This window comes from Pectinophora gossypiella, chromosome 7 (genome assembly GCF_024362695.1).
Source record: "Pectinophora gossypiella chromosome 7, ilPecGoss1.1, whole genome shotgun sequence".
Classification (NCBI taxonomy): Eukaryota; Metazoa; Arthropoda; class Insecta; order Lepidoptera; family Gelechiidae; genus Pectinophora; species Pectinophora gossypiella.
This window is the reverse complement of record NC_065410.1, coordinates 12,795,790-12,898,609: the sequence shown is the minus strand read 5'-3', so window position 1 is coordinate 12,898,609 and position 102,820 is coordinate 12,795,790. Positions and strand designations below refer to the sequence as shown.

Below are 102,820 nucleotides of genomic sequence, written 5' to 3'. Positions count from 1 at the left end.
CCCTGAGCCGAGGTTCGCGCCCAACTGGGCACCCTCAGGCCTGTTGTCTTAAACGTTGTACCGGGTGAGAGCCTTCAGCGCTCCCCATTTGTCCGGCCAAGTAGTTAATGCCATCTGCGGCAAATCTACAATAAGTCACGTCAAAAAAAAAAAAAAAAAAAAAAAAAAATTACAAAAGCTTTCAGTAATATTTACACAATGTACAATATGGTCTTGCTATGTTTAGTAAAATTAACATTAAGCTAAAACTAGATTGATGTCAAATCACGAATAATCAGTAATCTAAGAATATTTTTATCGGTAGTTTGAATAATTATTCGTTTCTGCATTTAAATGATATAAAAATATCTAAGTTCAATCAATTACTGCGAGCTACGAAACTAGATATTGAGTTTTTCAGGAAACTATTGGACTTTCGACCTCTTTCTTTCGATTTACATTTATTGGTAACGAAAAAAGCGTAGAAACTAAATCCCTGTAATTTGTCAATCTACGACAAAAATATGTATACTAACCTAAGAGCGGTTACGCAATTCATCCGATCCGAATCCGAGAAAGACGCATAAAAAACTACTTTAAGTAAGTAATCGGATCTAGTGCTGAACTATACAACCAATTCCCTACGCCCAATTCGGAACGAATTTTCACGAATTATGATCGGATGCAGTGCGTTCTGAGCCCAACACAGAATTTAAAAATACTTTCTTATTATTTTGGAACTTGATAGCGATTTCACTGACCGTTACCGTCGTAATGCATCCAGTCTAAACTATTCGTATACACATTTTCGCCGCTGGCACTGTCACTGTTATGCTTGGAGCACTCCACGCCACTCCAGTCTCAGAATTTGAGCATGATGGTGTCATCTTGGAGCACTTTCCCGCAGTCCGTCTGGTACGCGCTGACAGGCGCGGCTGCGACTCAGGTACATAGGCCAGAGTTGTCCACGAGGGATCTGGCTAACACGTCGGCAGCGGCGATGTCGCTCACTTTACCTGTGTCATAAATAAAACATATTTATTTAAAACGAAAAAAGTTTAGAAGTTTGATTGGTTCTTTAAGAAAAGATCACTGTAGTAATGTGGTTTTCAATTTTCACTAACACAGTTGGTTATCATATCATACATTAACTGTAATAGGTTATAGCGCGTACTACCTATCGTGTTGGTCTAATAAAGCTCGGTGACGCTGGTACTTAGCGATGGTCTATTTATTTGTACTTTCTTGTGTAAGTAAGTTTTTTTTATTACGTATTTTGATTGTAAGTTATGTGTTATTCCGTGTTTTGTTTTATATTTGTCACTGTGGTGTTTCTATATAATCAACGTTTCTTTCATATATCTGTGAGCTTGTTTTGTATGTTAGTTGTAGAGTTGTCTTTATATGATATTCATGCTAGTTATGTTTTGTGGGTAATTTTATTGGTTTTGTCACAACACGCCACAATTGCTCGCAGATGGTAGATTTTTTCCTACTTACTTGACACTTATCGTCACATTTTTGACAATTCACACAATATCTTTATAAATTGTGTTATTCTGATGAATAAGCTACATTATTGTAAAGTTTAAAATCCATTCGGTAGTTTTACACACAAATTTTCACATAAATTATAATATTATAGTAAGCTTGGTCCGGGTCACTATTAGGTTGTTTATATCCTTCTTAAGAAATCGTATCAACAGTGGCTGCAAATTTTCTTTGATTAGTTGTGGTTCTGCCCACCCCATTAAGGATTACGGGCGTGAATTTATGTATGTTGTATTGTAGTTGTCGTTTTTACCTTCGAAGTGTCCTCGGACGTGGAACATGAACTCTGCTTTGCCGGCGAACTCCTGGCGGCACATGAGGCAGAGGTGGTGCGCGTGAGTGTGTTGCCTCTCCGGCGCGTAGTGTGTGTGCCCGTGCGTGAAGTACGCGCCGCCTCCCTCGTTGACGACGGTCGCTGTCGACACGGAGGCGGTCGCTATCCCATGCCCGTTCAGGATCTGCTGGTTCTGGTTGTGATGGTGCAACAGCTGCAGCTTCTCCTGATTCGATAAGTGGACTTTTTCTTGTTGCTGTAATAAAAAAAAAAATATATTCAAGATTCTATCGATCGACAAAAATCTGATTATAAGTTTTCGACCTTTAGAATCTTTAGAATATTAGTTCTTTTTTTGCACTTCAAATAAAAATTCGGGAAGTAAGGAGCCACTTCGAGGGACGTCATCTTCCCGCCCTCCTTTTGCTTTTGTTAGGGTCACCACAACATGTTTTCTCTTTTAGCCATCTCTTAAGGCTAGTTTCCAACTAGTCAAATCAGTTACTTTTTACTCAACGTCAAAACACGAAATTACTATGGAATTTGTATGAAAAAGCACACTGTGACGTCATAGAAAAACGTGATAAAATGTCGGTCTTATTACTTATTTTACGTTTTTCTTGATTAAAATGCTAGTTAAATAGAAAGTCTTTATTTAGTAATCAGAATTTCATAAATTATCTTGAACCTAGTCGTGTAATAGCCAATTCTTCACGTAATGAGAATTACAACGAAGATTTAAAAAAATACTGAAAAATAAAGGTATATTTTTGACATTGACTTACCTGATGTTGCGTTTGCTGCATCTTATCCTGAAGCAGCTTGTTATCAGGTAAATGTGATTTGGCATGGGCGCTCCACTCGTCCCTAGTTGCGAACAGTCTACCACACAGCTCACATGACCACGAGACCACCATACCGGCTGTTGCGGCCGCCACCGCCGCCGTCGTCGCACTTGTGTGGACTAGGTTCGTGTTCTAAAAACATGTCAGTTTGAATTTTAGCTTCGAATTTTGGGAATAAATCTACTATTTTTCCTGTTTGAAATTCAAAAATTGAATTATCTTCACAGTTTTAAGTTTTAGTCCCATTTTTATGTTTAGTTTTATTAATTGGGTAAAATATACGTATTATTATTTAACCATATTTACAATAGCCATACAACGACGGTCTACACTAGTTTAAAACAATACACGCACATTTAGATAAACGAAACCGAAATAGACCTAAGGGAAAGTAAATATTTGTTTACGAACTCAGAATGCAATAATAATAAAGTAGCTAAAGAAAGGAGAGCCTAAACAAAAAAAGATTGATCCAAAGTATCATTAACACGAAGTAGATAGGTAAGTAAGTACCTACTTAGAAAAGTAACAGATCTAAAAAGACATAAATATAATATACTCATGTAATACATTTAAAATAAAAAAAAACGACTCGTTCCATAAAAAAACTGAAAAAGATAGGAAAAAATTACCGGCGTGCCACTACGAACGCATGCTCGAATCTTGTTCAGGATTTACCGTAAAGCTGTGGCCGGGTACCTGGCACACTTGGATGGGCTGCGGGTGAGAATGCTGTTGTTGTTGTTGCTGTTGTTGTTGCTGCTGCTGCTGCTGTTGTTGTTGTTGCGCTGCGGCCGCGATCTCTGCCTGACTCGGCTTCGTGTCTTCCTGTTTCGTTAGCTGTGGCTTCACATCGTCCAATTTCAACGATGCCGAAATTTGTTGGTGTTCTGATTGTATTTCTGTTGAAATTGAAGTAAAGGTCAAAAAAGTATGGTGACCTGCTTAAATACTGTTCTTTACCTGGGCATACTATTTAATATGAAATAGAGACGTAAAATATAAGCAGGGGTAAACATTTCGAATTTCATTAGAGAATTCCACAAGATGATTAAGTATATGTGTGCTGACGGAATAAAGTCTATTATTATTTTGACTTTACTTTCTTTCGGATTCTACAGAATAAGAGAAAAGTTTATTAAAATTTTTACTTAAGACGACTCTGTATAATAAAATAACTTACGTGGTATTGAGATGGTTCGTTTCCCCAGAGGCGCTATGTTAGATGGTGTGATGTGTTTCAGTTTGTTCATATGTAACACGAGTTTATCTCTCCGAGCGAACGCTTTGTTGCATACCTCACATACATATGGCTTTTCCCCTGAAAATTATAGTCAAAGTATAATATTTACCAAAAAAAAGCAGAATCCCATTATGCTGTGGAAACCAAGTTAGTAAAACTGTTGGTAGACATTAAGGTATTTCATTGATTGTCTTTGCCTTTGAAAAGGTCAACAGGTAGAGCCGTTCTGAAACTACTTTTAATGTAACTTACCTGTGTGTATTCGCATATGTATCGTCAATTTGTCTTTACGTGCTAGCCCCTTCCCGCACACTGTGCATTCAAATGCTTTGCTACCTGTAACATAGCAGTAGTTTAGGTATACATAGTTATTATACAGGGTGTTAGTGACATCATAACGAATACTGAACAGGATGATTCAGACCATGATTCTGAGTTAATATCAAGTGGCATTTTCCGTCGCAAAATTGATACATCCTTTTGTGTTTTGTTACGATGTCACTTACATCCTGTACAAGTACATACAAGTAGCCATACAAGTAGATAGGGTGTTAGGATTAATACTGAGGGGGATGATTCGGACCATGATTCTGAGTTGACTTCAAGTGGATTTTCTTGTCGGAAAATTCATGAAAATATTAGTGTTTTTTAAAATTATTTTCTGTTCCATACTTTTGCGTTACGATGTCACTAACATCCTGTAGATTTTATGCGCTAAATGCCAAAGAACACATAGCTAGTACCGGTACCGGGAGCTTTCCGGGGCAGGAAGCAGGGGTATGGAACCGCGTAGTACCGTTCTCTATTTGAACAGATTCATAATCTCAAAATATTGCATTTCCGGACCGATATCATATCGCCTCCATGATGAGAAACTTATCAAACCACGTTCCCCAACAAAAATATAGATGGCGCTGTACAACGATGCCTTCGTTTAACCTTCTAACTTCATGGATAAAAGACATGTTATGCACTTTTTATCTTTGTTTTGGGTATAAATGGTGACCCTTGATACTACACCCAGGCACAACACATCTTGATCTTCCTCCCATTATTATTCTGACCAAAATAAAGAGAAGGTTAATAAAGAGGTAGCAACATAATTCTACTTATATATATCTGAACCAAATATGCCTCTGCCATTGCATTATATTTTTGAATAATTATGTAACCGAGCAATGGAAAAATAGGTAAGTACTTAATTATTATTATCACGTTGAAGGTGTCATCGTCATCTATATTTCTTTTGGGGAAGGTGACCGGGAAAGTCCTTCATTAAGTGTATATTGAGCTTGAATTGAAAAAAGGCTATACAGGTTGTGAGAAGCTGCAGTAGTTTTAGGCGGATGAGACGTTCGTTATGTAAAATTGACGATTCAAAGTGTAACTATGTTACCTACTGAATAAAGATATTTTTGAATTTGAATTTGAATGAAATTTTTGACTAAATGTCAATATAAATCTTACCAGTCGGTATCCCCTCATTGGTGGAGCTAGTAGGTTTGATGGCGGGATGTTTCCTCACCACGGTGCCCTGTAGAGCCTTCAACCGGGTCCCGGGGTGCATGGACCCTCCCTCCGCGTACGGCTCCGTGAATGGAATCAGGTTTGGGCGTGGGATGTTGTTCGTTACTTCTGGTGACCTGGTAGAGTTAATTAAGTATATATGAGAAACAAACAGAAAAGTCTATACTTAGGTTAGGTGCTAACGGGTTGTCTAATTGTTTGGCCTGATAGATATTTAAAAGAAGTTCATCAATGGCAAATGACTGAATGCATAATTACATAACAAAGTAGGCAATGAAATATTTAATAATACAGGGTGTTTGAGACATCGTAACGAAAACTTTCAGGGATGATTCAGACCATGATTCTAAGTTGGTATCTAGTGGAATTTTCTGTCGCAAAAGGATAAAATTCAAAAGTACTAAAAAAAATCTGAACTTTGCGACGGAAAATTCCATTTGATATTAACTCAGAATCATGGTCTGAATCATCCCCCTTAGTATTCGTTACAATGTCACTAAGTAAAATACTTGGTTGGTAATCCACCTCACAACCCACACGATAGTAGTAGTAGTACAGTAGTACTAAGTAATATACTTACTTAATAACTACGGACACTAACCGCTACGAAAGTATAACAGAATCAAATTATGTTGTGGCTGAAGCCAACGGAAAACCATCGTATACCAAAGAGAAAACAAAACACGCAAAGTAAACAATCATTTGCATCTGAATGTGACGATAAAATGTAATCATCCCACTTACCAATTACCAAGACTTTGCAGTACTCTAACGCCGCCTTCGAAGCCCATGCCAACATCATCGGGGACAGTGAACGTGCTATCAGGTCCACCAGTACTGGAGCTCACTTGTGGTACCTTGATGGGAGAGTTGATGGTGGCGTAGTGGTGTTGGGTGGAGCTCACCGTCGGTGGAGAAGGGTGGCCTTGGTGGGCGTTGCTGTTGTTTTGAGCTTGCTGGAAATTGAAATCTATATGGAGAGCTTTTCGAATCAATCGTGAGTATCCTAACTTTATGCTGTTTAAAACAAAAGGCGGTGGAAGACATCTAAATTTGAAAATGCTTCATCTTTCCAGTCGAATCGTCGTTGCATGATAAGTAATTATGATATTCTAACTAAAACTGTTTTTTTCCAACAGAATATGGACACATTGAACTTACTTGCATTTCCTGATGATGTCTATTTGCATTATTGTTAGTTGTCGTTTGTTGCTGTTGATGTTGTTGCTGTTGTTGTTGCTGCTGTTGTTGTTGCTGCTGTTGTTGTTGCTGCTGTTGCTGCTGCTGCTGTTGGTGCTGCTGCTGCTGTTGCTGCTGTTGTTGTTGTTGCTGTTGCTGAGCTTGTTGTTGTTGCTGCTGCTGTTGCTGTAAATAGAAAAGCATAGTTAATTTTACACCATCCCGATCAATGGAAACCTAAATTTATCACATTGACAGATAAAGTACGTTTTTTGCTAATAGTCACGGAATTTTATGTCACCTATGATGATTCCTATTTCCATTTTACTAGTCTAACAGAAAATTCGGTGAAGTGTGGGTACTTAGTTCATCTTGCGATGGATGTACCTCTTGGGATATAGTCGAGAGCTTATGTTATGTTATTATAATTCGGATTGACATAACTTACGTCAGGAGGAGTGGATAGAAGGAATCAAACGAAACACAAAAAAACATTACGAGAGTTGATTCGAAGATGGGAAATAGAGATGAAGAAGGAAGTGTACCTGTTGTTGCTGCTGTTGTTGTTGTTGCTGCGCTTGTTGTTGTTGTTCGCGGCGCGCGGCGGCCGCGGCTTGCGCCATGTGTTGTTGGACAGCCACGTGCGCTTCCAGGTATGCTGTTTTCTGCGCTTCCGTCATCTTGTCCATGTTCACCGTGCCGTCCTGTGACAACAGAGGAGTGAAGTTCTTGTCAGTTTGATTTGATACCTTCATTGCTTTTAAGGTAGGAGCCGGTTGCCCAGTTGGTAGAACGCTTGCCTCTCAATTTGAGGTTCGAATCTTTCTTATAACGTGCTCAGCGGTGAAGGAAACCATCGAGAGGAAACCCACATTCCCGAGAAATTTATTTTCCTATGTGACCTAACCTATCCTGTATTGTGGCTCGTTTTCCCTTCGCGGGTTGGAAGATCAAACAGGCAGTCGCTTTTGTTAAAAACCGGAACTGTCAAATGTTCAGGTTAGGTAAGCGGAACCTGTGAAATATGGGATAATTCCAGAGGGATGATTGCTTTTTAGGTTGAATGTAGGTGCAAAAGTCTGAAACCTACGTCCGACAGTCGCTTCTCCGTCGAACGGTTCACCGACAGAACCTTTCACGGTGAACCGTTCGACGGAGAAGCAACTGTCGGAGATAGGTTTCAGACTCGCACTTATATGAAAATGGAAATAATTTTGAGGTTAAGTAATAAAAACTTCTAGTAGATTATGCCGTATACTTTTTGGTCTATTACCTAACGCATTACAATAACGAAACGATAGTGGTAAACTCGTATTTAGTATTCTGAAGTTTGAGTATAATAATATATTTGAGATAAAATAGGATAATTACTTATCAAGAGAGTAACATAAATAAGTACAACGAAAAATTCCACGAGTACAAAAGAAAACATCGAAAATGATCCGTATTTCCTTTAATTTTGTTCAAGGAAACGTATAAACAGGACAACTTAGAAGGACATTATACCCGGAATAGGGAAAAAATAATTCAATTTCCAACTGGGAATAATTCCATTTCCGTTTCGAGAATTAAAAGGTGGAATATTCATCAATTCTTAGTGTCGGGTGGATGTCTTCGACGGGGGAGGGTGGCCACCCCTAGTGCATTGCCGGGGGAAAGTGCTCCCCGTCATTCCGGGACAGAAGGAACCCTGCTTAATTGCCCGAATTCGGCACGCGGCAGGTTCATTGACCGAGGGAAGGAATCAGATTTTCATATAAATCAGGGGTAAGGGTCAATGACTTATAGGCTTAGGTGTTCGTTATTGGAATTTGTGATTTATAGTTATGATATAAAGGTGAGGTTGTATAAGTGAAATGAATTATCATTTCAACACCATGATTTATCTACAATACACAAAATACATTCGACTACGACGAAATACATATTTTCACCAGCGGTTTTCAAATTAAAGAAACACAGTAAAGCTTCAAAACTTTTAAAATATTATAATTTCCATGTTTTTCTTAGTTAGACAGGTCGTGTGATGTTTGCAAAAAACCAGCAGAGATTTCCAAGCACAATAGTTTTTATTTAAACAATGATGTTAAGGAGATATTGGACTGCAATTGTTAAAAATAATAAGCTCACGACTATATTCTCAATCGGGGTAGTTGGAACATCAACTAAAAACTAACAGATGAAATAACTTACCTACGTTCTAAAACAAGAAAGACATTTAATCACCACAATTAAAAACAAAACAAATACATCTTATAAATAAAACACTACTTATTTACTTTATAAGTAATAATAAAGATACGAACTTACGTAAATTGATAAAACAAAATACATAAATGATATAGATAAAAACCCTGGTTAAATAATTTAAAACAAAAAGTTCCGCTACAAATTCGCAACAGGTAACGATAAATAGAAACATAAATATCTCTCTATCTCTCTCTTCTTACTCTGTTAATATCTTTCTTACAAATGAGAATGTAACAAGAAATATGCAATAATATTGTCTGAAGAGTCAGTCCCCTCAAGATAGAGGTCTTGTGAAGGGGGTCGTTATCACTCACGCACTGATTAAAGCAAATGTAGGGGTGCATTCGAGAGATGGGGTGGCACCATAGATAGATAATGTTTGCCGCGCGTTTGTTTACTATGCTAAATGACGGATAGGCGGACGGTTTAGATGTACTTACTTACCTACGAAACACTCAAAAGTATTTGTGGTAGGTTTATTTCATTTCTGCAAGGGTTTTTTTCCCATTTCAACCCTACTTACTACTTAATAAGTCATAGATTTAGCGTGAAAACTATGGTGCTTGTGCTGGGTACATGCTTCCGACATAAATATACTTATTTTTCTTTAAATTTTGGAAAGTGGTGTAAATACTGCGTATTAGGTACTTAACTATATATATGTTTAGACTTACATCAAAATCCCATACTTGATTATGAAACGAATCAAACTTCATGTCGACTCTAATAAGTTCAAATCAACTTGGATATGTAATTATTATTATTAATAACTGCACTTTTCCGACGCGTTGAGTCCAATAGAAAACATTATCGAAATTTGTAACTCTCACGTTAGTAAACTTTTCTAAATTAGGTAATTTCACTTGTTATTATAAAAAAAAACTTTAAAACTCAAACTTTCCCAAATAACTTGCGTATACGCGACACGTGCTCCCGAGTGAAAGTACCAGGACGGCATAACCCGACAGGAGGTCTAATAGTACGGAGGGGAGAGCCGAGAGTCGACACCGTCTTAGGCGGGCGGCCGTCTCAGACACCATGCACTAAGTGCAGCCGTCGTGCATCGATCCACTTTCATCTTCACGCACCTGAAGGGCGAAACGGGAAACTCTTGGGGAGATCACTGATTGGGGAGGCAAAAACGCTTTACAGAAAAACCCTCTTCGTTCAAAAGGTACTTTAGTATAATTAAGTTACTAGACATAAGAGAAATAAATCTATAGCAACCTAAGTTCTTAGAAGTTGACGAGTTTACCACATGAGAGTCGTGTCGCGTAGGTATTTATTGTTAAGTAATGTTTGATTTCATTAGAAAAGTTACGAGTGTTGTTTTAAATAAATCAGCTTTGAACACGGATTACCAAAAATAGATATATTTAATAATGCAATGAACTGTTCATACCAATTTGTGGAAACATGACGTAGTTTCATAGTTAAATTATACACGTGAGTGGAATCTCTTTGATAAGTACACGTTTTGGAATGTTGATGAACTATTGAAAGCAAATGTGTGTGATTTTATGGATGTAAATTGAAATCACATTATATTTGCGTTACGCATTCAAAATATCTACTTGGTTGAAAATCTAGAGATGGGGAAATGTTTCCAAATTTAACTTTCAAAAGTTTTTCTAACATATAGGTAAGTAGTTTCATTCCTAAGTTTTATGAATCATCATAAGTTTCATGAATCATCATAAAACTTCCCGCGTATTTTCTTCCCAGCATTTATTGTTATTAGTATCACATGACGGCGTGGGGAAGGCCCGAATGTTCAGTGCATGTGGTTTCAGGGGGCGGCCCCGCGCGGGGGGACGTAGTAGGAATATCCTTCACCCCCTAGGTCAGGGTTAACGGTGCCCCGGGGGTGACGAGCCACCTTCGACCTTGGCTGCGAATGCGATGCGTGAGCCTGCACTTCGCAAAGCCGTTCTAAAAAGTACAATGTGAAAATGGCATCGCAAATTCTAAATTTAAAACATTATAACGCCAGTTTCGCTTTTGTTTTAAACGATACCAAAAAAGAGTTCTAGAAGAGTTTTAAAACTGAAACTTCGAAAATTGTTTTTTTTTTGCTTCGAATTCTTTTTTTGAAATTGAATCGTTACAAAGAACGTTTCATAGAGGATCAAAAGTATATTGTAATAGGATGCGTAATTAATCAGAGCGAGCGAGTAATTCAATTTGCATTGCTCCGTACAGATTACCATACAGGCGAATTATGTACTTAAAAACAAAACGATCTCGGACATGCGTAGAGCGCCACCCCGAGAGACGCACATCAACAACCTTCCAACTACCGCATTAGAGTCTATAATTCATTACACTACAATCCTCAACAAGATGAAGTGTAGACATTTGATATTGAGTCTTTGAACGTTATGTTTGAGTTGGGAATTGTGTGCGTGAATTGTGGGCTTTTGGTTTGGTGAGGCGAGCGAATTTGGTAGTTGTATTTGTGGGATAAGGTCGAGATTGTTGTAGGGTACGTGGTGGGTGGCGGGTCGATAGCCGGCGGATCGATCGAGGAGGCCGCGTCCCGGCCCTGCCTGCATCTCAGAGCGACCCTCTACGACGCGATACACACGCATTCTGATAGACTTTCTTGTGGCTTGACAGGGACTTCCTATTAGCATTTTTTTATCGGATGATTAGGTCAATACAACAACAGAGGTAGAAATAGTACTTGTTGTTTATTACATTGTATGACACACACACAAACATACACGACCATTATCATTTATGCAGTTGAACGAGCTACAAATAAGCCTGAATAACATAATATTTCAAATACAAATAAATTATTTTATTGCTACGCTTCCTTTCGTGATGCTACGCGCTACGCACTACGCGAACATTTTCATAAACAGGTTTAAAAACTGATTATTTAGCAATTATCAAGTAAAATTATTAATCGATGTTTATATATATGTTTAGTTTTAAATTATTTTCGTATTTATAAAGATACATGTATATATATATGTTATATTTACGTTTTTTCCTTATTTGTTACTAATACTAGATTTAAGTTTGTAATGTTACTAACAAATATGGATGTTTTTTATAAATCCGAAATAAACTTTTATTATTATTATACCAACCCGCATTGGAGCAGCGTGGTGGAGTATGCTCCATACCCCCTCCGGTTGATTGAGAGGAGGCCTGTGCCCAGCAGTGGGACGTATATAGGCTAATTGCTGCATGAGCAATAATGCCGCCTGTTGTGCTTTTCTGTATATGTTGTCCTTATCTCTGTATTTTGTGTCCATTGTGCTCAATAAAGTATTTTATCTATCTATCTATGTATGTGTTATGTGTATTATTATAAAGAGTAAGTATACCTATACGAGTATATAACTGATTAGTAGTACGTTAATTCTCGTGACATTATTAAGATTGTATATTTGCAAGGTTTCCTTGTTAAATAAAAAGTAGGTAAAAGATGGAAAGTTTATAAAGGGAACCAGAGGCTATTTTTATATCAGAGTTGAATGAGGGTTGGACTAAAATAAGTCGTGACGTGGGTTATTTCATTTAGTAAAAGATTTATTATTTGTGTACTTACAACGTGTATGGCCTTGACTCCTTGAGTGGAAACTGGAAATGTATGTGACATTTCTTTCTTAGGATACTTACTTGCCTACATATTTTTCAGTTACCTACATTTATCTTGTAGCAATATACGTAATGCATCTATCTGTAAATTACATTTGATAAAACACTGTAATTGAGTGATTTTTATCGAATATTTATTTATTTGCGTCGCAATTCTCTCCAGAACCAACGTCTCCTTGAAAGTCGGGGAACAAGTCAAATCCTTTCTGCGTTCTTTTGTTTCGTTATCCGCGTAATTCTCACTTCCGTTTCCGCCTTTTATGTTTACTTACTTTTTAATTAATCAATTGTTGTATAACATTTTCAATTACAAAATAATTTATATTAATTATATGTAATAATATTTTAAATCATTAAAATACTTTTAAATTACAGGCACATTTGCTTGGACAACAAGCCCGTTATCATGCAGGTAAGTTAATACGAGTAGAAATTTCATTGTTTCGCAACTTTTAACTTTAACATAGTTAATTTTCATGTTAGATATTGATATATCTACTTGTATATAATAAAACTTCTTTTAAAATATGCGTGATCGAGACATTATTTTGAATTCAATTGAATAAGTATCAACAGAAATTCAATAGAATGAATATTATGATGTTCGACAAGATGATGATCTCTTGTCATTTGTTTTGATTCATTCTGTGGAATGATAAGTAACTACGGCAGTTACAACAATACCATATCAATACTAGTTGGCATATCTGATATTAATAATCTGCAATAGTCCTACACGAACCGGGGATTCAATCTTTGGGTGTACTAACATAGTGCATACATTTAGATTAAATTGACTTAACGGGCTTCTTCGTGTTGGTTTCGGACCCACGCACGCCTTCCAAAAGTCCGGACTCCATAGGCCCAAGATATGGAAACGACATATAAATAATAATAATAATAAATATACTTTATTAAGCACACATTACACAGAATCAAGCAAAAACTAAGACAGGCACAACAGGTAACTTTATGCCATACTTATAGCAGTAAATTCTTCCATACAATCTTTGCAGTGCAAAAATTAATTCTAATCTATGTTGTTGGTATAATAATAGATGTTCACGATACAACATTACAGATTAACGAACTATTTGCCTAGAGTGTTATCAACTTCATTATATTTGTTTGCATGTTTGGTTTGGTAAATATTTAATTGCAAATATTAAATCCTAGATAGAATCTTTCGTTAACGATTAAGCATATAAATACTAATGAAACTTTACTATCGATTGTAAAAGTACGTTTATCCGTTTCGATAAAATCGATTTCGACTATGCTATCAATACAGGTCATCGCGTTATCAACCCTAGTTCAATAGTAATTTAGACGCGATGGAATATTATTACAAATACTTAATAGTTTTGATAAACGTTATTATAATATTTCCATTTTTCTATGTTAAAGGACTTAAAATATTAAAAAAATAAACAAATAAATAAATAAAATAGAAAATTAACAAAAAAATATTAATAAAAAATAAACGATTGAAACTCATGGGAAAACCACAGAAAAGACATGTTTTCGGGGTATGTTACCTGATTTGTATTTGACTGATTTTCCTTCGGGTTGGGAGACCAGACAGACAGTGTATTTCCGTAAAAAAGGACCTGTTTATATTTCAGGTTAGGGTAAGCTGAACGTGTTAAAACGGGACAACGCTAAGGAGATGATGATGAGCTTATAATGAGTAAACTACTTAGGTACTATTACTTATTATTAGTCATCATCATTAATTTAAGAGCCACGTTCTTATCGATGGTACATTCTCCATCCATGTCTATCAAAGGCCAATTATTTGATCTCTTTAAATAAGACACGATGTTGCACTCTTTCTTCTTAAGTCCTTTCGGTCTTCCCCTTCCTCTCTTTCCTTCTGTCTCCCATTCTCTGATGTTTTTAATATATTCGTCGTGTCTTATCAAGTGTCTAATGGCCATACTTATTATTAGTAATATGCCATTAGTTTGTTTGCAATCATTGATGAATAATAAATTGCCATTGTTGTGCAATAAAGAAAAAAGTAAAGGAGAGGGAAAAAAAGTTTTCCGGTATTATACAGGGTGTTAGTGACATCGTAACGAATACTTAGGGGGATGATTCAGACCATGATTCTGAGTTAATATCAAGTGGAATTTTTCGTCACAAAATTCATGTTTTTTTTTATTATTTTCAAGTACATACTTTTCATGAAAGTTTTACATAACATAAACAGCCTATATACGTACCACTGCTGGGCACAGGCCTCCCCTCAAAAAAAGAAAAAAAGTGAAAGTTTTAGTGTTTTTAAAATTATTTTCCGTTTCACACTTTTAGAATCAGAATCAGAATCAGAATCATTTATTCAACGTAATTATCATGGATAAACTTGTTGAAGGTCAATGTAACATTTTTGAATTTAAGTACGTCATTTCGCAAGGTGTTATGGCTGAGGAGAAGAAATGACAAGAAACTGCAACAGCAACACATCTTTTAAATCAATGAGGGTACATTACAAGTTACTTATTTAATAACTAGAGGAACACATTTAATACCAGACATTTTTATCATTTAGGTAATCATTAATCTTATAATAGGCTTTTTTACATAAAGTAAGCTTCACGTGAGCTTTAAATTTATTCTCTGACAAATTTAAAATATTATCTGGTATTTTATTGTAAAAACGTATACATAACCCCAAAAAAGATGAATTTAATTTACTTAATCTACGTAATATATTATTTTGCTTACGATGTCACTAACGCCCTGTATATCGTTGTCAAAGACTAACCTGGAAATTGATGGTAGACGTGACAATCCGCATGCTCTCGGCGTAGTTCCTCAGCACAGAGTCTGTGCTGAGACAACTCTGTCGCCACTCGTACAGTTGTTCCAGTCTGGTGACACATCGCTCGCAGATCTTCTTTGGCAGGAAGTCGTCCTTCGATATCTGCTGGAGGGACATGTTATAGTTAGATTTGTGTGATACACGTTTGATGATTCGACACAGGAATTGTGTCCTTTAACATCATTTTCAATAATGGTAGTTTGCAACTAGTCAAATCAGTTACTTTTTATTAAACGTCAAAACACGAAATTACTGTGGAATTTGTAGGAAAAAGCAACCTGTGACGTCATAGAAAAACGTGAGATAATGTCGGACTTATTACTTACTAAATTTTTCTTTATTAAAATTCATAAATAAGTTACTTAAATAGAAAAAAGAAAACGTTTTTTGTCACCGTTAGATCTGTATTTATTTAGTACTTTCAGAATTTCATAATTTATCTTTGACCTAGAAAACTACCCAATTGTCGAGACTTAAGAGTACGTAACAGTAGCTTCAAGTTGTTACTGATGACTTGTGGACCTGTCCACCCCCTTAAGGAGTACGGTCGTGAGTTTATTTATATATAAAGAAATACGTACATTGTCGAAATTGGAGATTCCCTTAGGTTTAGTACATTCTATGTAGTCATTACATGAGCCATGTCAGGGGCCTTTGGCGGCTCAATAGTGTAACCCTGACACCAAGGTTGATGGGGTTGGTAATCCACCTCACAACCCACACGATAGAAGAAGAGGGTACATAGGTGGATTACTAAGTAGGTAGCTATTTGGCAATCATCTATCAAATTGCTGTTAATTTAGGGCTCTATTAGGACCACATCTCACTAAGACAGCATGGTTGTGAACCAACAAGACTATGACACTAAGGTCGCTGAGCTGAGTCAGTGACTTTACAACCTTTATCCTCTTTCTTCTCTCTCTCTCCACGATGATATTTTAGCTTCTAAATACTCAAGTTACAACTAATAACAAGGGATATCGGAATGAATAAAATTAGCAAATACTTGGCTATTAAATCCCAAGAGAATTTTAAACTTATTTTATCAACTAAGTTGGTGTTGATTCCAGACCTACTCCGTAGTAATCATCCGTCCCTTTCCTTTTCGGCGGATAAGAAAATGACAGGTAATAAGCACCTATAACTTAAAATAAAATTAGACGGTGTCTACAGAAATTAGAACCATTTACTGTTTTAAATCAATGTAAAATATACTTAAGTACAAACAAATAATATAATGACCACAAATATAAGGTCGATTCATAAATAAATCGCTCGAGCTATTAAATCCTACCAGTTAAACTCCCGGACATATCATCTAACACAACGACACTAATCCGCTCTAGTATTGTCCAAACACCGTGCTTTCCGAGCCGGGAGCAACAGAACGATAAACATGGGGATTATCTCGTCACGTGCCGCGTATCTGTTTCGATAGGGATGGGACTATGACTCACTCTAGTGAATCAATCTTGTTTAAACCTGACAACAGTGCCTAGTGCAACAGGCTGGTTATTTTTGAAATACTTATATGTATATGGTGTATTATACCAGGGCTTAGACCAAGAGGACGACCAAAAACAAGATGGGCGGATGTGGTCAAAAAGGACCTGTGTATGTGCAATGTCTCCGAGAACGACACGTCCGATAGAGCGAAGTGGAAGAGAAGTACGAAGAAGGCAGACCCCACCATCAGATGGGAATAATAAACGCCAAGGAGAGAGAGAAAGAGAGATGTATTATACCATATTATTATTTTTTATTTACCTCATCATTAATTTAATAGCCACGATCTTGACGGTGTAGCATTCTCCATGGTACTTTTTAGGGAAAAATAGTGCAGGGGTTTCGCTCTTGCCTTTCGCTTCGCAATAATATGTGATGACGCGAGTGAGATGGCGCCCAGAGTAGTCTATTTCAAAGGCGTCCTAGAACTCCTGTCACCCGTCTCTGAATAGAATTTTTATTTAGGTACACGCCTCCATTTGCACCACATTTAGTAGGTAAAAACGAGAATAATATCTAATAATAATTTTATAATATTGCTTAAAGCAGTTAAAAGTACAAAACAATAAGTAATAGATAATAGATAGATAGCCTAACCTATCATGATTCATTTGTAACATTTTTCAATTTGATACCCTTCCGGTTAATTGAGGGGAAACCTGTGTTTAGTAATCGTACGTATAATTATAGTAGAAATACATGAAATACGTGTATAATTATAGTACGTATATTATAGTAGTGCAGTAGTCATAGTAGTAGTAGCATTAGTCTACTATATAGTCTACTTATGTTATTTACATTGTTTGTAAATAATCTGCAGGCGTAATGTTTGTTGGTTGCTGGTAAATATTTAGTTGCAAATATTAAATCCTAGATAGCATCTTAAATACTAATGAAACTTTACTATCGATTGTAAAAGTACGTTTATCCGTTTCGATAAAATCGATTTCGACTATGCTATCAATACAGGTCATCGCGTTATCAACCCTAGTTCAATAGTAATACGCGATGGAATATTATTACAAATAATAGTTTTGATAAACGTTATTATAAGATTTCCATTTTTTTTTATATTAACGGAATAAAAATAAAATGATTAAAAAATAAACAAATAAAAAAAAAATAACAAAAAAATAAAAATTTAAAAAATAAATATTTTTTTAGTTATAATTAGTTGCAGGATGGAAGGGGCACGTCACAGGCACTGCACCCTGGAACTTGACAAAGGGTAGCAGTAACTGTCAGTACTATTCAGAGGCGGTGGACAGGAGTCCTAGTACGGCTTTGAAATAGGCGCCATTCCACTCGCATCAGACAGAGTACTGCGGGGCGGAAAGCTTAACGGAAACCACTACCCTACTTTACCCTAAAAAGGAGCATGAAGAATGCTACACCAACAAGAAATATTAAATTAGTGATGATGATTTAATAACCTATACTTGTCTAATTAATATAAAAGCTTTCACAAACAATTTATACATTTCAAAGATGACACATTCTTGTATCTTCGTCACTCAGGCTGGTCATTCAGTGAGTCACCCATCACAGTGAGTCACAACAGTCCATCACTAGCAATCGAATGTTTCCCCGTATAGTGTTATTCCCTAGGCGATAATGCTTACAAGTTATCATATAGAATGCCGCGTGACTTTTATTAGGGTGTTTGTAGTATTCTGTCATATTATTTTTATTTCTGTTGGTGTTTTAACTGGAAAACTGTAGTACTTGGCTGGACGACACTTAAGTACTTACTATACGTAAACTAACTGAATATTATAAATTGAAATGTTATCTTCTTATATGATTTGACTATTCAAATTGCAGCCATACAAGTGTATTATATCCGCAGCCGAAGGTTGTCTGGAAGAGATCGCTCTTAGCGATAAGGCCGCGTTTCCCCAGTTTTTCCTGTATAGTGTTTTATTATTTTGATTGTTATATTGTAATGATTATTATTATTTGGTCTTAATTTACCCGCACTAAAGTCATGTAATGAGCTTTTATTGATCCTATAATGTTTTACTTTATACAGCATTGTTTTATACACGAACATAACTTAATTAATTATAATAATTGATCAGCACATGAAATATTCATAATTACTAGTTACTTTCATGAAACAACAGACAATTATTAAGGACATCGAGGTCCCCCGTCACATTTTACTCTACAAAATTAAAGAAAGAAACATTTATTAAAAGCTTAAGGATTATAAAAGTAGACATTTTCATTCCTTTGTACAATTTATTCGTCGCCAGATTAATGGCACAGATAATGTCCTACAAAATGCCTGTAATTTCCGTTTGTCAATCATTATGCCAGTCGTAAACGCACAAAGGGGACTGTTCTCTTTTATATCGCGGCATAACATCGTGTTGCATTATCATTGCTTTATCTTTGTGCCTGTATTTAGGCTGGCTTTACCTGATGTATTTATAATCTTTTTTTATTATTTGTGTACTTAGTCCTACTTTATATCCGAATAATGTACAGTATCTTATACTCGTGCTACGTCGGGCATCGTTCGGTTGTTGTTGTCGTAGCGGCCGCGTAGCGCGCCTGCGTCTACGAGCCGCTACGTCTCGGCGGTCCACGGTCGGCCCGCGCTACCCATTATAATGCACTTTTCCAACGCAACCCATGTTTACATCTTATTTTTAGCTCCGACTAAAGTTAGCGGGTTAAAGCGGTTTATTTTTACAAGAAAAAACGTGAAACGGTATCTAAGGCGTAGTGTCCACTGGACGAACGCGAATCGTTTCGAATTTCCCCGTAATAATGTCAAGGACAAACTTACGGAGCTACGCCAACAATGACTTCGAGCGAACAAAAGGCACTCACCATAGTAGGCAGACAGGTCCTCAGCTTGAATAGTATCTGCCTCTGCTCGGACTCTTTGTCGAAGATGTGGAGCCGGGGGCCGCTCTTGAGCGAGCAGAGGCGGCAGAGGTCGGTGAACGCGGTGAAGTTGAGGTCCTCGGGCTCGGTCATCGCGAAGCACCTGATGAGGAGGTCGAGGAGGCAAGAGTTGTCCATGTGTACGGCGGCTCAGGGAGGGTGTCGGGTCAACGCATGTCTCGGTGGCGAGGGAGGCGTCGCGCCGCCGACGAGTCCGGGAGGCACTGAGGGGCGCCGGGCCGAGCCGCGGCCCCCTGCCCCCTTGCCCCCCTGCCCCCCCAGCCGCGCGCAGCCCTCTGCCCCCCTGTATGTCCGCGAGGGGGCTCCCCCCTCCGGAAAACGCGTAGTTTTCCCACTTAACGCCGTCTGCTCTGTCAATATGCGATTGATTTGTCTCTTTGTCGGAAAATGTTGCGTCTCATCGTTGTCGCGGATTTGTTCCACTTCCAGTGGGCTGCGAGACGCGTCTCTTGTCACGTAATTGGATGATGATATGTAGTTATTTACATATTATGATAATTTTTAAAATAGATAAAATTTCGATGTTTTGAATACAATCTAAATAAACCCTGAGTTACTCTCACTTCCTTCAAAAATTTCTATAGTACTTTACTTACACCTATTCAATGTCTCTAAAAAAATTCCAACCAAACTCGTTCATGTTTTTTTCCATGAAGTAATTAATATGTCACTGTCATTATAAGTATCGTCAAGAACTTGACGCCAAAAAAGACAGAAATCAGATTTGTTGTTTATTTTTTATTGTGAAGGAAACTTTATCAAGATGATGTCCATAGCGTCTTCGGAATCTGACTCAGATGTCCACGGTTACTCGGAGCGCACCCTGGCCATCATAAAACCTGAAGCCTTCGAGGATACGGAGGCCATTGAGAACCATATCGTCAACCATGGTTTCCAGATACTTGCTGTTAGTAAATGCACACATATAAATAAATATATATTATGTTTTTTTATTTACTAACCATGCATACAAATACAGAAAGTTGATAACAATCTAGGTAAATACATAATAATATAGTGATATTTTGTAGCATAGTTAATGTGTGTGTTCTGTGAATACATAAACTCACGCCTATTTCCACCGGGGTAGGCAGAGACTATGAAATTGAATCTGATTCGAACCTGAGACACTTGCTTCTTTCACAGTCATCAATCGTCACATACACACACGCTGTTTCAGTGTATACCGCCGTGCAGTTAGTAACATAACATAAACTCGTAACTATATCCCAATTGGGGTACTCAGAGATACATCCATCGCAAGATGAACTAAGTACCAACACCTCACCGAGCTTTCTGTTAGCCCAATGTGATAGGTGGTGGTGGCAGTTAGTATTTAATAAGAAATATCAATTATTTTCGCCGTATGGATTCAAAGGACACTTATTTTTAATTCTATTTTAGTACTGTTCTACTACAATACATATATTTTACATAATTCGTCGCTGACGTCGCCAACTGACGTATCTGATTTGCACCTTTTGCTATTGTAGATACGTATTGTAGAATTGCAGATACGTCAGTTTGCAAAGTCAGCCATGAATTTGGTCTGTAATGTAATTGGGCTGGTTTTTTCTTAGGATTGAAAAGATGGCAGGCGATTTTCAATAGGTTAGTGAATTATGGTGAGGTTCAGTGGGTTCAGGTTAGGCAAGCAGACGCCGTATTAAAGGAAATAAAATGCTAGGCAGATGATGATGGTGATAAAAATAATAAATACCATTGGATCACGCGCCTTTCCCTGAATGGTTCATAGAAATCAAGGATTTCCACCTCCTATGAACCTGACATAGATATTTCTTTCGCTTTGTTCACTGTCATGAAGTTTTTAAGACATAATTTACCAACTGAATACCACGAATGGCATTCATTGCATTTGTTAAGAAAAATAACAAACACGAATGTAAGTAAGTACTTAGTTGGATAATTTTTACCTACTTATGTACATAAATGTGCACGCCTTATACTTAAAATAAGTACTTAGAAACGCTGTGCATTTTAGGCATAATTTACTTCTTAATGTTTGAATTTGAATTATTCATATTCGTGCTCAGGGCGACCTTTCGTGCATATTAAAATTCATTACATTACAACTATGTAAGTACGTACACTGGGTACATGTGCTGTACGGAGAAGCCGACTTTATTACAGTAATAAAGGAAATTGACGACAACTTTATCGTTTATTATATATAAACCTTTATTTGTTTAAAAGGTTAAGCGTTTCCTACTGGTTGATATATAAGTAGTTGCATTTATTTATTTACAAACTTAACAGTATTGTAACAGGCGTAATTCCCGTATCTTTCTACTTAAATAATCTAAACCCACCGAAGATCTAAAAATAACTATAAAGGGTCTCGTGACCAGTGGCCGCCGGCGAGCGACGCTCTCGGAAGGGTTGCAGTATGCAAACTACATTATTTGGCAAGGGGTGCTTTAGAAACTGTATGTACTTATAGATACACGCCTTACTTGGTGAATACCAGTAGACGGGACATGAATCCATGTTGCTCTAATTGGTATTTCTATGAATGAATCGATAAAGTTGTATTTTTTTAAACTTCTTTGGTTCGGATCGTACGTGTAAAGAGATTTAATGAATGTAGAATTACGAATAAGATTTATGATGCGGGTGTAATGATGTAGAGTTGGAAGAGATTTTATAGCTTTTTTTGACGTGACTTATTGTAGATTTGCCGCAGATGGCATTAACTACTGGGCCGGACTAATGGGGACCGCTGAAGGCTTTCACCCGGTACAACGTTTAAGACAACTGGCCTGAGTGCCCAGTTGGGTGAAACCTCGACTCAGAGGCGTCGTCGACGATTTCCGATGACTCAAGCGCTGATTGAGGGAAATCGTCGACCACGCCGGCGGGGTCGGTATCGGGGTCCTGAAGTGTTTGGTGTATTTCATCAAATGTGTAGACTGTGTAGAGTTATTCACTTAATATTCGTAATTGAACATAGTCTTCAAATCAAATCAAATCAAATATACTTTATTGCACAGAACTAAAAAATTCAACAATCAGACAAAACACATGAATACAGTACAATTTGGGCGGCCTTATTGCTCTAGAGCAATTTCTTCCAGGCAACCAACAAAAGGAAACAAACAAGTCTTCCCTGTCCCCCTCGAGTTATCTCTCCGTTATCTGCAAGGTAGGGGTACGAGTGACCGCTAGTGAACGTAAGGGTTGTTCAGTAGTTGTATGCAAAACTCATATCGCACGCGCGGCGGTGCGGCGGCGGGGGACCCCATTGTTCCAAGTCACAGCCAGCCCTTGTTAGTATAGGGTTGGCAGTGACTATATATTTATAATTTGTTTAATTTTTCACTAATTTTTCAATAGTGCAGTCCTAGGGTCCATAATTCCGTATGGAAGAGAGGGTGGACTTTTGTCGCAGTTATGAATACTAACTTTTTAGTTTTAGTAGTTTTTAAGCTATTTCATACAACGCATTGGAATACTAACCTTCGAATTGAAAGGCAGTCCAACTAGACTGTTAGGATATTAACCTAACTCCCATTTCTGATAACTTTACAAGCAGGATTTATTACAATTTATTCTTGTCTATAAACTTGTAGACGTAGATATTTATTAAGATCCTACTAAATCTGTTGCTGAGAAAAAATACATATATACGTGCAAACTATGAATCCACGCTTTACAACTTTATTTGAATCTGGAATTGAGTCGTGTTTTAGTTCAAGATATCTTATGAAACAAGATCTAAAACTAATGTAAAACATTTTCTTTTTTCTATTTAACTTATTTATGAATTTTAATCAAGAAAAACGTAATAAAATGTCCAACATTTTATAACGTTTTTCTATGAAGTCACAGTGTGCTTTTCCATAGCAATTTCGTGTTTTGACGTTAAGTAAAAAGTACGTGATTTGACTAGTTAGAAACTATCCTATTATCTTTCTTTTTTCCTAGCAGGTTAGAAATAATAAACTTATGAATTTTGCTTTTCGTGTCAAGTTTGTGCCACCCCTGAATTACATCTAGCCGCCGCGCACCCCTACACACGGTCACCGCTGCTATCTATAGAAACCATAAAAAAACTAATTGTACTTTCCCATTGACATTTCGAGGGTCTGTCTATGTCCTTACTTTATGAAATTAAAAAATTACCATTAACGCGCTATCGCGTGCGACTGCAAATGACAATCAGAAATTCGGCGTCTGATCTGATACAAGTTACCGTTCTACATGTAATATTATTCTTTATTCTATGGTGTTCAAAAAACGACCTCCGAGGTCCACTGGTTGAGCGTTGGGCTCACGATCCGGAGGTCTTGAAGTTTGATTCCCAGTGGGGACATAACACAAAAAATACTTTGTGATCCCTAGTTTGGTTAGGACATTACATGCTGATCACCTGATTGTCCAAAGTAAGATGATCCGCGCTTCGGAAGGCACGTTAAACCGTTGGTCCCGGTGTCAGGGGCCTTTGGCGGCTCAATAGTAGCCCTGACATCAGAAGAATGACGATAGAAGATCAAAAAGCTAGGTGAAACGCAGGTGTGCGATGGTTGTATGTAGGTACTTCTGATTACTTAGCTTTACAAGGTTAGTTTTTTAGGTTGTAAGTATATACTTTGTCTGACAGAAAGCTCGGTGAGGTGTGGGTACTTTGTTCATCTTGCGAGGTATGTATCTTTGGCTACCCCATTGGGATGTAGTCGTGAGCTTGTGTTGTATGTGCTTCTGCAGGGCTATCACTCGTGATAAATCGATCGATTCAATACATTTTATCGAAATCGACAAGTTCGTTTTTTTCCCGAACATGCGTGACACGTGATTTTGTTCGTATTTTGACAGAAAGACGTGACTTATTTGGGTTCACATATTGGCACCAATCGACAAAACGACACAATTATATCGTCAGAATCGAAAATTTGATGACGTTGCGCATCAGGAGGAGACCTGGTGTCCTATATGACAGGTTTTACCTAGTTTAGCCACCTTTTCTGACGTGACTTAATGTAGATTTGCCGCAGATGGCATTAACTACTTGGCCGGACCAATGGGGAGCGCTGAAGGCTCTTACCCGGTACAACGTTTAAGACAACAGGCCTGAGGGTGCCCAGTTGAGCGCGAACCTCGGCTCAGGGCGTCGTCTGAGAGGAAAAATATTTGAAAGAATTAATCGACCCTAGTGGGTCGATAGCAATAAGCGCTGAATGAGGGAAATCGTCGACCACGCCGGCGGGGTCGGTATCGGGGGACCCTAGTTTAGGCACCAGCCTCTCAAAAATTGTATGTACAAACCAAATGTCTTTTGTTATGGATTCTTTTTTGTAGAGAAAATAAACTTTTTACTTACTTACTTACCTACTGATCTAGACACACGGGAGCGTGTCAAGCCAAGTTCAAGTAACAGAACTGTCGAGCAGCGCCGTGTGTACGGTCACGAGTACTAATATGTATACACTTTGGAACCATGTCACATTAACTTTTTTGACAAATTAAAAATTAAAGTCTCATTAAATGTCAAATGTGATAGTGCGACAGGGTTCTCAAGCGGGTACATGATATTGCTCATGACTGTAATATTACACGAACCATTTGGAGCCTTACTTTATCAACAGAAACGCCAATTGCGCCTAACCCCAGAGCAGGCAGCAGAGCTGTACCGTGGCCACTACGGGCGCCAGCACTTCCCGCACCTGGTGGCGCACATCTCCAGCGGGCCCATCGTGGCGCTGGTGCTCGCCACCAGGAACGCCATCGCCAAGTGGAACACGCTCATGGGACCCGCCAGGTATTACGATACAGAAGGGTTAAATTGCGCAACGTGATAAAATTCCCCTATTCTCAGTAGTTTTACTGAGTACAGTCATGAGCAATATCATATACTTACCCACTTTAAAACCCTGTCGCACTATCATATTTTGACATTTAATGAGACTTACGGAGCTCGGTGGCGCAGCGGTAAACGCGCTCGGTCTGCTATTGTTGTAGTTAAAGCAACTTTCGCAAAGACCGGTCATAGAATGGGTGACCACAATAAAAGTTTTCATCTCGAGCTCCTCCGTGCTTCGGAAGCCACGTTAAGCCGTTGGTCCCGGCTGCATTAGCAGTCGTTAATAACCATCAATCCGCACTGGGCCCGCGTGATGGTTTAAGGCCCGATCTCTCTATCAGTGGTGACGTTAATGGACTGATGATGATGATGATGAGACTTACGGTTTAATTTGTCAAAAAAGTTTATGTGACATGGCTTCAAAGTGTAACATATTAGTACTCCTGACCGTACTTAGTCTTACCAGTTGAACTATTGGGAATTTCCTCCCTAATAAACTTACTGGTAAGACCATTGGGAATAGCAGATACAATTTTGTCACGGTCATTTTATCGATTCTGACGATATAAGTATTTCTTTTTGTCGATTGGTGCTTAGACCCAAATAGGTTATGTCGTTCTGTCAAAATACGAAATCACGTGACACGCATGTTAGGGGAAAAGACAAACTTATCGATTTTGACAAAATGTATTGAATCGATCGATAATTTTATCACGTTGCGCATCAAGCCCTTCAATGCATTTTCGGAGGTATGTGACCTAACCTGTAATGGGCTGGTTTTTTCTTCGTGGGTTGGAAGACCAGTCGCTTTTGTACCTGTCTTTTATTTTTTAACGTGATTTATTGTAGATTTGTCGCAGATGGCATTAACTACTTGGCCGGAGCCGGGCCTGTCAAATCTTCAGGTTAGATAACCCATCCCTGTGAAAAACGGGATAACGCTAGTGAGATGATGATGACTAACTTTCTTTTGTCGTCATCAGAGTGGCGGAGGCGCAGGCGTATTGGCCGGACAGTTTGCGCGCGTGCTACGGCCGCCGCACCAAGTACGGAGACTTCTTCAACGGCCTCCACGGCAGCGAGAATCACGCTGAATCCCAGAGGGAGATACACTTCTTCTTTCCTAACAGTAAGTCAACATACATAAAAACACAACTATTGGGTTATGCAGAGACAAAAGGATTCAATTTCCATTCCATTTACTACAATTCTGACCAAATAGACCTAAGATTTTCGCGCTTACACAATCGTGACAAACCCCATTAAGCCTACTAAGCTAACTTAATAAGTCAAAGGCCCGATTCCTGCAGACACCTCCTAATTTTATTTTAAGTTATACCCGTCATTTTCTTATTCGCCGAAAAGGAAAGGGACGGATGATTGACATCTGTTAATTTTAAAATGAATGAATAACCCGGGCGATTAAAATAGGCATCTCGCTCATATTCGGTACATCTAGCTCGGCACCCAATAGAAATTCTATGTTGGTACCTTTTAACTTTCGCAATAACTTTTATTCGGAAAAAAAAACATAAACACGGAAACACAGAAAGCTGCTACAGAAAGCTTGGTCTTCTTTTATCGTGGGTTGTGAGGTGAATTACCAACTCCATCAATCCTGGTGTCAGGGTTTTTACTGAGCTAAAGCTTGGCGATGCGTGGGTAGTTGATGGACGTACCTCTGACTACCCCATTTAGGATATAGTCGTGAGCTTACGTTATTCCTCTTTCCAGTGATCGTCGGCCCCCTCCTCCGTCACTGGCAAGTGAACGACTACATACAGAAGCACATCACGAGCACGTTAATGCCAGCTCTGACAGCCCTCGCGCACGAGCGCCCAGCGGAGCCAATACTGTGGTTGGCGGAGCACCTTCGTAGACATAACCCTAATGAGCCCGAGCTGGCGCCGCAACCGCCCGAGCAGAGGGAAGACACTAGGTGTCACACGCCCCGACCCAGCGAAGAGTCTCTTGTCACCGGTCCCGCTGATTAATATAATTTAAAACAATTTCGAAAAACGAATTCTCAAGAAAATATCTTGCACATTTCTCTCGTAGAATTCTTACGAGGTATATCGAACATGTTTTGAATATAAATAAACGAGCATCAAATTGATTTGGCCAGTAATTTTAATAATTGCATCGTTCCGTTATAGTCAAATCAGTTTTTTTTACTAAACGTCACAACAAGAAATTACTATGCAATTTGTATGGAAACGTACACCGTGACGTTACAGAGAAACGTGATAAACATATCAAACGTTTGTTTGAGTTTTGAAAATTAAAAAAAAGAAAACAAATAGAAAATATAAATGTTCTCTTAAAGTATTCGACATTTAGGGAACTGACAAAATTGAAGAACACTCAACGGTAGCGACACCTGCGGGCTTAGCACCGTAAGCACGCGACTCTTTCTCGCCGCGACAGAGATTATCTGTCTCTTCCTGTGCAGTACTGTGAGAGAGTGACGGGTGACGTATGTCGAGGCGAGAGTCACGCGCTTACGGTGCTAAGCCCGCTGGTGGGAGAAATAGGTAGTTTTTATCCTCATTACAATAAAAGCCATGTGAATAATTTCCCAACTTTATTTTATAGAAACAGTTTACAAATGAGTTATCACAGGCTAACGCGTGTTAACTATTGATTTCGTTGCGAATCAAAAATGAAAGGTAGATTCCATATTACCTTGAAGTTAAGATGAAGTTACGTAAAACATAATCTATACAAACCCTTACACTATAAGACAAACAAAACTGCACTGTGACTATTCTGCATTGCGAACGCATAAGTACACTTCTTTTCACGCCTAATAATCTCTTACAAAAATACACTTCCCAATTCATATATTTTTTTAAACTCATCCGTTTGAAGTATACAGATGAAGGGAACCAGATGGAAGCAAGCAGAAGGGTTTCCATAATCTCAGCTGGACCTCGATCCAACTCGAAAATAGTCACAATATTTTTGTTACAACAAACCGAAACTTATGACTACATGGATTTGGTAAAAAATCATGACTTAAGTAAATATTATACATATTTTTATGGAGATTACGCATATGAAGTAACTACACCCTTGATGATGCAGCATCTGAAAAAGAAAAAATAATGTATTTGTCTTTTTTCACTTAAAGCCATGGAATAGTCCCATTAAGGACTTAAAATACCTGGCGACGGGTAGGTGTATATATTATACGTACACCTCAGTATATGTGGGTGCGTTTGCGTATGTAGTTGCGTGTGCGTATGTGGGTGCGTGTGCGTGTGTGGAGGGAGGGGGGCTGTACCCGTTCAGTTCTTCCGTGACCTGACTGGCCGACAGAATGAAATCACGACACTCACATCTAGTTACGATCCCGCTGCATGCGCACGTAGGCGGCCTGGCGGTCGGCGCAGAGGCCGATCTTCTGACAGACGCCCTTGGTGCCGTACTGTTCGATTAGGTGGATCACGCTGTCGCCGTAGATCTCCATCATTGTGTGGCACTGAGGGGACAAAATATATGTAAATAAAATGTCGAGATCTCGGTTAATAATGTCGAGTCGGGCAACTTAACTTGATAGGACTGAAACTAGCTCCATCTTTTTCTTGCATGTATAGTTAGTGAAGGACGGCACTAGTTTAAGAGGTGTCAAACTAAAATTAAGTCAAGCTTGTAACTGTCAGAATAGGCGCCAATACCAGGTTTAACTAGGGTAGTTTCCAACTTCTTACTAAACGCCAAAACACGAAATTATGAAATTTGTATGAAAAAACAACCTGTGACGTCATAGACAAACGTGACAAAATGTCGTACTTATTATTAAATTTTTCTTTATTAAAATTTATAAAAAAAAAAGCGGTTACACCAAGGTTGATGAATTTGGCAATCCACCCACACGATAGAAGCTCACCCTGTTGGAGTATTTAGCGGGCAGCAGGCCGCAGGACTTCTCCACGATGTGCACGATGTTGCGGTCCACCTTGTCGTTGCTCAGCACCTTCTTCACCGCCATGATCACCGTCTCGCACACCGCGCAGTCGAGGATCTCTTCTGACAACAATTATAATAAGTTTATTTATTTATTTATTGAGGATTTAAGAGGATTTTGGATTTAAGTTATTTATTTTGCGAGCGTTAGGCTCACAATCTGGAGTATTTTGTTACTCTATTTCACCCTGGAATAACTAGATGTCGCTAACCGTTAGCTTACGTATAGAAATAAGCGCCATCTAGTGACGGTGTGTCGTATCATTATGAACACTTTGTTTTACTAGTATGTTAGTTATATTAGTTAGGCATGATGTAGAGTCATGAGCTATATTCTATATTCATGTTAGCATTAACATATTTGACATTTTGTGAGACTTACAGTTCAAGTTACCAGACCATTATAGACGGCGACATGGCTGTTGGTCTAATAGAAAGCTTGGTGAGGTGTGCGTACTTAATTCATCTTGCGATGGATGTACCTCCGACTCGCAATTGGGATTTAGTCGTGAGTCTAAGTTTACAGTTCAATTTGTCAAAAAAGTTAATGTGATATGGTACTAAAGTGTATGCATAATTATGAATGCTGGAGATAGTACCCCTCGCTTCATCCAAGCTGCCACCACTGGGACACAGTTTGAGCTCCTGGCACACCTCGTCGGGGCTCAACTCCTGCGCAAGCAAGCTGATCACCAGGTCGGCATACTTCTCCACGAACTGGTCGCACTCCGACTTGACGGACTTGGGCATGCGCTTGCACACGCCGTGCACTATTTTCTTGATTTCGTCCTGGAATTTTAAAATGTTTGTTAATAATTTGCCGTTATTATTATAAACTATTCTAAATGCAAAATTGATACATAATTTAGGGAGATACGGTCACGAGCATTAATATGTATACACTTTGGTACCCAAAGTGTATACATATTAATGCTCGTGACATTAACTTTTTTGACAAATTGAACTGTAAGTCAGAAATCAGAATCATTCATTCAACGTAATTATCATGGATAAACTTGTTGAAGGTCAATGTAACATTTTTGAATTTACGTCATTTCGCAAGGTGTTATGGCTGAGGAGAAGAAATGACAAGAAACTGCAACAGCAACACATCTTTTAAAAACCAATGAGGATATACATTACAAGTCTCACTAAATGTCAAATATGTTAGTGCGACAGAGTCCTAAAGTGGGTACATTATATTGCTCATGACTGTGCACTGGAACATTATAAAAAAAAACCAAGTCAAGAGCCAAAAACATATGGCGAAAACGTCGAGTACCGGTCGCGTACGGAGTCCAACTCGAATCGACGCGTGTACGGTAGACTAGAACTGTCATAAAGACCAAACGACCAAACAACTTACGTCATTGTGCTTGTCCTTGATTTCGTCGTCAATCTCCTTCAAGACAAACTCGCAGATGACGCAGACGGTGTTGGGCGCGGCCTCGGGACGCACGGGGCGGCCGCCCACCGTGTTGTCGGGGATCTCATTCGTCTCTAAGCAATGAATAACAAATTGGGTAAGACAACAACAAGTACTGTTGACGACAGGTCGACATGGCAATCGGGGCATGAGGTGAGCCGCGGAGGCGGGGTCGCCCTGCACACCCGCACAGTCCCCGTGGCGTCTTAGTCTTAGTGTCGCACGAGTCCGTATCGACCGCGTTTATCGATTATAATCTCGCTCACATAATTTATTACTATTGTGTTTTAAAAATGGCTACGGTTGCATCTTCATCGCGTGTTCAAGCAAAAAAACCAATAATTCACTCTCAAGCTCGAGATCTAGCTAGAAAAGTGTTAGAAAATTGTGACATTGAACGGAAAAATAATTGTTACAAAATTTCTGTCAATCGGACGTTAGATGATTCAGATGAATAAATATTAACTTAAATGAAAACGTGGTATTATTTTATTCACATTTTGTTACATACATAATAAAAATATATCGATATTGAAAACGTCACGTCACTAGAGAATTGCCATGTCGACCTGTCGTCTACATTACATGTTGAGTAGTTGGGTAGTACAAGTTGGGAGTCCATCGCCTCGAGGGTAACCAGTCATCTGTCATGCTGGTCTAAGTCGACAGACGATCCGATGTGCTGGTATAGGTCATCGACAGCAATCATGTATACCTGATATAAAACTCATGGAAAGCTCAAAACGTTACTTGGGTAGTACAAGCTGGGTTGGGTATTGGGTAGTCGGTTGGGTTGGGCTAAGTCAAAGATGATGGGGAGCACTGGTAGCCCTGTTGGTATAACGCTTGCCTCTCACTTTTGAGGTCGCAGTTTCGACTGCAGCGCAGGCCTAAACTAATGATTGACGAATTTGTTTTCGAATTCGTGTTTGGATCATAAAAGATTATCACGTGCTCGTGCGTGGAAAACATCGTGAGGAAACCCACATTCCCGAGAAATGCATCTTCGGAGGTATGATACCTAACCTGTATGGGGCGGTTTTTCCCTTCGCGGGTTAGAAGGTCAGAAGCGGAAGCGGAGATGATGATGAGATGATTCAAGTCCTCTGGTAAGGTAAGCAATATTCGCAGAGGTATTAGACAACAGATGGAATATTTGACAAAGAGAAATACACACAATCTTCTTACATATTTAGTTCAATAACCAAAGGTCTCAACATTCCAGTTGAAAATCCAGATCTAGAAAATGACATTTGCCGAGTTGTAAACTATTTTGAACATCAATTACTTTTTTATAAATACTGTTCCTTTTTTTGTTGAATGCTTAGAACAATTATAATAAGTTCTTTTTTATTTTATTCTTGTCCGAAAGTAAGGTGATCCTTCGGATAGTACGTTAAGCAGTTGGCTGCGACTGCTGTTTGACATCAGTAAGTATGTAGACGTTACATGAGACATGTCAGGGCTCTTTGGGCGGTTCAGTAACCCTGACACCAAGGTCATTGATCTCAAACCCACATGATAGAATAAGAGTGAGACGAAAAACAGAAATACAAACTCACCGATATCGCCGCCTCCGACCAGCATATGTTTTGGCAACATTGGTTTCCTAATGTTGTTCCTATCACCTCTCAACTGCGGGTTATTGTGGTACTTATCAATGTCTGGGTGGGCCAGTCCCAACGGGTTGCTACTGGCGGTATCGTCCTTGCACAGTTTGAGGAACACGCATATTTCTTGTGCGTTCATATTGGCAACCAACATCTCTACAAGTTGGTTGGAGTACTGGTCGCAGAAATCTACGCATTGAGTTCGGAGTTTGGTTGACAAATGGTTGCAGAGGCCGTCTAGAGCTTTGCGGATTGAGTTCTGTAAATATAGTTGATTGTTTTAGGAGACGATAAAATACACGCATAAATACATGGCGTTTTTTTTATCTCTCATTGAAAAGTGTCTGTTCAAGACGCAAGATTTTTCGGTGTGTGGATGTTATGTTATGTTGTTTTTACTTACATGCAAAATTATCTGTAACTAATTAACAAAAGCTCACTTTTGCATTAAAAATAATAATATTGGTTAGGATTTTGTTTTATGACCAAATAAATAATACGAATTTTGAATTTGAAGATTTAAAAGTGGCGATATATTACCTCGCTGCGGTTGTTCTTGAGCATGGTCTCGAGTTGTTCGACGGCGAACAGGCACAGCGGGCAGTTGGAGGAGCCTGCGTTGATGGCCACGCGGCGCACCTCCGTCGTCGTCGGGCACAGGCGCAGGGCGGGGCATACCTGGAATATCTTTGAGTTAAAAAACAGAGAAACAAACGTCTGGGTAGTAACGCTAAAGACTGAAAACTTCGTTCCACGTTTAGAAACTGAAGTGAAATATACATCGCCTTTTTATCTTCTGTGCTGCGAAAGTTGCAAGTAACGGCCGTAGCACAGTACAAGCACGCCCTTAGCACTATCCGTAACGCACGCACATTACGTGCGTAATCGTAGCGTGTTACGGGCGCGTTCGTAACATGCTACGGACGCGTTACTACTACACTCATTTACTTCAAAACAGATAGAAGTGGCGCGCCATTGACCTGGCTCATTTTTGTCTGGCCTGTGTCTTACATGTAGATCGGCTAGTAGTATGACGGTCACACGGTAAGTGTATGCATATAATATATAAAAGTAACTAGTACTCACGCTGGCAGGGTCAATCTGCTGCACGAGCAGCGCGATGACGGCGGGCCCGTACTCCGTCACGAATTGCTTACACTCGGCGTCGACCGACTGCGGCAGGCGGTCGCACGCCTTCTCCACCGCTTCTTTTATCTTGTCCTGAAATCATACGACGGAGAATTCCACTTGATATGAACTCTCATGATTTATAATCCTAAGTAATCGTCACGGTGTCAATTACACTCTGTATACCATCGCAAAGATTTTTATTTTTTTTTAATTTATTCGATTTCATATTACATAAAAAAGCATTAAAGATGAATTATAGACGGAAGTTCCTTTAGGCTGGCTTTACACTACACTTTTTCTGTGACTTTTTCGGGATGAGTTGAGGTATACACACACGTACGGCACACATCGAGTCAGCCGCACACTTATAAGAGAACTAAACATCTCTATAATCACATACCAAAAACTACGAACTGATCGTTCATGTACTTTGACAGACAGGAACGCCTGCGCTTGGCAACTCCAGCCTATTTATCTGAGCATATTGTAGACACGTACCTCGTTGTTGGTGTCTGAGAGCTCGACCTGTATGTAGTGCAGGAAGTACTGGCAGAAGGAGCAGGCGGCCTTGCTCTGTGGCGCCGCCACGAACATGCGCTCGATGGGCAGAGGCGGCAGGGGCACGGTCTCTGTGGTGGATTCTGAGCCCAAGATGCGCACGCTTGTTTGCTTCTGGATTGGGACTCGGGCGATCTATACGGAAAAAATATATTTTAGGACTATGTTTCTATTAGATACGACAACATGAAAAATAAATATAGAAGACATAACCACACCCCGGGCTCTCTATACAACAACTGATGTACAATCAAAGAGCAAAAGCTGATGGCTTGCTGAAGACATGATTTTTCTTCACGTGATTCTAGCAAAAACTAGTTCTCAATGTACACTCAAAGAGCAAAAGTTCAGTCACTGAGCCCAGCGAATTATTTGTAAACAGTGGTCAGTTGATGAACTATTAGTTGTCATAATTATAAACTTTATGTTTTGTAGATGTTTTTGGTCTATTACAGAAACGACATGTAGGAGGTCTTAAGTATAACCAGTTAATTTATTACTTTGTAAGAAACTGATTGGACTTTGGCACCTTATCGTACATGAACATTTCACAGGTAGCACAATCTTTAATGCGCTAACAATAAAGGCTTTTGGCGTTCCCCATGTTAAGGCATTCCTTGTGTGGGTACGATTTGATTTTTCACTTTATTCAATTAATTGGAAGACCTTTAACCTCGTAAGGCCGAGATTTCCAGACACAATAGTTAAACAATGGGGTTTGGATTTTAAAAGGACATTCGGTCTTACGACTTTAAAATGATTACCGAATGCTATAAAACATACAAAAATATTACTACGTTTATTTATTTATACGTAAGATTCATTAGAGGTAGTGGAAAAGATAGTTATAATCACTAAGCACGGTCAAGTGCTATAAAACAGATATCAGATAAGATGTCACATTAGTAGCTAGTTTTGAAGAAAATAAATGTCGGCATACTTCAACTCACTCATCACCTATGTATGTGAAATTACTATGTTATACAATATAAGGGTAGAGATTAGAGTCCACCGTCTACAATATGGTATTTAAAGGAAATGTGCGTGTTTATATATGGTGTGGATAGATTGGGCGGATAAGTGCGTGAAAAGTGTGAGTACTGAGGCGTAAAAAGGCCACATCAAAGCAACTCATCTAAATAAAGTAATATAGGGTATTTGACTGGGTCAAAATAAATGATAAAATGCTAATCTAGAAATAGAAGTCAGCCTAAGATGATCAAAAATCTATCTCATTTTACTTTTCGACTTATTTTCGAATATTATTTATGAATTAACAATGACAATAACAACAACAACAATGAGTGCGACGTTTGACCGCTTTTTTTGATGACGTCACAAGACAGTATTTCCATACAAAGACAACTTTCGTTTTGACGTTTCGTAAAAAGTATCTCATTTGACTAGGTTGTGGGCTTTTTGGCGGGAACGGGAACGGGACAGTTGCTTTCTTCATTGAATAATCTAAATAATTAGTACGAAGTGGTGTTTTGTGGTTAATGATCGCATTAAGTTAGTCGGAAGACATTCGCGACAGTGTTATTATATCGGAATATTCAATAAACCAAGTGTATCTACCTATTTTCGCTTCGTGCCAAGAAGCCGCTTCATAACTCGAATGTTTATGCTGACTTTTGAGTTACTTCGTTTGGGGTTCGGAGTAGGAGTCTACTCCTAGGGTGGGGGCTTAGGTTTCATCATCATCACCTTTCATCATTTCATTAATCATCAAGAAAAAAAATACGTAAGAAATGGCTGTATGGGCATAGTTCCCTTTGCCTTACCCTTCGGGGAAAACCAAAACAAAAAAGAAATTGCCATTTGACATTTGTCTGCATTGCGCACTTACGTGTATATGCGCAAATGTCAAATTGAAATATTGCTTTTTTAGATGAATTGCTACGATGTGGGTTTTTAACCCCCCCCCCTGAAATTACGACTGACAGAAATGAATGAACGAGGAATACATGTTGTGCCGACCCGACCTAGACCAGGATAAGGGCAGGAAGATAACGTGCGTGTATATATTATATACAGAGTGTTAAGTGACACGATAACAAAAACTTTCGAGGATGATTCAGACCATGTTTCCGAGTTGATATCAAGAGGAAAGTTCCGTCGCAAAAGTATGGAATTGAAATTAATTTAAAAAAACTCAAAAATTTTCATGATTTTTCCGACAGGAAATTCCAGTTGATATTAACTCAGGATTATGATCTGAATCATTCCTCAAAGTTTTCGTAACGGCGTCACTAACACCCTGAATATAAACAAGCACGTCATCCAGTATATGTCTACTGATTTTAATTATAATTGAACGTGAGACAGTAATTTATACCAGGTTACATACATAAGAACTTGAGAAGAACATTATGTTACCTTCGGTTCTTCAGTTTCGACGGGTTTGGATACCGGCATGACCTTTATGGACAATTCTTTCGGTACCACCGGTACGATGGGGACATCTGCCACCTTGACATACAATTTAATTTAAGCCCTCACAGCACGGCTACCACACCGCGCGGCGCATAGTATATCGAGGGCTTTGACCAATAGCCATACGACGTCTATCCACGTAGATAGCTGCGGCTATTGGTCGAAACCCTCGATATGATTTCTTTTAGTCTGACAGCTCTATATATAGTGCCGTCCTTCACCTATGACGAGTGTACGACGGAGATAAAGCTAGTTTTAGACCTGACGAACTGCATTAAAACAAAGTTGGTGTCTGCAGATATCAGCACCATTATTAGCTCAATTACCGATAGATTAACATGTTCACAGTCCAGTGATCCATATACGGGTCATGACGGACTAGCTCTACACGTCCGTGACCCATACATGGGTCACTAAGAAACGACCAGCGGGCTTAGCACCGTAAGCGCGCGACTCTTTCTCGCCTCGACATACGTCACCCGTCACTCTCTCACAGTACTGCACAGAAAGAGACAGACGATCTCTGTCGCGGCGAGAAAGAGTCGCGTGCTTACGGTGCTAGGCCCGCAGGTACGCACTAAGGGCGGGTGCTCCACTTGGATCCCGGGTAACTTAGCAAAGGTTTATATTATAGTAAGTTTGATGAATGCTTGTTTGAAGGTTAAAGTGACTGAAGATTTAGTAAAAATATTTAAAAAAAATCTGTTTAATCAGCTTTCCTTTTTCAATAAACGTATAAAAATTGAAGTAAATAACAACACATAAATAGCCTATATACGTCCCACTACTGGGCACAGGCCTCCCCTCAATCGATCGGAGGAGGTATGGAGCATACTCCAAAACGCTACTCCACTGCGGGTTGGTGGAGTAAAAATTGAAGTAATATGCGGGATTTACAAGGAAGTCAAAATATTTTTTATGGGGACTGTCAACTTGTTAATAATAGGCTTATTGTCTAGTTATAACATAATCTATTATTTCTTTTACTGTTGGTTTTCCGAAGAAAATAAAATGAAATAATGTTAAATAAAAGAATATACATACCTTAGCCTCCTCAGCACCAATCAGTTTAGAAGACGGCGCGATTTTGACAGCCAGCTCCTTAGGGATCAGGGGCGCGATGTTCACGTCCTCGTTAGTCTTGTTGGTGCAGATGCCCATCATGGAGCAGATCTCAGCGGGTTTCAAGTCCGACACCAGGTAGTTGTAGAAGACGGCATAGTACTGGTCCACTATGTGGAGGCACTCGTCCTTGAAGTGACCGGTTTGTTTGCACAGACCTGAGGTATAACATTTAAGAATAAGACTAAAATAAATTTATTGCCAGTAACAATTTACATTTGCTATATAAAGTAAGTAATTATGAATATTACGAATACGGGCAAAAGGAAATGGCTCAGCTTGTGATGCCATGGAGCCATGTTATGGCGCCATCCAGCGCTGGTTTTCAGTCATTTCCTCTTCCTGGGATATTGTGCGGAAGTAATTATCAACGAGGGCTAGAGGATATTAAATAGAATTATACAGTAGCTTTAGGTAGAAAAAAGAAACAATAAAAAGACAATCAATACGAAAGACACATTACATTACATTTAAGAAATAAGTGATAAAATCATAGTATAGAACTTAAAAAATCTTGATTTCAATACGATCCCGCTGGATGCGGGCAGGGCAGGACCGATCGTCGTGGAGATCCTTGGGGGAGGCCTATGCCCAGCAGTGGGCATCGTACGGCTGGTAATGATGATGAATACGATCTAGGACACAACAACATAGCATCGCGCCTGTATTCCCGAAGGGGTAGGCAGAGGTGTATAGTACACCTACTCCTCGCCAGCTATGCCTATGTAAAAAGGGGCGGGACTATTAGCATAAATCTTAGAAACCACGTGATACCAATTATCTATAATCCAAACTTGAGTTCAAACTCACATAAATATGAGCGCATTTAGATTATTTATCAATAAGGGACTTTCCAAGCTACGTTCCTCAAAAACAAAACAGATGGCGCTGTTCAGATTTTCCTTCGTTTAACCTTCTAATAGCCATATGCATCTTTTATCTTTGTTTTCAGGTACGCATTGGCCCCGATTCCTGCAGACACCGCCTAATTTTATTTTAAGTTATATCCGTCATTTTCATATCCGTCGAAAAGGAAAGGGACGGATGATTCACAGCTCTTAATTTTAGGAAGAATGAGTAAATGAATGAATAACCCGGGCGAATCAAAAGGTACGTCGCTGGTATCCAATCCGTTTGACGTGCTGTCTACTTAACTATGTCGGGTTATTGACGGGTGTAAAATTTTTAGACGGTTGGTTTAGATTTGTGCTTAAAATTGACGTGTGTTCCATAAATTTTATGCTTGTCGATTACCCGTCCCTTTCCTTTTTGGAGGCTAAGAAAATGACAGATATAACTTAAAATAAAATTAGATGGTATTTACAGGAATTAGCACCATTATGACCCTTTTTATTACACCCAGGCCAATTACCCATTATTATACTCATCGAAATAAAGAAAAGCAATATAGGTAACAGCACAATTCTATACATAATGTGATCCAAATATCAAGCAACAATATTTTTATATATGCTTCTGCCATTACATTGTATTTTGGAATAATTATAAAGTAATGAGAAAATGTGTATGTGTGTGTGTTTGTGTATGTACTGCTGTTGATGTACCATAGTAAATAAATGTGTAATTATCATGTTAAAGCTGTACAACGCCAGCTATATTGTTTTTGGTGAAATTAGCCTGGAAAGTTTCTCATTAAAATATGAATGTTTTCAACAAACTTTGTGAGATATTTAATATTCGAACACTTCACGAACCCATTAATAATTAAACTTCGAATGCTTGGTTTTTTTTTTTTCAGAAAACAGCTCACCTTTTAGAATCTTTTGGAACTGCATCTCAGTAGTGTTGGCGACCAAAACATCGCGAAGGTGAACCACCAGTTTCTCGCAGAATTGACACGGTACGTCACTGAAATAAAACATACACAAATTAAAAAAAAAGAGTTTTATTTCTGTAAATCAAACAAACAAGTTACAGGGGCTTCCCTAAAAGTAGTCGGATGACACTTGTGATGGGAATGCCTCGCTCTTCCAACGCAATCAGTACAATTTGATTTACACTATACTGTCTAGGCTTATCCAAAACTTAGGTAAATTAAACATCTACGTGAGTGTGTGTGTGTATGTGTGTGTGTCTGTGTGCGTGTGTCTATCACTACCCGTTGTTAACAGACTGTAAAATTAACATAAGGGCTATGCACAAAACTCGACAAGTTAAATAATGTAGAATATGCACACGCATAAATACCAAAATACTGACTCCAGTGCTCTGTTTATCAAAACTTACAAGCCCTATATTACAAGGAATTTTCTTGTAAAAAATTTCATTAATACAAGTATGTGTTTATCAAAACTACAGATGTAAATTACATGTTACAAGTGTCAATATTTATTTCACAAGTATATTTTACAATCCCTCTACTTTTTTTGATAAACGTAATTTACACGTACTTGTGAGTAAGTTGTAGCTTCTGAACGTGTACACTTGTAAGTTTTGATGCAGCACAGATCGTAAATCGTAAGATAAGCACAATATTACTTGATCTGTCTTGTGTTAGTAGTAACATCACACTTGCAACGCTTGTATGGATACAAGTGGCAAGTTCTCTTGTTGTAATCAAAAACAATAATAAAATAAATAAACATTTTTGAGAACATAGAATACAAAAACGTGACATAATAATTTACTTAACAGAGCTGTGACACATTCCACCTGCATGCGGGTGTACAAATATTTACAAAATACATTGGAAAGAAAGTAAGTATGCTATAGAGAATTATACTTATATTGGCTCCGATTCTGCAGACCCCACTTAATTTTATTTTAAGTTTTACCCATCATTTTCTTATCCGCCGAAAAGGAAAGGAAAATGTACTTACGGTTTTAATGATTTTTATATAATATATAATAAAAAGTGATAGTATTTAAGTACGTTAGTCAGTAAATCGTTTTTTTTAAATAATATAATTTAAATCCTTGGAATTTTGGAGATACCAATTGAATAGTAACACGTCATCAATGGGCTAGCAATGGCGGCTTGTTATAGGATTGAGCATACCTGGTCTTCTTATACCAATTTTAAGGTAACACTTACTTCTAGCAATGGCAGCTTTTCATAGGATTGAGCATACCTTGTTTTGTTGTACGATGATGAATGTATGTACTTACTCAGTAGCCTTGAGTTGCTGGGCGTCAACCTCGGGGAAGGTGAACTCGTCATGGGTGTGGAACTGGAAGGCGCACTGCCCGCTCAGGTGGCACACGCTCTTAGCCGTGAGGTCCTTCTTGAGAGCTGCTACAATGTTCTCGTAGTAGCTGAACATTATCATCGAGCACGAGTCCGATAGAGAGCCCATGCGTCCGCACATCTGAAATTATAAATATAATTGTTCTCGCAACAATTGGTCTAACTGAAAGCTCGGTGAGGTGAGGGTACTAAGTTTATCTTGCAATGGATACATCCTCTTACAACACCAATTGGGCTTATAAACTTTATCAACGACACTAAAAGTAACAAAAATCCCTGTTCGGAGATCGCGTGACTTACATCGTAGTAGTTCAGGTTCGAATCCTGGCTCGGACTTACAACCACTGAATAGGTAATTATAACTAGACAATATTCCTGAGAGGATTGTTACAGTCCTTCGTGAAACATCTTAAGCCTGAAAAAATATTTTATCTATCTATCTACATGGATCTTACAACCCACGTGAAAGTGGGTTAGTTGTAAGGATGTATGGATGTGGTACCTGCAGCAATCCGACGAGGAAGTCTTCGTAGCTGGTGGCGTCGAACTTCTTGCGCAGCACGCCCACCGTGCGGTGGCAGTTGTAGCAGTCCTCGCGCAGCGCTAGCCGGGCACTCTGGGGGGGTTAAAGAAATTATACGTAAATTAAAAAAAAAAACAAATTAGTAATTGCTCAAAATATATGGAAGATGGAAGAATGTTATAAAACGTAGGAATGTTTTGTATGGGTGAGGTACCTAATTAATCGAAATCTTTCTTCAAAACCAACAAGTTTATATGGCCGTTTTAACACAATAACGTACAGCTATTTGCTTCTTTAATAGTTATTAATTAATACGATACTTAATACTCAATTATTTATTGCATTCCATGTAGTAAATTACATAGGCATAGGAACTAAACATGGACCCTGAATAGACATTGATGAGCGGGCCTAACGTCAAACAGCAGTTACTATCCAGTAGTAATTTCGAAAATGATATTATAGCATAACAGCTTGTAAGTATAAACAACATTGGTGAGTGCTAGTACGGTTCAGAACAATAGGTGACGCAAGGCGATTAGTATGAAATATTTATATTTTAGTTTCCAGTATCAGTACACACTTGGAAAAGTATTTAGAGTTTTATAGCATTTTTCAACAGCTGAGTAATGATTTACTTCCAAATAGTTGTAATATTGTAATTGACTTAAACGTTACCCTTCCGTTTTCCTCGTGATGTCATTGTTATTCGCTATCTATTTGACACTAGCTGATACCCGCGATTTCGTTCGCGTGAAACTATAGAAGTTTCATACAAAATTTGTCTTCCCTTTTTTCAGAATAATAATAATAATAATTTATTTATTAAAGACAACACAGATCCATTTATTTGTTAGTACAATTCACTTAACTTATGTTAGTACCTTATAACTAGAGGGGATTTGACACGCTTTATGAGGTCCAATATCAGAGGGCTGTCACACCTATTAGCAATTGCAGCCAGGATTCCATTGCTACTGACCCGCATTCTGTTCAGCAGGGATGCGGTTTTTTTGCGCCAGACAGCGTCAAAACCATCCACACCCGCCTCCGCGAACATAGCCGACGCGCTGCAGTAGCGAGGCAGCCGCAATAGAGCCCTGAATGCATTATTGTATTGGATACGCAGAGCATTATACGCTTTTTGAGGGAGAATGCAGGCGTTTTCTATATTATGTTACTTACGTATTTATCGAGCAGCTGGTCGATGCGTGCGTTGTTGCAGAGCCCAGCGACGGAGCACACTTGCTGCGGGTTCATCTGCGAGGCGAGGGTCTCCACCAACTCGGGTACGAAGTCATCAGCCAACTTCATACATTCTTTAGCCACTATCTTCACCGGGATCAACTTGCAGGAACCGTCGAATACTTCTTTCAGTTCCGTCTGTAATAAAAGGGAATGATTCAGGAATGATTGATATTTTTTAGGGTTATACTTGTAAGTTCTTAACATTGGCCCCGATTCCTGCAGACCCCCGTAATTTTATTTTAAGATATACCCATCATTTTCATATCTGCCGAAAATTGTTAATTTTAAAATGAATGAATAACTTTAATAAATTCTGTCGGGTTATTGGCCAATATAAAAGTCCTGCCTAAAATTGACGTGTGTTCCATAAATTTTATGCTTGTCGATTACCCGTCCCTTTCCTTTTCGGCGGATAAGAAAATGACAGGTATAACTTAAAATAAACTTAGATGGTTTGTACAGGAATCAGCACTATTCTTCTTCTTACCGTGTGGGTTGTAAGGTAGAATACCAGCCTCATCAACCCTGGTGTCAAGGTTATTACTGAGCCGCCAAAGGCCCCTGACATGGCTCATGTAACGACTACTTACTTACATCAGTAAGTAGCAACCGGGGCTAACGACTTAACGTGCCTTCCGAAGCACGGATCATTTTACTTTCGGACAATCAGGTGATCAGCCTAGGGTAGAAGACCCACACGATAGAAGAAGACTTTCGATACCTACCTAATTATTAGTATTTGTAAACTTAGCAACGGGTTCGATAAAAGTCAAAAGCAAGTCATTTTATCAAATAGTAGCAATAAATAAAAAAATACCTATTTGTAACACATGTCACATTTATTTAGGTATTCGATATAAACCTTGTTCGACACGCGTAATAATTTTACATTCCAAAGACAAGAAATATAGCTCTACACAGTCTGCGTTCGGTCACGAGTGCTAACATGTAAACACTTTGATACCATGTCGCATTAACTTTTTTGACAATTTAAACCGTAAGTCTCATTAAATGTCAAATATATGATAGTGCGACAGGGTTCTAAAGTGGGTACATGATATTGCTCATGACTGTATCTTAATAAATTGTGTTATAAAATTATGAAATTCTGATTACTAAATAAAGACAGATCTAAAGGTGGCAACAATGTTTACTTTTTCTATTTAACTGATTTATGAATTTTAATAAAGAAAAAATAACAAGTGCGACATTTAGTCACGATTCTCTATGAAGTCTTATAATTCCATAGTCATTTCGTGTTTTGACGTTTAGTAAAAAGTAACTGATTTGACTGGTTGGAAACCACCCTGTTATACCCTACGTTTTACACGCATAATGGGCCATCTTAGAGTCTAAATGCTGAAAAAAGAGCCCACTAACATAAACATAAACCTACGTGATTGATGATGGTGATCTCCCACCGATTTACGTACTATTCAGATAAAGCTGTATTAGTGTGAAGTTTCATAAAACTCGGTTCAGTAGTTATTACAGGAAAGAGTAACAAACATACATGCATCTTCACAAACTTTTACGTCTATTGGTAATACTACTTAATAGGATTATTTTCTCATTCAAGCCCTTTCATAAGCATGCATATTATCACTATGCCGTCATTGGTGGGATCATTAGCACTATCGGTCAGTGACCCCGCAGTTCATCTCGCTTGTTTGTTTGGTGATATCGTAAGCTGGCGTGTTCTGTTGACGCAAGATTTGAGCATTTTTTTAAGAAAGTGGGAGAGCTTTATCTACTATTGGTAAGTGATAATGTGGTTTAAGGTGGACCGTTCTTACCTAGCAAATGCGCAAATGCCTATACACTCTAGCCTTCAAAACTTCTACGAAGATAAAAGATAATGGCAGTTTTAAAATATAGCCCGCACCACGAAAGAAGTCCACGGATTTTAAGGGAACTAATTGGTAGACAATACTGCCTATAGGTTTCGCTACTGTTGAGTGTTCTTTCTTTGACTGTACGGCAACGGAGGTTTTCGACCAATAGACGCAGAGCTATCAACGTGGATACACTTCGTACGGTCACGAGCATTAATATGTATACACTTTGGTACCATGTCACATTAACTTTTTTGACAAATTGAACTGTAAGTCTCACTAAATGTCAAATATGTTAGTGCGACAGAGTCCTAAAGTGGGTAAATTATATTGCTCATGACTGTACGTATAGGTCAAAGCCCTCGATATAATTCGCGGCGCGCGAGTCGAGGGCTGCATGCGACAACTAACCTGCGTCTCGTTGCTGAGGAGCTGGTCCCGCGCCTGCTGCACCATGTCGGTGCAGATCTTGCAGATGTCGTCCTTGTCTTCAGGGAACTCCATCTTCGACCACACCTTCTGCACGCAATGCGATGTCGCCTTGCATTCGCGGCCCGTGCTGTGAGCATATTGAAACTGTTAAGGCGCTGGAGTTTTGTATAATTATTAATAGAAATTGGTTTTATTTTTACTAAATAATTAGGCAGTGGCAGAAAGGGGAAAGGATTCAAAGGACTCACCTCGTGTTTACGATAAAATCCAAATTGGGGAGGCCTCCCGTGGAATAAAGGTGGAAGTCCTATTCCACTAACACCACACACCAAATATCACTTCACTGTAGCTCTTTATTCACTGAAATTATGTAGTTTTCCCGATATTTTTGGGGAACACGAAACGTGCGCGGACGCGGTCAATTAGCAACTGGTTTTGTTTTCTTCGCTTCCGGCCTTCCGGTGAGAAAGGGGTAAGGAGCGAGACAGGTAATAGATGCGCACATACGTGCGAAAGGGATGGGAATAGCCACTGCCTATTAACTAGATTTAAGAGCATTATATTTTTTGTTTCTTTTTACAGCTTTGGAATTTATAATATTTGGCCAAACCATGCCCCCCGGGTTGACAGGACAAAGTCCTTCAATAAAACCCCCAAAAATTACCTAATTTGCAAGTTTATTTTTTAGTGAGTTATTACTTAGTAAGCTATTTGAAGTAGTTTAATTTAAATTATATTTTGTCCTAATTTAACAATTATTTATTTTACTGTTTATTTATAATTTATAAAATGAACTTGTTGTCTTTAATACGGGTTTTAAGTTAGGTATTGAACTATTGTTTACTTTACAATTTATATTAGTTAAATTTATTTTATTTTTATCAAAGACGTATAATTAGAGTTTACTGATACTAATAAAGATAATATTATTTTATTTACTTCTAAGAATAATTAAGCGGACTGTATAAAATTACTGATTAGGGAGTGGAAAAACCTTCACAGTTGGTCGACGATAGATTCCAGATTTAGTCTGGACATCCACAACTCTGACTATGCCATCTTTTCCGGGAAACGTTTGTTTAATAACGCCTAGAGGCCAATCCAACGGAGCACTATTGTCAGACTTAAGAAGCACTACGGTACCCGTTTGAATAGGTTTTCCAGGTTTCAACCATTTATTACGAACTTGTAAGGTGTTAAGATATTCAATCTTCCACCTTTTCCAAAAGGATTGAACCATACAGTCAACTATACGTTTCCTTTGGAGCAGAGTGACCTTCTGATTTGACAAGTCTTCCACCGGGAGTGACTTTAATGGCGTCATTACCAAAAAATGTGATGGAGTTAAAGCCAACGGTTCAGCAGGATCACTACTTAACACGGTTAGAGGACGAGAGTTTAGAATCGCTTCGATTTGGACGAGTAAAGTCGTCATTTCCTCGAAGGTAAGCAACTGATTGCCAACTACTCTGGCTAAGTGAGATTTAACGCTTTTGACATTACTCTCCCATAGCCCTCCGAAGTGAGGTGCCGACGCTGGATTAAACTTCCATTCAATGCGATGTTCGCGCAACTCATTGGCAAATTTATCCTTATATTCCTCCGATTCGAGCAATGAAAAAACTTCATTAAGGTGTGTTTTCGCGCCAATAAAATTGGTGCCACAATCTGAATACATTACCGAGACCGGGCCACGTCGAGACAAAAAACGTTTAAACGCATTCATGAAGCAGTCAGTGCTCAGGTCAGGAGACAATTCAATATGTACTGCCTTAGTAACAAGGCATATAAATAAGCAAATATAAGCCTTCTGGCTGCGCACACCACGACGACGAAACGGCAAAACCTGCAATGGTCCGGCGTAATCCACTCCGGTGTGACAGAATGCTTTCGCTTCCTGTACCCTACAGGCCGGCAAACTTGCCATCAAGGGGTGATCGTTTCGCGGTTTCACTTTGAAACAGACATTACACTGTTGCACACGTTTACGCACTATATTTCGCGCAGCTAGAATCCAGTATTTTTGCCTTAATAAAGACATAAGCAACTGGGGACCAGCGTGCAAGTATTTCCGGTGATAATGATCAATGATAAGATCAACAATGCGATCTTTGCGAGGGAGCATTATTGGATGCTGACTATTATAGTTCAGATCCGCATTAGTAAGTCTCCCGCCGACACGTAATACTCTATCTTCAAGGAAAGCATTAAGCTTCATAAGCGCAGGTGTCATTTTGTCTCCCGACTGAGCACTAACTATGTCATTGCGAAAGTGTGCCGATTGAAGGTCTCTTAACACTGTCAATTCAGCTTGCTCTAAATGAGATACTTCAAACTTATTCGGCAACTTCTTAACGAAGCGGAGAACATACACCACAATCCGCAGTAACTTGGGCCATGAAGAGACGCGTGCTGCGAGTTCGCCGAAGACACGAGGCGACGTGTGACAGTCTAATGGTGCGGTAGTGACTAATACATTAGGTTTCATTTCAGGTGCTTCATCGACAGACGCGGGATCGAAGGGGTGAACCGGCCATTCAGCGAGTGATAAATAACAAAACTGCGGCCCTGCGAACCACAATGGATGCACGACCAATTGCGCAGGGGTTAAACCTCTCGACAGGCAATCAGCGGGGTTATCTTTCCCCGGTATGTGATGAAAGCAACAGGGATCTAACTTGTCGTGAATTTGTGCTACTCTATTCGCCACGAAAGTATGCCAACGCGTGGGGGACGAGTGAATCCACGCGAGCGCCACGGTACTATCAGTAAACGCAAATATATTATCAATCTTACAGCGTGAAGAGTAAGTATCAATAACTACACGCATTAATTTTGCCAATATGACGTTCGCACACAACTCCATCCTAGCGAGGGTAATGACAGTTTTAGACGGTGCCACCTTGGATTTCGCGCACACTAGATTAACTGCTGTACGATTCGTATCCGGGAAATAGACATGTAAGTACACTACGCCTCCGTAGGCATTTTCCGAGGCGTCAGCAAAACCTAGCACGGATACTATGGCACCATCATTAACACCTACGTGCCGAGGTAATCTAACAGACTCGAGAAACGGTAATTCGGCTTCAAACTGTTGCCATAAAGACATAATCTTCGGGGGTGGAGTCTCATCCCAATCGACATTGGCTTGCCACAGTGATTTTAAAATTAATTTAGCGAGCAGTATAACCGGCGCCACCAATCCTACCAAGTCCCATAATCGAGCAATAGTGGATAGAATATTGCGCTTGGTGCACACGCGCGGCTCCGTATTAACACTGAACGTGAAGACGTCATCGGCCGGTACCCAATGGAGTCCTAGAATTTTGAGCTGACTCTCCGGACTGAACTCGACCGCCTCCGAGACGCGATGCGAGACCGGGATGCTCTCTAGTACCTCGGGTGAGTTACTCGAAAACTTGACCAAGTCGAACCCTCCAGCCGCAAACAAGTCGATCAGCTGATTCGAGAGTTCAACGCCCTCAGCCACTGAGGAACAGCTAGTGGCTAAGTCGTCCATATAAATGTCCGCCTTAGCGACAGCTGCAGCCGCGGGAAAGCGCTCAAGTTCATCCTCGGCGAGTCGACGCACTGTGCGTATTGCCAAATAAGGAGTACAGCATAACCCGAAGGGAACACGTGTCATTTCGAACACGGTAATGGGCTCATTGGGATCAAACCGATATAATAAACGCTGGAAGCGCCTGTCGTCGTTGTCGACTAAAATGCGCAAATACATTTGACGGATATCGGCACTTAACGCGATGGCGTGCAAGCGAAATTTAAGTAATATCTGAAATAAATCGTTTTGCAGGTTAGGGCCCGTATATAAAACGTCATTTAACGACTTTCCTGACGTAGTAGGATTACTAGCATTTAGCACTACTCGTAATTTGGTAGTACTCTTATCTGTGCGCACTACGCCGTGGTGGGGTATAACGTACTGATTATTACCGGAATTAACCTCCGCGACAGTACCAACCGGTTGGATATAATTTTTCTGTAAGTATTCCACAAATACGTTATCATATTCCTGTTTAACAGTATTATTTAATGATAACTTCCGTTCTAATGCCAAATACCTACGCTCAGCTGCCGGCATCGAGATACCAAGGACAGACGGGTCTTCACGGAAAGGCAGCGAAACAATATAACGCCCGTTACTATCGCGGCGTGTAGTATCGCAATAATAATTTTCGCATTTTTGCTCTTCCATCGTGAGTATATTAGGTGCATTAGGCACTTCCTCTAATTCGAAAAAACGATTCATGCGAGTTTCGAATGGCTCATCCACAGTACAACAAAGCGCGCGAGCGGCATTTTGAACGATTTCTTCAGTGGGGGCCCGACCAATTATTACGTAACCTAATGAGGTTTCAATCGCGACGGGCTCATCATCGGCGCGGGAGACCCTATTTTGCCCCAGAATACGGGAGAATACAACCGAGCCTAGAATCAGGTCTATTTTAGCGGGAGTGAAATAGTCACTGTCCGCGAGATCAAGATTATTTAAGTAATTTAAGTGCGCGACGTCTATCTTAGCGGTTGGTAATTCGCTCGTGATACAATCTACCACTAATGGCTTAATATTTAACCTGACCGACTCATCAAAGCGAGATTGAATATCTAGACAGGTAACACCTTCAATAGGATTAGGTATGTCACCTACACCCGAGATATATTTAGTCTGCGGTTCATACAATTTTAAATTCAAACGCTTACAACATTCAGTTGTAATCAAATCGCGTTGCGAACCACTATCTAATAGCGCGCGTAACGTAAACAATCTTCCGTCGTCATTTCTTACGGAACATTGAATAGTACCGAGAAGGACGCAGGATGTATTCTCACTATTCCGGGGGCGCGGGCGGTCGCGGGGGCGGGTATCGCTTCGGTCAAGCTCGCACGCGTCGAGTGCACACATCGTCACAGGGCCGAACTCGGGAGCCGGAGTTGTGTGGGTCGTTTCCGTTACGTTAGCAACAATAGATGTTTTATTAAAATGAAGTAAACTGTGGTGACTTTTGCCACATTCAGAGCAACGACATGAATTATCACATTTTAAAATCGTGAAGGTGACTCAAGCAATTTACACATGATTTATTAGCCTTTACTATTTTGTATCGCTCATTAGGAGTCATCAAAAGGAACTTTTGACATTTTGTCAAATCAGAATGATCACTCCGTCCACATGACGGGCACTTAGATTGCTCAGACACATTAACAAACGTCTTAACGCTATTCGAACGGGTAGCGGATCCTGCCGATGACTGTGTGGGGGGTCTACGTACCTGAGTACTGCCCGCTTTCGTACTTGAAGAAGAAAATGTAACTGAATGCGCGCGCTGCATGATACGCGAGTGTTCCCGAACAAAAACAATGAAATCGGTACACGTTGGAGCGGTCTTATTAGTATGACATTTAAGTTCATATTCCTTTACCACTTCCAATCCGACTTTTTTGCACGCAATATAAATAAACAAGAAATCCTCCAAATTATCGAGTTTTAATTGTTTCAATGCGGAATATATAGATGAGAATTTATCTATGAACTCCTCAATGTGCGCGGGCGTGTATTCCTTCAAGTTAGGTAAATTAAATAACTTATCCAAGTACGAAGCGGCCAGTACGCGCTTGTCATTGTATTTAGCGACCAATGCTTTCCATATTATAGGGTAATTATCGGCGGTAGGCAAAGCACCTTCACAAATACCTAAAGCCTTGCCCTTCAAAGTCCCCATTAAATAGTGAATTTTCTCCCCATCGGAAAGATCCGGGTTTTCGTGTATTAACACTTTAAAAGTTTCATAATAAATCGGCCACGAGTCGCTATTCCCGTCAAACGAACATAATTCTATTGTAGGTAATCTGCGTGAAGGTTTTTTCACTACGGATTTACTCTCATCGACGCGGCTCGTACTTTGAGTCATTTGCGATAATTGATGAATTTTGTATTTAATCCGCGTGTATAACTGTTCAAACGCAATTAATGAACTATAGTTCGGTACAGGACCGTCCGTCAATGATATTTGCATTTGATTACGTTCTTCAATCGCGTTATTAAAGTCAGTCCGAAGTAAATCTACAGTGAAGGAATCGGCTAAGAAATTATCTATTTTAACCTCATCTTGGCCAATATGTGCCATTGAATCGTGAATGGTTTGTATTCGGCCATAGATCGCGCTTAATTTATTTTGTATTTTTTGTAAGCGGAGATCGGAAATTTTCGCCTCGTCCGGCATTTTGGAACAATGTGGCGGAAACACTATCACCGAAATCTAAATTAATCTTATAGAATCCGGGTCGGATGGACCAATTATGTTAAGGCGCTGGAGTTTTGTATAATTATTAATAGAAATTGGTTTTATTTTTACTAAATAATTAGGCAGTGGCAGAAAGGGGAAAGGATTCAAAGGACTCACCTCGTGTTTACGATAAAATCCAAATTGGGGAGGCCTCCCGTGGAATAAAGGTGGAAGTCCTATTCCACTAACACCACACACCAAATATCACTTCACTGTAGCTCTTTATTCACTGAAATTATGTAGTTTTCCCGATATTTTTGGGGAACACGAAACGTGCGCGGACGCGGTCAATTAGCAACTGGTTTTGTTTTCTTCGCTTCCGGCCTTCCGGTGAGAAAGGGGTAAGGAGCGAGACAGGTAATAGATGCGCACATACGTGCGAAAGGGATGGGAATAGCCACTGCCTATTAACTAGATTTAAGAGCATTATATTTTTTGTTTCTTTTTACAGCTTTGGAATTTATAATATTTGGCCAAACCAGAAACAATTAACGTCGACGTAAACTTTCGGAGACAACCACGAACAACCAAAACTGGCAGCCACTCTTGATTTGGTTAACGGTTAGGTGACAGGCTGCCCTTAGGCACACCCCGCCAAACCGGACAAACCTTCGGCAAACCGGATACTCCATACAAAAACCTTGGTCTAACCGTGTGCCACCTAAGGCGTAAGCGTGGGCGTGTAAAGAAAGAAAGAAGAAAGAAAATAATTTATTTTAGAAATAAGTAGGTGGTACACAGAATAGAATAAAAAAGGGACGTCAGCTCAGCAAGATGTTGTGACACTCCGACATTGAGGGAGTGCCACAATGCTGATTTTTCAGCTGAGCCCCAACTGTGTTAATAATATGTATACATTTAACGGATTATAATGAATTTAAATTCGAGGGTGAGTGTGTGTGTGTTTGTTAAGCGAGAGTGTGTAAGGGTGCATGTGCGTATTAGTGAATAGAGAGCGTGAAATGATGCGGGCGAAGCGTCCGTTCTACACGCAGTATTCACACGTTGGACTCACGATCCGGAGGCCCCGGGTGGGGGCCCCGGTGGGGACATATCACAAAAATCACTTTGTGACCCCAAGTTTGGTTAAGACGTGCACAGGCCGATCACCCGATTGCCCGAAAGTAAGATGATCCGTGCTTCGGAAGACACTAAGCCGTCGGTCCCGGTTACTATTTACTGATTTAAGTGAGTAGTCGTTACATGAGCCATGTCAGGGGCCTTTGGCGGCTCAATCATAACCCTGCCAGGGTTGATATGACGATAAGAAGAGGCGTAGTATTATTCTATATTATGTGCCTCAGGTACAGTCATGAGCAATATAAGGTACCTACTTTAGGACTCTGTCGCACTAACATAGTTGACATTTAGTGAGAATTACAGTTCAATTTGTCAAAAAAGTTAATGTGACATGGTACCAAAGTGTATACATATTAATGCTAGTGACCGTACAAATAATACATCGTGTTGTAGACGACATAATAATCTAATACTTCTATTTTGTTGTGCCCGAAAGGGTCTATGATGTGAAACTCACATGTAACTTACAAACTTGTACACCATCACAGTACTCAAATAAAGAATATTGAATATCTCTTAGGCCATAAGCGGGATGATAAGCAGCAGAACCCATAGTAGGTTTCTACTTTACTCTTGACTGCTTTGTATCTGCTGAAACTATGATTTTTAAATGAAAAAAATAAATTTAGTTAAATAAAAGATAAAGATAATTTATTTGCTTAAACATGAGTAATATAAATACAGATGGCAGTGTCCACATTATACGTAAATAAATAAAATAGTGAAAAATTTTTATTTTGTAATAAGTATAATTTTGTATAATTGTCAATAACAATATGTATCTTCTTTTTAATGTACCATTTTCTTTTTAATATTTGTACGCCTGCATGCAAGCCGAACACATTTTACCACCTTTTTGTATTTCTATGTGTTCTCGCAAATAAAATGATTTGATTTGAAAAACCTACTAGCATTCTCGTAAATATGAGTATTTGACACAATGCAATGATATATTCCAGTGACTTAATAGTCACGGATGTAGTGATTGGCGTATCTAACGAAACTTGTCGAATTTATATCTTTATCAATTTTTATTTCATTGTGCATTTAAAATGTTTACTTACAACAAAAAACTGTTTTACAATTACAATGCTACATGTATAATTTATTTGGTTTCTGGGCGCTATCCCACTTGCGTCAGACAGAGTACTGCGGGGCGGAAGGCAAGAAGGAATCCACTGCTCTATTTTTGCCTAAAAATGTAGCATGAAAAATGCTACACCGACAAGAGCGTGGCCCTTAAATTGATGATGATGATGATGAAGTATAATTTGTTAAATATATAAAGCTACGGTTGACAGTTGGCAGAGGACCTAGTTCAGAATGCACGTTGCATTGACCAAATTGGGAATATTCTTAGAAAAGGTTTAGTACGATCCACTCTATACCGGAGTGAGTTTACGAAACGAATGTCTTGAAGCAAATAGAATTCCATAACCTCTATTTACCCCAGTGGGAAATAGGCGTGAGTTTGTGTATGTAATTACAACCAAAAATAGATAACTAACAAAACCATGGCGCATGCTTTAAGTAAACGTTTGATTTTTTCAATCGCTCGACTTTACATAACATTGTACGATTACAAAATTGTAACGGTTTTTGCGATAAAAATGTAAATATATACGAATTTTCAAGAAAAATGCCCACTCCTTAGATTTGACTCGTAGTGACGAATTGATTGATTCGCTCATATAACCAACCTCAAACACACATTAGGTAAACCGATTCGATTACACAACTGACGTTTCATGTTGCGACTGTGAACAATCTGCGTTGCCCACTGACAACCGTTATGTAGGCCAGAGTTGCGGAAACCACAGCGACGGAACTATTGTGTTATCATATTTGCGGAGAAAAGTGACGGGGTCTTGCTTGGTTTGAATGCTTGCATTTTTATTATGCTATCCCACCTTCACAGCAACCTTCACCTTTTTTACTGTAAAAATCACTTTGTAAGACTGTCCTTTGTTTGGTAAGGACTTTTCAGGCTTGAATCACCTGAAAGTCTGAAAAAATAAGATGATTCCGTGCTAGAAGGGCACGTTAAGTTGTTGGTCCCGGCTATAAGCCGTAAAGCACCTTCACCAACCCGCAGCGGAGCAGCGTGGTGGAGTATGCTCCATACCCCTTTCGGTTGATTGAGGGGAGGCCTGTGCCCAGCAGTGGGACGTATATAGGCCGTTTATGTATGTGTGTGATGTATATACCCCACCTTGGAAACAGCTTATCGTCACCTTAAGAATGAAATCCTTGTAACCGTCATCATCTCCCCAGTACTATCCCGTTTTGAAGAAAATGAAGTTTGGATGGACTCACCTGAAGTTGCTGCACCAATAGGAAGGCCCCCACGTGCAACGCTCAGACCCCAGGAGTGGTACCTTTACAGTGTTTGCTGCGAAAATACAGACTTCATTAGTAAAGTCTTAAGCCGAGATTTCCAGACACAATAGGTAAACAATGTGGCTTGGATTTTAATAGGACATTCGATATTTCGACTTTAAAACAAACTGTACAATGAGCTAATTTCCATCTAGTCAAATCAGTTACTTTTTACTAAACGTCAAAACACTAAATTACTATGGAATTTGTATGAAAAAAAACACTGTGACGTCATAGAAAAACGTGACAAATTGTCGGACTTATTATTACGTTTTTCTAGATTAAAATTCATAAATAAGTTGAATAGAACAAAGAATTTTTTTTTTTTGGTTTTCGTTAGTTTTAGATCTGTCTTTATTTAGCAATCAGAATTTCATCATTTATTTTGAACTTAGTACACGACCCATTTCACTGGGTCAAAGATAAATTATAAAATGTCAATCTAGAAATAGAAGCCAATCTAAGATGATCAAAAATCAATCTCTTTTTACTTTTCGATTTGTGTCCGAATTTTTTTGTCATTGAGGTACGTTTGATCTCTTTTATTGATGACGTCACAGGACAGTATTTGTAAACAAACTTCAAAGAAAACTTTGACTTGATGTTTCGTAAAAAGTATCTCATATGACTAGGTTGTCAAGTAGCCTTTTGTCAATTATGACGTCACAAAAAGCAACTGTTTATACCTTTAGTGTCAATGCCACTGTTAACTCAAATGCGTCTACTTGATAAATTAATATATGTGTATTATTTGTATTATAACGGTAATCTCTTTGTGAGAATGTCCTTTGTTTGTAAAGGACATTGCACGCTTGAAACACCTGATTGTCCGAAAAAGTAAGATGATCCCGTGCTTGGGAGGGCACTAAGCCATTGGTTCTGGCTACTAGCAGTCACACCTCCACCAACCCGCAGTAGAGCAGCGTGGTGGAGTACGCTTCAAACCCCCTCCAGTTGAATGGGAGGAAGCCTGTGCCCAGCAGTGGGACGTATTCAGGATGTTTATGTATGTATGTAATGATAATTACCTTTCTTGGGGTTTTGATCCAAAGGCTTTTTGGTTTTGCTCTGAAAATATTAATTTAGGTTAGTTCGTGTACTCATATTTCAACTATTTTAACGGTTTAAAGACACGAGATCAGCGCGGCGCGATTTATATCGAGGGCTTGGAATCGCCGTACATCATGTTTCTACGTACTTAGGTGGGTAGCATTCGCTGCGGTCGAATGCCTCGATATAATTCACACCGCACGAGGTGTGGTTTCCATGCACCCCGTGGGTCTTGTAAAATTATGGTCAAATCACCTTCAAATATATCTCCGAGACCTACAACACTTACGAGGGAAGGAGATTTTACTACAGGATGATAGAAAAACTAACTCTTTAAACAGTGTGGCCTAAATGTGCGATTTACACTCAAAGCCAAAATGTTAGCCACCTTTGAATTGTTACACAGGCCTAAAACAACCTTCCGAGCACCATGAGAGCGCACTCTAGGAGCGGGTTGGTCGTCACCTGAGTTGCGATGAGACAAGTTGTTTGTAGTTTTTCAAGGTTCTTTATTGGTAATAATAATTATAAATGTTGACTCACAAAACATGGTCAGCGAGAAACACAACATCTATTTAAATTAAAACGTTTTCAGGCTATTTATTCTTTAAAACACTTATAAAAGAAACCATAAATACACTTATTACATTACACATACACGCACACGCACGCACGCACGCACGCACGCACGCACACACACACACACACACATACTGTACATATACTCGTATTATATTATTATATATATTATATATACATCTGATGAGGCAAGTACTTCTGTCTCTCTCACTTACGCTCAAAGCCAAGATGTTGTCCAACTTCTGATTGTTGCACAGGCCTACAACCCGGCACATGGTCTCCGGCGTGGCCTCGGACAGCAGCAGGTGCGACAGGTACTCGTCCAGCTTGGCCGTGTTGTCCTTGCAGTGCTGGCGCACCACTTGGTAGGGCAGGTCGCGGCAGGCGGAGCCCACGCGGTTGCCCAGATACTCCTAGGGATACATGGGTAGGTTAAGAGACTGCAATAGTGATGTAAACATAACATAAAACAATACACCCCAAATAACCCTGACACCAAAGTTGCTGAGTTTGGAAATCCACCTCACAAATCACACGATAGATGAGAAGAAGAAATTATCACGTTTTTCACAGGGTCCGCTTACCTAACCTTGAAGATTTGACATGTCAGGTTTTTTACAGAAGCGACTGCCTGTCTGACCTACCAACCCGCGAAGGGAAAACCACATAAAAAGTCATGAACGTGTGTCATCAACTACTTGTATTTAATATCTCTATTATCATTTACAATTATTAATGAGATGATTTATTTACATTTGTATCATAATTATCAATAATTATAATTGTCATTTAAAATTAATAAGTATATCAATTTAGTAATTGTGAGCCAACTGTCCAGCCAACACCTGTTCTGGTGGGGATAAGGCTATAAGTAGTCGCCAGAACAGTGGAGGGGACAGTCGTCTCTCAACCGTCCAGTCGGACACATCATATTTAGTGCAGTATAAATTATTGTGATACCTAATCGAGTGCGGGAAACCTTTGTAAGTGGATTGATTACACGCTATACAAGTGAGTACTTATTTTATTTAAAATAATCTATAACCCCACTAAATAATCTGTAATGAGGTATTCTACATCTCAGAAGTGGGATAGCGAAATTACAAGCCTACAAAAGTGGAGATAGTGTGCTTTTTCATCCAAATTATTTTTTTCCTTTTCATTTTCTATTATGATTGAATGTCGAAACATGTGGGAATTATAATTTTCCCTTTTTGATTTTGAAGATCAATATTGTTACTATTTTCTATTCAATCTATATTGCTTCACAAACAACAAAAAAAAAATATTTTTTTTTTTATTATTACTCACAATGTACCTATAATGGTGTAGCTGTGTTTGTTGATAAATAGTTCCTGTTTGCGAATATATAAAATCCGGATTGCTTTGGCTAAAAGCTTCTTAACCAACATGGTCTGTAGACACCTGTTGCAATAATTATGTATATTCCTACCATGAGCCCATCAGCTTACCTAGATCACTGGACTATGATGAAATGCCTAATCATACTTAAACTATCTATATGATAATACACTATACTAAATTCTTAATTTTCTTTTCTGTTCTTTTCGTTTTGCTTTCCTTTCCTAAATTATTCTTTTTGTAGCTTCTCCGGCTTTGAATCGTATGCTTTTGCATAAAGTGATTTTAATTTAGCACTACTTAGTCCTATGACGGCATATTTGTAATCGGGTTACTTTCTGCGTTTATTTTTTTTCTCGATTCCAGTGAACCTGAACGAAGGCAACCTAATGTGCCCGGATGGTATAGTGCGCCCATCCCGCAGCAGGGAGAGGAGTATCATCCTGGACAAGGCTATCCTTCAACCACGTGGTGGGACCCGAAGCCGCTCCACTAGGCGAAGCTTGCGGAATGCCGCTAGAGAATCACTGGATCGACGAGGGCACCGTCCTCGCAGCAGGCAGCGACAACTTCGAAGCCCTGGAGTTGATCAACAATCAACGAGCCACCCCAACCGGACTGTGAGCCGGCCATCTCGCGGTAGTAGCCGCCGGTCAAGCAGGCCGACCAGGAGCCGCCGGTCACGCAGCCGTGACAGATGCTGCCGGTCGCGCAGCCGGGCCAGCAGACACCGACCCCGCTGCCGGTCGCGCAGCCGAGCCAGCAGACACCGACCCCGCTGCCGGTCGCGCAGCCGGGCCAGCAGACACCGACCTCGCCGTCGAGTCGGCCGCTGCCGGTCGCGCAGCCGGGCCAGCCGCTGCCGGTCACGCAGCCGGGCCAGCCGCTGCCGGTCACGCAGCCGGGCCAGCCGCTGCCGGTCACGCAGCCGGGGCAGTCGCCACCGGACGCGCAGCCACTCCAGCGGCTCCACCCATTGCCGACCAGGTGACCACAGAGACAAGGGTGAGTCAATAACATCAACTACTTTGGAAAAACTGCTAGAAGCTTTTACATCTGCTAATCGTAAAGATAGTCAAGATAAGTTAGGCGCTGTACAAAATGCTGTCCCTGAATTTGATCCTGCGAGAAAAGAGCAGACGATGCCCATATGGATACAGAAAGTTAATGAGTGTGCATCCATGTACGGATGGTCAGAAAAACAGATTATTTTCTACGCCCTTCCAAAATTACGTGGCGTTGCTCAGCGTTGGTATGAAGGGCTATCGACGGTTCTTTTCTCGTGGGAGGAATGGCAAGCTAAGCTGGTATCTGCATTCCCTCCCGATGAGAACTACGGGCAAACGCTTAGCGACATGCTGGCAAGGCGCGCTCGTTTCGGTGATGCACTGGAAACTTACTTTTACGATAAAATTGCGCTGATTAATAGATGTGGTATAGTAGGGAAGCGGGCCGTGGAATGTATCCTACACGGGATCGATGATCGTTCAGTTCGGCTAGGTGCGGAAGCAGTTCAATATGACGATCCCGATAAGTTACTTGCGTATCTTAGAAATGCTAGAAATTGCAGACCCCAAAATGAGCGAAGACCAACTCGAGGACAAAATAATAACAAGATTCAGGACTCACAGAGACAAAATATTAGAGTAACGCATTGTTTCAACTGCAAGCAGGAAGGTCACACTGTGACTCAGTGCACCCAACCCATCAAGAGATGTGGAAAGTGCAACAAACTTGGTCATAACACTGAACAGTGTTATTCCAGGCAACCTGCTACTTCTGATAAGGCAGTCATGTCTGTTTCAAATGAGTGTCAGCCCAGTGATAAATATTTCAAGGTTGTTGGGATTAATCGAACTCCTTTTGAAGCATTCATTGATTTCGGCAGCGAATGCTGTATGATTAGATTAACGGATTCTCGGAAAGTTATCAGTAATTACGACACGGATAATCTTCCAACGCTTAGAGGATTTGGTAACTCTATAGTCAAGGTCTTGGGGAAATGTCGTGTTAGTGTGGAGATAGATGATGTTGAGGCAAACGTCGAGTTATTCATTGTACCCGACGAAGCTATGCACGTCCCTGTTATGATAGGACAGTCATTTACCGAGCAGTCTCAAGTAGTCGTCTATAAGACAAGTGATAAACTACATATGATGCAGTCCATTGGCGATATAACCATACGGCCTAAAGTGAATATCCTTGTTAAAGAAGATATTACACTATCTGGGACTTCAGTTATTGACGTTCACACTGAGCCAGTGATCAGTGGCGACGTATATATAGAAGGTGGCATTCGTCTTGCATCGGATGTTCAGTTCGTTGTTCCATCAGGATTGTTTCACATAAGCGAAGGTGGTTTGGGCAAAATTGTAGTAAACATGCCACAAGATAGAGTTGTTTCACTTAAAAGGGGACACAGAATTGCTCGTGCGCGTGAAGCCAGAGAGGATAAGATTGATCCTAAACGGGTATTACGTGTGACCAAAGAGAAATTGCCTTTACGTGAAATCGATATTAAAGTAGGTGAGAGCATTTCACTTGAACAAAAGAAACAGTTAGTTAAGCTTCTTAATAACTACAGGGAATGTTTTGCTTCTGACCTATCTGAGTTGGGTACAACTAACGCAGGTGAAATGACAATTACTCTCCACGACGATGAACCGGTGGTTTATAGACCCTACCGCTTGTCAATTAAAGAAAAGGAGGTAGTCAGGGACATGGTTTCCGAGCTCCTGGAGAATGGTATAGTTACACCTTCCACATCTCCGTATGCAAGTCCAGTGGTACTCGTGCGCAAGAAAACAGGGGAATATCGATTATGTATCGACTATCGCGCCCTGAATAAAAAGACTGTTAGGGATAACTACCCTATGCCGCTAATAGATGACCAGTTGGATGTACTAGCTGGTTATTCGTTTTATACCACTCTGGATCTCGCTTCGGGATACTATCAGATACCCATCCGGGAGAGCGATAGGCCTAAAACAGCGTTTGTTACAAACGATGGACACTATGAATTTACACGGATGCCCTTTGGATTGGCCAATGCTCCGGCAACCTTTCAACGCATCATGAACCAGGTATTAGGTCCTGTTAGGCACAAAGAAGCTTCGCCCTACTTAGACGATGTGATTATACCAGCTAAAGACTTTTCCGAAGGGTTAATTCGATTAGAAAATATACTCAAGTTACTTTCTAACGCTGGTCTAACATTAAAACTTTCCAAATGTTTATTTTTCGGTGAAACCGTTGACTATTTGGGGTTTGAAGTATCGAAGGGTGGGATTCGTCCAGGTTCTAGGAAAATTGAGGCCGTAGAGAAATTCCCAGTACCGCAGAACCAACACCAGGTACGTCAGTTTTTGGGTCTGGCAAGCTTTTTCCGGCGCTTTGTACAAGGTTTCTCAGTAATAGCGAAGCCTCTTACCAAACTGTTGAAAAAGGACTCTACTTGGTGTTGGGGCTCGGACCAAGAGCTAGCATTTAAAAAGCTGAAGGGTACTTTAACCGACAAACCGACATTGGCCCTATATAATCCATGTGCTGACACAGAATTACATACAGACGCGTGTAAAATAGGAGTAGCTGGTATATTACTACAGCGTAATGAGTTTGGGGTTCTTAGGCCGGTGGCATATTTTAGCCGACAAACTACTCCCGAGGAACAGAATTATTCCTCTTATGATCTCGAGACACTCGCGGTAATATCAGCTCTTCAGAAATTCCGTGTATATCTCGTCGGTATCAAATTTAAAATTGTTACCGACTGTAACTCGTTGCGTGCAACGTTCCAGAAGAGAGATGTGTTGCCGCGAGTGGCGAGGTGGTGGGAGCAGATGCAAGAGTACCACTTTGACATCGAGTATAAGGCAGGAACCTCTATGGCACATGTGGATGCGCTAAGTCGCAATCCTATTCCCCAAGCATCGACCGATGTCGTTGACGTCAGGAATGTTGGGGAAGAGAGTTGGCTGGTCACTGTGCAAAACGCAGATTCAGAAATTCAACGAATCATAAAGATTATTAGAGACCCGGAATTCGATAACATTATTGACATAAAGAATAACTATAAATTGAGGGGGGATAAGTTGTTTAGATTAACACCTGAAGGAGAAAGGTGGGTTGTGCCTAAGAGTGTCCGCTGGCAAGTGTTGAAACTTAATCATGATGATATTGGACACTTCTCAGTGGATAAGACATTGGAAAAGTTGAAAGCGTCATACTGGTTCCCAAAAATGCGAACTTTCGTTAAGAAATATGTAACATCATGCTTGGAATGTGCTTATTCTAAATCTTCAGGGGGGAAGAAACCCGGGTTTCTGCACCCTATTGAAAAGGTCAGTACCCCTTTCGATACTGTACATATCGACCACGTAGGGCCTTTTGTTCGAAGCAGTAGAGGAAACATGCACATCTTGGTGATAATCGACGCTTATACTAAGTATATCTATCTGAAACCGGTTAGGAATACGAAATCACATACAAGCATTAAAGTACTTAAAGATTATTTCAGTATTTTCGGGGTTCCAAGGAGGCTGATATCTGACAGAGGTACGTCCTTCACCAGCGCCAGTTTTAAGAAGTTTATGCTTGACAAAGGCATTAAACATGTGCTAAATGCGGTGGCCACATCAAGAGCCAACGGACAGGTGGAACGCTATAATAAAGTAATAGTCGACGCTTTAACTGCCAAATCAATTGGCTCATCTGACAAGAAATGGGACGAGCACCTGCCTGACATTCAGTGGGGCCTTAACAACACCTTAAACAAAGGTATTAACAGAACTCCTTCGGAAGCATTATTTGGCACGCGACTAACTGGCTCTAGTGAGGGCAGGATACTGTTCGAACTTGTCGATGAATCTGATCAGGTGTCTGAAACCGTTCCGGATTTAACTCAAATACGGAAAGAAGTTAGTTCCCACATTGAAATGTGCCAACAAAAACAAAAGGAAGCCTTTGATACACACCGTTCCGCTCCTATTAAGTACCAGATAGGTGATTTGGTTAGACTAGAGCGGCAAGTGCCTGCTACAGGACAGAGTAAAAAGCTTATACCCAGATTTCAGGGCCCTTATAAGATCTCGGCGATACTTGACCACGATCGGTTCCAAGTGGAGGACACCCCTATAACTCGAAAGGGTGGTAGGAAATTTTCGACAATCGTTGCCATTGACAAAATCAAACCTTGGCTTAGTTTTAACCGACCACACGATAGCGAAATGTCTGAATCCGGTGAATCATCTGAAAATAGTTCTTGAATAGCACCTACTACTAAGGTCTACCTTCCGACTTGTCGTAAATCAAATTATTCTGTTCACCTTATATATTTACTTACTTAATGATTCATTTAATGACAATCACGTTTATAAACAACAACAAATAATCAAAATTATACGAACACACACTGAATTGTAACACTACAATGTAATTTATTGTACATCAAATATTATTAATAATAATAATAAATAAACTTATTTAAAAAAAAAAAAATATCATAATTGTTACAATGAAGTTTACAATATATTATTATTGTTGTTTATTATATTTAAATATAGTAAAATGTAATCATAATATTGTGTGGACTACCCTGGTCCTTTAAAATAATTTGGACTACCTTGGTCCTCTTGAATAATGCGGACACCCTGGTCCTTCAAAATAGTTTGGACTACCCTGGTCCTTTAGAATGGTCTGGACTACCCTGGTCCTTTAGAATAGTTTGGACTACCCTGGTCCTTTAGAATAGTTTGGACTACCCTGGTCCTTTAGAATAGTTTGGACTACCCTGGTCCTTTAGAATGGTTTGGACTACCCTGGTCCCTTAGAATAACGCGGACTACCCTGGTCCTGTAGAATAGTTGGAAATTTTCTAGTTCAATGTTTACCTATACATTAAAGTATTGTTTTACTTGGCATTATTTTTATTTTAAATGTAGATAATTATATATTATACTCTGATAAAGGTTATATTCAATAATAATGTATACATTCGTACGAGGTCGTACGTTATGCTTTGGATGGCCGAACTGTCATCAACTACTTGTATTTAATATCTCTATTATCATTTACAATTATTAATGAGATGATTTATTTACATTTGTATCATAATTATCAATAATTATAATTGTCATTTAAAATTAATAAGTATATCAATTTAGTAATTGTGAGCCAACTGTCCAGCCAACACCTGTTCTGGTGGGGATAAGGCTATAAGTAGTCGCCAGAACAGTGGAGGGGACAGTCGTCTCTCAACCGTCCAGTCGGACACATCATATTTAGTGCAGTATAAATTATTGTGATACCTAATCGAGTGCGGGAAACCTTTGTAAGTGGATTGATTACACGCTATACAAGTGAGTACTTATTTTATTTAAAATAATCTATAACCCCACTAAATAATCTGTAATGAGGTATTCTACACGTGGATTTAACTATTTGACAGCCGACCAAAATTGAATCCAATTGTCATAAAATTCGACTGAACTTTGCTTGGTTGTCAAATACTTAAACCCTAAATCCCTGGTTTATTTTTTATTTATAAAGTGGTATGCGTTTAAATTCGTGGTCTCCCGGATTGGTGAACGGTTAATGGCAATAGCCTCAGCCCTATTACACGGGGCTTAAACATAGCTGGCGAGGGTGTATTGTGTTTATAGTGTTGGTATTCTAAAACATCTCTGCCTACCCCTTCGGGAATACAGGCGTAATGTTATGTTGTAATTCTTATTCGCAGTTGAAAATTATAAGTTGCGGCGTAAGCAATTTAAGGTGGAACGATACATTACTTATGTTATTGTTTACATTGGTTTTTATTTAATCAAACGAATGTAAAATATGTAATAACACATTCAATTATGCTAGTTTAATCCGATAATTCGATAAATGTTACGTGCGGATAAAATGTGGATACTTTATTACCTTATCGAGATAAAAAAACGGAAAACCTCAATAGCCATTGTATTCTATATCTAAAAGTAACAAAACAGTGCAACGTGTGATTACAGCTGGTGGGTGATTAAAGCCCTTATCAGTCTGCATCTAAAGTACCTTGTTCTACTATTGGTGAGATAAGACAGTAATTTAAAAAAGGTTAAAAACTAGAAGTTTTACCTTTATTATACCATGTTTTATGAGGAAATAAATAATTTTGAATTTGAATTTTTTGAAAGCTCAAACGTAGGCGGCAGCCAAATTTTATAATTATAATTATTATATAATTAAATTTTGACAGTTCTCCAAACTGGTGCTAATTCCTACAGACGCCATCTAATTTTATTTTAAGTTATACCTGTCATTTTCTTATCCGTTGAAAAAGAAAAGGACGGGTAATCGACAGGCATAAAATTTATGGAATACACGTCAATTTAAAACAGAAATCTAAAACAACCGTCTAAAAATTTTACAACCGCCAATAACCCGACAGAATTAAGTTGAGTTAAACGGGTTGTATACCGACGAGATACCTATTTGATTCGCCCGGGTTTATTTACTCATTCGTTTTAAAATTGTCAGCCGTCTATCATCCGTCCCAATTCTTTTCGCCAGATAAGAAAATGACAGGTATAACTTAAGATAAAATTCGATGGCGTGTTAAGCGTCCTATACGAATTGGTGCGGGTGAGGGTGGCGCGAATTACCACCTACCTATGTATGGGTTAAAGAAATAAAATGAAGAAAGGCAGTTCTCATTAAATAAACCAATCATTGAATCCATCATTTTACGATACTAAAGTGACTAGTAAGACATAATAACAATAATAAAACACTTTATTGCACACAAATTTACAAAACATTTACAGGATAAACTTATTCTAAAGTGGGCAAAGGCGGGCTTATCATAATCTTAAGTTTTATAAACAAACTTATTAATAACAAAATTAATTACCCACGGTTGTTTGTTTATATCAAGTGTCCGCCCATTGAAAGGACGAAATTAATAATAATATTGATCATTTTGAGTTTTCGTGAACACTGTTTCGTGATGACAATGCGTTGTAACATGATATAATTTATACTTCATAACAAAATAACATTAATACTTTAAAATCAGCAACAAAACTGCAGACTAAGATCATGATTTCGTTCTAATAACACTCATTACATCTACATTCATTGGTAATTCTAAATTACATTTATAAATATATTTTCAGCCGAACCATAGAATAAAGAATAGAACTAACCCTCTGTCCCGCACCAATTCGTATAGGACGCTTACTTCACCCCCTCTGGGTCTTACTTTAGTCTTAAATGGGTAGGGCTACACAAAGTTATATAGTACACACTCAGTCCCATGTTTAAGTCCCATCCATGATATCAATTATCTATGATCGAAACGTGAATTCTCAAAGAGAAAGATATTCGATAAAGTCTGACTCGCACGGGACTTGAACCCGCAGTTCTTGTCACGCTGGACGACCGTGTTAACCATTACGTGTTACGAATTCACACTCATAAAGTCGATGATTCAAGTTCAGTGGTATCAAGCCCAAGTAGTAGGCTGAGCTATAGGCCATCTACGGGGTCCACAGGTGGCGGATAGTGGAACGGCCATCAGATATGGTTAGCTGCGAATATAAAAATAAGCAGTCCCCGACCAAACAGCGACAGGATTAGCAGAACGTAGTAGGTAGCTCACTGGAACGGGCTATCCTGTAAAATGCTACTTAGGTTCTATGACGATCTTGTGACGTAGCGAGTAGTCGCCGCTACTTCAAAGGCGCACCCCTGATGTCGGGCAGCAGTGGTATCAGTACTGGTTGAAGGCTGAGAAAATGGATTCTGGTAGGGCTCTAGCTAAAACATCACCGATTGAAAAATTGGTCGGTGTGCTGCGGAACGGAAGGCGATTGGGGCAACCACCGTTCTACACGCCCTATCTATGGAGTAATGAAGGCGATTACTCCACAGACAAGAACGCAGCTCTTAAATAAAGAAAGAGAGGTTTCAAGCCTAAGCCGAGATTCTAACCCGTGACACTACGGTATAACTCAAGCGTTTTCGCAACATTGCTATCAATGATTTTCAAACTGGAAATTGACCTATATCGAAGCCACTAGCCTGATGGTCGGATGACGTAGTGAGGTATAGTGGAAAGCAGTGAATGTGACTTGCATAGGACCGGGAAGGATGGCGTGAAAGACCTCGTTTTACACATACGAGTACACTACACTTTGACGTTATCGTACACGCGCATCTGTGTGTGACGTCTGACGCCCATCGATTGTAGACTAAAGTAAGACCGAGGGGGTGAGGTGAACCTAGCTCAGCCGCTGGTGCAAAATACGTATGTAATATGTAACTTACCAGGAGGAGCTCAGTGGCGAAGCGGTAAACGCGCTCGGTCTGCGATTGTTGAAGTTAAGCAACTTTCGCAAAGGCCGGTCATAGGATGGGTAACCACAAAAAAAGAAAGTTTTCATCTCGAGCTCCTCCGTGCTTCGGAAGGCACGTTAAGCCGTTGGTCCCGGCTGCATTAGCAGTCGTTAATAACGACCAATCCGCACTGGGCCCCCGTGGTAGTTAAAGGCCCGATCTCCCTATCCATCCATAGGGAAGGCCTGTGCCCCAGCAGTGGGGACGTTAATGGGCTGGTGATGTGATGATGTAACTTACCGGGTTGATGAGGTCCTTGACATCTTTCAGTTGTCTGAAGAGCCGGACGAACCTGTCGGACACGTCGTTGCTGCGGATCTCCTCGGCCTGCGTCTCCCACACGGTGGATATGCAGTGCCCGACGGCGCCGCACTCCGCCGCCTTCCTGTACACAAACGCAATAACAGTCATGTTGGGAATTGAGAACGCACCCATTATTATTAGCCTAGTATGTTGGCTAATCTGCTAGTTACTGATTATGTTGGCAATACCTTTTTTATCTATCATTATTTATCTATAATAAATACATTCGCGCATTTTTGTCCATAAAACAAACAAGTCTTCTTATTTTTTTTAAATATCGTCAAGTCAGATGGGATATAAAATTTTTAGACGGTTGTTTTAGATGTCTGCTTAAAATTGACGTGTATTCCATTAATTTTACGACGGTCGATTACCCGTCCCTTTCTTTTTCAACGGATATGAAAATGGCAGGTATAACTTAAAATAAAATTAGCACCGTTATCACAGAAATGTAGATAAATCACAAGTCACAACAAATGATTTCTACTTCCTACAAGGAAGAGTAAGTGGGTTGTAATTTGTAAGCCATTAGTTCAAACTTTGACCCGAATTGTTTGTCAGTGACTAAGAAATGGGTCGTAGATATCTAAATAAGGCAAGTTATTTATAAAGTAATATATTAAAACGACTTCCGATTTTAACAGTTTGACGCATAGTGGACTCAATATATTTTTTATGGCATTCTCAAATATTTTTCAACGACATGACACCCCACTTCACTGTAAAGGTGTAAAAAATGAGTTTTCTATGCGCTACTTATAGGGGATCGACAAAAAACACTGTTTTTGGGTCGTTAAATACCTCTGTTTACGTGGTACTAGACGATATATCAAAAGGTTCCTATTCGGACGGACACAAAAACCTAATTTTGGTTTGTCGGCTCTTAAACTAGTGTCTTCCTTCTCTTACAATAAGTGCTAGAAAAAGATAAAGCACTAAAGCACAAACCTAGCCTTATCTTTTTCATTAATATAATTCTCTTTGACCAAATTGGAGATGTCCTTAGAAAAGGTTTAATACGATATACTCTGAACCGGAGCGCGTGTATGAAGCGATTGATGAATGTGGAGGAAGCAAGAGAAGTGTGTCAGGATCGAAGCAAACGGAATTCTATAGTCTCTGCTTGCGTGGGAAATAGGTGTGAGTTTATGTATGTATGTTACTCCTGTCAAATTAAGTTAAAAATTAAGTCGGTGGTTGCGAATTAGCACCATAATCAGAATCAGAATCATTTATTCAACGTAATTATCATGGATAAACTAGTTGAAGGTCATGTAACATTTTTTAATTTAAGTCATTTCGCAAGGTGTTATGGCTGAGGAGAAGAAATGATAAGAAACTGCAACAGTAACATAGACCAACATGTTGAAACAATAAAATTTCTAGTTGAATACAGAATAACAATAACAGTATCACATTTCAGCTGTATTCGTCTTTCTTGTATCCTAAAGTGTTAGAAATCTACTGCACACTCAAACATCATACGTACAAAATAGTTATAAGTGGAAAGTCGCGTTGTGTAATGCATCTGGGAATGGGCCCACAGACCACAGAATCAATCCCTAACACAAATGATCATAAATAAAAGATTCTATTATAGTCGGACAAACTTCGATCGTAAAAATATCGTATCTATTCTAAACACAATCGTGCGTCAATGCGGGTCATATTGTAAAACCAAGTAAATATGAATTACTAGCTTTTGCCCGCGACTTCGTCCGCGTGGCGTTATAAAAGAGAGGTCTTTGTGTGTGTGGGAGTGCATGTCAAATTTCAAGCATCTAACTTATGCAGTTTAGATTTTTTCATACAACATTTTTTTCGCTAACTCCCATTTTTCAAAACACAGCCATAACTAAACTTTATATTTACTAATTTATGCATGCATACTAGATTGAAAACATCTACTCGTATCTTACGCGGTTTAGATTTTTTCATACAAATGTTTTTTCCCGCTAACTCCCGTTTCCGTGGGAATTTCGGGAATTCTTTTCTTAGTGCACCTCTACGGTACCTAAGCTACTTCCCTACCAAATTTCAAGTGCCTACGTTTAGCCGTTTAGGCTGTGCGTTGATATGCAGTCAGTCAGTTTCTCCTTTTATATATTTAGAAGATTGTTAAAGTTATAGGTACTTATTCTATGGTTATTGTGTTCCGATAACATTTCGCTTTTATCGTTTGTTTAATACGGCATCATTGCTTTGAGAATGACACACGCTAAGTGCGTGGAACAATGACCCATAATAACCATACGTCAACACAATATTGAAGAAATTAGACACCCAGGCAGTAAGTAGACGCCGCAATCGATACAACTGTCCTTTTTTACCAAAATATGTATTATAAATTTATATGATAAAATAACTCTTCCAGGTAAGGTAGATTCAATTTTTAATACAATCCGCCTCGTTCGGTTCTCAATGTATGTATAACAACAGATGTGAATCTTCAAAGGTTTACTGCGTCATTTGTTCGGCCAAATGATAATAAATACACGCATAATTGTCTCCTTAGGTTAGGTATTATGTTATTTTATTTCATTTTAATTTTATTTTAGTTTATTTTATTTCATTTCAGTTTATTTAATTTTATTTTATTGTGTCAAAAGTATTGTATATGATCCTTATGTTGCTTGAAATAAATGTATTTTATTTTATTTATTTATTTTATTATATAAAGAAATCTAAGCGCTTTTGAAAAATCGCATTCGGATGTGATTTTTGTTAACAAAAGCTAGTAATGGACAAGCTACTTTCAATTCAGGTAGAAACCCGGAATGGGATTAATTGAAAAAAAAAAAAAAACACGCTCAACACACAACACACAGACTAAGCGCTCGCTCCGGCTCATCCCGGTTTGACAAGAGCTGCGGGTTCAAGTCCCGTCCGAGTAAGGATTTTTTTCGATTTTCTCTTTGTGAGTTTCCCTAAGCACGGGAACCCCCTCCGATTGATTGAGGGGAGGCCTGTGCCCAGCAGTGGGACGTATATAGGCTGTTTATGACTTTCGCTAAGGGTAAGTGCAATAAAAACAAAGAAAAATTAAAGAAATCAAGGTTTGGTTGAAGCAATCGGATAAGATTTTTCAAAAAGGCCCCTACGTGGTTATCACTATAACGTGACGATATAAATACTTATTCTATCAACACAGCGATAGATATACATTTTAGCGAGTCATTCCCGTCACAAGTCTTTTTAGTACTTAATGGGAAGACTTATTCACATATTGTTATGTTGATTTGGAAAATTAACCATTTTTTTATATCTACCTACTAATAGGTACTTGCTGTTGACAGCAAATCTTCATCAAGCCTAGCCCAGTTAATTCCAATTTTACGATGAAAGAAAGATAATATATTTGCTTAAACACGAGTAATATACAGGGTGTTAGTGACATCGTAACGAAAACTGAGGGATTATGATGATTCTGAGTTGATATCAAGTGGAATTTTCCATCGCAAAATGCATATAAATGCATATGGAATTCCATAGTACGGTCACGAGCATTAATATGTATACACTTTGGGACCATATCACATTAACTTTTCTGACAAATTGAACTGTAAATCTCAGTAAATGTCAAATATGTTAGTGCGACAGAGTCCTAAAGTGGGTACATTATATTGCTCATGACTGTACATTTATAGGTATAAATGTTTGTATAATATTTAAGATCTCTTCTGGGCGTAGCATTCCTCCAGTGGTTTACCTATTGCCTTCCGTCCAAAACCCCCATCCTTGCCTTTCGCGCCTTGTTGTTTATTTGGTATGTTGTTACAACATTTCATTCATAATTATGCATTATAGTTAACGAAGCCACCAGAGCTAATTACTCGAGTCTATCGTGACTGCATCAAGTTCAATTGGAGATAACTAGAACAACGATATGCGTTGTAAAGTCTATCAACCTAAATGGAAACAATATTAATTGCAATAGATGAGATCTGGTGGCGTGTCAAGCGCGGATCCTGCTTTTAATGAAGTAAATTATAGTCACTAACAATATACCTGCCTGCGTCGATATACCTAACATAACATAAATAGCCTATATAATGTCCCACAGCTGGGCCTCCGTAATGGCCTCCATGGTCCAGTAGTTGAGCGTCCCGGGTTCAAACCCCGGTGGGGCAAATCATTAAGTAAATAATAACCGGAAACGACTGCGTAAATACCCTCCCTGGCTCCAATGTGACCGAGTATTCAAAACAAAGTCCGGTTTTGCCAGTCACATTCGAACGCACGAACCTCTGTCAATGTTAGTCAGGTTTAGGTTATTCCAAACTTAAACCAGGATGAGGGCTTAGCGATAGTATGAGACGTTACAACGAGGTATAAGTTACTCCGAGTTTTTTTGTACAGTTTTTGCTTATTCTTACGTTATGATCGGTATAAAAAGTTATACCAGGTTTATTTGTAAGGCTTGTAAGGATTAAGTGGGTACTCACTTAAGACTCTGACACCAATACGTCGGCCCTCTGGTGCAATCCTTTGGTACTTGTCGCGCTAACGACAAATCTGCGAACAAAAACATATCGTCAATCGCTTGTCAGTTGTTTCCTTGAGAATTTAGTTCAGACCATATGCGTTTTGAAGTGGCTTATTACCAGAAATGGTGCATGTTGTCATGTAGATAGCTAGTAGGTACGTCATATTGAGGTGAAAAGTACCTATATGATAAGTATGTGTGCAATTGGATCAATGACCTTGTCTCTATTGTCTAATAATTTGAACGGTTCTCTTGGGATGATACATAAATAAATACCAGTTGGCACTGCACGGTAACCGCGAATTATATCGACGCCTTTGACCAATGTTATAGCCATTTGACGACCATCTACGTAGATAGCATTCGTATCGTTTATTGGTCGAACCGCTCAATATAATTCGCGCCGCGCGCGGCGCGGTTGTCATGCAGACCCGGCTGATTAAGCAGCGACTTTCGAATTGAAATTTCATTTGCTTCGATCCTGACACACTTTTCTTGCTTCCTCATTCATTAATTTGTTTTTGGGAAGATAAGTGATATGAAAAACAAAGTTACTATTTCCATCCCTGACCACACTACCAACATGCTATCGTCATAGTAATCATAGGACGACATTCGGAGCTTGAACCATCAAATTCACAAATTAAGATAAGTCAAAAGCGACCAAAGTCGCGAGCATTCACCAGTAGTTAATTATTGCAATAATAATTATACAAAGATAGAAGTGTCTTGAACGTGAGGTCAAATATATGTTTATCACTAAAATGCCAATTAGTTATTACTATACAATGGTGTATAGTGTTAACATTATACACTTGTGATAAGATTTAATTCACATTACCATAAATAAAAACTGTTTTATCAATCTGCTAGTGCTGTTATTGAAGTAATAACCTTCTGGTTATGTTATATATAGGTATTTTGCATTTTAAAATAATGGTATTATTTTGTGATAGAAGTACCTAGTACCTATAATCCTGTTATCAATAAGTGTTTCGCATAAAATTAATATTTTGAACAATTCTAAGTTTCCACTGATCTACCTCTTGGTTTTTGTTTCAAACAAAATAATATTCTATCACCTATTTTGTTTAGAATTACAAAAGAAAAAATAAATGTAGCCATTCCCATATATCTTGTCAAGCAAATGCAAACAATAATAAATCTTAAATAGACTTCACCCTGTTTGGTACAGAGTATGAACAAAAAAGTCCTTTTAGACCTTTTCTTCTTCATAAAGACGTTTTGTTTACCTCCCATAGTTCCACTACTGGGCAAACGACTGCCTCCATTAACTGTATAGCATTTCATCTATTATACATATTCAATTAAGACGTTCATTAAAAATTTACTGATTTTTTAACATAATCATCATCATCTCCCTAGCATTGTCACGTTTTTTACAGGGTCAGCTTACCAAACCTGAAGATTTGACAGGTCAGATTTTTTACAGAAGCGACTGCCTATCCGACCGGTAAACCAGCCAAACCAGGTCACATACCTCTTAAAATGCATTTGTCGCGAATGTGGGTCTGAGCATGTGATAATCATTTATGATCCAAACGTGAATTCGAAAACAAATCGTCAATCATTGGTTTAGGCCTGTGCTGGATTTGAACCTGCGACCTCAAAGTGAGAGGCAAGCGTTTTTACCAACTGGCCTACCACGGCTCACTGGCACAGCATGGAACGGCACGCTTATTTAACATAATATAAAAGGTAAATCAAATTATAATGATGATTCATAAAAATCCCGATTGTAATTCAATAAGCAACAGTAGCATTGCAATATAGGAAGTGTGGAAGCAATAATATTATTAATAAATATTGCAATGTCGTAAGTGTAACACACTCCCCACTGTTTTGTACTAACTACAGGAAATATGATCTGCCATATTGCCCAGTGAGTAATGGGTGTGAATCATTGCTTAGCTTCCATAAGTCTTCTTACATACCTACATGTATTGTAATATAGTTATTTGTATAGAATACTTTAGTACATTATAATGGGTGCCGTCCCACCTGTTGTGTCACTGATCAAATATAAGTAGCTATGTGCCTTGCAGTAGCTCATGATATCTCTAAACCAATAATAATATAATTTATATAATAATAAGATAATAAAAAGTTGAAATTTTGTGACTACAAGACTCACAACACTACTGCTTTAATTTAGTCATAACTATAAATAAACCAACTTTACATATTTCCTTGATCCTCTTAATATTTGTAGATTTTAAAAACTTTTATTTTCAGATGCATATTAATCATGTTTTTTTTAAAATTTTTACTTACCCATATTGGCGTACTATGGTGGGTGGGATGGTAGGGGTGATGTTTTTAAAGGACTTTGGGCCTTAAGATTTTATGGCAAGTCATGGACAAACACAAATTGAGTTCCAGTGTAACCATTTGCACTAAAGTTTAATGTCAGAATGCTAATTAACATGAGAAAAATTGTAAAATCCATTGTGTCTGGTATCTTTTTTTTTCTTTTGATAATGCCATCTGGTGTAGCTAGTGCCATCACTGATAACTTGAAAACGTTATGACATCTATGAATATTTTCCAATTTTCATATACCTAATTTGTAGGAATTTCTAGCTGTAAGACCAGAAGTTCAAAAGTCAAAAATTCTAATGTGAGTTTTCTGCAGCTTAAAAAGTAGTTTGTTCTTTCATTACTTGTAATGAAATGTATAAAAAATATTTGTGTCATCTATTGTAGTATTCTTTTGTCCTTGTAGGTAAATAATTGTAGTCACATGCAGCCAGTACATTTATAGTAATTTCTAGAAACAGTTTCAATGCAGTCACTATTGAAATCAGCAAGAATGCCAATATCATAAGCTAATATAGGCGATACATACAACGTGTGTATGATCTAATAACCTGTTTTTTTAAGAATTCGGGTCTCACGCAATAAGTCATTGGACTGGTTAGACAACAGATAGGTACTAAATGTGGGTAGATAGATTAAATCATGTACGACTTTGCCTTCAAAATACAATTTTACAGCCGTAAACCAGCTCTCGTCAGATCACGAACCATTGTTATCGAGCCCTAGCAATTAACTTAGCTAATTAAATTTCCGATACCATAGCGGTTTGCAATATTTTTTTAACAAATAACAGGCAAAGTTTAGCAGTGAATTTTTCACCGCATGATTGAGTTTATTGGCAAACAGTTGAAAACTACAAAAACAAATACAAGGACGTATAATTACAATAAGGAGAGTCGCAAAAATAAGTAAACAGCACTTACTTGTACAACAAAAGAGTGATAGCGCGATGAGGCAAACACCGAGCGTGTTTGCCATTTTGAAGTTCGATTTTGTTCCGCACAGTCCGCTATTGTTCCTTGCGATGAAAAGACTAACAAATACTCAACAATTTCACTTTGTTTGGAAGTTATTGCGTATCGATTGATAAACAAGTGTCAAGTCACCCGTCGATCAACGAACCACAGACTGCCTGCTCATGAATGAATACGCTATGTAGTGAGTGATAACTGTTCAAATAACGATTGTCGACAACGTTATAATAGTACTCGTTGTTAAAGTTTCTTGTTACACATATCAAAAATATTGAAATAGAGTCTATATTTTAAGCAGTTAATAAATCCAATCGCCTAAAAAGGCGTCTTAAATATAAAATAATCAAAAAATAGCAAAGTATATATATTAAATACGTTAGTAGCAGTTATAATTCCATTCAAATGTTAGTAAGTTTAACTTTGAAGTTTAAGTACAGCTCTAGTGATTGTATGGCGCCATCTATATGAATTAAAAAAAAATAGGATAGTAAATCTATTGTACAGTAGATGGCGCTGTTGTAATTAATATTTCTACTTACCGCTAGATGACACTATTATCCTGACAATTTTATGGTAAAAGTACATGGACTAAAATTAAACTTTTGTCTACTTACTAAAGTTAGGACTTTTTACGATAATACATACAACTTCTTTCTTCGCATTTATAAAGTAACAAAAGGTAGTTTATAGAATAAAAATATTTTAAATATTTTAATTGTTGAGTATAATTTTTTGTACAAAGAGCGTAGAGTTCATAATATATTTTATTGATGTCTTTCTGAACTATCTGAAACTACAACATTTAACTGCTTAGAACTAAATTACCAATCATACGTAGCTTTGCCTCTACACTACGTTCGAATCCTTTATATTAACCCTTTCACGGACAGAGAACATGGGTCAATGATGGTTCATAATTACATACATTGGGATCGGAACGTCATTTGACGTTCTGTCCTTGAAAGTGTTAACTAGCATACCGATACTTCACCTATATACTAGGTACCTGTCCGAGTATCCAGAAGAAATTCCGTAACGAAATTGGTATTTCCAGTTTGGGTTTTTCGTGAGACACAATTAGGAGGTCTCCGGGGGCGCGGGCGCGTAATAAAATTAAGGAGACGCGCGACCGCGGTAGCCGGAGTCTTGTTGGGCATAAAACAAATCCATAGACCCGAGTGAGCACAGGGATCTGTAGAGTCGAAGGGAATTTTATCAAAATATCTGTTGTTTTATTTTGATAGATATTTTATCCAATATAACATGGCAGAATATATCTCCGTAGTTACCGTTCATTGTTGCGATCGATCATGGCACGCCTATGCCCAGCAGTGGGAGATATTATGGGTATATTAACACAATTGTTTGATAAAAAGTAAACTAAGCAAGCTTACGACGACGACTGACGATGATTGTTTGACGAGGTTTGGAAATTCAGCTTTTAAACTCGTGGACAACAGCTGATTAATAAATACTAAACATTCTAAAGGTATACTTAATTGTGCATTAACGGTAGAGACAACTTTTCGTCTTTTCTTAGCAATGCGAGTATATAGTATCTTAGTTAGAGAAATGTTTTTCAGAACTTTAAAATAAGCACAAGCACTGAAGTCTCCACGGCCTCGTTCACGTGCGAAACCTTCACACACTCTGAATAGCACTTGGATACGAGGCAGTGGACTCTCCTTCCGACTCATATCGTCACGTGACAGGACTTGCTATGGACTCGTTTACCCTTTGACACTGAAACTGCTAATAGCAATAACAAATACTTCAGATAAGCATGGTGTAAGTGGCTGATTGTTTGTTGAGGAAAATAGGGCGTAGTATGGCAGATACGACCGCTCTCTGTAATGTTATAGAGCCGCATGACAACGGAAAAGGACATAATGTTGCAAATGGATATTTAACTGGGTCAAAGATAAATTATAAAACGCTAACGAAGAAACAGAAGTTAGTCTAAGATGATCAAAAATCAATCTTATTTTGCGATTCGAATTGTTTTCGAATTTTATTTATGAATTAAGTAACAATGAGTACGACATTTGACCGCTTTTATTGATGACGTCACAGTTCAGTATTTCCATACGAACTCCAAAGGAAACTTTCGTTTTGACGTTTTGTAAAAAATATCTCAGGTTGTCAAGTATCCTACTGGTAGATATCGAAGAACTAAGATAGATAATTGGGTAGTTTCCCAGGTCAAAGATAAATTATGAAATTCTGATTACCAAATAAACACATATATTTAACTTATTCATTAATTTTAATAAAGAAAAATGTAATAATAAGTGCGATATTTTGTCACGTTTTTCCATAACGTCACAGGTTGGTTTTTAATATAAATTCCATAGTAGTTACGTGTTCTGACGGTAGGAAAAAGTAACTGCTTTTACTAGTTGGGAACTAGCCTATTATGATTATGTAAGTACATACCCTAGGTGACAAATTACCAGTGTATTGGTCCTGCGTTATATCGGATGAGGAGGACTGAACTTGTTATACTATCTATCCAGGAAGAGAAGCAGCATTTACAGTATTGTGTATTCTTTAAAAATGTCTTTGAGCTGTGTTTAGTAGGTTTTTATACTGAAATATTCATGGACACTTGTTTATGACTGTGACTCATGCATACTACCAACCTACTTATATTATATTTACATTATTTTGTTGAACACTTAAGATAAATATATTTTTTAAGTGTTCAACAATGAGTGCGTAAAAACTGAACGAATTTCGTACTAAGTAAAAGAAAAATGTGTATAACTTAATGGCGATGATTCAAAGAAGCTTAGAATCGTTATTTTTTACACAACGAACGTCTCATCCGCCTAAAACTACTGCAGCTTCTCACAACCTGTCTAGCCGGGGAAAAGAAGCAGCAAGAAAAACCTAGGCAATGAAGACTGCCATCCAGACTGCAACGAAAAGATTAAACTATTAAACATTTACTATTCTCTAATAGCCGTTATAAAGCATTAAGATAAAAGATTTAGTAGTCTTTCGATAAATAGATAAGTGACAAAGTCGACGTTACATAGCCTAAGAAACTGTAAATCTCGACGGCGATCTAATCCAGAGCACCTGAAGCAGCCCGCGTAAGTTCAACCCCTTCGTACAAAGTGGTAGTCCACAATATATACGGGCCAGCCGGGTGGAGTGGAGTCGCGAAGTTGCGGCAGTTAGTGAAGATTTGTCGTGGCCGCCGCCTAATGCCACACTCGGGGCTTGTAAGTAAAAATTATGATTATCGCCCACCGCCTGAGCCCTTGATCCCCAACTAACGGCGGCCGAGACGGGACTTTCCTTTTCTTCTCCACTATAACTCTTTTTTATTGCCGCTGCACTCCCGCCACTGGATTACGACTGACCTAACCGATCGCTCCACTAACCACTTCCAACGCTCGCGTTATTTACCAATCGATGGTTGGCACGATCGTTTTTGTTTTCTTCGGCCAAATTATTTGCTTTATTGACTTGGTTGTATATAGGTGACGTGCGTCTGTCAATTTGCGAATAAAGGTTTGCATTTTGGTAGAGCTTCGTTAGATTTGAGTACTTACTCACTAATGACTGTGCTTTAATAATAAAATATTGCTTCAAAAACTTTTGATAAACTGTCCCTCTTTTGTTATTCTTGTAAGATAAAGTACGCCACAAATCTACGTCAATGAACTTGCTATTACTTGCAACACAATACAGTATTAGCATTACTATCGAAGTTAGAGCGAGCACACAAACGAAACGAGTATATACTAGCTAACTGGCGTCATAAAACATGGAAGTGTTCGCGGGTGCAACAATACATAAATGAGACGGACCCTCCAGGCTGCGGCGGTCGATTAAGGAAGCGAGTGCACCGTTGCCTTGACGACGGGCGCCATCTTGCCCACTCCCCCGCGCCCCCACTCCCCGCCTCGCTCTCCCTCCGTAAACAACACCCTGTATCGTTGCACTGAAACACTCGATATATTTAAAAGGCTCGCCGTCGAGTCGTTTTCTTGAATCACTGCACCGAGGTGTACCTACGTGCTGCGTTCGCCAATTTATTTTTGATAGGAAATGTTCGGAAAATGTTACGGCAGTGTTGGTCAGTTACATAACAGGAATTCCTTGTGCTATTTCAGGTCCTAGACATCGTGTTTAGTTAAACAAGTATTTGTTTGAGAAAAGCTTCGGACTGAGAAGAGTGAAAGAAAGAGAGGGAAACTTTTTATCTTTAAACGAATGACTTAGGGCTGTACTTATTTATTAGGTAGGAACTTATATTTAAATAGAGTTAATTCGTATAAATTTTAAAACTAATACTTGAGATGGATAATTATGAGAAAATTGTTTTTAAACATAAGTTATTTAGGATTTGCAAACACGCTAAAAAGGTAAAGCAAAAAGAAATAAGGCTTGTACGCCGTCTCTACATTGTACAACTTTCTCTCTAAGTCTACTTAGAGACAAATTATAAATGATAAAGTTACTCCGTTCGGTCCAGTCGGGCAGAATAATAGATATCTACCTGTTATGTATTTGTCCTGGAGTTTTTATTCCACGATCTACCGCATTTGTTGGTTCTAGATTAGTTAGTAAATCTATGTCAAGATTATTTAAAATGGATATTTATTAAGCAAGTACTCACTTTTATAATGTTTTTTTTTTATGAAGCCAGATACTTAGCAACCAGGTATAAATCATTTATAGTATATATACGTACATAATCCTGTAGGTACGGCTAACATGCGCAACGTTAGTAAACCATACCATAATTTCTTATCATGCCAATAGCAAACCTTCTACAAGTTATATATTGTTTTAGGTTTACGCGGTTATTATCATAATTAAAACACATAATAACACACAGCCACACACATAATAACCGCGTTTAAATCAGGGAAATATGAGATTTCCGATAATTCCCTGATTTAAACGCGGTAAGAACCCGTTATGTGTCTTCTACAAGTTGTTCGCTGATCATTTGTATCTCCCCACTTTAGTGTACTGTCAGATTTTTGGGAACTTTAATGTCATATTTTCCCTTTTTTTCAAATGGCACATGGCTTTATATCCGGTGCAGCATGTGGGTGGAGTTCACCAGCGAGCGCAGACAAATGGAGCCATTAGTCTAGATTAGTCGATTCTGAGTCACCTGCACTCGCCGCCGGCACTGCATCATTCTACAACGCTTTTTAATTTCAACATTAATTAATTTTACGCTGGTAACATCTGTAGTACCACAAGGAAGGGCTAACCATCTAAATAGAAGGCAAATAAACATAACAATCTCAAAACGACATAATAAAATTATAGACCGTGACACGGCTCACCTATCACGTTGGTCTAACAGAAAGCTCGGTGAGGTGTGGGTACTTAGTTCATCTTGCGATGAATGTACCTCTGTTGGGATATATCCCACCTCGCCTTCTTTCTTCACCTTGGGACCTTCACCGCTATAGCGGTGAGCTTATATATAAAAAGTAAAATTGTTATATATTTCAACTTTTAAGAAAGTAATCTCTTGTGATATTCTGATATCCTATTTAGATTCGCCTTTCAAGTTTCTCCCCGACTGATCTCCAGACAAGAAACAAGAATAAGTCTCAGAATTGAAATAAATGGCCGAAATAGTATATAAGTGTACTATGTAGATAAACGATATAACAGAAATACATATTAAACATTCCCTGCTTTGTTCCACATGGTAATACCCATTAAGTTCATATTATTAAAGTAGGAGGCAATCTGTACAACGTTTTAATGTATTATGTAGAATTATAAAGGCGTCGAGCCCCGCTTACTTCTTATGATTTATTCATGAGGGTAGAACAACGCTAAATTTGAACATGCCTGCCGAGGCGGGCCATTCTGCTCTAAAACGTCAAGTGTTTTATTAAGTAATTTGTTTATCGTCAAGATTTATCGGTGATGCTCCAAACGCCGAATCCATGAGCTCACATTTTAGCCAAAATTAAATGTATGCCGTCGAGACGCTCCAATACTCGTCTACAAAGTCCCAGTGTTTAGGTAAATTCAAGTGAGTGCAGCACCACCGACACAAGTTTGCAACTCCGCCCTCGGCGAGCGATTTCATACACATATTTCAGCGTAAGGAAAACTTCTTTGAAGTCGGGAACAAAGCCAATCCACCGCGGTTATCCGTGATATTTTCAGGCAAAGTCGTACCTTATTCGCAAACATCGAATCCCGAATACAATACAGTGCGAAACGAAATTCGAAGGATAGATAATTTCGGAGAGAAAGAAATAAGACGAAGGGAAAAAAATATAAATTGAATAGTCGAATACACGCATCCCGGCATTACCATAAAGGCAACAGGGATCAAGCGGGATTCCTCTACGAACTTTTTTATTTTCCTTCCACCTCTAAATCTCCCAGGGAAAGCTTCGCGAATCTGCAAATGTTGATTTGATGATGTCGTGTCGCGGCGCGTCGCGTCGCCCGACGCTTGTCGCGGCTGCTGGTGTCACGTGCTTTATCGCATGACGTAATGCAGTTATGCTATCATATAAGCTGTTGCTAGGCCGAGCTGTTGATAGTGTCACGTAGTGGCCACGCATGCTCCGCCACCCTACTTACCTACGTCAGTGTTTACAGCGCCATGCGTCATTTACTATCTCACCGCTTTATTATTTATGACGATGATTTTGTTATTTTGTTTCTCGCACAATTAATTGTCAACAACTTCTCAATCTTTCTCAAGATTACTTGCAGTTTTATTGCAGCCGGGATTGCTACGAATGCTACGGCGTAGCAAGTACGTAGCGTTTTAATCAAGCGAAATTGGTTTCAATTTAAACTAGGGTAGTTATACGTAGAGTACGGTTTTTGGGCAGAGACAATAGAGTGCCGTGCGAGTGTATTCCGTAGAGCCAGTTAACGACTAGAGCAAAAGGTTGCGGGCTGAGGGCGGATTACGGTGCTCATCCATTGCGGTCATTAAGACACATTACCCCCCCGGCCCCGCCCCCCGCGCCCCCCTCACGGAGCACGGACCCGCTTTTTAATTCAACTTTCCTCCTCCGTCGCCAATTTGCATGATTACTTTCGTTTTTATTATGCCACGGCGATGACTCCGACACTCGCCCTAAAGGATATTGGTTCTCAAATAAGTTTGGAGTTTCAACGAGTATAAAAATGTGCCTTTTGTTTAACGAGACTTTCAGATATTTTGGAGTTATGAAATTGTCCTATAGGAATTTCAACTATTCTATTCTATGGAGTAAGTGGGTTTTATATTAGTTTATACTAAGTTCACCAGTGTTTCTGCCATAAAATATGTTATTTCCGTATGGTTTTAAAAAGCCAAATTTCACATCATCTATCACGTTGGTCTAACAGAAATCTCGGTGACGCGTGGGTACTTAGTTCATCTTGTGATGGACCCCTGACTACCCCAATTAGGATATGGTCCTGACCTTATCTTCTAGATATGAGTAGGTGAAGTAAGATTTATATAGTACGAGTAAGTAGTTACATAACGAAACTTTCTCGCTACGACGTTACATCACTATAGTACAGCCTAGTATAGTAGGTAGTATCAACCAAGGTACAATTTTGAAACAATTACCTCGAGGCCGATATCGTAAGATTAAGAAAGGCCATGCCCGGATTTAGGGAGGGCGCGACTAACAACGGCCCCCGCAAATTGCAGACCTTAACGAGCACATAAAACTCGAGGCACTCGCAGGCGCCACAGATTGTTCTTAGACTTAGTTCAGGATTAATGGTGTAGAAAACAGATTATCATTGGGTACAGGCAGGGCCGGAGGAAGGCGGGGCGAAGCGCGGTAAAGAGGGACTTTACAATACAATACAAATACACTTTACTGCCTCCGGTTGATTGAGGAGAGGCCTGTGCCCAGCAGTGGGACGTATATAGGCAGTTTATGTATGTGGGTCGTTCTTCTTTTTTATCGACAATAAAAAGACATTTTCTCGATTTATCGGATTTAACATCTTTAAAATTATAACGGCAATAAATATTTTAAAACATCATATAAAGATGTGTCTGTAGAGGACTATTTAGTGGTTCTCTTTATCTTGGTAACATACTTTTCTTTGCAGGCGCATTCCAAAAAATATTGTGACAGAGTGGCCCTTTTCATCGGAGACAGCATTTCAATTTACCACTCTGTCACATAATTTTGTGAAAAACGATCAAGCTACGTTAATAACTAATTGAGGAACCGATTAGTATTTTGCTTGTATTTTGAGTATAATAAGATAACTATATTTTTGGACAATCAAAACATGAAATAAAATTTTAAAACATAACTTATCAGAAGCAGAACGAAGGACAGATCATTGTCGATAAAAAAGAAGAACAACCCATGTACACTTTACTGCACCAAAATAAAAAAGGAAAATAATTACAAAAAGACTCTTAACTAAGTACATGGCAAATGGCGGCCTTATCGCTTAAAGCGATTTCTTCCAGACAACCATAAGGTGAGGAAAAATGTAAAAATTGAAAGATTGCGGGTACAAACTATAAGTACAACTTATCAATCCAACTTCCGACTTTCCAATCGACGTTCCCCAAACACGATAGATGGAGTTATTCACTTTTAATGTGATAATTATCTATTTTCTCATTTCTGGGGTAAGTACCCGGGGTAAGTATATAATTATCCAAAAATGTAATGTTATGGCAGAAGCATATATATATATAACTAATAGTTGCTTGATATTTGGATCACATTATGTATAGAATGATGTTGCTACCTATATTGCTTCTCCTTTGATCAGAATAGTAAAGGATGGAATTTGTACTTGTACCTTGGTGTACTAAAAAGGATCCCCAATACCCAAAAACAAAGATAAAAGATGCATATGTCTGTTATCCATGAAATTAGAAGTCTAAGTGAAGAAAACACTTAACAACGCCATCTATCGTGTTTTTGAGGAACGCCAATTGGAAAGTCCCTCATTGAGAGCGCTAGATGGTGTTGTGATAACACTTTTAGTATTTATGAGATCTTTACCTGTTGTTATAGTTGCCAGGTAGTGGAATTAATAAATATATATTCCTAAATTGTCATTTCACAATTGCTACAAAAAATGATGTTATTATATTTAAAGCTTCCTTTCAGTACCATGGCGTCTGTAGTTAGTAGTTATCATACTAAAATACGACTCAAATCGAGGTGAAATACTACAAAGATTTGTCAAACTTACAGTCGAGTGCGGAAAGATTAGCGCCATGTAACTTCTTGTCTCTAGCGGCTGCTCCCGTTCTATCGCCCCGTGGTAATGCCTAGGTCCGCCCCGGCATCTCCTTGTTTCTATTAGTAGTAGAGTGGCGACCCCTGCCAGCAGCGCGTGAAAACTCCGATAGCAGCCACTCGCTGTTATTATTTTCCACATAACAGAACAGCTCCCAATTTAATTCTATTACGTCCTGTCGCGTTTGAACGACAGCACAATAAACTCGTTTGAGTGGCGTGGCTTTGCCGCCTCCGTATTGGCTGTTCGTGAAATTTGATTTCCGTTTGCTTTGTTTGTTTACTGTTAGTTTATTAGATTCCGTTTTTGAAGAAAAATTGAGGGGTTTTGAACTTTTTTAGATCAAAGAAATATTGCTCGGTGTGCCATTTATTTTAATAGGTGGTTTTTGGCAATGCGTTAAACCAAGGCTATTTAGGATGCCTATTTTCTATAACTTGAGGTGTATGTTCTCGTGTCGGGGCAATGTCTCGAACTGTAATCAGTTCTCGAATTTAAATAATCAATAATAATATTAAAATGCATCATATCGATTTTATTTTTACTCGAGTGAGTAATCGATTTGTAGGTTATTTATGTGATAATAACACTGTCCAGAAAAAAGTTTATGCTTTTGGCGGGCTCTCATTACGAAAAAAATAGGTACAATAACATACTTTCAGATTTGCTATACTTGTATTTTCGGGTTTATTTTTCATGCTTGTAAAATAAAATATCTACCACATATTAATCTACACTGTGTAGCCTTGCAGACTAAACAACGGTTTGGGTACATTTAATTTAAAAACGTCACACGTTCGCTGCCGTGTGGTTTTAATGAATACAAATGACGTTTTGCAAATGTGCTTAATCCAGAAATTAGTGGCGCCCGGCTCGTGGTGAGCAACCCTTGCTAGGGCGGGCCCGGAGCACGGCGGCGAGCGGGGATCACATACAGCGGAAAATTAGGCACATAACGTGGCCTTAGGCACATATAGTGCAAAACCGCATAAGCGCCTTTTTGAAAAATCCCATTCGAATGTGATTTTTGTGAGCAAACCTAGTTTCAATCCAGGTAAAAAAACTGGTCTCAATAATTACTAGGATTGAAATTAAATGAAAAACAACGAGATTTTCTTAAAGAAAATTATATCTGAATGGTGTTTTTCAAAATAAGGCGACGGTACTTATCAGAAAGGATGAGACGATGCCTCTAATGTTCTATTTCATAGTTAGCTCAACATTTGGGTCGGAAAATCAGAAATGACACAGAATTCTTCCATTAACTATACAAGTCTGGATGTTTCTCCACCAAACCTCTTTGTGTTTCCATATCTAGGGACCATTGAGTGCCCGACTTATGGAAGGCGTGCATGGGATCAAAATGTTATTATTATTCGCCAGTTACATGGCCACATCAAAGATCGCAAGTTCACGTTTCTAGCTACACAATTATAACTCTTGTATTACACAAATTACAATATGAATTTATAATTAAAATACATACGTTTTCCACCTATCTCCCTCTGTCATACTGAAAATTGGTTGAGTTATTTCGCTCTTTCTGTTTGTAACAAACGGAAGTAAAACGTTAACAAATCACATTTCATTTTATGTAAGTAATCATGAGTGATAAGTAACTTTGTTGAAGATATATTGTAACACACTCTAGGCAAACTATCTTCTTCTTCTACAGTATGGGTTGTGAGGTGGATTACCAACCTCATCAACCCTGGTGTCAGGGTTACTATTGAGCCGCCAAAGGCCCCTGACATGACTCATGTAACGCCTATGTACTTTAGTGAGTATTAACCGAGACCAACGGCTTATTGTGCCTTCCGAAGCACGGATCGTCTTACTTTTGGATCTAACCAAACTAGGGATCACAAAGTGATTTTTGACATGTCCCCACCGGGATTCGAACTCAGGACCTCCGGATCGTGAGCCCAACGCTCAAACACTGAACCACGGAGGCCTTAGGCAAACTATGAAATAATCCTACACATATCAGTTACAAAAAATGCGTTCTCAAGAAATGCGTTGAAATGCGGACCAAACCGGTCATCATCATCAGCCGTACGACGCCCACTGCTGGGCATAGGCCTCCCCCAAGGATCTCCACGACGATCGGTCCTGCGCTGCCCGCATCCAGCGGCTTCCCGCGACCTTCACCAGATCGTCGGTCCACCTTGTAGCGGGCCTACCCACTGAGCGTCGTCCGACACGTGGTCGCCATTCCAGAACCTTTCCGCCCCATCGGCCATCGGTTCTCCTCGCTATGTGTCCTGCCCACTGCCACTTCAGCTTTGCAATTCTCCGAGCTATGTCGGTGACTTTAGTTCTCTTGCGGATCTCCTCATTTCTGATTCGATCGAGCAGGGAAATACCGAGCATAGCTCTCTCCATTGCCCGCTGAGCGACACTGAGCCTCCTCACGAGACCCATAGTAACCACCAAACCGGTATTGGGCTGGTTTTGCTTTCGCAGGTTGGATCGAAAGGTCAGGCTGGCAATCGCTTCTGTAAAAAACCGGACCTGTCAAATCTTTAGGTTAGGTAAGCGGACCTCGTGAGAAACGGGATAATTAGCTAGGGAACTAGGGAGATGTAGATGATGTTCAGGCATGCAAACTTAAAAATATACGTGCTACAGATGCGGAAGAACTTTGTAATATAATGAACAGTGTTGTTTACAATCTCCTATTTTATACTGTACAGGCATTAACTACGCGTGTAATAGAACTAGAGCTATAAACCTGCGCTCAATTTTGCTGAAATTGCTTAAATTATACACTGAGCTGCAGCAAAATATGGCTATATCCTGGAACTCACTAGGAACTGCCTCAAAATTGAATTTATTTGTTACAGAAAGTCTTATGAAATAAAACATGCTGTTGATTATCTACCGGCTATTATATTAAAGTCGCTTAAGGTAACTACAATATCTAAATATACGTATATAAAAGGAGAAACTGGCTGACTGACTGACTGACTGACTGACATATCAACGCACAGCCTAAACGGCTAAACGTAGGCACTTGAAATTTGGAAGGGACGTAGCTTAGGTACCGTAGAGGTGCACTAAGAAAGGAATTCTTGAAATTCCCACGGGAACGGGAATTAGCGGGAAAATCCTTTTGTATGAAAAATCTAAACCGCTTAAGTTAGACGCTTGAAATTTGGCATGCAGGTACCTTAGTAACCTTAAAGCTTAGTTGCAACAGGATATTGCAAAATTCACCCGGGAACGGGAGTTAGCGGGAAAAAACATTTGTATGAAAAAATCTAAACCGCGTAATATAGATACACGCCACGCGGACGAAGTCGCGGGCAAAAGCTAGTTAATAATATAATGAGGGCTTTTTAAGGTTGGTATTCCACCTCACAACCCAAACTATAAGAAGAAGAAGGGCTTTAACGAAACGCAAAGTGAATACTTTGAAATTAACAGCAATTAAAAACCATTCATAACAACCTAGACTCGGACGAAAAATGATTACTTATGCCTCTGCCCACTCCATTACAGATAAGGGGCGTGAGTTTATTATGTATTTTTATATTCAAACCTACTCTATAAAGTACTTACCTACCTTTTAACAAAGTCACTGGCAAAGGCAAAAAACTTAATACTTTTATGATAGTTACCTACTTTTTATTCTACTTATTATTTATAGTTATATAATATTACATAACACAGCATCACGCCTGTTTCCCCGAAGGGGTAGGCAGAGATGTATAATATAGTACACCCACTCTTCGCTAGTTATGCCAAATCCTATAATAATACAGAGCGTTAGTGACACCGTAACGAATACTGAGGGGGATGATTCAGACCATGATTCTAAGTTAATATCGAGTGGAATTTTCCGTTGCAAAATTCATGTTTTTCTTTTAATTATTTTCAATTCTATACTTTTGCGATGGACATTTCCGCTTGATATTAACTCAGTATAATAATTCAGTAAAATTGAATCATCTCCCTCAGTATTCATTACGAAGTCACTTACACCCCGAAAAGTACGTACAGGTAGCCATACAAGTACGTTTGGGTGTTAGTGACGCCGTAACGAATACTAAGGGGGATGATTCAGACCATGATTCTGAGTTGATATCAAGTGGCATCCTGTCGGAAAATTCATGTCAATTTTGGTGTTTTGTGACTTTTGCGACGGAAAATGTCAACTCAGAATCATGGTCTGAATCATCCCTCTAAGTTTTCGTTACGATGTTACTAACACCCTGTGTAGTATGTTATAGTTATAACGTAGGTAGACGTGAGGCATAATAACCAGAATTGGGCTTCTTTACGCCTCATCTAGCGCTCGTTACACCAGGATCGTAAATCTTCATTCTCCGGCTGGGGGGTGCTCGAAGCTGATCATAATGTGCCAGTAATACTGTTGGTCCAAACCAACACACGGGTTGTGCTTGCTCATCTTTAGGGTAAGATTTCCCTGAAAAAGAGGTTTTGATTCGTGAAGCTTGAATAGTATGTTATGCATATTTTATATTGGTTTATTTGTTACGTTTTTCACAAGGTCCGCTTACCTATCGTGAAGATTTGACAGGTCCGGTTTTTTTACAGAAGCGACTGCCTGTCTCACCTTCCAACCCGCGAAGGGAAAACTAGTCCAATACAGGTTAGGTCACATACCTCCGAAAATGCGTTTCTCGGGAATGTGGGTTTCCTCACGATGTTTTCCTTCACCGCTGAGCACGTGATAATCATTTATAAAATGATCCAAACATGAATTTGAAAACAAATTCGACATAATATATATTGGTTTAGACCTGTGCTGGAATTCGAACCTCGACCTCTCACTTCAAGCCCTAATAGTAATAGGTGATATTTTAAGAATATATTTAAATCTGTGTCCAAACAAAACATTCGTAACCAGTACTTATCTAGCTCCAAAAAATACGTAGTAACATTTGGCAGTTCATTGTAGGAACATTACCCATAATGCGAAACTCTACGTTACGAATACTATCGTCGTTTGTTTTTTTGAGTCAGACTTTTTTTATAGATTCTTATTTTGAGATTACACAATTTATGTAAATTCGAAGACTGAAAAAGCACGCTTATAGGATATTTGCTAGAAAGCTTATTCTCGCAATTGAGTTGAGATTCCTTTTAAGAAATGCCCCGGCATGAGTGTGCTAGTGTTTGCAATAAATCGGTGTCGCAGTGTATTTATTTACCGCCTCCCCCGGCCTCCTCTACACCCCCCACGCCCTAACTGTAATGGTATAATGCATATGCTTTACGTTTCGAGAGGATAATAGTAGGTATACTTTGTTGACTTTACTTTAAAATGGTGGCAGAATATTTTACATTTTACATTTTCTAGTACACTACAATGTAAAGTGGAATCTTTATTTTTTTGACCCGACTTATTGTAGAGGTATATTTGCCTCGAATCGTATGGTAATACCTACTTGCCGGGAACATGGAATTGTAGAATGTACTTATAAATATTTTATTCTTTCTCATTTGAAATGTTGTACAGTACAGTAATTTATCATTACGATGCTGCCTTCTCTGTCAGTCTATCTACCAAATAAAAAGTCCTCAGTTAATAAAATAAAATACAAAGCAAGATCTGTGAATATACACCATCTACATCGACGAATCTTTTTGGCTCACAAGTAAAAATAACCATAAACATAATGTTTTTGTACTCGAAACCAATTTCTTCTCGAAAAATTATTCTCGATCAATTCAACGTATTGCCTTTTGATACAAAAGAAAACTGAATATGTCTCCTAAAACAAGAGATGGCCGAGATCGTAGCATCAAGTGTATGCTATCAACTAGATGTGGTAGGTACCTACCCTCTACCCGCTCCCCGGCGCGGCGTCTGTGTACAGTACAGACGCGATATTATTTCGCAGTCAGGCCCGGGGCACGGAACACAATTAACTTGTAAGATTGTCTGTGGAGCTTGCATCGCCCTCACCCCAACCCCTCCGAAACAAAACATCGATAAACCCCACCACACACCACGAAACGCACCCTAAACCCGCCCTTATAGAGTCCAGTTTCCGAAGTAGCTTTTTAAGTTTTATGTGGCGAATTTATTTCGTGTAGATATAGCAGTCCAGTTACCCTTGATTGGTTGTCGTTCCTCTAATCCCGTTTTGATCCTTTCCGCCCGCGAGCCCTCCTCGGTTAACTATTGACATGATGCGTGCCTAGCAGGCAGGAGGCACTGCCTACCTGCTGCCTGCGACCCGTAATTATACCTATACGCGTCACTCTTCATGTGCCTTTGTGTGGCTGCTTTAAATTTAGGGAGGGACGGTTTGTGCAATGTTGTCTATTCTATGTTGGATGAGGGCTGAAGATAGGGCATACTTTATAAACGACTAATTACCCGTTTTTATCTTTTGACCGGCTTGCTATCTTAGGACATTTACTAACTAATATATATATATATATTCATTGTGAAGTCAGATTTTCATGCTCTATTTCTTGTGTAGCCTTTTGCGACTTACCTGGATATCTAGTGAAAAGGAAATTCCATTATTTTATGAAATATAAACATCTACTGCGATAGCTTTGTGAAATATTGCATCTGTTTTGAGATATACAAGTACACCTATCGCAACGACTGGACGGGCAACAAAGAACGGCTAGCTGTGCTCTCTCCTATAAAATAAACATCAGTTGCAGTACCTATTTCTCCGTAGTTGGAAAATACTTGCCCCGCGATTGGAACAGAAGCTTGCAGTAGAACTGTGGCTATCTATATGGCTATCTGTTATATGGGATCTATATGGGTCATACACAAAACGGGTTTCAATTTCAAGATTCAAATTTATTGAAAATTTGTGTTTATTTATTAGAGATAAATCAAAATGTCAAAATGTCAGTAAGCAACTAGATCGTTTTAGGAAATTATAACAATTATGGCAGTTTTTTAATTTTTGATGTTCACAGAAGTGACATAAGCCACAGAAAAGAACAAAATCAGTCAAGTAATCAACATTACTCCTTCTAGACACTAATGTTTTTATTATTATATGTATTATAATGAAAATCCTTTCACTTACACAACTAACCATTTTACTGATTACTTTTTTTAGTATCATCCCGAGCTGGTGGCAAAATGAAAACAGACCGAAAAATTCGCATCGTACGCGCTATCAGAATATTCAGATAAGTATACGAAATTATAACAATTATCACAGAATCTACAAGGCCGATTTTAGTTTTGTCAATTTGAAAAATTCTGATGACGTTATCGTTATAAGAAGAATTCATATAAGAAATATAAAAATCGACCTTATGTCTAACAAGTCATTATAACATAACATACGCTCACGTCTAAATTCCCATTTACATCGTCAGCGCTCCCCATTTGTCCGGCCAGGTAGTTAATGCCAACTGCGGCAAATTTACAATAAGCGAGAGTAAGTACTCTTGACTTGGCCTTTCTTTAAGATCTCCAAAATGAGAACAAATTAATACAATTATATCCTCTTAAGACCGAGATTTCCAGACACAATAGTTAAACAATGGGGTTTGGATTTATAAAAAACATTCGGTCTTAGGAGGATATAACAAGCTGTAGGTAAGTAGCTTTATGTTAAGTGTAGTGTATCAGTGAACACCCAGCATGAGGGTAGGTTGTGATAACTAACGTAGACCAGATCTCTGACAAGATCCGTTCGGGAAACAAGGTGGTGTTTGTTAAACAGTAGCTAAGACTAATATCACGGGAGGAAGTATATTAAATAAACATTTTGCGCATTACAAAGGGCATACATACATCTCTATAGGTTCCTTGCTCTAAATGCTTTCGTTGGTTCGATAATAACTATTAACAGGGTCGGTCACGCGAGTCTTCGACTCTGAGCAACTTAAAGCATTTGTTTATTTCAATGATTTTTTTTAGGTTATGGCAATGGGTCGCTTATTCTTATAACCCTGCCAGTGTCGAAGTGATCGGAAAACAAACTTAAAAATAACGATTCTACAAGTCTCATTCAAGAAACAGAAGTGACAATGACGATAGACAAAAACATCTTATGTTTGAAACAAATTATGTGTACTTACTTATTTGTATACTGGATCCTGTAAGCCTTTTTTCGCCCCTGCCACCCACCATAAAGATAAGTCATGACGCGGGACGCAGGCCACCACACGTGCTTACACAAGCAACGAGCAAATACTACTAATTAAACAATTAAACAACAAATAATAAAAACGCGGCAACACTGATAGTGACTGCAAATATGCGTGACGCGTTCATCGGCCAGCTTTTGACGTCAATGATACACTCATAAAATTCAGTTATTATTTCGTTTTCCTTCTAGAATGTTGCCATTTGCGGGAAGTTTAAAAAAAGTTCAAATAAAATGTGCTCGAATAGACGATACTGAAAAGAGAAAATTTAAATCGAAAAACTATCAATCGGTTAGGACTTGAGCCCGCAGCTCGTGTCAAGCCGGGACGAGCGTGTTAACCTTTACACCATCACCTCCTCCTGTCCATGCGAAATTCTTCCGATGTGTGTATCGTCATTCGTTATCCGACGCCGGCGCCACCTGTCTAGAATATTGAGCATGGCATAGACAGGAGGAGGACCTGGTGGTGTAATGGCTAACACGCTTGTCCCGGCTTGACAAGAGGTGTGGGTTCAGGTCCCGTCCGAGTCAGATTTTTTTCCGATTTAAATTTTCACTTCGTGAGTTTTTCTAAGCAGGAATAAGTGCTATAAAATCAAAAATCATGAGTAGACTCTATATTTACCTGCGCACTTCTAAAATCGATAATAGAGTTGGTAGAGCCACAATTAATAAGACGACAACTTGCAGCCAGTTTTAACAGGAAGTTCTTAGATGAATATGATGAAATGGTGACAAGTGATCAGCCCACAGCCCTTTTAATAGCGCCCTCTGTCGGTTTTAAGTTTTTACCACATGCCCCGGAAAATATTATAAGCAGCTGAACACGTTCTATCGCTTTTGTTTTGTTCACTTCCAGTCCAGAATCGAGTATGTCGTCGAATATGTCATCTTAGACATTTCAGTCCTAAAGTCATTTTAAAAACATTCACCATTTTTGAACCTTTGAAATGATAGAAATCCTATTAGAAAGTTTCTATTAACTGGGGAGATATGATTGCAATTACAACCGGTATTCAAAAGCCATTAGATCCGAGCCACCAAAAGAAGCAAAGAGTCGGCAGCTATGCAGCCTAATCCACTAATCGAGTGCAATTGAAAAATAAAAATGTAGATGGCGGAATGATTCCATTTGGCGCCAAAACGATGCGACAAAATAATAAAAAAGGCCAGGTAAGTGTGCCGTGGCGGGATTGCGGGTTCTTGCTATTGGTCAGTTTATTCTTAAAAAGTTCCGTCTGTTGACCATCATCATCTCTTTAGTATAATACTAAACGTACTCGTTAGTGTTAGTGGGTTAGGTTAGGTACAAAACCAAACATAACCTAACCTCAAGATTTGAAAGATCCGGTCTAGAAAATCCACTGCCAACCAGACCTTCCAGCCCAAAGGGATATCCAGCCCAATTTTAGGTAAAATTATATTCTTACGTCAGGAAATATTTCTTGATATTTCAATTATGTACTAGGAGACTTAAAACCATATACGCGTCTGTATTCGTAGTTAAGATAAGTTATTTGTTCTGAGTAGTAATAAAATATCAATTTTTATGTGATTAACGTCTCCAGTACTATTTCTAATTCCTTGTTTATTTAGTCTACTACCAAGGTTTTGGGTTCCACCACTAACAAACAAGTATAAGTAACTATTAACTAACCAGGATACACCAAACCTGATTTATCCCCAATAACAAGAACTAACAAGAACTTTTATACTAACAAATATTGATTAAGTCCCCTCACAACCTCACAAAGACTTAAACGGAACATTGATAAGCCTATAATAATAACGTAGACTGGTCTAGGAGGGCACGTGGGGTTACAGAGTCGGTTACGGAACTCTAAAAAGGTGAGTGGAACGAAGCTCGATGCGGGCGGCTAATATTGAAAGCAAATCCTGGGTAAATCCTTAAAGCGCTCCGACCACCACCTGCAAACCGTGTTTGTGCCACCTGATAATCATTCCCGGGATTACAGCATACTTTCAGCCCAATGTCGCTGAATCAATTGCTCAAAATTTATTGGCCCACAGTTGTGACTGTTCCGCGTTTGAGTTTTGAGAGGATTTGCGAGATTTTTGCGAGATTACCGCCGGTTGCCAAATGGTTGTTAATTTGTTGGCGAATTCCGGGTTTCTGCGAATCTTTTGGTTGTGATTTAAGTACCTACCTTGTTGTAAAATAAAGTTCATGGAGCAGCGTGGTGGTGGAGGCTCGTTCCCTCGTTCAGCGCTTATCGCTATCGACCCACTAGGGTCGATATATTCTTTCAAATATTCTTCCCCTCAGACGACGCCCTGAGCCGAGGTTCGCGCCCAAACGGACACCCTCAGGCCTGTTGTCTTAAATTTGGACCGGGTAAGAGCCCTCAGCGCTCCCCATTTGTCCGGCCAAGTACTTAATGCCATCCGCGGCAAATCTACAATAAGTCACAAAAAAAAAAAAGGTAGAGGCTCTAACTCACCTCCTGTTGATTGGATGGATATTAGATTTTATTCTCAACACAAATTTCTAATTATGTGAAATGAAATAAGTATTCTTTTGAATTTTGTGTTCCACATGAATCCACCAAAGGCCAAGTAACACTATGGTCCCACTGCATATTGCGGCTGTCACTTTTCTTCCGCAGAGGTGTTCTAGTATAAATATGATGGACAGTATACTAAGTACAATATTCTAATCAAAAACGTTCTATCTACTCTATGGCCTTTCAAGGGGAAAAAGGAAAAGCTGTGCTATTTCCCAAATAATAAAGCTACAACGGGCACTGGCGGACGTTAATCGCGTTGCCATGACAACGCAATCTATCTCTCTACTGCCAACCATCTTTGCTCGCTCCTCTCTCCTACAAAGATGTATATAAATTGTATAAAACATCTCTCTATGTAGTAAAATGTATCGCCTATTTTTATAACTATAAGTATGATAACTACTAGTAAATGCTAGTTTTTAGTTTATAATATCAGCTGCTAAATCATTTAGGGATAGACGATTATTATACAGGGTGTTAGTGACATTGTAACGAAAACTTTGAGGGATGATGCAGACCATGATTCCGAGTTGATACAAAGTACACCTCTATTATGATTATAATCTAATCAGTCAGTGGAACCGTATGGCCTTCGTGGTCCAGTGGTTGAGCGTTGGTCTCACAATCCGGTCTCGGGTTCGAATCCCGGTGGGGAATCACAAAAATCACTTTGTGATGCCTAGTTTGGTTAGGACATTATAGGCTGATCACCTGATTGTCCGAAAGTAAGACGATCCGTGCTTTGAAAGGCATCTTAAGCCGTTGGTCCCGGTTACTACTTACTGATGTAAGTATATAGTCGTTACATGAGTCATGTCATGGGCCTTTGACGGCTCAATAGTAACCCTGACACCAGGGTTGATGAGGTTGGTAATCCACCTCACAACCCACACGATAGAAGAAAAAGAAGTCAGTGGAACTTTTACCAGGTGCGAATCCTCAGCTTTCATCCATTTGCCTTCTTTCTGATTCTACTTAGATTGTTACTTAATTTCTGGTTAACAGATTTAAAAGTGTCTTATAATACGATGCATTGCAGTAGTAATAAAATGCGGTTATAAAAAAATCTTCTGGTCAACCATAGCAAATACTAAGTACTTAGGTAGTACAAACTTGTATAAAAATGTGCAAACTTTCAGTGAAATATTCCATTTCAATATCATACACAGTACTGTGCCATTTCAAAAGGCTTCGTAGTGGACGCAAAGCGAGACACATCATCATCATCATCAGCTCATTAACGTCCCCACTGCTGGGGCACGGGCCTTCCCTATGGATGGATAGGGAGATCGGGCTTTAAACCATCACGCGGGCCCAGTGCGGATTGATGGTAATTAACGACTGCTAATGCAGCCGGGACCAACGGCTTAACGTGCCTTCCAAAGCATGGAGGAGCTCGAGATGAAAACTTTTTTTTTGTGGTCACCCATCCTATGACCGGCCTTTGCGAAATTGCTTTACTTCAACAATCGCAGACCGAGCGCGTTTACCGCTGCGCCACCGAGCTCCTACGCGAAAAAGCGAAGCTAGTAGCTAAAGCAGTAAGCAGTAGGAGCTAAAGCGAGACTAGTACCAACTATTTACATATAAGCAGTTAATCTTATTTTATTCTTCAGCGTAATATCATTGCTAAACAAAGGACAGTCTCACAAAGTAATTTTGATAATGTCCCCATCGGATATCGAACCCCAACCTCCTGATGGACCTGATTGTTCAAAATAGTAAGATGATTCCGTGCTTCGAAGGGCACGTTAACCCGTTGATCCCAGGCTACTAGCCCAAACCCCTCCACAAACCTGCAGTGGTAGAGTTTTCTCCATACCCCCTCCGGCTGATTAGAGGAAGCCTGTGCCTAGCAGTGGACGTATATAGGCAGTTTTTGTGTGTATTAAGTTTTATTTTATATTTTGGGCTTAAAGTATAGTTTCATTTAGCACGATAATTATATATAATTGCTGATAACTCGCTCTACATTTCAACTTTTAAATTGTTATTTGAACGATTTACCCTCTAGTATAATTTTGAAGAAAACATCATGGTCTTGCTACATAAGTATATACGACCTTACAAGAACGTTTGATAGATTTATGGTAGTTTAAATAAGATTTTCACTATCGTAAGTAAACATGTTCCGCCACGCCCATATTACCACGCCCCGCATTATAATAATTTTTTTTGACGTGCATTAACTACTTGGCCGAACAAAACGCCCCGCATTGGTGTAAGTACTATAGTTGTAATAAAAATAATATTTCTTTACACATTTTTACACTTGCATATTATTACGATCCTATATGATCTAAATACCTATTCAATCACGGGACGTACTGTACCGAAGACGGGATTTCATCAATAAGAAATATTTTACTCATTTATTTATTTGCACGGGCATCCGCGGACCGGAGTAGCCATAGCGTTAGTTGCCAATACTACATTTTGATGCCACTTTTCGCGGGGCGGGATGTGAGACGTCACATTGTGGTGGTACCAATTGTCGACAAAATAACTAAGTAAGTAGATCGATAAATCCAAAAATTCATTGAGGGAATTTACGTTTAAAATTTGATAAAAAAGATTTATAAAATTGGAAAAAATGTAGTGGAGGAAATATTACTGATGAAATGACAGAAAAAATAAGAAAAAGCAACGTTGTCGTGAAAATTTTCGCCAGAACTAGGTACGATATTTTGCATTAACTTTTAGCTACGACTCTATATTCAAACTCGCCATGAGCAACTGCATCTTTCGATGCCAATGGAAATAAGCAATTGTCCAGGTAAAATTGGAAACACAAATTTTGACCTGGATTGAAACGAACATTGCGAGGTTTTATTAACAAAAATCATATCCGAATATGATTTTAATCAAAGGTGCTTTCGTGGTTTTACTATAGGGCTACGATATGTAACGTTAAACGTTAACATTAAAATTTTCGCCTGAACTAGGTACGATATTTTGCATTAACTTTTAGCTACGACTCTATATTCAAACTCGCCATGAGCAACTGCATTTTTCTATGCCAATGATAAGCAATTGTCCAGGTAAAATTGGAAACACAAATTATGACCTGGATTGAAACGAACATTGCGAGGTTTTATTAACAAAAATCATATCCGAATATGATTTTAATCAAAGGCGCTTTCGTGGTTTTACTATAGGGCTACGATATGTACACACCTGTCTTTGGTATTTATATCGATAAACCGGTAAATCACTACTGCTCGATGAAAGTATAACTACAATCTCCTTAACAACTACAAAACAATCGCTCATAATCGCTTGACTGATCCGCATAATGTATGAAGCATGTTGGTCAACAAATCCGTAAACAACAGGACGGTTATAATTTATATATTTAAGTTTTACGAGAATTAACCTATAATACACATTAAATTACAAAAACAACAACACGAGCCAACTATAAATAGAAAACCTCCTCCAGCGCGCCACACTGAGGCAGAGCGCCCAAAACGCTGGCAGCATTTTCCCTCTGAACCGCCAGGCCTATTCAATAATGTGATATAACATTACTACAATATGGAGTCAACGCCATCTTTTTTATAAATTTTACTAGCCCGATCCCTTTTTGCACCAAAATACCGAACAATTAGGCATTTTTCAAGGGCGTCGTGTCAGCTACTACGCACTTAGATTCAGTCTAGCGCGCAGGCCGACTGTAACTAGTTTTAATAGAACTATATAATAGGACATATAAGTTCGCGGAAGGCAGCGCCTGCGTATATCTACTCCCTCCCTTAGCTCTTTACTCAATAGTCTTAAATCAGTCGTCTCTATTAGCGTTCCTTGCGTCGGTACGAAAAGAAAAACCATGTTGCTTATCATCCTGGTATATATAGGCTTTTCTATCTACTTTTTTATTTTTGTCTAACGTAGACGTTACAGAAGCGTGCAACGCAGCAGTTACATAGACATTGGTAGTTAATATCTACCAGATGTATTATTTTAACAGCCTCTGTGGTCTAGTTGTTGGAGCGTTAGGCTCACTATCTGGAGGTCCGGGTTCGATTCTCGATGGGGACATCGTCGAAATCACTTTGTGAGACTGTCTTTCGTTTGGTGAGGACTTTACAGGCTTGAATCACCTGATTGTCTGAAAAATAAGATGATTCCATGCTTCGGTTCCGTTAGTCCCGGCTATTAGCCGTTAAAACACCGCCCCGCAGTGGAGCAGCGTGGTGGAGTATGCTCCATATCTCCTACGGTTGATTGAGAGGAGGCCTGTGTCCGGCAGTGGGACGTACATAGGCTGTTTATACTATGTTATGTATTATTTTCAAGTGACGAAAACTTTATTTACCTTGAACTTCAACCGCATCGTCACTTAATATGTCATGAAGTTATTGTTTTTTTTTTTTAAGTGTAGATCATGTATAATTCTGTCTACTTTGCAGATTTTAGTGCCATTAGATACTCGAAAACTGGCCCCGCGAATCGCCCATTGCGCGCACCAACCTCTGCAGCTACGATCCAGTAGCGCGCGCACTAAAGACCATTAATGCTATCTCTAGCACTATACTTCTTATCGTGTGGGTTGTGAGGTGGAATACCAAACCTCATTAACCCTGGTGTCAGGGTTATTACTGAGGCGCCAAATGCCCCTGACATGGCTCATGCAACGACTACATACTTACATCAGCAAGTAGTAACCGGGACCGACGGCTTAACGTGCCTTCCGAAGCACGGATCATCTTGCTTTCGGACAATCAGGTGATCAGCCTGTAATGTCCTAACCAAACTAGGGATCGCAAAGTGATTTTTGTGACATGTCCCCACCGGGATTCGAACCCATACAACACCATACTGACGTCGATTTATTTACGCGTTCGTTAACGAAATTCACAGACTTAGTCGTAAAACTCTTGGGAATTGGGATTGCCTTTAATGGCCCCGATTCCTGCAGACACCTCCTAATTTTAATTTAAGTTATACCTGTCATTTTCTTACCCGCCGAAAAGGAAAGGGACGGATGATTGACAACTCTTAATTTTAGGAAGAATGCGTAAATGAATGAATAACCTGGACGAATCAAAAAAGATATCTCGCTAGTATGCAAACCGTTTGACGTGTGCAGTCAACATTATTCTGTCGGGTTATTGGCCAATGTAAAATTTTTAGACGGTTGTTTTAGATTTGTGCTTAAAATTGACGTGTGTTCCTTAAATTTTATGCTTGTCGATTACCCGTCCCTTTCCTTTTCGGCGGATAAGAAAATGACAGATATAACTTAAAATAAAATTAGATAGTGTTTACAGGAATTAGCACCAATGTCTATGTAAGTTGTGAATAAATTAATAAAATAAATGTAAGGAAGTGTAAAAATCAAATGACATAAATATTCATTGATATTTTTTATTATGACTAGAGGTTTTTTTAAGTTACAAAACAATCGTTATTCCCTTAATAAGTACATTTACAAAATAATTCAACAAACGTATCTAGTAGCGGATATTTGTTTGATATGTATAAAATGAAAACCTCGATATCGTTTGTATTATGATAGGTATTTCGAAATTATTTACACATTTTCATATAATTAGTGGTTCTCCTCAATGACAAGTAGGCACGCGGATTTAGGAACAGGTTACACAAGCGACAACCAGTAATATTAGTTTGGATGCAATACAATAAATTAACGTCATATTTTTTCTGCTCAAGGTAAAGAAGGTCAAAAGAAGTTTTTGTATCTACAATTTGGAACTAATTTTTACTTCTTATAGTAATAGAATAGAATAGAAATAGTTTATTATGAAAGGACGCCACACACAAAAAAAAGACAACAACATCATATCAAATTTCCACTAAAACAATTACAAAAAAGCAAGACGGATGTTAGTCTAAATGATCATAAGGTGGTGGTGGACGTCCTGAGATAAAAAGGCCTCACTCAGCACAAGTCGCGGCGTGAACCACGACGCTGATATTATGTGGACCCTATTTTTTTTAATCAAATAACATTTTTGTTATTTTGTTGCTTCTCTTAACAAACAAAGGAGGTAACCACGTTATCTATTTATTTATTAATATTATTTTATTTAGCGTCAAAACTGTCTAGAACTGATAAAAAAACATATTCAGTTCATGCCCCCACCCACAACAGCCTAAGATGTTAAGCTGTTGTGAATGAAAGCATAAATCAAATATAATTCTCTACTCGTAGGCTCTGACAAAGGGGCCTCCAAGATACCTAATCACTAGTCTGATTCCTAACTTTTACGAGTCACAGTGTAAGTACTTCGATAATGCTAAGACTGCACAGCGTATCAGTCTCCTTAAATAGATATCTCACTCTATCTTTGATGCATCGATTTTGTCCTGTGTTATATAAAAACGATCAAGATTTTGATTCGCTTATGTAAGTATTTTAATACTTTCATTTCTTGACGTTGATATATAGGTATAGTTTTAAAGAAATAAATTGTGTTTGATACTTAGTGTTGTAGTCTTAGTGTAAAAAAACTTAGTGTGAAAAGCAGTGACAAAGGTAGAAAAGTTTTTAATATATATTTTTTATTGTTATTTATTGCAGTCGCTTGTGTAACCTCACCTCTATGTATCTAAATGGAGTAGTCAACTTAACATATCCTAATATTTAACGTCTAGATAGTTACAAGTATTTACATTTCGTTACGGTGTAAATAAATAACAGTTTTTTTTTAAATAAATAATGAGATCTTGGTTACTTTAATCTCATTTTAGGCGGCCTGTTTGATAAGGATGATTTGTGTTTGTGTGGGTAATTTGAAGAGTACAGTTTCCTATTATATCTTTAGTTTTAGGTGCCATATAGATGGACTTGATAAAAGCCTACCTTATTAAATATGACTTTATATTCTGGATGAAATAGTACATGTTATGTACAAATTATAACTTATGGACCGAGTAAAGTCGTTTTACATTAATATTTATTCTTGCAATATTTTCTCATGTCTGAGTAACCTATAAACATTTTAAGTATTTTTTTGCACCTGACATTTTCGTTATTTTTTTATGAATATTTTTTTTACTAGTTACGACATTCTGTCAGATTCATAACCCATTCTTATTATTTCAGGTGTAAATATAACGAATCCTTTCTTACCCGTAAGGGAGGTAGCGTAACGACAATATTAATACCTATTTTTCTGGTTCACACATTTTTCCTTACAAAAAAACGGTTACATTTTACAAAATAAGTAATTAAAACAGACGAATTCTTAATTCTTGGAGAAATTATTTTTTATTTGACGGTAGACAGGTAGATAAATGTATTGATCCAGAAATACCTTGATTACATTACGAAGTGCCTCGTGGTTAAAATATTTACATTGCCTTAAAGCTACTCGTATAAAAAAAACAATATAAATTAATATTGCGTTAATGCTTTGGGAAATATATTTGGTTATAGTACTTGTAAGAGTCCATGCACACCGCTAACTTTTTGTCGGCCGATTTAGTTGGTTTATCGTTTACCGATTGTGAGCAGAATTTGGAGTTTGTTCTCCGAGTGCAAACTCCGTCCGTCTTCCACAAGTTTTCATAGTCACGTTCCTCTTATTACAATATCGTACAAAGTTTGTAGCAAACACTGTGGAATACTAAAACAGCTACGCAAAACTTATGGTAGACGTCCAAGAAGTTTCATGTTTCTCAAACACTGAATTTTATTTCAGTTTTATA

At 38.9% G+C, this 102,820-nt stretch overlaps 3 protein-coding genes across 5 annotated transcripts; 1 reads left to right on the top strand and 2 right to left on the bottom strand.

The window, feature by feature from the left end:
- Positions 1-746: 746 nt before the first annotated feature.
- LOC126368393 (uncharacterized) lies at positions 747-19,832 on the bottom strand. The gene is made up of 12 exons (XM_050012361.1): positions 19,638-19,832; positions 15,234-15,395; positions 7,144-7,302; positions 6,581-6,784; positions 6,164-6,375; positions 5,360-5,535; positions 4,145-4,228; positions 3,833-3,970; positions 3,328-3,551; positions 2,590-2,781; positions 1,784-2,060; positions 747-995 (listed from the first exon to the last, which is right to left on the bottom strand). Exons 1-12 carry the CDS (start codon positions 19,830-19,832, stop codon positions 922-924), a joined length of 2,097 nt encoding a protein of 698 aa, XP_049868318.1. The 3' UTR covers positions 747-921.
- Positions 19,833-20,481: 649 nt separating this feature from the next.
- On the top strand, positions 20,482-27,611 carry LOC126368491 (nucleoside diphosphate kinase homolog 5-like). The gene is made up of 4 exons (XM_050012515.1): positions 20,482-20,622; positions 25,319-25,491; positions 26,517-26,662; positions 27,268-27,611. The coding sequence occupies exons 1-4, from the start codon at positions 20,482-20,484 to the stop codon at positions 27,525-27,527; spliced, it is 720 nt and encodes a 239-aa protein (XP_049868472.1). The 3' UTR covers positions 27,528-27,611.
- A 491-nt stretch (positions 27,612-28,102) lies between these two features.
- On the bottom strand, positions 28,103-75,428 carry LOC126368373 (uncharacterized). 3 transcript variants are annotated; one of them, XM_050012314.1, is made up of 22 exons: positions 75,217-75,428; positions 71,913-71,982; positions 67,405-67,549; positions 56,643-56,840; positions 55,827-55,866; positions 54,736-54,811; positions 45,011-45,158; positions 42,702-42,899; positions 41,496-41,609; positions 40,915-41,114; positions 39,557-39,654; positions 37,708-37,943; positions 36,607-36,699; positions 34,168-34,362; positions 33,625-33,759; positions 33,079-33,216; positions 32,491-32,797; positions 30,869-31,002; positions 30,102-30,291; positions 29,426-29,565; positions 28,875-29,017; positions 28,103-28,623 (listed from the first exon to the last, which is right to left on the bottom strand). In XM_050012314.1, exons 1-21 carry the CDS (start codon positions 75,269-75,271, stop codon positions 28,877-28,879), a joined length of 3,051 nt encoding a protein of 1,016 aa, XP_049868271.1. In that variant the 5' UTR covers positions 75,272-75,428; the 3' UTR covers positions 28,103-28,623; positions 28,875-28,876. The 3 variants fall into 3 exon arrangements, with proteins under 3 accessions (XP_049868271.1, XP_049868272.1, XP_049868273.1); XM_050012315.1 differs by having other exon boundaries at positions 29,426-29,562; XM_050012316.1 differs by lacking the exon at positions 36,607-36,699 and having other exon boundaries at positions 75,217-75,427.
- Between the last annotated feature and the right edge of the window lie 27,392 nt (positions 75,429-102,820).

What these genes read in the sequence shown, in the direction of transcription:
- LOC126368373 (XM_050012314.1), bottom strand. Translation starts at nt 75,271, where the DNA reads ATGGCAAACACGCTCGGTGTTTGCCTCATCGCGCTATCACTCTTTTGT. An exon ending in ACAACATCTTGGCTTTGAGC is followed by an intron (nt 55,867 to 56,642) that starts GTAAGTGAGAGA and finishes TAATATTTTCAG; the next exon opens with AGCAAAACCAAAAAGCCTTT. An exon ending in AGCAGATTGACCCTGCCAGC is followed by an intron (nt 33,217 to 33,624) that starts GTGAGTACTAGT and finishes AAGATATTCCAG; the next exon opens with GTATGCCCCGCCCTGCGCCT.
- LOC126368393 (XM_050012361.1), bottom strand. Translation starts at nt 19,832, where the DNA reads ATGGACAACTCTTGCCTCCTCGACCTCCTCATCAGGTGCTTCGCGATG. An exon ending in AACAACAGCAGCAACAACAG is followed by an intron (nt 6,785 to 7,143) that starts GTACACTTCCTT and finishes TTCTATTTACAG; the next exon opens with CAACAGCAGCAGCAACAACA. An exon ending in CGTCCGAGGACACTTCGAAG is followed by an intron (nt 996 to 1,783) that starts GTAAAAACGACA and finishes TTTATGACACAG; the next exon opens with GTAAAGTGAGCGACATCGCC.
- LOC126368491 (XM_050012515.1), top strand. Translation starts at nt 20,482, where the DNA reads ATGTCCATAGCGTCTTCGGAATCTGACTCAGATGTCCACGGTTACTCG. An exon ending in ATGGTTTCCAGATACTTGCT is followed by an intron (nt 20,623 to 25,318) that starts GTTAGTAAATGC and finishes CTTTATCAACAG; the next exon opens with AAACGCCAATTGCGCCTAAC. An exon ending in ACACTTCTTCTTTCCTAACA is followed by an intron (nt 26,663 to 27,267) that starts GTAAGTCAACAT and finishes TCCTCTTTCCAG; the next exon opens with TGATCGTCGGCCCCCTCCTC.